This window comes from Guyanagaster necrorhizus, assembly GCF_019112545.1.
Source record: "Guyanagaster necrorhizus MCA 3950 unplaced genomic scaffold BT62scaffold_45, whole genome shotgun sequence".
NCBI classification, from domain to species: domain Eukaryota; kingdom Fungi; phylum Basidiomycota; class Agaricomycetes; order Agaricales; family Physalacriaceae; genus Guyanagaster; species Guyanagaster necrorhizus.
In genome coordinates, this window is record NW_025064924.1 from 218,681 (window position 1) to 323,576 (window position 104,896).

A 104,896-nucleotide genomic window follows, 5' to 3' on the forward strand; every position below is an offset into this window, starting at 1 on the left:
CTACTCAGTTCGAATATCAACTTGGATAAGCCATCTACACTTCGCACTCGCCTCAACTCCTCCTTATCTCGTCCATCGGATTCTGCTCCGAAGGATATTCCTGTTCTTCCCTGACGGAACTCCATTCTGCCCATCCAGATCCTTGGGCTTCGACTCAAGGGTGACGTTGCCAATAGCTTCGTCGACGCCCACGCACTCCGCCGGACTCCGCGCGTGCACTCAAGCCTACTCGATTGGCACGTTCCTAACAAGCTCGAAGCTTCTAGCTTCCCTTTCTCAAGCCCAATTGTGCTGAGAAACTGAATGCCTCCAGTAACAACCGCAGACCTGAATCACGACTTCTTCGAGTTGATAGCTTCCATCATCGGAACACTGCTCGGTCTTCTAGCCATCATCACCCTTTGCCGCGGACGACAGTCAGTAGCAGCTTGGATAGTCAGGCACTACCAAGCGTTTCAACACATCCAGCAAATCCTACGTAACGTAACCCCCGATCTCCCCTTCCATGACATCCCCCCCTCCGCCAGAACATCCTTCTTCCCGCAAGGGGGACCCGTACCAGAAGCCGGGAATAGCAACCCGGATCAGAGGAGCCTTCACGAGGAGGAAGGACCAGAACACCCCCGACGACACATCGGAAACCGTCACCCTGCTCTCACAGGGTTCCGGAACCCGTGGACGACGAACGTCGCTCAGGAGCCCACCGAGGTCTCCAACTACGTCACTCCAGCAGGGTCCCCCGAGCATCCCGCCTCCCCGATCCCCTCAGGGATTGGAAACTGTGCTCGGGACTCCCTTGATGCCGCTCGGATGGCTGCGGGACCCCATGAAAGTCCCGACCCCCCCCAGAACCCCCCCGAAACCCCCACCGAGCCCAACTCCGGCTCCAGCCCGTCCGTCAGCAGGCTGGGGGTCGACAACCCGCGAGGAAGAGATATTCACCCCGATTATGACAACGCAGATATCGCCATCTCCGTGGCAGGCGACCCATTCCGACACCTCCACGTTGGAAGCGAGCCCGAGGCTGAAACCGCCAGCGAAAGGGGGAGGGCAGCCACGAGAAGGATTATACAAAGAATATTCCCGGAGTGGGACCTTAATGTCCCCTTCGACTACGATACAGCGGTCAGACAGCAGCAGCAGAACCAAGAGCGAGACAAGGCAATCAGGCGAACTCAGGAGGAGCTCGCCGACTACGTCCAAGAAGAAGCCCGAGAGCGGTATGAAGCCGCAGAGTACGATCGACAAGGACGAGCACAGAGAAGGAGGGAAGAGATCGAGAGAATGGGGTCAGCCTCCCCTAGGGAGTATGAGCTCCGAACCGATTCTGGATCCCCTTTCAGGGAGCCCGACTCAGAAGATGATCCATGGACGGGACCTGCCAGCATCGTCAGCTGGAACGAGGCTATCCGACGTGGAGGAGCAAGAGAACCCCAGACCGTCGACCTCGAATACCCCGCCCGCACCGACACCATCTCGTCAGACGCCGACTCCGTCCTCGGAGCCTACGGACTCCGGGTACCCGACAATGCCCACGTCTCCGACAGGGCTCTCCAGCGATTCCTGGGCAGCAGGGTCGCTCGACAGTTCCTCAATCCTGAGTTCCAGCAACTCTTCGGCCGCTATAGCCGAGAATTGGAGGAGACGAGAGCGCGAGGAGGGACGCGCTATAGTCGACTTAGAAGCCCTCCCATCGCCCGGACCAGCGACCGAGGAGACGACGGGCCCAGCACCCAAGTCAATGGAAGGGTCCCCAATGACCCTTCGTCCTCCCGTACCGTCCATCTACGACCAGCCCGTCAGTTCCCTCCTTGAGGAAGAGGACAGCGGGGACGAGGGCGACGAGGAGGACGACGTGGATAGTGACGAACCATATCAACGACGACTAGAACGAGCAGGGGAAGATACGGATGAAGAAGCACTGCGGGAGGAAATTGAAAGGGCCAGGAGCAAGGAATACCAAGAATTGTACGAGCAGGGCAGGAATTACCTATGGCAGGACGTGCGCTGGCAAGCGACGTCCTTAGGACTTGAGTACAGGTATGCGGCGGGAACTGAAAAAGAAAAAATTCTACAGTATGCAGCAACGGAATACGCATGGAGGGAATACGGACGACGACACCCGGAAGACCCCCTCATGCCGATACCCCTGTATCGGCCCAACAATAAACCCAGAGTACCGGCACCGATGCCGCGTACCCCCCCAGTCCCACCAAAACGAGCCGTCTATGTCGCCCCCTCAATTCGAAGTCGGGCCGATGACAGCCTGTCCATCCGAAGCATGGCTTCACGGCTCGTACAAACCAGAAATCGGCTGGCATGGCAAGCCGCTCAAATCCGAAATCCTTGGACCGGCAAAGGAAGCCGGCTCCTCGGCGGACAACCTCCCCCGGACCAAGCAGAGTCAAGTGGCAAGGACCCTATTCGAGACAACCCCGAGGCGGTCCGCCTCGGATTCACGGTACGGGACGGGGTGATCGTCCAGATAACCGACCCGAAGGGAAGCCCCATCGCTGACGACAACTCCCTGCATTCCTTCCCCGGACCACCCACGGAATGGAAGCAACCACCATTCGACGGATGGCCCAATCCGATGGGGGCACTCCCGCACAATGCCAACGTATTACAGTGTCACCCCGACCTGCTTCGAAAGCCCCGCCCCTTTAAAGGGGTCTCTGATGACATCGACCGGTTCCTGGTAGACTGTGAACAATACTTCGAGGTCTACATAGGGTATATCGGCACCGACATGAACAAAGTCGCATTCGCCACCTCATACCTAGAAGACAAGGCCAAGACGTGGTGGATCCTCATCTCCCCAAACTTCCGATCCACCACCAGGGAACACTACCGATATCCCTCGTGGCCGGTATTCAAACGGATGCTAAACGACAAGTTCATTGATCCCGCGGTGCAGGAAGTACACAAACAGAAGATCAAAGAATACAAGATGGGGGATAAGGCGGCGACAGACTACTTCGACGAGTTAGAATGACTTGCGAAACTCGCCGGAATTAGGGAAGACACTGCCAACGACGGAAGAATGGTAGAAGCACTCAAACGAGGGGTTCCCTCCTCGTACCTCACGATGATTTCAGCCATGGGTGTCAAAATGCTGATGCCCGTGGGATACGATGAATGGAAGGAGCGAATCGTCGAGATGTACAAGGAGCGACAAAGGCAGAAAGCGGAAGCCACGACGCTACAGGAATATTCCAAAAAGCCAGCCCCGCCAACCCCGAGCAAGTCGGGGCAAACTGCCGGAAAAACCTCGGGCCCCTCAACCGCGACTACCCCATCATACGGCGCACAGAAAACCGGAACCGGCACTACTTATACCGGGACCGGGAAGCCAATGGACATCGATCGCATGAAGAAAGAAGGGAAGTGCTTTAACTGCGGACAGAAGGGCCACATGGCCAAAGATTGCCCAAAGAAGAAGCGGACGCACGAAGACATACGGGCACAGATCGCCGAGTTACAGAAAGAAGAAGAAGAGCTCGGCAAGGAAACCAAGATAGAGGAGGTAAAAGAAGGGGCCGACTAGTGTGCAATTCCACTAGGTCGGCCGCACAAGTTCACGGTGTGCCTATCCCAGCCGCTAGTCGGACTGATAGTATCTCTGTAGTTACCCCTATGTACGAAACGCATTCGAATATACCCACAGTTGACAAGCACACCAAAGAATTGCAAAAACAAACTCAAACGCCCGCGGGCCGAACAGGGGCAGCGAGCCCCAAATCGTGGCTCAAACCATTCGACACTGAATGGACCTGGAGGGCCATCAAAGAAGCCAAAGACGAAGCAGCGGCGAAAGCCGCGCTTAGGAATTGGATACATCGAACCAGGACCGAAGAAGTAGTAGATAAAGTGATCGAAGGGATAAAGAAGGCAGAAAGGTGCCGAGCCTTGGAATGGCTCGACGAACTCCGGGGACCCCGACGATTCGTCCGACGAACAAAAACCTCGGGACGAGATCTCGTCGTTAAAGCCAGGATCGAAACGTTAACCAATCGAGCCTCGCACGAAGTAACCATGCTCGTGGACAGCGGGTGTACCGGAAGCTCGATCAATCGAGCCTTCGTGGAGAAAAACCATATCCCAACCCGCGCCACAGCCGCCCCAATCCCGGTCTTCAACGCGGATGGGACAAAAAATCAAGCTGGGTCCATTACCGAATTCGTCGAACTCCGACTAACCATCGGAGACCATGCCGAACGAATCGACCTCGCAGTCACAGATCTCGGATCCAAGGAAGTCTTCCTCGGACACGATTGGTTGATAAGGCACAACCCGCTTATCAACTGGAAAACCGGACGGATCACGTTTGCCAGGTGTAGATGTCGGAAGGTCCCATACGAACTGCCCGACGAAGACCCGGAGGATAGGTGGGACGAGGAGATGGAGGACGGAGAAACCATTCTAGCCGTTGACTTGCAGAAGGAGATCCACATTCGGGCCGTACATCACGCCAACAACCTAGCAGCAAAGGCGAACGAAGGGAAAGAGGAAAAGACATTCAAAGAAATGGTACCGGAGTGGGCATGGGACTTCCGAGACCTCTTCGAGAAAGAAAGTTTCGATGAGCTCCCAGGCCCGAAGCCTTGGGATCATGCCATTGAACTAATCCCTAATGCCAATGCGAACCTGGACTGCAAAACCTATCCCCTCGGTAACCAGGAACAACAGGAGCTCGACAAGTTCCTTGACGAGAATCTCTCCTCCGGACGAATTCGACCATTGAAATCTCCCATGGCCTCGCCCTTCTTCTTCGTAAAAAAGAAGGACGGCAAACTCCGACCCGTCCAAGACTATCGAAAGCTCAACGAGATGACGATCAAGAACCGATACCCCTTACCCTTGATCTCGGAACTGATGGATAAACTCCGAGGGGCCAAATATTACACCAAACTAGATGTACGTTGGGGGTACAACAATGTCCGAATCAAGGAGGGAGACGAATGGAAGGCAGCGTTCAGGACTAACCGGGGGCTCTTTGAACCAACGGTGATGTTCTTCGGCTTGACCAACTCCCTGGCCACCTTCCAGTGGATGATGAACGACATCTTCAAAGACCTTATCGCCACCGGGAAGGTCACCATTTACTTAGATGATATTCTCATCATGTCCAAAACGAAAGAAGAACACCGGAGCCTGGTCCGACGGGTACTCAGCCTCATGAGGAAACACAAGCTATTCCTCAAGGCGGAGAAATGCGAATTCGAGGTACTGGAAACCGAGTACCTCGGAGTGATCATCAGTGAAGGGAGCATTCGCATGGACCCAATAAAGGTCGCAGGAGTAGTGGACTGGCCGACCCCAACCAAGAAAAAGGAGTTACAGTCTTTTCTTGGTTTCACCAACTTTTATCGGCGATTCATACGGGACTACAGCAGGATCGTTCGTCCTATGACACAACTGACCGGCAACGCCCCATGGGGATGGGGAACTCCCCAACAGTACGCGTTCGAAGACTTAAAACGACGACTGGCAGAGGATGTAATCCTCGCTATTCCGTCTCAAGAAGGCAGATTTCATGTTGAAGCCGACTCAAGCGAGGGAGCCATCGGCGCCGTCTTATCACAGGAACAGGACAAGAGATGGCGACCGGTCGCTTTCCTCTCAAAAGCATTGACGGTAACAGAGAGGAATTACGAGATTTACGACAAGGAGTTACTCGCCATAATGCTTGCTCTCGAAGAATGGCGACATTACCTAATTGGGGCGGCAGAGACCTTCGAGATCTGGACCGATCATCAGAATCTCAGATACTTCAGACAACCTCAAAAGTTAAACCGCCGTCAAGCCCGATGGGTCACGGAGTTGGCTCAATACGAATACACACTCCATCACAAGACAGGGGTCGCCAATAAAAAGGCGGACCTCCTTTCCCGCCGAGCAGACCACGACCAAGGGGGGGACGACAACCAAGGAGTCGTTATCCTTCACCCCGAACATTTCCGGGCAATGATAATGCCCACAGAGGAAGAGATACACGAGCGAATCAAAAGTGCGACTCGAGACCCACACCAATGGGACCAACGAATTGCCGCCTCGCTCAACCATGAACAGGGACTAACAAAGAAGGAGGGGATGATCCACTATGATGGGCGGATCTACATCCCACGTGTCCAAAACCTCCGTGGCGATATTATCGCCATGCACCACGACCATGCCACAGCAGGGCACCCAGGCATAGCTAAGACGAAGGAACTCGTCCTACGCAATTACTGGTGGCCCAAACTCGCCAACGACGTCACGACATACGTCAAGGCCTGCGAAACCTGCCAAAGGGGGAAGGCGTCGACACAACCAAAAGCGGCTCCGCTACATCCCAATGAAGTGCCAGTACAACCATGGACCCATATATCCATGGATATGATCACCGGCTTGCCGGATTGCAATGGCTATGACGCGATCATCGTCATAGTCGACCGCTTCTCCAAGACAATCATTCCGATCGCGTGCTCGACGGAATTAAACTCGGAGGGATGGGCAAAGCTCCTACGGGACGAAGTATACGCAAAATACGGGATGCCACAAGTCATCATCTCGGACCGCGGACCACAATTCGTGTCCAAATTCCTCACCGACCTATACAAATTACTAAACATAAAACCCAACGCATCCACGGCATACCATCCACAGATGGATGGGCAAACTGAACGCGCGAATCAGGAAGTTGAAAAATACCTCCGGCTATTTATCAACCACAGACAGGACGACTGGGTCGAATGGCTGGCACTCGCAGCCTTCCAGCACAATAACAGAGTCCACTCCGCCACAGGCTTGACCCCTTTCTTTGTAAACCACGGCAGGCATCCTCACTTGACTCAAACGAGTCACTATAAAACTACGACCCCAGCCTCCTCAGACTTCGCGGCGACAATGGAAAAAATACACACAGAGACAAAAAGGGCGCTGGATAAAGCGGCGTTAACTATGAAACAACAATACGATAAACACAGACGCCCCGCACGGGAGTATCATGCCCACGACAAAGTCTGGCTGGATACGACAAACCTTCACCTGCCACGGCCTAAACGTAAACTGGCCGACAAACGTACAGGACCCTTCCCAATTCTTGCGAAAATTGGCGAATCAGCCTACAAACTGCGCTTACCAACCACATGGAAAATTCACGACGTATTCAACGAATCCCTATTAACACCATACGTCGCACCAGCATTCCCCAACCAAGAACGACCACCTCCACCGCCCCCCGAACTAATCGATGACGAAGAACACTACGAAATCGATCAAGTATTAAACCATAAACTACGAAAGGTTAAAGCCCGCGGAGGCGGCACAACAACAACGGTGGATTACCTTGTCAGTTGGAAAGGCTATGGACCAGAATCCAACCAATGGATCAACGAAAAATACATGAACGCCGATACAGCGATACATGACTATGAACTATCCCTTAATTGAACCATCGGGACGATGGTCTTAAAGCGGGGGGTAATGTTACGATTTATTTCCTTTTCTTCTCTTTTTACCCCTATATACGCTGAGTCAGAAGGCACAAGACTGTGGGAAGGTTGGTCAGCACAACTAGAACCTCCCATTGTTACACTATGATGGCCGCGCTTGACGACACACAATCATCCTTTTATGTACGATAGCGACGCTCAAGGACAACGAGCACAATGGACGCAGACACACACAATAGGCAGTAGTAAAATTAGCAGACAACTGTACGGTATTTAAGGACCATAGCTCTCGCTGGTATACCCCAGCTTCGAGCTAAAGTTTATTCACACTATTCTACCTCGAGTCTACTTTGGACCTTGAGTCACACCGTTCGGATATACACATCAGTGAACTCAGGTGATTCCTCGAAGTGCAAAGGAACATCTGTTTATCACGTGTATTAGTTCACGTGACGCTTAGGCTTAACAAATTGGAAAGGGCAATACAGGAGGCAAAGATGCAAGAGTACCAGGAGTTCTACTTGTGAGGGATAAACTTTTTATAGCATGATGCTATATGGATAGCATCATAAATAGGACAATTATATCTTCATTCTACATCTAACAAAAAGATAGAAATACTGAGATATGCAGCCACCAACTATGCTGCAACTCAGTATAACAAGCAACACTCTGAGACCAAGTTTAGAGACTACTAGCATATCAGATGCTGACACCAATACAACTAATGCCAAGGTCACCACTCATCACTCCAAAGCAAGTTATATACATGGCTCTATCTATTCAAAGCACATTTTTGTACTCTGCTCCCTCATCCCAATCTATAGCAATCCAGCTATTATGATTCTGACCACCACTCAACAACCCACCAACCTCATACTGAAATCCATAGACCAGCAAAAGAAGCAGGATCTTGAGAGCATAGCTCTCATCTGATGAAGCAAGTGGAAGCAGTGGCAGGAAGGAACCAATCTGGGATGACCCTGAAGCAGTGTGACTCAGATTCACAATCTAAGACAAGATTATAGTCTGAAAAGAAGAGCTCCCATGCAGGAGCCTGATTGCAGATGACAACTCGCTCTATTTGTTCTCTGGACCACCAGCAGAATGGCAGTGCCCTTTATTCTCTGACTGGCTCAATCCAATGGGTGCACTATTCTATGATGCTGCCATCCTACAATGCTGCTCAGACCTTCTGCAAAAACTCTACCCCTTTAAGAGAGCATCTGATGACTTCAACTAGTTTCTTGGAGACTGCAAACAGTATTTCAAGGTCTATATAGAGTACCTGGAAACAGACATAAACAAAGTGGTCTTCACTGCCTCCTATCTTGAGAAGAAAGCAAAGATATAGTAGATTCTCATCTCTTCAAACTTCTGATTATCGATTCAGAAATATTACTGGTATCCCTCATGGCCTGTTTTCAAATAAATGCTTTATGACAAGTTTATTAACTCCATAGTACAAAAAGTACACAAGTAGAAGATCAAAGAGTATAAGATGGCTGACAAAGTGGCCACAGACTATTTCGATGAGCTAGAGTGATTGGCTAAGCTTGCTGGAATATAGGATGATACTGCAAACAATGGCAGAATGGTTGAGGCCCTCAAGCAAGAGGTCCCCTCCTCTTACATCATGATGATCTTGGCAATCAGCATCTGAGCTCTCATGCTGAATAGTTATGATGAATAGAAAGAGCAGATTATTAAAATGTATAAGAAATGACAAAGGCAGAAAGTGAAATCAACGATACTGCAAGATTATGTGAAGAAGTCAATGCCACCAATCTTGAACAAGTCATCAGAGACAACTGCCAAAAAATCATTGAGACCTTCTATGACCATTGCTTACAGCATGCAGAAGACCAGAACAGAAACCATCTACATAGGAACAAGAAAGCTGATGAATATAAATCAGATGAAGAAGAAAGATAAATGCTTCAACTGTGGCCAAAAGAGCCACATGGCAAAGGACTGCCTGAAGAAGAAGAGGACTCAAGAAGATATTAGAGCACAGATCGCTGACTTACAGAAGGAAGAAGAAGAGCTTGGCACAGAGACCAAGATAGAGAAAGTAAAAGACATGACCAGCCAGTGAGCAATTCTACTGAGCTAGCCAAGGAACTCTATGGTATGCAATTCTCAGCCACTAGCTGGGCTAATGGTATTTCTGTAGTTACTCCTATGCTTACCTCTATTATGCATTCAAATATACCTCAGACTTCTACTACACACACTAATGAATTGCAAAAAAGGGCTCAAGCACCTACAGGCTAAACAGAGGCAGTGAGCTCCACTACCTGGCTCAAACTATTTGACACTAAATAGATCTGGAGGGCCATCAAGAATGCCAAGGATGAAGCAATGGCTAAAGCTGTGCTTAAAAATTGGGTTCACTGAACATGAGTTGAAGAAGTCATAGATGAGACAATCAAAGAAATGAAGAAAGTCGATCAGTGCCAAGCTCTGAAATGGCTTGATGAACTCTATGGGCTGTGAAAGTTCATCTGACAGTCCAAAACACCTGGATAGGACCTAGTCACCAAGGCCCAAATTGAAACCCTCACATCTCAAACGACTCATGCTGTGACCACTCTGATTGACAGCAGCTGCACTGGAAGTTCAATCAACTGAGCCTTCATTGACAGATATAAACTGCTGACCTGGACTACCATGGCACCAATCCTGGTTTATAATGCAGACAGAATCAAGAATCAGGCCGGTTTGATTACCAAGTTCATCAAACTCAGGCTCACAATTGAGGATCATTCCAAATAGATTGACTTAGCTATAACTGACCTCAGGACCAAGAAAATCTTCTTTGGTCACAACTGGCTAATACATCATAATCCACTAATTAATTGGAAGACCAGGAGGATCATGTTTGCAAGATGCTGATGTCAAAAGATTCTGTTCAAATTACCAGATGAAGACTCAAGAGATCAGTGAGATGAGGAAATGAAGGATGGAGAAACCATCCTTGCCATTGACCTTCAACAAGAAATACACATTTGGGTGGTCCACCATGCCAACAACCTGGCTATCAAGGCCAACAAACACAAGGAGGAGAAAACCTTCAAAGAAATGATTTTCAAATGGGCCTGGAATTTCTGAGACCTATTTGAGAAAGAAAGTTTTAATGAGTTGCCAGAACTGAAACTGTGAGATCATGCAATCAAGCTGATCCTGAATGCCAATGCCAATCTGGATTGCAAGACTTATCCTCTTAGTAATAACAAACAACAAGAGCTTGACAAGTTCCTGGATGAAAACCTGTCCAGCAGGTGAATTTGACCATCTAAATCTCCAATGGCCTCACCATTCTTCTTTGTTAAAAAAAAGAATGGCAAACTCTGATCAGTCTAAGACTATTGGAAGCTTAATGAAATGACCATCAAGAATTGTTATCCTCTTCTTTTGATCTCAGAGTTAATAGACAAACTCTATGGTGCCAAATACTACACCAAACTTAATGTTCAATGAGACTACAATAATGTCTGCATCAAGGAGAGGGACAAATAAAAGGCAGCATTCAGAACAAATCAGAGATGGTTCAAACTAACTGTTATATTCTTTGGACTCACAAACTCTCCCACAACCTTCCAGTGGATGATGAATGACATTTTCAAAGAACTCAGAAAAGTGACCATTTACCTTGATGACATCTTAATCATGTTGAGGACAAAGGAGAAACATCGAAAGTTGATACAATGAGTACTGGCTCTTATGAGAAAACACAAACTGTTCCTTAAGGCAGAGAAATGTGAATTCAAGGTGCTTGAGACTAAGTACCTCAGAGTCATTATTAGCAAAGGAAGTATTTGAATGGATCCCATCAAAGTAGCAGAGATAACAGAGTGGCCAGAGCTGGTCAAGAAGAAAGAATTACAATCATTTCTTGGATTCACAAACTTCTACTGATGTTTCATTAGAGACTACAGTAAGATAGTTTGGCCAATGACACAGTTGACCAGCAATGCTCCCTGGACCTGGAGACCTTCCCAACAAACCACCTTTGACAATCTCAAATGACAACTAGCTGAGGATGTGGTTCTTGCTATTCCCACTCAGGAAGAAAAATTCTGAGTGGAGGCTGACTCTAGTGAGAGAGCTATTGGCACTGTGCTCTCCTAGAAATAAGACAAGAAGTGGCACCCAGTTGCATTCCTTTCAAAGATGCTCACTATCACCAAGTGAAACTATGATAAGAAATTACTGGCTATCATGCTTGCCCTTGAAGAATGGTAATATTATCTGATTGGAGCCACAGAAGTTTTTGAGATCTGGACAGATCATCAGAATCTTTGATACTTCTTCCAACCCCAGAAAACTCCAGAAACTAAACCACTGGTAGGCCAGATAGATCATGAAGCTTAGTCAATATCAATATATGCTCTATCACAAAGCAGGAGTGGCCAACAAGAAGGCTGACCTCCTTAGCCAATGGGCAGATCACAATCAAGGTGGAGCTGATAATGAGGAGGTGACATTATTATAGCCCAAACATTTCAGGGCTATGATAATGCCAATAGAAGAAGAAATCCATGAGCACATCAAGAGTGCAACCTGGGACAACCACAAATAGGATCAGTGAGTAGCCTCATCTCTTAATCATGAGCAAGGAATGATGAAGAACAGGAGATTGATCTGCTATGATGGGTGAATCTATATTCCCCAGGATCAAGGATTATATGGTGAAATCATTATCACTTGTCATGACCATGCTACTGCTGGCCACCTTGGCATTGGCAAAACCAAAGAGTTAATAGTATGAGAATACTGGTAGCCTAAAATAGGCAATGATATCATCATATACATCAAGGCATGCAAAGTCTATCAGCAGAGCAAATTATCAACACAAGCATGAGCAGCTCCACTTCACCCAAATGAGGTTCCATCAACATGATCACTGGACTTCCAGACTGTAATGGCTATAATGCAATCCTTGTCATAGTTGATCGATTCTCAAAGATGATCATCTCAATCACCTGTTTAATAGAATTAACTTCCAAGGGATGGACAAAAATCCTATATGATGAGGTTTATACTAAGTATGGTATGCCTCAAATAGTAATCTCAGATAGAGGATCCCAATTCATCTCAAAATTCCTGGATGACCTCTATTGCCTCCTGAATATCAAGTGAAATGCATCCACTGCATACTATCTCCAAAGTGATGAACAAACAGAACAGGCAAATCAAGAAGTAGAAAAGTACCTCCACCTCTTTATTAACTATCAATAAGATGACTAGATCAGATAACTGGCTCTTGCCATCTTCTAGCATAACAACTGAGTCCACTCAGCTACAAAGAAGACACTATTTTTTATTAACTATGACAGACACCCAAATATTATGCAAACCAAATAATACTGCATCACAACCCCCACATCCACAGACTTTACCACTATCATGGCCAACATCCATGCTAAGACAAAAACAGCACTTGAAAAGGCAGTCTCGATGATAAAAGCCCAATACAATAAACACCACTGGCCTGCATACACATATACTGTTAGTGACAAAGTGTGGCTTAACACCTCCAACCTTCATCTCCCACACCTGAAATGCAAGTTGGCTGATAAGTGCACTGGCCTATTTCCAATCATATTCAAAACTGGAGTCAGCACTTATAAACTCAAATTGCCATCAATCTGGAAGATCCACAATATTTTTAATAAGATATTACTAACCCCATACATCACATCAGCCTTTTCCAATCAAGAGCAACCTCTACCACCACTCTTAGATCTGATCGACAATGAGAAACACTATAAAGTTGATTAGATATTAAACTACAAAGTATGAAAAGTCAAAGCAAAGGGAGGTGGAATGACAACAACTGTCAACTATCTTGTCAGCTGGAAGGAGTACAGGCCAGAATCAAATCAGTGGATAAATGAAAAACAGATGAATGCTGACACTATCATACATGACTATTGTTACAATTTATCTATTTCTCTTTCTATTTAACCCCCATGATTAGTTAGGACATCCTCTTTTGAATCATGAGAAGGGCTTAGTCATCACAATCCAGTCGTTGTCATAGTTCAACAACAGATGGCCCCAACCACACAATCAACCTATTATGTACAGTAATGATGCTCAAGGATGATGAGCACCATGGACACAGACAGACACAATAAGTAGAAATATTATTAGTACATACAAAACAGTATTTAAGACCCATAGCTCTCACTGGGATACCCCAGCTTCAAGCTAAAGTTTATATTCATACCATTCTACTCTCAAGCCACATTGTGGCCTTGTGACACACTGAACCAGAGACATAATATAAGTGAATTCAGATGATCCCTCAAAGTGTGAAGGGACATCTGTCTATCACATGTCTAGGATCATGTGCTGCTTGGGCTTAACAACTATGAACTATCCCTTAATTAAGTCATTGGAATGATGGTCTTAAGGAGAGGGTAATGTTATGATTTTTCTATTCTTCTTCTTGATTAACCTCTATTTATGCTTAGTCAGAGCACTAGAACAGGTGCTTAAGACCATGAGACAAAGCTTAGTTATCACAACTAGCCAAGTCTGTCATTGTCTTTCAATGCAATAGTGTTGTCTGACAATGCACAATTGCTCTTTTATGTATAGCATTGATGCTCAAGGACAATGGGCATAAAAGACTTGACAATGCACAAATAGTAGTAGTATATTTAGAAGAACCTTGTATGGTATTTAAGAGGCTCACTCTTGCTGGTAAACCCCAGCTTTGAGCTAAAGTTTATTCACACTGTTCTACTCTTGAGCCAATTCTCTTTGGCCTTGTGACACACTGGTCCAGAAGTGCACCAGTAGATTCAGATGACTGCCTGAAGTGCAAGGCAGCTTCTGTCTATCATGAGTTTCTGTCCACATAATGCTTGGGTCTAACAAAAACCTCATTCTTTGTCAACTATGGGCAATATCTGCATATCACTGCTTTGACCTGATATTGTCCCACAACTTTCATCTCTACAACTTTCATGGAACAAATAGTGAAGATTCATGATAAAATGAAGACTGAACTCAAAAAAGCCACCATAGCAATAAAATATCAGTATGACAAATCTCACCATCCCACTATTAAATATAATATCAGAGACTGAGTCTGGCATGATACCTCTAATCTCCACCTCTCACAACTGAAGAAAAAACTAGCCAACAAATATACTGGCCTATTTTTAATCATAAAGAAAGTTAATGCATCTGCATATCAACTCACACTTCCATCTATATAGAAGGTCCATTAGTCTTCAATAAGATATTGCTTTTTCCATACACTCCATCTGCTTTTTTTAACCAGGAAGTTTCACTCTCACCCTCCTCCCTCCTCTTCTCAGAATCTAAATTGATTGAAGACAAGGAACATTATAAGATTGAACAAATTCTTGACTATCAACTTTATTGAACTCATGGCCATCATAGTGCTGGCTCCAATTTCCATATTGAATATCTTGTCAAATAGAAGGGCTATAGGCTGGAGTCAAACTAGTAGGTGCATGAGCATGACATGAATGCTGATATGATTATTTACAACCATGAATTATCTCTTAATTAAGCTATCAGAATGATGATCTTAAGGAGAGGATAATATTATGATTTTCCTATCTTTTCTATATCTTATCTTATCAGATGTCTATCTTATCACCAGATGCTGAGGATTGTGAAATTGTTGCTATATAAGACAATAAACATGATAGGTGAGTTATGATAATGACAGTCAAGACCATCTTAATAACAAACAATACCCATTTGCTTTATATCTGATGACCAAACACTATAGCATTGCAATACAGAGAGATATAATAGCACTAGAACTATATTTATCAATACCAGATATATATATAAGTAGGACAGCTCTCACTGATATACCCTAGCTTTGAGCTAAAGTTTTATTTACACTACTTCTCTCTCTTGAGCTTACTATTGGAATGCCTTGATACACAGACTCAAAAACACATAAGTGGACTTTAGCATGATTGTATGAATGTGATACAATGCTAGTTTATCATGTGTTACAGTCATGTGTCAAGCAGATCTAACAATTAGCTCAAAGCTTTCTATATCTTTTTTTTTATGCATATTAGAGGTGAAGAAAACTGAATGCTATCAACTGCTGATCTCACCATCAACTTCTTCAAGCTCTTGAGCACTATTATCAGCATCCTGCTTGAGCTTTATGCTTTTGCTCTTCTCTGCTGAGAAAACCAGTCTGTTATCAGTCAGATTCTCTGATATTATGTCTTTTTAGTAAATCTCTTCTGCACCATCTATTGCCTGGACATCTCCAAACTCTCTCTTTACAACATTCTCTGAGATATTCTAGAACTCAGAAACCTTTCATCTCTCTTACCTCTTAGACCAGCAGGCACTAAAATCCCCTATGAGTCTCTGAACTCAGAAATCTCTCTCAGATCTATACTTGAGACAGCCTCTGAAGATGAGACTGTAGGAACTGGTACAGAGATATCAGAAGTATTGTCCATAATATGGCAAAACTGCTGATTCACAGTCTCTTGAAACCCATTTCCAGAACAGTATGATATCCAGCTTGAAGGTTTCATTAGTGATCTCTCAGAAGACTTCTGAGTCACTCCTGCTAGCAGCTTCATCACTGCCCTCTCTGAGTCTGACTCATTCAGCAATAATTCAACATTGACAATGAAGCCTCTGATGACAGCTCTTCCTCTGACTTTCTTTGAAGAAGAGATAGGCAAGGAGTGGAATGAAGAAACTATATAGAAGGAGATCTAACAGATGTTTAAAGAAGAATTTTTGGAAATATATTAGGACAGGATATAAGCACTCTCCATGGACATTGCATGGAGAGTGACTTCCATGGGAAGAAGATATTTAATTGCTGATATCATTGAATATATAACTACTTTGCAATACTATGCAACTGAACAAGTAATATACATCTTCAATAAATGATACCCTGACAACACTAAGACTAAGTTGCTGCCCTATTTACTTGCATCAGAATCCTAACTGATACTGGAGATATCATCTGTTCTGCTAAAACAGGCTATATACACAGCCTTCTCAGTCTGATCAGCAATCAGGACTATTTTCTCACACTGATTGACTCTAACTATCCAACACTCATATCTGTTATGATTTTTCCATTTTCTTTTCTTTTTTCTTCAGGAATGACCCCTATCTTTGCTTAGTCAGGGTATTTAGGCCAGCGCTTAGGACTGTGGGAATGCTTAGCTCAGCACCCAGCTGGTCACTCTCCTGTTATGCTGCTGTGTGCTGTGAAGGGAGAGACAATGTTCCTTTTGTCCTTCAATTGCAGTGCAGCAGTAACAGCACAACAGCAAGACAACAGCTTTTGTGGAGAGCCTAGCAACAGCAGGGGTAACAGCTCTACAACAGATGATATCTTTTGTGAACAGTTATTAATAGCCAGATAACAGAACAGTATTTAAGCAGTTTAGTTCTCGCTGTAATACCCCAGTCTCGAACTAAAGTTTATTCTTCACCATCTACTCTTGAGCTCAAGCTTCTTGCCATGCCTTGAACCATGATAGTCACATGGGATTTGGGCTTAACAATATCAGTATCTGTGGCCAAACACCTATGGGAGCTGACTGTTTGCTGGCCAAAATGAACTAATGTCTTCAGATGCTAGTGAGTCAAAACTGCTAGCACCAGCTGATGATAATGATAAGGACAACCTCTGAGTCAGTAACTTTAAAATTATCAATAGAATCAAGATGAAGAAAGGAATGTTAGCAGCAATTGGAGGAATAGAGAACCTGTTATTAGTGGTATGACTATGGAACTTATATACCTCTACAGGTATTCTGGTAAGTTCTACTGTTTTATAATTGTAGCTAAGCAGATAATATAGAATCTTCAAGCATCAGTATGACTTTTGCATGTATGAGTAAGGCCTGTTCACTGGTTCAATATTAGTGCATTGGCTTATTTGGCTAACACTCTCCCTTGAGCCAAAATCATTCCAAGCTTCTGAACAAGAGGTTGAAATTTAAATGAGGCCAGTGCCTTGATGAGAATGTCAGCTGTCATCTCATTCACAGGGTAATAGATGATATTGAGTATTTCTGCCTGTATTTTGTTATAGATAAAATGATACTATATATCAATATGTTTGGTTTGTGCATAGAATTGACCAAGGTCTGTATGTGCTAGGGAGATTGCTGATTGATTGTCACTGTAAATTGTGAGAGAAAATGTAACTATGCTGAATATTTCTGAGATAAAGGCATAGAACCAAAGTGTCTCCTTGGCTGTGGAGGTCATTGCAATATACTTGACTTTAGTAGTTGATAAAGCAACAATTTCTTGCTGCTTTGATGATCATGATACAGCAGCACTATTCAAGATGAATGCATAGTCTGATATAGCTTTTTTTGTTTCAAGTGACATTCTATCAGCATCACCAAAGATGTCAAGGCCTAAAGTCTCATCTGATGCACCATAAGTCAGGTTCAGAGTCTGAGTGCCTTTCAGATATTGAAGTACTTGTTTTGCTGCATTCCAGTGTAGATGACTAAGATTATTGACAAAATGTGAGAGTATACAGACTGTGAATGCTAAGTCTGAGCATGTGGCTGTAGCAAGCTAGACAAGTCCTCCAACCAGTTTCTGGTATGGAACATCTTGCATGTCATCAATAGCTTTATGATTGGATAGAGTAGAGTATTATTTGCATGAGAGCTGGGTGGATGGATCAAAGAGAATAGAAACAGCTTTATATTCTGTCATATGGAATTTTTGTAGAAGAGAATCAATGTAAGTGGTCTGTGAGAGTGCTAAAGTGTGTTTCTTTCTGTCTCATGTGATCTCCATACTCAGTAGCCAGCTGATCAGTCTAAGCATTGTGATTTTAAAGATGCAACCAATTTCTTCTTGTATTTTATTGATTAGTGTAGGTGAGTTACTGGTAATAGTGCTATGATCAATGTGGATAGTAATAAATATGAAATCATGCTCTTGATTAAAATAATAGACTGCATGATCTGATTTGAGAGAGTAGACACCTAGCATGGCAAGTGTTGATGTTAGCTTCTTATACCATTTACAGCTAGATTGTTTAAGTTCATATATTGTGCATCATAGATATATGACATCATTTGAGTTTTCATTAGTGTAATAAGATGGCTGTTTCATGAAAATCTTTTTATCAGCTGAGAACTCAAACACTTTGATGTCTCAATCAAAACATGCAGCAAGTGAGAGAATAATATAGAGTGAGGATAGTTTTGCTGTGAGTGAAAATATCTCAAAGTAATCTACTTCTTGGACTTGAGTGAATTCTCATGCAACAAAATGAGCCTTGTATTTGTTAATTTCTCTATTAGCTCTTTGCTTAATTTGTAATGCTCATTTTGATCTGATGATATTGTGTCCAATTGGCCTTGGCATCAGTCTATTATCAAATGTGCCTGTTCTCTTTATTACTTTCATCTCAATGTCCATAGCCTGCTTGAACAGTGGCCAGTCTTTTCTCATCATTTCTTCTTTTATACTTGGTTCATCAGACAGGTCTCCTCTGGCTGAATATGCATACTCCATAATATTTGAGTTAGTGACTGACTCAGTCTCAGAAAAATGAGCAGCTCAATGTGTCCAAGTACCTTCAATAATGTTTTTCACAGTAATTTTACTTGAAATTTCTTATGCTGCAATCAGTTTAGTTGGATTTAGTGTTGGGCTTAATAGTGAGATGTCTGGTGGTATAGTGAGTGGAGAACCTGATAGAGAAAGTGATATTTGTTTAGACAATGCAGGTGTGTGCTGAATGTTTTTGGTTTTTTTTTAATCACTAACTTCTTCATTCTCCCCCTCATTTAGCACTCTATGTATCCCTCCTTCACTTCTGCATGTTTCTGGGAATTTGATGCTATATTTGACATGTATGGTACAACTATTTAGATAATAGATCTGATGTCTATTACTTTCTTAGTCAAAATCAAGCCACTGACTCTTACAAGCATATCCTTCAAGCTTTGAACTATCTCCAACATGTACTCAGATCTTGCAGCCCCATTCTTAGATGTTCTGTAAGTCTGGTTTCAATTTATGGAACACTTTGTATAGTGTATAGTCACTAATAGCCTTTGATGATATCTGATTCTTTAATCAAATAGCATGCTTCAGTGCTTCACTCCACAAGTTATTTGGTAGTCCTGCAGCATAAAGCATAGCTCAGACCTTTTCAAGAAGCATTCAATTGAGTCTCTCAGTGACTCCATTGTGCTCAGATGTATCATAGACTATGAAGCAACACTGGATTTCTTTCTCAGCTATGCAGTCATTGAATTCATGACTTTTGTACTCTCCTCCTTCATCTGAATGTAATGTTTTTATCTTGATACCATGTGTCTTATCCTATCTCACCTCAAGATCCTTAAATGACTGTAATGTTTCCTTTTTTGAGTGGAATAGCATGACTACAGAATAATGTAATGTATTATCTGTAAATGTGACATAGTATTTTTTATGCTGGAGTGTCTCAATTATCACTGGTCCCCATATATCACTGTGGACTTGATCATCTACTCTCTCTGATGCATTATTTTCTCTGGTCTTAGACATCACTTTTCTCATTATTCTACCATGAAGATATAATGGGTATTGCTCCTTTGAGGTAGAAATTCCTTTATCAAGTTTTAGACCATCAACTAATTGATCCTTGATAAGCTTTTTTGCTGTATTGATAGAGAGATGACCTATCAAACAATGTAGTTCATTCAGTGTGATAATATATGGTCCATCATCAATATGATAGGTTTCTAGGTGGGATGTCTGTACATAAAGTCTATATAGCCCATTGATATAAGGTATTAATCTGATTTGATGATGCTTCTTATTAAAAATATGGCACTTTTTATCTTTAAAGTCAAGAGAATATTCTGCCTGAGTGATATGGCTAACAGAAAGTAGTGTAACTCCAAGGTTAGATGCATAGAGTATATCATTAACAAGAGCCTTTGTTGTCTGATTCTTTCCATTAGGAATTGTGATACACATGTCACCCTTTCTGAGTGCTTTGAACTTCTTCTTATCTGCTGCTATTATTTCTTGAGGCTTGATAGCCATATAGTTCATCAGCCAATAGTGTGATAGTGTCATATGCTGTGTAGCACTGAAGTCAAAGATATTGATTTCATACTGATGTTCTGAGTCAGCAGCAGCTGTCACAAAATTCCCAGAAGTCAGTGAGGTTATTTCTTCTATAAGTTCTGATGTACTGATATCTAATTTATCAGTTTCATTGTCATCCTCTTCTTCACTGTTGCTGACATTCTGGAGTGCTAGTAGATCTGAGAAGTTATCTTCTTCTTTTTCTTCCTCTGCAAACCATGCAGCATCAAATTTCTTATCTGTCTTTGCTGAATTTGTCTGTCTATGCCCCTTTCTCAGTCCTTGTCCTTCTTTTCCTTCTTCCTTTGCCCAACAATCTCTCACCATATGTTTCTTCTGATGGCAGTTATAACACTCCACTGATTTCTTTGACTTTTTTCCACTGTTCCCACTATAGAATGTGGCTTCTTTCTCACTCTTTTCTGACCTGACCTTTCATTGGTCTGCTTTGTCACTGATTCCCTGTAGCATTATGTCAAGATCAAGAGTCTTACTAAGAAGTGTGGATATGCCTATAAACACAGAGAGATATGTTTCAAATAAGGCAGAAAGTGATCTTAAGACTATTGTAACAAAGTTATCATTATCTGAGTCAGCTTTCATTGTGATGAGATTCTTGCATATAGATTGTAGCTTTGTTAGATGAGTTTTCATATCACCTTCTTCTGTGCACTGCTCATCCTGGAGCTTTTGGTGCAGATTAACTGTGACCATCTTTGATTTCTTCTCATACTCTGACTTCATCTTCTCCCACATCACTTTTGTCATTGCTTCACCCTTCACCTTTAAGAATAATGAATCCAAGATGACTGAGATGATTCCCTGTTTGATTACAGCCTGCTCAGACTTTCAAATCTGACACTTTTTTGCATATTTGTTTATCACCTTTGTCCTATCTGCTGTGGGGTTCTTGGAGTCTACCATGGCAGATGAGGTCAGTTCAGCCACAATTGCAATGTCCTTGAAATGGTCACTCAGACCAGCAGCATCAATAGCAAAACAAAAACAGTCATAAAAGAAGATCCAGTTTATGCTATTGGCCTTGCATGTAGGGAGTTTTGCAAAGTACTTACCAAGTTTTACAGTGGATGAGAAAGTGTTGGTGGACATATTAGAGTGATTGTGAGTATATGCAAGATGAGTTTGTTATCATTAAGATTTAATTATGATTGAGACCTATAACCTGTTAGCAGCAATAAGGAAATGGAGAGATAAAGAATCTGTTATTAGTGGTACAACTACAAAACTTATATATCTCTACAGGTATTCTAGTAAGTTCTACTACTATTCTATAATTGTAGCTAAGTGAATAATATAGAATCTTCAAGCATCAACATGACTTTTGCATGTATGGGTAAGGCCTGTTCACTAGTTTAATATTAGTGCATTGGCTTGTTCAGCTAATAAGAGATAGAGGATAGAAGCCTGATTGCTGATGACTATTCTTTACACTCTCTTTCTGAACCTTCAGCCTCCTGATGCTATCTGCTATTCAGTGAGTATCCTAACCTAATGCTCACTCTTACTGCAGATGCTCCTTTGATCTAGTGCAAACTAGAGTTGATGAGAAAATCCCACTCTTTCAAAGGAATTTCTGATGATATAGATCAATTCCTCACTGACTGTGAGGTATATTTTCAGGTACATGCTATATATCTTACTGTTGATACCTATCATATGATCTTTGCTGCTTTATATTTTGAAGACAAGGCAAAGGACTGGTGGATCATGCAGCTGGCTGACTTGTATTTTACAACTAAGAGACACTATCAACTGCTGTTCTAGTCAGACTTTAAAGTAGCCATTTGACATAAATTCATAGATCTCACTATATAAAACATTCACAAGACCAAGATGAAGGAGTTGTGTCTGAGTGACAAGATAGCCAGCAAATACTTTAGAGAGCTTGAATGACTTGCTAAACTTGCTGGTCTGCATGATAATATTTCTGAGACTAGATATCTGGTCAAAGCCCTCAAGATTGGGGTACTCTCTTTCTATATGAAAATCATCTCTAACATCACCATTAATATGCCCAAGAGATATAAGAAATAGAAGAAGCAGATCATAATCATGAACCAGAAATGATAGTGACAGAAGGTAGTAACCAACCTATATCTATCACATGATAAGAAGCTCAGAGGAGCCAACAAGAGAGGAGGTCAGCCACAGCTGACCAAGAGAGGAACACTCAGCTCTTATAGTGAGAAGAAGATCAATACCAGAACAGTCTACATGAGACAAAGAAAGTCTATAAATATTAACAGAATAAAGAAGAAAGAAAAGTGCTTTAACTGCAGAGAGAAAGAACACCTATTCAGGAACTGCCTAAAGAAGAAGAGAACATATGAAGACATATAGGCACAGATCACAGAACTGCAGAAGAAAGCAGATGCCATTGAGAAGAATGGCAAGAAAACAAAGATAAAAAAGGTAAAAGATAGGACTGACAAGTGAGTGATTTCACTTAGTCTGCTAAAGAACTTAATGGTGTGTTTCCAGTTACCACTGGATGGACTTATGGTAGCTCTATAGATATGAAGTATTTATATATGCATTCAAATATACCTGCTTCCACTATCCTGAACACACTGAAAGAATCACTTAAGGAGAGAACTCAATTGTCCATAGGCTGAACAAGAAGAGGGGTCTCCACTAGATGACTCAAACTATTTAACACTAAGTGGACTTGGCATGTCATTTATGACACTAATACAGAAAAAGAAGTAAAAGCAGTGCTCAAAAACTGGATACACAAGATATAAGCTAAAGAAGTGATTAATAAGATGATAGAAGGAATGAGAAAGATCAAAAGGAACCGAGTATTGGAATGGCTGAGTGAACTTAAAAAGCCTTAAAGATATATTCAGTGGCAGAAGATGACTAGAAGCCTCCATACCAGTATACAATGCTGACAGAACCCAAAACCAAGCCAGATCAATTACCAAGTTCATCAAGCTCTAATTAATAATAGAAGACCATACAGAACATATTGATCTGGCAGTCACAGATTTGAGAACTAAAGAAATCTTCCTCAGGCATGACTGAGTGATATAATACAATCTGCTCATCAACTGGAAGACTGGCTAGATTATCTTTATCTGATACTACTGCTGGAAAACCCCTTTCATCTTATTAGACAAAGATAAAGATGACCAGTGAGATGAGGAGATGAAAGAAGGAGATACTATTCTTGCAGTTAACATAGAACAAGCCATTCACATGTAGGCTATACACTATACAAATAATCTGGCTGCAAATGCTAATAAAAGAAAGAAAACCAAGATATTCAAAGAAATGATACTAGAATGGGCTCAAGATTTTCATGACCTCTTCAATAAGAAGAACTTTGATGAACTCCCTAACCCTAAACTATGAGACCATGCAATTGAACTCATTCTCAATGCCAATACCAACCTTAATTGCAAGATCTATTCTCTTGATCACTATAAGCAATAGAAATTTGATAAGTTTCTGGATGAGAATCTATTCAGTAGACATATCTGATTCTCTAAATCACTGATGGCACCTTCCTTCTTTTTTATAAAAAAAAGAAATAGAAAGCTGCAACTGATTCAGGATTACTAAAAACTCAATAAAATAATAATCAAGAACTAGTATGCTCTGCTCCTTATTTCTGAACTAATAGATAAATTGCATAGTGCATGGTATTATACCAAACTGAATGTATGATGAGAGTATAATAATGTTCAGATCAAAGAGGAAGATAAATGGAAAGCAGCTTTTCAAACTAATCAAAGACTGTTTAAACTGATAGTGATATTTTTTGGACTCACCAACTCATCAGCAACCTTCCAGTGGATGATGAATGACATCTTCAAGAATCTTATCATTATGAAGAAAGTCACTATATACTTTGATGATATCCTAATTATGTCTGGAGATTGAGAGAAGCACTACCATCTTATCTGACAAGTCCTTGTGCTGATGAGAAAGCACAAGCTGTTCTTTAAGGCAGAGAAATAAAAGTTTGAGATGCTGGAAATAGAGTATCTCAGCATCATCATCAGTAAAGGAAGCATCTATATGGATTCAGTCAAGGTTCAGAAGGTGATAGAATGGCTGACTCTAACAAAAAAGAAGTTACAATCATTTCTGAGGTTCACCAATTTTTACCAATAATTCATCAAGGACTACAGTCAGATTATATGACTCATGATCCAACTGACTGGAAATATCTCTTGGATGTGAGGGAGAGATGCAAACAGATGCCTTTCAATAGCTGAAGAAGCAATTAGCAAAGGACATGATATTAGCCATTCCAGCAAGAGAAGAGAAGTTCCATGTGGAGATGGACTTAAGTGATGACATCACTAGAGCAGTACTCTCATAGGAACAGGAAGAGAAATAGTGATCTGTCACTTTTATCTCCAAGATGCTCATGACTACAGAAAGAAATTACAAGATCTATAATAAGAAGCTCTTTGCCATCATGCTTGCTCTGACCAAGTGATGATACTATCTGATAAGTGCAGCACAATGGTTCAAGATTTAGATAGATCATCAGAACCTTCAATATTTCTGACTCTCACAGAAACTAAATCAGTAACAGGCATGCTGGATCATCAAACTGATAGAATATGACTTCTCACTTCAATATAAAATAAAAGCCATAAATAGAAAGATGGATTTATTTAGCTGACAAGTGGATCATAATCAGAGAAAGGATGATAATAGCAAAATAGTTGTGCTTAAGGCTAAGCACTTTAGAGCAATAATCATGCCAACAAAGGAGGAAGCTCATGAGTACATTAAAAGTGCTATTCAATAGATCAAGCTATGAGATCAGAAGGTGGCTCTATTGATCAATCATGACCAAGAGATGATCAAAGAGAGAGATCTGATTTACTATGACAATCAGATTTATATACTCTGGAATCATACTCTCTGAGGAGATATCATTGCTTGGTCACATGACTATATCACTGCAGAGCATTCTGGAATTGTGAAGATCATAAAATTAGTATTGTGAGAATATTAGTGGCCAAAGCTGAGGAGAGATATTGAAAACTATGTGAAGATCTATGAAACCTACTAACACATCAAGTCAAGCACTTAGGTGAAAGCAGCCCTACTCCACCTGAATAAGATACCAAGTGCACTATAGATGTATATATCTATAGATATAGTCACCAGCCTTCCTAAATGCTAAGGCTATAATGCTATCATTATCAGTTGACCACTTCTCAAAGGCTATCATACTGGTTATGTGCTTGATAGAGTTATCATCAGAGAGATAGATGAAGATTCTATGAGATGAGATGTATACCAAGTATGGCATACCCCAAGTGATAATTTCAGATCAAAGATCACAGTTCATCTCTAAGTTCATGATAGACCTTTACTATTTTCTCCAGATTCAAAGCAACACCTTAACTGCTTATCATTCACAGACAGATAGGCAAATAGAGTGAGTCTATCAAGAGATCAAGAAATACCTCTAGATGTTTATCAATTATTGATAGAATAACTGGACTGGCTGGCTTCCACTCACAGTCTTCTAACACAATAACTGAGTACACTCTGCAATGAGCAAAACACCATTCTTTATCAACTATAAATGATATTTTCATATTGTCAGCTTGTTTCAATACTTTGCTATGACCCCTGTTTTTGTGTCATTTGTAGATCAGATGACCAAAGTCTATAATGAGACAAAGTCTGCTCTCAGAAAGGCTGTCACTGCAATGAAACATCAGTATGACAAGTTCTGTTGCTCTGTCATCCAATATGCAGTTGAGGATCAAGTATGATTGGACACAACTCACCTACATCTCCTACATCCAAAGAAGAAACTCACTGACAAACACATCAGACTCTTCACTACTATAAAGAAGATTGGAGCCTCTGTCTATCATCTCACACTCCTTACAATTGTTAGACCTAACCAGCACATGACCTGAACATGTAATAAAATAGCACTGTATTATGTTCATATAGTCACATTAGAGTTCACTTAATATATTCTTGTTGGGCAAGCACTTTAAGGCCAGAGACAAGCTAGACTCAAAAGAAGATAGTGTGAGATAAACTTATAGCTTGAAGCTGGACTACTACAGTGAGAGCTATTTTACTTATATACTGTCCAGTCTGTGATAAATATAGCTGTCATCTATTGCACTGTTCTGCACTATGCTGCTTGTTCTGCCTGATTATTGGAAGGTAGACAATAGAGTGTTGTTCATAGACAAAGCAACTGAGTATAATAATGCTGTTTATCTTATGATTATATAATTTTCTCTATACTCACAGATAGATGCTCAAGATAGGCACTCTGATAAGAAAAAGTAATAAAATAAGAAAAAATCATAATATCACCCCTTCATTAAGATCATTATCCTGATGGATTATTCAATGGAAATTTCAGTCTCATATGGCATTATCTATGTTCATATGTCATTTATGGACCCACTGATTGGATTCCAGTTTGTAGCCCTTCCATTTGACTAAGTAGTAGGTGATGATGCAGCTTTTCCCATCATAAGCTTGCACTTTCCATAACTTATAATTAAGAATTTGATTGACTTTGTAATGTTCTTCATCTTTGATTAGATCAGATTCTAAGAGAGGAGGGTTTTTCTGGTTAGAAAAAGCAGATGCAATATAAGGTGTAAGAAATGTTTCATTGAAAACTGGATGAGCATGCCAGGAATCAGATAGCTTGAGATAGTATGCTGAGGCACTGACTTTAGCTTAGATTGAAAATAAACCAGTGCATTTGTTGGTGAGTTTTTGTTTTAGACAGGAGAGATAAATATTGATAGTGTCCAGCCAAACCTTGTCATTAATGAAATATTCATGTGCAGATCAATGATGTTTGTTGTATTGCATTTTTATAGTGATGATAGCTTTTTTGAGGATAATACATATCTTAGTATAAATAGAGATCATCAGGTCTGCAAAGTCTGATGATACAGAGGTTGTGGTCTTATGTTAGCTGATAATCATGATATGAAGATGACATCTATGATTAATGAAGAAGGAGGTCTTTCCAGTGACAAAATAGATGCAGTTATTGTGTTGAAATGCTGCTAGAGCAAGCCATTCAGTCCAATCATCTTGCCTGTAATTAATAAACATTCAAAGATACTTTTCAATTTCTTTATTGACATGCTCTGTCTGCCTATTGGTCTAAGAGTGATAAGCAATCAAAGCATTACTTTGGATGTTGAAAAGATAATAGAGATTATTCAGGAATTTCAATACAAATTGTTAGTCTCAGTCTGAAATAATAACTTGAGGCATTCTATATAAACTTTATCATACAGTATCTTTGCCCACCCTTCTGATGTTAATTCTGTTGAACATGTGACTAGAATGATTGCCTTAGAGAACTGATTGATGATGATGATGATAGTATCATAGCCATTGCAATCTAGAAGTCCAGTGACCATGTCAACTGAGATATAGATCCAGAGTTCTCTAGAGATCTTGTTTGGATGAAGTGGAGCAGCTTGTGACTGCATGCTTGACTTAGTCCATTGATAATTTTCACATCCTCTGATATACTTCTTGATGTCTTACCCTATTTTCAGCCATCAGTATTTCCATAGTATCAACTCCTTTGTTTTCATGACTCTTGAGTGTCCTGCAGTGATATGGTCATAGGACATAGTGATGATTTCTCTCTAGAGTGCATGATCTTGGAGAATGTAGATCTGACTGTCTGATTTAGTTATGCTCTGCTTGTGATTGATGAAGAGAGTGATGCACTAGTTCTATGTCCTCAGTTGTCATGTCACACTCTTGATCTGCTTGTATATCTCCTCTTCTATTGATATTATAATAGCTCTAAAGTGCTTCAGCTTCAAGAGCATTATACTGCCATTGTCTTCTCTCCTTTAGTCATAGTTAGATCAGTAACTTAATAAATCTGCCTTTTTGTTTGCTGTTTCTGCTTTATAGTGCAGAGTGTATTGGTATTGCAAGAGCTCAATGATCCATCAGGCTTGTCATCAGTTGAGCTTCTGCAGTGATCAGAAGTATTGAAGGTTTTGATGATCAGTTCAGACCTTAAAAGTATGAATGATGCTGATCAGGTAGTGTCTCTATTCAGTGAGAGTGAGCATGATTGCAAGTAACTCTTTATTATATATTTTATAGTTGCATTCAGTAGTAGTGAGTGCCTTTGAGAGAAAGGCAATGGGTCACTATTTCTCATCCTGCTCCTGTGAGAATACTGCTTCTATCACACTTTCACTTGAGTCTGCCTCAATCCTGAATCATCTCTCCTCTGTTGGTATTGCTAATACCACATCTTTGGCTAGTTATCTCTTCAGGTCTTTGAATGCTGACTGTTGAGCTATCCCTCAGAACCAAAAGGCATTTTCTGTGAGTTGAGTCATAAGACAGATGATCTTGTTATAATCTTAGATAAATCAGTGATAGAAATTCATAAATCTGAGGAATGATTGTAACTCTTTTTTCCTAGTTGATGTCAGTGATTCCATTACTCCAGCAACTTTGATGGGATCTATCTGAATGTTTTCTTCACTGATAATGACTCTGAGCTACTCAGTCTCTAGTATCTCAAACTTGCACTTTTCAGCTTTGAGAAAAAGCTTGTGCTTTCTCATCAACTCCAATACCTGCCATATGAGTTGTTGGTGTTTGTCCTCCTCTCTAGATATGATCAGAATGTCATCCAGATAAATAGTGATCTTCTCAGTTGCTATGATATCCTTGAAGATGTTGTTCATCATCTATTGAAAAGTGGTTGGAGAGTTCATCAGTCCAAGAAACATAACTATAGGCTCAAAAGCTCTTGGTTGGTTCAGAATGCCACTTTTTATTTGTCTCCTTCTTTGATCTGGATATTGTTATATCTCCACCATATATTTAGCTTGGTGTAGTATTTTGCTCCTTGGAGTTTGTCCATCAACTCCAAGATCAAGGGGAGTAGATAGCAGTTCTTAATTGTCATCTCTTTTAGCTTTTGATAGTCTTGAACTGAGTGTAGTTTTCTGTTCTTCTTTTTGACAAAGAAGAAGGAGGAAGCCATGAGAGACTTCAATGGTTGGATCCTTCCACTGAAAAGATTCTCATCCAGAAATTTGTTGAGTTTCTGCTGTTTCAGTCACTCAAGGAGATATGTTTTGCAATCTAAATTAGCATTGGCATTCAGGATGAGTTCAATTGCATGATCTCATAGTTTCAGCTCTAGTAACTCATCAAAGTTCTTCTTATTGAAGAGGTCTCAAAAGTCCCATGTCCATTCTAATACTATCTCCTTAAATATTTTAGCCTTCTTTTCTGCATTTACTTTTGCAGCTAGATTATTGGCATGATGTACTGCTCAGATGCATATTGCTTAGTCTATATTGACTGTGAGAATAGTATCCTTATCTTCCATCTCTATATCCCATTGACCCTCAGAATCCTCATCTGATAGCTCAAAGATAATCTTTCAGCAGCAGCTTCATGCAAAAGTGATCTGCTCTGTCTTCCAATTGATCAATGGATTATGCCACATGAGCCAGTCATGACCAAAGAAGATCTCCTTGGATCCCAAGTCAGTCACAGCCAGGTCAATCCATTCTGCATAATCTCTGATTGTTAATCAGAGTTTAACAAACTCTGATTGAGCTGGCTTGGTTCTTGGTTCTGTCAGCATTGTAAACCAGGATTGGGCTAGCAGTGGCTCAGGTTGAGAGATTATGCTTAGTGATAAAAGCATGACTGATCAAACTTCCAATGCAACTACTGTCAATCAGGGCAGTGACAGCATGCATGGACTGATTGATGAGGGTCTCAATCTGTATCTTTGTGGTTAGATCCCTCTCTATGGCCTTCTGTCATCAAATATATTTTCTAAGCCTCTTCAGCTTATCTAGCCACTCCAATGCTTGATTTCTCTCTGTCCACTGAATTTGATTTTCAGTTTACTCATGCTCTAGCTATAGCTCTTGACATAGAGCTTCACTTCACTTTCAGTTACCATCTGAAATCTGACAGACAAACCAAATATGCAAACCAAACCTTAGATCAATACCTCTGCATCTATTGCTTCTATCAGCAGGACAATTGGAATACTCTCTTTACTCATTGCTGAGTTCACCTACAATAATGCTTCTAATGCATTCACTGAGATTTCTCCATTCTTTGCTAACAAGGGTTACCACTCCAACATCACTATCCATTCTGAACAGGATATCACCTCTGTCTGGGCCTAAGACTTTGCAGTCAATCTTGATAAACTGTATCAAGTTTTAAAAGATAAAATCTCCCAAGCTCAATCTCACTATAAGACTCAAGCAGACAAGTATCAGATTCTGGTGTCTTCATTCAAAGTGGGTGACAGAGTTTACTTCAGCTCTAAACACATCAAGACCACTCATCTGACTAAAAAGTTCTCTGAGAAATACCTTAGTTCTTTCAAAATCTTAGCTCAACTCAGTTCTCACTCTTTCACTCTTAAGCTTCTGCTAGACCTCTGCTCCATTCACTCAGTCTTTTATATATCACAGTTGGAATCTGTAGAAGAAAATATCATCTCCAACTGAGTCCAAACTCTGCTGCCTCTAGCTAAAGTTGATAGAGAAGAACAGTATAAAATTGCTCAAATCCTCAACTCTAAGCTGGACTGCTGGTTCTGCTGTCTGCTACTGTACAAGATTCAGTGGTTAGACTATGAAGGTACCAACAAAGAATTTTCTTAGTTACTAGCCTCTGAGTTCTCTACTGATAAATTTATTGAGGATTTTTATCATTGATACTCAGACACATTGAGACTTTTATCTAAGATCACTTCTTGAATAGCTCTAGTCTACTGCTATTCTACTTCTACCATATCACATCAGACTCCACTGGCTCTCATCTTATCTCATTTTAATTTCACCTCTCACCACAAAATTATTATATCAATCATCAGCTGCTTTCACTCTCTATAAATCTTGAATCAAAAAAAAGAAAAAAAATTTTTTTTTAACCTCATCAGAGCTGACCACTTTTCCTATTTCTTACTTCAAATATACAATAATTAGATGACTTAGAGAGAAAAAGCAGCACCTGATAGATCTGCTATATCATTAGTAGCCACTCTGCTGAAATCTGAGTCTTTTCCTCTCTTTCTCAACTTTTCCATATTTTCATTCAATCTCTTTGTTATCACTGCATATAGGTCTTCCATCTTCTGATCCTTCTCACTCTTGTAGATCAGTCAAGCCACTTTCCATGCTTTCAGCTCAGACTCTGAAAACAACTCTGCAGAAGATAACTCTTTATCTAATCTATGGTATCATGGAGGTCTGTCATCTTCTCTATCAACTTGTCCACTCAATGCATCAACTTGTGTACTAATTTTGAAATCTTATAAAGGTTAATGGAGACTTTCATATTACTGACCACCTTGCTTATGATGACTCTCTTGTTGAATGAACAGGCAGTCTTCTTAGTCTTGCAATGAGCATAAGTCTATCCACAACTGATGCTCTCAGTTACCAGGCATATATAATATCTTGTGCTGTCTTATCAACAGTGCATGCAGCTCTCTGGGATAAGATTCAGTCAAAACTAAGCAAAAAAGGCTGAACACTCACTTTCACCACTCAACTCCTCCTTGCTCTCTGCTGGTGCTATAATCTCCAGCCTCACTCTTTTCCATGAGGTCACCATTGCCTGTATCTCACTGTCATTCATTATGCTCATGGACTTGACCTTATGCTTTCTTTTCTTTTCTGCTAAATCTGCTACTCTCTTTTTGCCTTCACACATCTTCTTTCTTCTCTCTAAAGTCTTTTCAGACACACTCTCTTATCATCTCCTTCAGTCCCCTTGTCAAAGTTGACCTTGGACTCTGATAGCATAAGCTCTGTAATCTTCTAGAACTTTGCTGTGTATTTTTTTCTGTTCTACTCTATTCTTTTTTTTACTAACTGAGTATTGTACTGATAAATCTCAAATTCACTCTAAAGACCTTCAGGCCTATAACCATAGCTGAAGTATCTTTACTAGCTGAACTGCAGATCATAGTGTGTTTTCTGCATTTTCTGGCTGACTATATTCTGCTAGTCACAATATTCTTGCACTCAGTGTGCAAGCAGCATACAGATGCAAGCTTGTCTCTTTCAAGGCTGAGACCATCATTGCTGAGTGTGTGAAATCAGTTGCAAGTATATGCTCTTATTATACATCTCTTTAACAACAGTATATAATATACAAGAAGCTAGCTTTATTTGCAGACAAGTCCTCTGACAGTCTGTAGCTCTTTGTTATTCTTATGCTCCTCTTTTATTTCTTCTCAGATCTTCATACTATACTTTATTGGGCTAGCAATGACTTCCAACTTTATGAGACTAGTGCTCATGCTATCAAATTAGCTGCCAACAATTTTCAACACAAGATGAAGATTGCCATTTATATCTAGAGTGGTTTTATTATCTCAGAGGCTCTGACCAGCTAGAGTCTCTGCTCTGTGATGCACTCACTAAATTTCATGATCCTACAGCATTTCACTCTTCTTCTGGAATGACCTCTAGTCAGATTCACACTCTAACTGACAGTACTCTCATTAACTAAGCCATTCTCAATTCTCCAGCTGATGATGCAAGAGCTTTTGAAGATGATAGTAAAAAGAAGAGTGACAGTGATTTAAAAAGTCTTCACACTTGCTAGCAGGCTTATACAGTTATAGTTTTTCTAAATCCTTCTTTATACAATATTATTTTCAAACAAACACTCTTGTGTTTCAGAGTTTTTTTAAGTCTCTCTTGAACTTAGCAGTCATGTGCCAAGTTTTTTCTTCATCCTCTTAGTAACCTCTAAGTCCAGCTAGCTGTGCTACTGGTTTAATCTTCTTTATAGTGATTGCAATCAGAATTTGATTCTGATCTGATAAACTGTATGGTCTCAGATGGATTTGTTTCAAATTTTGTTGTCAAAGTGAATATCTTTACTATTTTTATCATGATTTTGACTCCTAATTGCAATCTGCCAACTGTTAGACTCACTTAGCACATGACTATAAACATGTAATAAACTAATACTGTGTCATATTTATACAACCATATTAGAGTCCACTATTGTGTATTCAAGCTGTGTGTTATCAAGACTAGAGCAAGTTAGACTCAAGAAGAAAGTGGTATAAAATAAACTTTAGCTCAAAGCTGAAGTACTATAGTGAGAGCTACATTACTTATATATGTTTTTGTATCTGATAAATATAGTTTTTACTTATTATGTGTTGTCATGCTGCAGTATCACTGTGTCTAGTCATTAAGAGTAAAACAATGAGATATTGTTTGTTGATAAGATATCTGTTATGCTCTATAGAATAATAGCATGGGTTATCTGATATAGCTATAGTGATTGTCCCATGATAAATGCCTCAGATAAGATAGATGCTTTGATAAAATAAGAAGATCAGATAAAGAGGAAAGATAAGATAAAATAAATAAGAAAATTATAATATTACTTTTTCTATTAAAACTATTATCTTGATGGCTTTAATTAAAGAAAAGTTCATAGTTGTAAATGGCAATCAGAGACATTCATGTTGCATTCACTGACCCACTGATTGGACTCAGAGCTATAGCTCTTTCATTTGATAAGGTATTTGATAACAGTATTGAGGCTGAGACTCTAGCAGCCATGAATGAGTCTTACAAAGATAGTGGTCAAGGATCTTCTTAATTTTATAGTGCTCTTTGTTATCAACTAGGACTGGTTCAGGAGGTGAAAGAACTTTCTGGTTGGAAAATGCAAGAGGTGTATATGAAGAAAGGAGAGATTTATTGAATATGGGGTGAATTTTTCATATTGTTGTTATGATTTTTCCTTATCTTATCACTTTTTCTTATCAGGACATCTATCTTAAGTGTCTACCTGTGGGTGTGGAGAAGGTTATATAATCACAAGATAGATAGTGTACTCAGTTGCTTCATCTATGAACAACATCCTATTGTCTACCTCTCAATGACCAGATAGAACAACAGCATAGCATAGGACAGTACAATAGGTGGCAGCTATATTTATCACAGACTGAACAGTATATAAGTAGAATAGCTCTCACTGTAGTAGTCCAGCTTCAAGCTATAAGTTTATCTCACACTATCTTCTTTTGAGTCTAGCTTGTCTCTGGCCTTAAAGTGCTTGTCTAACAAGAACATATTAAGTGAACTCTAATGTGACTGTACAAATATAATACAGTGCTAGTTTATTATATGTTCAGATCACATGCCAGTTAGATCTAACAGTTAGCTCAAAGCTGTCTGCTTTTCTTTTCTTATCCACATTAGGGGCAAAGAAAACTGAATGCTATTAACTTGCAATATCACATCTGACTTTTTCAAGCTTTTGAGTGCCATCATTGGCACTCTGCTCAGGCTTTTCATTATTGTATATCTCTGTCAAAGAAACCAGTCTGTTACTGCCTAGATAGTCAGATACTACAATGGCCTCTGAACAATCTATTGCCAAATTCAAAATGTCACACCTGTCCTCCCCCTCCACAATCTCCCTCTCAAATCCACTTGAGCCACCAATGAGCCCACATAAGGAACCATATCAGAAGCCACTGCTAGGATCACAAATTTGAAAGTTCTTCCAGCAGAACAAGAAGAACATCAACACCACTGATGATACTACTGACATATTCTCTGTCATAATCTGCTGAACCTCCCTCTAGTCTCAGACCACAAGGATAAGAATCTTTCTGATGACTTCTTTGATGCAGAACCATTTCTCACCTCTTCTACTGGCCCTCTGGAGCATGAAATTGGAAACTGTGCTCAAGACTCCCTTAATGCTCTTGGGATAGCTACAGGCTCTGGCCACAACTCTCTCTATATGACTCCTGACAGAGACTTCACAAACACCAACCATGACATTTGGAGGAATAGGCACAGTAACTGGCAGAATGATAAAGAATAAAATATTGCAATGGCCTACAAAACACAACCAGCTAGGACCTGGTCAGAGTCCAAGATCTGGCATAGCACTGAAGAAGCCTACTAAAGAGAGCAATATAAAGAAGAAGGCAGACAATAATAAAGATAAGACTGCTATGAGTGAGATAAATACCATAGCATATTTCAGAGTCTGTTCTGAGAGTCAGACTGAGCAGGCTTATTGGCAAACTGGCTCAGATCTGAGATTCCCTCTCTCTCCACAGCAGATTCTCTTTTCTGAACTTCTGACATACCTCTATCCACCTATAGAATCCACCCTCCACCTCTAACCCATATCTCTGAATCAACCATCTGATGACTCATCCAAAGCAGAGTTACTGGAGTATTTCTCAATGAGTGAAATACTGACCAACTCTGAGGATATCACACAGTGGTGGAGACAGCAGAGGGAAGGGGCAAGTCTGGTGAAAGACTCATCCTCTAACTTGTCTCTCCTGTTGACTTCAAACTCAGCATCCAAGAATAGCTCACCTGTGACAGTAAAGCCCCAAATACCATCTATCTTTGACCTGTCTGGTGACTCTCCCAAGGGAGACAGCAGAGACAGTTAGGATAGTGAGGAGAATAATCAGGATGTAATGTCTTTTGACTGGTCTAAGAGATTTATGAACTAGAAGATAAATAACTACTTGAAGAAGAGATACAATGTGAAAAGAAGAGAGAATTCATGAGATTATACCAGGAGAGGGTTATGAAGCTCTCTCAAGATGTGAGCTGAAGGATGATGCTGCTGGGAGAAGAGTATTTAACAGCAGATAATACTGAAAGAATGGATATTTTATAGTATGCTATGACTGAGCAGGCTATTTTTCTCTATAATAGAGCCTGCTCTGAAGACTCTTTAGCCAAACTTCTGAGCTACCAATCCAAATATAGGATCCAACCCATGCTGAACATACTTCTGACCCAGCTTCAGCAAGCTATTTATATGGCACTATCAATTCAAACTACTTCTGTCTGAACTCTATAATGAGATCTCCACCAGCTAAAAAGTCAGTTACAGCCTGGTATCCTTGGAGGAGTAGGAAAAGCCAGCTCCTTGGTGGACAACCACCTGCCAATGAAGCCACTACAAGTAGACAAGCTGGAGGAGATGATCTGGAGGCTACCAAACTAGACTTCACCATCAAGGATGGCTAGATAGTCAGAAAACCAGCAGAAGGTCCAACAGGAAGCCCAATAGCTGATAGTGGATCACTACACTCATTTCTGGCTCTATCCAGAGAATAGAAACATTTACCCTTTAACAGATATCCAAATCCAATGAGGCTTCTTGTGGTCAATGCTTCTTTAATCTAATGCAAGCCTGATTTGATATGAAAACCATGATTATTCAAGAGAGCATTAGACAACATTGATAGATTCCTCACTGATTGTAAACAGTACTTCAAGGTATACTCTACCTACTTCATAGCCAACATCTACAAGGTTGCCTTCATGGCCTCCTACTTTGAAGACAAAGCCAAGATCTGATAGATCCTGCAATCAATGAATTTCTATTCTAGTACCAGATAGCATTATTGACTGCTATTCTGAGAAATCTTTAAACAGATGGTCCAGAATAAATTTATTGATTCTGCTGTATAAGAGATACACAAAAACAAGATGAAGGAATTACAGATGGATGATAAAACTACCACTGAATACTTTGACAAGCTAAAGCAGCTTGCCAAGTTAGTAGAGGTCCTCAATGACATTGATGATGATGAATGCATGATTGAGATATTAAAGATTAGTGTTTTCCAATTATTTACAACAATCATCTCAGATATTGGGGTCAATATCCTAAAGAGGTATAACAAATGTAAGGAGTAAGTAACCATGATAAACAAGAAATAATAGTGACAGAAAATAGAAAACATCTACTATCAAAATGAGTATAAACTCAACTAAGCAAACTCCAGCAAGCCCAGTGAATCAACCACCTCTCTGAAATCCAGTACTTCAACCAACACTCCTGGTCTGTTCTATACCAGCCAGAAAACCAGAATCAGAACCACCTACACTGGCACTGAGAAACTAATGGATATTGACTGAATAAAGAAAAAAGGCAAATGCTTTAACTGTGGGGAGAAGAGTCACCTGTCTTAGAACTGCCTGAAAAAGAAGTGCACCTAAGAAGATATATGAGCTCAGATCACTGAGTTGCAGAAGGAAGCCAATAGACTCAAAGAAAATAAGAGAGATATGAAGATTGAGAAGATAAAAGATGAAGCCAACAAGTGAGCAATTCCACTCAGTCAGCCAACAAACCTTATGGTGTGTCTCAAAATACCACTGGACAGGCTTATGCTAGCTCTATAGTTACTACTATTTATGCATATTCAAATATACCTCATTCAACAAGGACTATAAAACTATCCAAAGAATCACTCAAATCTGAAACTCAACTGTCTATGAGCCAAATAGAGAGAGAGACTTCCAATGGCTGGCTAAAATCATTCAAAACTGAATAAACCTGGCAAGCCATCCAAAATGCCAAGAACAAGGCTGAGACAAAAGCTGTGCTCAAGAACTGAATATACAAAACTTGGACCAAAGAAGTGATTGATGAAATGATCAAAGGAATAGATGAGCCTCCAGACTCTGTATGCTCATAAAATTTGTGGATCCATAATAATTCAAGCAACATTCTACTCTCTTCACAAAGTCTATCCAACACTCATAAAGTCTCCTCTCAAATCCTATTCAAACAATCCAAAATTCATTCAGAATCAACATTCTAGACTTTTCAAATCACTTGAAATAGCTTTGAGTGACTTGAATATTATTATGCAATCCAAATAACAAGTTAGCAAACTTATAATTCACTAATAAGTCTCTAAACTCTTAAACTAATCATTGCAAGTCTAATGCAAGTACTTTCATTGCAAACTTTTTATATGTGAAGTATTTGCATTATTCACAAAATATATGCATCATTTATGAAGTCTTTGCATTATTTGCAAACCTTTTGCTTTGCATATGAGCTTTTCATGGCATGTGAACTTTCTCCTCAATAGCTATGCATTATAAGCACAGCCAGATACCACAATACCTGATCATATATGATATACATTATTTTCAATAAACACATGGCACCCTAATACAGTCTATAAGGCTCATCACAATGTGTATGCAAGGCTTGCTGCAGGTGTCTAAGCTTTTCACAGCTTGCATATGGAAGACTAGTAGACTACAGAAAACTAACCATGTGTTTGGTTAGATATTTGTAAGAAATATTAGAAGGCTAGCATACTATTGGCTCTATGAACTTTTAAATATGCTATACTTAGTACAATCCTCACAGCTTTGAAGGCTTTACATAATAAAAATTTTGTTATGCTCACTAAGCTTAGTACTGTGGTTACAAATGCTGTTTAATGTAGTATACTTAAAATTAGTAAAAGAGTAGTATAAATAGTGTACTATATAATAGATAGAGGAAAAGCAGCATATAGGATAGACCCCAAGGGAGTTGCTTGCCTACAAGTACCTTACCTTGGATACCTCCTAGACTCAATACATACACTGGAAGTTATAGTTTTTACAGTTCTTAGAGAAATAACAGCTGGTGAACTTTTAAATCACTATACAGTTGTTAAAACTTTGAGTGTTTATCTCTGCACCAAAAACCATACTAAGAAACCTTTACAGGTTACTCTTATATGGCATTCTTGACATTTTAAGTTTGCTTGCATATTTGTGTGCTTTAGAAAGCAGTCCAAGCCTAAAATTGAGCCCTTTAGCCACTAACAATCCAGTATAACTATTTTCAAACCTAGGGAACAACACTTGACTCTTTGAGTCAGACACCCTGGAGCTAGGGCTTCCTTGACTCTCATAGTCCTTCTACTAGAACCACATATAGGATTCCAACATTAAAAATTCACACTGCCTATAAGTTGCATCATTCAGTACCCAGATCCATATGCAATATTTCTATTAAAGGAAAGTTCACATACATACTGTGAGTCTCTGTATACACTTCAGAGTCTCATACTTCTGTAGCTATCTCCTGCTACATCCCTTCAGAGATTAGTCACCATACAGAGATACATGACTGGACTCACTCAAATCAGCCTTTAGATCCTGTGCTTTGATTTTACTTGCCCATAGAGGTTTTGTGTTTTCTGCCCACAGAGAGTCTAACAAACAACTTTTTGGTTTATCACCACAGTCAGAGATGATATGATTAGGTACTCCATGCTTAGAGAAGACATGGATAATAAAAAGTTAAGTGAGTTCCATGGAGTTGATAGTATTGTAAATGGAGATGAATATAGCTTGTTTGCTAGCATGGTCAATGATGAGAATAGCTGTAAATCCATTGGAGTCCAGTAACTGTTTAATTAAATTGATGGAAATAGAATCTCATGGTCATTCAAGGACTAGTAGGGGTTTAAGCAAGCTATAGGAGTGATGTCTAGATGTTTTGTTGCATCTATAGATGGTACATGACTTGATATAATAGCAAATATATTCATGCATCTGAGGCCAGGTATAGTTATGCCAGACTAGCTCTAGTGACTGGTTTTGACTAAAGTGACCTGCTAAGATGTGATTATAGTTGTTCTGCAGGATATGGAGATAGAGATCATCAGAGTCTGAGATGTAGATGCAATCTTCAAAGCAAATGATCTTGGCTTCATCAATAGTCCAATGAGATGGAGAGGAGGGTGAAAAAGCTTTGGCCTAATGGATGCTGTCAGAGGTCATAGAGTCAGAGGATTGTACTTGCTTGATATGAGCATGAAGTTTGTTGATGTCTATAATAGCATTAGTATGGAGAATGGGAGCTTCAAGGTAGATTGTGCAGAGGAACACAGAGAGCTGTTCTTGAGTGAACATGAATCAGAAATTGTGAGAGTTGATGAGAGCATATTGACTATCCTCCCCTTTAGGGTAGATATCCTATCATCTAGTGAGTGTCTGATTTCCCACCTAGTTTTCTCAGCCAGAACTGAATAACCAGATTGAAATAAGAGAGGAATTTGGACCAGCAGACTTGTCAGCAGGTAAGAATCTTGGTAGTGGAAAAATATTCAAGAATCTTGTGGTCCATGATGACATAAATGGCATTTGTGGAGCCCTCAAGATAATGCTGCCAATGTATAAAGGCTTCAAAGATGGCTAGCAGCTCTTTATTATGAGTATCATAGTTGAGTTTGGCATTGTGGAGGCTTCAAGAGAGAAAGACAATGGGGTGGATTTCATCATCTTCAAGATAAATAGAATAGGGGCATGCATAAAAGCCTGTTTCAATTCATTGAAAGCAGCCATGCACTTGTCATTGAAATTCCATGGAGTTCCTTTGCATGTGAGTTGTGTAAGAGGGATAATGATGTCACTATTTGTATATGAACCAATGGTAGAAATTGGCAAAACCAAGGAAGGACTGAATGTCCTTGACTTTTTCTTCAGACATGCAGAGTCCTTCAGGTGACAGGATATAGCCTAGGTATTCCACAGAGTCCCAGTTGAATTCACATTTGAAGCCCTTGCAGCAGAGTCCATTGGCTTTAAGCCTGCATAGGACCTCATAAACATTTTTCTGGTGCTCCTCCAGATTGTTGGAGTAGATGAGGATATCATTGAGGTAGACCACTACTGATACATCAAGCATATCAGAGAATATGTCATTCACAAAATGTTGGAATGCCACAGGAGCATTTGTGAGACCAGAAGGCATGACATGGAGTACAGTGGCAGGAGATAGCTTCTGATAATATCCAGGTCTCATTTATTCATGCAGTTTTTCTATTTATCAAGTAACCTGATTATTGGCCAGTGCATTCCTATATAAACCAGAACCAATGTGACCAATGTTAATCATGAGTATGAGAACATGCTGATGAATCTAAGGCATATTTAAATGGTTCTTTTCTATATCTCTGACATCTTGTCTCCAGGTGTCCACCAGGCTCATGAAATTTAAACCTGGAAACCACCCTGTATGTACCAGTTGGGTTTAATGTGAATCAGACAATCAAAAATAAGGATAAACTCATGCAGAAGGTATTTCACCAGGGATGTAGTCAACGAGAAAGGTTCCTATGTTCACAGTGATGCAAAGACCTTCCATAGCCCGATTTACCAATTCCACAAATTGATCGCCATCTGGATCCACACCATATCTGTAGATGGTTTTCATAGTGATGGAGCCGGCATGACTAGAAGGTGGTCAGTTTCCAAGAACATCATGTCGCAGGTACGTACCGGCGAATATGGTGACAAAACGCATCGGGATATTTATGCAACTGCTGCAGCGAGGTCAACATCGCTTCCATCTGCACAGGATAGTACGCCGGAACGGCACAGAGTTGGAAGTCTTCGTGAAACATTTGGCGATGATTCCTGTGAAGACATATCAGACAATATCAACAAAGAATATCCCAAGAGTCCTGACCTCCACCAGGTAGAATATCTCATGAAGGTTAAGAAATCCCCCCATCCCTACAACTGTACCGTGGTGAAATCTGCACATCGACGCTGAAAGTTATGGGTAGTATCCATCAACCAAACCTGGTCTATCGGAATAGTCGCCGGAACGCCTTTCAAACAGATCTGCCGCTGCTTGAGTGGAGGTTCAGTACAACCGTCAGATTTCCAGCAGTATCCAGATACAAGACGTCGCCGTAGATGGCAGCCCATCGAGCATAAGTGGTCCATGAGTACTCTGTGGGTATATCCCAGAGGTTTCCCATGAGTGGGAGCCCTTTGTACGTCGACGTTTATGCGAGAGGTGAAACAAGCAGTATAACAATAGGACACCGGATGAAAAGAAATGCTAGCAGGAGAGACGAGGACATGGGGAAAGTATCACAGTCGGTCCCTCTACTCTCATTCTTAAGTCACACCTCCCCGTCTCCGCTCCCTATGATCCTCACAAATAGATTTGAATCAGACCAGGTGATAGTATAAAATCGAACGTATGAATCGGTTCATGTCCCTGCACTCATTATCGTAACATCTGACAGTGATCGCGCTATCGAAACCTGATGACGGAAATAACTGGTGCGATAATGGTAGCGAACATTGGTGTGCTGGTCGCCTTAGACAAAGGAACGACGAAGAAAGGATAGAGTACCATCCGAGGGTTGTGAACCTATAAACATTCGAGTTGAAGCCAGGAGTATCATTTCCCTGGTATGATATCGAGCGTGACATCGAAGAAGAATGCTTAAATCAGCTGGGATGTTCCCCCTTCTCATGTTTTATTGAATGCTATCAAAGACCAGATTGTGACGAGTTTGTCTTTGGCACCTCCAATAAGCCACCGAGACCGCTCTTCCCTTTCCTGTTTACTCATACCGTCCTCGTCGTCATCTGCGTCAATCTGGCACTCGGATAGTGACCGTGCAAACGCAATAGCCCGGCATCCGTTCTTGTGGTATTTCAAAGTTCCTAGCGGTTTAAATGATTTTGTGGAATAGAGACGAATTCTGCTGATATCGTAAGCAAGAAAGGGCGGAGGAGGGGAAGATGACATACTGTCCATCCCATCCACCTACAGCGCAAACCCTGCCGTCGTCACGGATCGTGACAGCCCCGTTTCCCGGATGATTCGTTCGATGTGTCTTAGCTACAAACGACTTTTTGTGTCGTTAAACAGCGGACGGGCTTTCATTTACTAAGCAACATACCAACAAGTCGTATCGACCAATCAAATGATCAGCAGACACCGTTAATGCCATGGAATTGTCGTTTGTTACGCTCATCGCCATTACTATTATCATTTATCATCAGATGTCAACGAAGGTGATGAAAGCGCACGTACTAGCCTCAGCGTGTAGTTTCGCCTTCCATAGCACTTTCCATCCCAACCCTTCAACGGACGTCGTCCGATCTGACTTGACAAATTCCCGCAATGTTACATTTCCACTCTCATACGCTATGAGTATTCGGAGAGTGCCGTCATGTTCGAATAGATGGAGGGACATGATAATACCTTGATATAAATGAGTGGAGTGGAAGTAAATATCGAACATTCCATTTACCAGTCGCCTGATTCCCGCGCCCGTCTGTTGAAAGGATGGACCCGCAGCTTTCTTGCTTCCCTATGGCAGCGTGAACTCGAGTGCAAGACGGAAGACACCAAATATCGGCCTAGGCAACTGTAAGAATCTGTTCCCGGAAAATGGTGCTACCGCAATACCTCTGAAGATTCGACTAAATTCGGGAGGGCAATAAAAGCGTCCCCGAGTTGGTCCTTGGACGATGAGCCCGTTTGGCTATCATCCAGCAGCAAGAGCATCAACGAAAACCTGCAATAGTTCAAAGCATTCACATCCATCGAGTATTGAAAGACAGGAACGGGTGATTCAGATAGAGCTGCTGATCCTCCAATTCCTGGTAGCTCCTCGACGCGACGCCATACGTGAAGCTTATTGTCTCGACCTTGTCTGATATTTCCCAGTTGTGAATTGTGCACCTCCAACATGACCGACAGCGACGTACGTGATGATGTTTGCTCCCCACTCCTGTACACCGAGTATCCCGTCGTCATGGGCCTTCCAAGAGGATATAGCACGCAATGTACGCGTCGACGTGGATACAACGAATCCAGAACCGTCCCCAGAGTAAACTCGCTCGTTGTCCAGGGAGATGAAGAGAGCAGTCACACCAGAAGAATGGGACCGAAGGATATGGCGTGGTGGTGGTGGTGGTAGTGGTGGTGATGAAGGTTCGGACATTTTGCCGATCAAGTCAAATTTCGATTTCGCGCTAGTCATCTTGTCCACCACTCCTTGCCTCCTTGCTGCCTCTCGCCATCCCGCCATCGCTAAGCTTTTGTCGTCTCTCTGTTCTAGAAAGCTGCTTCAGACGACCGTCTCGTCCACCGCCAATTTCGATCCATGTCGGTCCTTTTCACCGAGACGTGATGCAGACCATACTGGTACTACACCCTTCATCGAGGCGGTAAAAGCTGCCACGTCGATGGTGTCGCTTCTTGACAAAGATAGGCCTTTCTCCACGTTCCCGCTCCGTGCTGTCACCTCGTTGCTTCCCTATTTTTCAAGGCGGCGACCCGTACGCATCGAGCCACGGACCACTCTAGCTGAATACCTCGGATCCAGCCATTATCATCAAATCTTCAGCTCCCTGCAGTCTTGAACGCTGCGTTTTGGCTGATCATGTGCTTTCAGGGCTACAGCTGTTAACTGCTTACTTGCTGATGAACGTTCCCCCACCACAACATTTTTTTGATTCCTTCGACCTCGTTAGCATAAGCTTGAATTGACAAATTTCGTTACCTTATCTAAACACTCCTCGATTCAATGACAGATCTTCTCATACAAAATCCGGATTCGTGTCTTCACTTTTTGTATACGGTGGTCCATTGGTAGGCAAGAATATAATATCTGACCTTGTATCAAAATAGCGTGTCCGCTAGGTAACAATGACGAATTTAAGTGAAGAGCAACTTCGTGTGTGGGCAGCCAAGGCGTTTCATTGGACCACAAGTTCTGAAAGCACTTCAAGACGAACATGCCTCGTTTCCATCATCGAACCAGATCTTGCCCCAACATTAACCAAGTAAGCCAAGCTTTCCCTTCTGCTGCAACTTCATCTCTTACCATATCTACCAGTGTTTCCACAGCATTGCTCGGTTCATTCCTCGGAACAGAACCGAAGCGTGCGCGACTCTCGTTCCTTGTTTTTGCGCCCTTGTATTAGGGAGGCCTGCGCCGGGGACATCGACCACAGTTCGTTTAAAACTGTTCCTTCTTCATCTTCGTTCTTCTTCAACCGTAAGCACTGTTGTGTTATCACTCACCCGCTCTACGAGTCCAAGGTATCTCGTGCCAATATTGCTCACGAGCACATGGATCTTTCCCCAAACCGAAACGGTATTCTGAGTGAGTTGAGATTGGTTCAGCATGTACCTGTAATTAACCAAACGGCATGGACGCCGATCTCGAAAAGAAGGACTAGTCACCGAATCAAATCAGCGATACTCTAATAAAAATTTCAGCGATCAATCGTTTCAAGAAATGCCGCCTTCAGTGACCGGCACGCTGGATGTTAGCTAGTCTCTACTGTTTTGGAACATGGAAACTTAGAGCATTCGCACAGGCCTGTTTACTTTCTGAAGAATTTTGTATCTCACTGGTAATTTGATTCCGAAGTAGATTTACAATGGAAGTACACAGTAAACGTTGTGAAGGCGATTCATCTCAATATCCCAACATGCGCAGGATTCCCCATGCAACAGCGGATGCAAGACACGTTACAGCTACACGGCGTGTGATCTTCAAGTGTCTAGGCATAGCTGCACCTGCTAAATCAATAGCAGTCACTTCCTCCGGGGAGAGTTCTACAAGTCGGCATGACCATGAATGACAATTGGATCACTGAAGACTGAGAGATCCATACCAAGGTCCCCGGCACTCAGATACCCTTCCAACCTGGACTTTTTCGAGCTCGTTCTTCAAGGAGAACATGTGAGAAAAACATCCGAGTTAAAGTGAATAAGCAACGTACGTTACGACAACCGCACCTTTCGATTTGGTCCATGCCAGAAGGATCTGGTCAGGAGTCACACCGTACTTTGCGGCGAGATCGTTAACTGGATCATCGACTGGGCCTCCAGGAAGCGTCGTAAGTGGACTAGAGCTTAACGGTTAGATCGTGCAGCATGCTGGCAGGAGAACAAAACATGCATAAGAGGACTGTAGGCTTCAATGACAATACCCGCCTTTTGGCAGTATTCAACAATAGGGCTCTGCCGGGCGTATACATATGGATGGAGCAATATCTGAGAGGGAGTAGATAAAAGCTTATACAGGACACCACAAAACGATACCTGGTTAGCTGCAGGTTTGATATTGGAAGAGGCCAGTAACAACGCGATCTCATGGACTCCAAAGTTGCTGACACCGATGCTCCTACGTAGTATGATAAAATTAGTAGAAGACGAATGAACAAAAAGCGCTATTAATAGCTCGCTTTGCCAGTCCCTTTGCCTGGAGAGCTTCCATTTCTTTCCATACGGTGGGTATGTCAGGGACTGCGAGCCTCGGATGATGGATGAGATACAGGTCCACGTAGGTGACTCCCAGCTGCAGAGAAATCCAAGTTCAGCCTGCTTTTACCTATGAACAAGACTGATCAAGGCTCACATTCTTCAAGCTATTCTGGATAGACGTCTTGATATCCAGTCCGTCCGTTCCGGAATATTTGGTAGTAATAAATATCTCATTTCGCGCTAGACTGCTCTCACGAATCGCTACTCCAGCTTCTGTTTCATTTCTGTAGCTTTGAGCAGTATCTAGAGCGAGATATATGACGAATTCAGCTGGAAGTAATGTGAAATACTGACCAAAGTGGTTGAATCCGACAGAGATTGCTTGGTCAACCTGGCATATAGAGTCATCCCCGTTGCCGAGTTGCCCCGTTCCAAAAGCTATGCTTGGCATAGAATAACCTGCCAGAAGGAGTTTTCAACAATGAGACTTGTAGGACAAAGCAGTGTTAGCCGTACCACTATTGAGTTTTATAGGTTCCCAAGGCATCTTGTAGAAGTCCTGGAGTTGGTGCAAGATGATATCGCGACGAGTCTCACGCTTGATTCTTTGAAGTTGCCAGGTTGACTCATCAAGTAACGTGATCGTGGTACATTCACCCTTCGCCAAACAGGGGCGGAATGCATGGCATTCAGGGTTCAGGGAAGTGGCGTGCATGCGCCCATTGAAGTGATCGCACACTCAAATCATGACAGATGTTATCCCCATTGGCAGACATTGAGGGTGCTGAGACCAGCTGTCAGATATGCTTTTACTGCCTTTGTCAATCTTTACCAGACAGCTGAGCTTGATGCTCACAACATCTTTTCATCTGTGTCATTGACATTATGATCTCATATTTTTATATGAAATATCTTGTCATTGTGATGCATACTCCTGAGCTGAAACACTTCAGACAATGCTACTTAAGGCTTGAATAGCATTTTTTTTGTCTTTCATAATTTAGAGTTTCTCTTCAAAGACTCAAAGACCAGAAAAGTATATCCTATCACCAATGATGGATTCCACTAGTGTGCCATTCAATTTATATTCACTTTTTCCTTTTCTTATTCCTTTATTTCCCCCCATTTAAGCCTTTAGTCTTACAGTTGGAAGGGATGGATTCTGCTGACTCTCCATACAACTATGTTCTCTCAATGACAATTTCAATAATATTCATAGTATTCTGTCACAACATATGAGTGCCCATTGAGCCATCATCATATCAAACTATCTGATGGAATCTGATAGTCTGCTATGTAGATCAAGACATTTATTATCAGATATAGTGGGTCTTCTCTATCATATGCATTGCTGGAATCATGGAGATACTTGGCTGGAGTGGATATTTGTGATCAATTTTCTCTCTGAGTCTTAATAACCTGTTTCAAAGAATTGAGGAGATCAGAAATGAGAGAAAGAGGGTAGCAATCCTTCTTGGAGATTTTGTTTAGGCTATAATAGTCAACACAAAGTCAGAGTTCACTAGTCTTTTTCTTGACAAAGAGAACTGGAACTCCATATAAAGAGCAGGATGAGATGATGAATCTGTTGCAGAAATTATTGTCAATAAACTCATATAGAGTTTTGAGTTTGGACTCTGAGAGAGCAGGTGAGCCCAAGCAGAGGAGATATGCCTTTCTTAAGGTTAATCTTGAGATCATATAGTCTATGCTCAGATAGAGCCTTGGAGAGGATATCACTGAAAATGTCTGCAAAATCATAATACTCTACTGACACTAATGAAAGATCTGCTGATTCTGCAGATGTGGCTTTGACTCTAATATTAGGCAAAGATGGCTGCAGTGTGAACTGCTGAGCACCTTCCCCTGCACAGGCTTGAACAAATACAGCAGTGGATATGATAGAGATCTTTGCATAGTAAATGACTCTGAGAGAGGATAGGAATGGATGGATTCATATGAGAATGAAGCCTGCCAGTGATCTGGAGGAGAATTGGAACAGAGTGAAGCTCCAGAGAGTGGACTGATAGAGTCCAGTGAGTGTGGAAGTCCTGGATTCAAGCTGGAAGGCCTTGAGATAGGTAAATTATTGTTCTGTGAGCACAGAAGTCTCAGAGATGAGCTTGAAGGCTTAAAAAGAATTAGACTGATGGGATCCAGTGGGCAGAGAAGTCTTGAGGTTAAGCTTGAAGGCTTAGGTGAGAATGGGCTGATAGAGTCCTGTGAGCATGGAAGTCTCAGAGATGCAGTGGAGGCCACAGAACTGGTTGGAATAGAACTCTGATAGCTCAAGCAGAAAGTGATACTGTTCTCAGCCCAGTCAATCAGCAGATTGTAGCAGAAGAGCCAGTTGTATTTCAGAATAAGATTACAAGATGAATTTAGATGAGTGATATAGAAGTTGATGGAGAGAGTGTCTCTGGAAGGAAAACAAATAGAGATGATTGTGATTTGAGATATATGGCTTCCAATAGGGCTGTTGAATAGCCAGAGTTGCACACTATGAATGGTTTTAATAGGAATATTATTGGCAGCTACATATTTAGTGTCAACAAAGCAGTGGCTAGAACCAGAATTAATGAGAGCAAAAATATGCTGAACAGTAGAAATCAGAGACCTATCAGACTCTATACTGGATGGCAGTTATGCTGAGAGTGAAAGATAAAAGAATTGATTGAAAAGAGATGTTATATTGAGGATGACCTCCAGTGTGTGAATAAAATCAATGTGTTATGATTTTCCTCTTTCCTTTCTTAATTAATCCCTATTTATGCTTAGTCAGAGCACTAGACCAGCACTTAGGGCCATGGGACAGGCTTAGTCACTATAATAGGCTGAGTCTGCCATTGTCCTCCAATGTAATGACAACTCTCAATGACAGATAATACTTTTTTGTAGATAGTAATAATGCTCAAGAACAAAGAGCACTATAACATAGAAACTCACAATTAGTAGGAATATATTTAACTTGGACTTGAACAGTATATAAGTAGTGTAGCTCTCACTGTATATCCCCAGCTTTAAGCTAAAGTTTATTTTTCTACCACTTCATCTTGAGCCAACTGTTTTCTGGCCTTGAAGCATTTGGTCAACAAACATATATAGTAAACTCTGACATGACTGTACAAACTTGATACAGCATCAGTTTATCATGTGTTTTGATCATATGCAACTTGGACTTAACAATTAGCTCAAAGCTTATGCTTTTCTTTTTTTATGCACACTAGCATGAAGGAAACTGAATGCCACCATCAAACACATCAACCTCTGACTTAACCAACAACTTCTTTAAGCTACTAGCTTCTATTATTTGAACACTTAGGCTTACTGGCTATTATACAACTTTGCTGCAGATGACAATCAGTAATAGCTTGGATAGTCAGACACTATCAAGCATTCTAGCAGGTATAACAAATTCTTTAAAATGTCATGCCTGACCTCCTCTTCCACAACATCCCTGCCTCTATCTGAGCCTCCTTCTAGCCCATGCTTGAATCCATACTCAAAGCCAAGTCTAGCAGCTTGGATTTACAGGGTGCTAAAGAAGAGAAAAAACACTGGTACCCTCTCTGACCTCAATAAACCACTAACAGAAATAGCAACACTCAGCTCACTGGATTCAGGAACCCATAAGTCCTAGCACACTTTCCTCCAGTCCTGGATCATAAGGACAAAGACCTCTCTGATGACTTTTTTGATGACAAACCATCCTCTGACCCTTTCACCACTCCACCAGAGTATAGAATTAGAGACTGTGCCCAAAACTCTCTTGATGCCACTAGGATGACTCTAGGCTCCCAACATATATTCTCAAACTCCAGTCATGACTCTCTCTATGCCACCCTGGAAGAAAGTCCAGCCTCTTCAGTCCACACTGAGTACAGTAGTCATAGGGCCACCAATTTCTGGTCAAATAATGAGGACCTACCAGAAAGGTGGAGAGTTAGGCTCCACATCTGAGTTGACTCTGGCAGAAGGCTCTGTATACAAGTTAGCTTTGACAGAGGCACACAAGATAGTCACACAGATGATAACACCTGAAGGAATATTGAACATATATGATCTGAAGACTACTCAGCCACCACTCATACAGAGTGGACCAGACAAGAAGCAGAAGAATGAGCCTGAGATGCTGCTGAGTATGCAGTGGCCCAGACTCAGAACAAGTATGAGAAGGCCCAGTATAACTGGCAGTACCATTGCTGCCAGTGTGAACTTAAGGCTGCCACTTGGAGATCCAGATCCCCCATCTGGTATGGCCTCCAAACTGAAACTTTGGGCTCTCTCTTTCAGAAGTCTAGCATACCAGCAGACACTGACCCATGGATGGAATTCACAGAAGTTGTCACTCCTAGCATCACAGACACAGATACTATTCTCTCTCACTCTGAATTCATACTTAATGCCTACAGACTTCAAGTCTCTCTCAATGCCTATGTCTCTGATCATAGCCTCCAATGATTTTTTAGAGGAAGGGTTGTAGGATTATTCCTCAACCTTCTGTTCTATTGAAACTTTTACTAGTATCACCAAGAACTGGAGAAACAGAGAACATGTGGTGGCTCCTGAGGAGACACTGAGATTGGCACTGGCCAACCCCAGTCATGGTCTCCTCCTAGGGTCAGTTCTGACATCACCAGACTCAGCACCTGAAATAAAGATCAGCTTCTCTGCAATGATCAAACCCAGCATTCCATCTATCTACAATCAGTCCAGCAGCTTTCCTGTTGAGGACAGTGAGAAAGAGGTAGATGATAAGGACAAAGAAGGAGATGAGGAGAGAGAGCAGGATATTCCTTTTAAATAGGAAAAATTTATAGAATATGCTAGAGAGGAAACTGATGAAAAAGCATTGGAGAAGAAGATACAATATAAATGAGAGAAAGAATACTTAAGACTGTATCAAGAAGAAGCAGCAGTTTTGTGGAGAGACATCAGCTGATTGATGTCACCTCTAGAAAAGGAGTATATTGTCACAGATGATATTGAAAAAAGAGACATTTTACAATATGCTATGACTGAATAAGCTATTTTTATTTATAATAGAATACATTCCAAAGACCAGCTAAAAGCACTCCTAGTATACAAGTTCAAATACAAGATTGAGCCTATGTCATGAACTCTCTCCATCATGCTGAAGCAAGCCATGTACATGATCCCATCCATCTGAAGTATCAGAATGAGATATGTATACTTGATCCTCTTGATTTAAAGTGCTGCCAGCTGGCTCACCCACTCATAACTTCAGCTGAGTAGCCAAACTACCAGCTTCTAAAACTCTTAGGTTAGCTGAGGAAACCAACTCCTTGGCAGACAACCACCACTGGATGAAGCTGAGCCTAGCAGAAAGGCTTCTAAAAGAGATAATCTCAAAGTGATGAAACTTGGATTCACTATGTGAAACAGAATTATTATGTAAAAAAGCACTGCCTCTGAATGGTTCAGTCACTGATGACAACTTGCTCCATTCATTCTCTGGATTGCTAGCTGAATGGCAATGACCACTATTTGATAAATACCTGAACCCAATAGGGACACTACTATAAGATGCTGCTATCATTAACTGTTGACCCAATCTATTTTGCAAGCTATACCTTTTCAAGAGCACATCAGATGATATTGACTGCTTTCTTATCAACTGTGAACAATATTTTAAAGTATACTCAGTATACTTCTCCTTTGGTATCTACTGTATTTTCTTTGTCTCTACCTATCTTGAGGATAAAGCTAAGGTCTGGTGGATCTTGTTATCCTTCAGTCTCTGGTCAACAACTAGGCAGCACTATTACCTACCATCTTGATCAATATTCAAACAACTCCTTCATGACAAGTTCACTGACCCCACTATGCAGAAGGTGCACAAGAGCAAGATGAAGAAATATATTAAGCTTAAGTGATATGTAATCAAAACATATAGTAAGTAGATACTATATCATATTTGTACAATCACATATAAGTCTACTGTATGTGTTTATATAGCATTGTATTCTAAGGCTGATGCAAGAGGCTTGAGGTAGAATAGTGAAGATATAAACTTTAGCTTAAAGCTGAGGATATACAGTGAGAGCTAGCCTACTTATATACTGTTTATTCATGAAGATAAATATACTACTATCAATTGTGTCTGTCTAAGTCATTGTACTCTTTGTCTTTGAATGTTGTTACTATCTACAAAAGTGTTATTGTCTATTGTTGAGAAGCATCATTGTATCAGAAGATAATGATGGACTCAGCTTTGTGATGACTAAGTCTGTCCCACAATCCTCAGCACTAAGGCTAGGTACTCTGACTAAGCAAAGATAGAGATTAAATAAAGATGAAAGTGGAAGAAATCATAATATTACTTCCTCCTTAAGACTATCATCCTGATGGTTACTCTAAAGAGAGTTCATAATCATATATGGCCATATCTGCATTCATGTGTCATTCATTGATCCACTGGTTAGATTCAAGGTTATATCCCTTCTAACTGATGAGATAATCCACTATTGTTTGACTCCCTTCTTTGCATGTATATACTTTGTGAAGTCAATAGTTAAGAACTTGATCAATTTTATAGTGTTTTTTATCATCAACAAGATCAGATACCAGTGGAGGAGGTTATTCTTGATTTGAATATGCAGAGGCAATAAACAGAGTTAGAAGAGTTTTGTTGAAAACATTATGGATTCTCCAGCTGATGAGAAGGTGGAGTTTATAGGCAGAGGTGTCAACCTTTGTTAGGATAGCAAAAGAGCCAGTTCATTTATCTGTAAGTTTTTGTTTTGGGTGAGGTAGGTAAAGATTGATCATGTCTAGTCAGATCTTGTCATTTATAGAGTAATTATAAGTAGGAGCATGATGTTTGTTGTACTGTTTCTTTATTGAGAATGCTGCCTTCTTAAGAGTGGCATATATTTTGTTGTAGATTTTGGATATAGTGATAGTGAAGTCAGAAGATGCAGATGTGATAGTATAAAGATATCTCATATGTGAGATGTTTGAGTGTCAGCCATAATTGATAAAGAATAGTGTTTTTCCAGTCACAGAGTGCATTTGATTATTATATTAGAAGGTGGTTAGGGTGAGCCATTCTATCCAGTCATCCTGGTGATAATTAATAAATAACTAGAGGTATTTTTCAATTTCTTGGTTAACTCACTCTGTTTGTCTATTGGTCTGAGAATGATATGCTATAGAGGTGTTTTATCTGATGTTTAAGAGTTGATATAAGTCATTAAGAAACTTCAAGATGAATTGTGATTTACAGTCAAAAATCATGACTTGTGATATACTATATTTGGCATAGACTTTATTATGAAGGATCTTAGCTCACTTTTCTAATATCAGTTCCATTGAATATATGATCAGAATAATCACTTTTGAAAATTGATTGACAATAACCAGAATGACATCATAGCTATTACATTCAGATAGTCCAGTGATTATATCAACTGAAATGTGGATCCATGGTGATTGAGGGACCTCATTTGAGTGAAGTGATGCTGGATGTGGCTGAGTTGATGCCTTTCTCTGCTGGCATGTCTTGTATCTTTTCATATAATATTTTATATCTTGACTTATTTTAGGCTACTAGTATTTCTGTAAGACTAATTTCTTGGTTTTTGCAATTTCTGAGTGTCTTGCCATCATATGATCATAGCAAATAGTGATAATCTCATCTCAAAGTGCCTGATCACATGGAATATAGATCCATTCATCATAGCAGATCAATTCTCCTTCTTTCATCATTCACTATTCATGATTTAGTGATGGGGCCACTTGTTGGTCCTATTTAGCATTATCTCATATCATGCTCATGAATCTCCTCCTCTGTTAGCATTATTATTGCCCAAAAATACTCCAGTTTCAATAATATCACTCTGTCATTGCCTTTGCTTCCTTGGTCATGGTCAGCCCACCAACTAAGCAGATCTGCTTTCTTGTTGACAGCACTGACTTTGTGATGAAGGGTATAATCATATTTGGAGAGTTTTGTGACCCATCATGCTTGTTGTTGATTGAGCTTTTGAAAAAGTCAGAAGTATCAAAGGTTTTGATAATTGGTTTAGATCTTGAAGGTTTGGACTACTCCAATCAGATAGTAGCACCATTTGGAGAGAGTGAGCATGATTGCTAAAAGTTCTTTGTTATAGATTTCATAGTTCTGTTCAGTGATAGTTAATGTCTTGGAAAGGAATGCTACTAGTTGCCACTTCTTATTTTGTTTCTGGAATAGTACAGTGCTGATCACTCCTTCATTTGAGTCAGCTTTGACTTTGAATTGTCCTTCCTGTGTTGGGATAGCAAGGACTACATCCTTGGTGAGATGTCATTTGAGGTTATCAAAAGCAGCTTGTTGTGAGAGGCTCCAACCCCATCAGGTGTTCTCTGTCAATTGCATCATAGGGTGTATAATCTTGCTGTAATCTTGAATGAATCAGCAATAGAAGTTAGTGAATCTCAAAAAGGATTGCAACTTCTTCTTAGTTGGCACTGGCTATTTGGTTACTCCAGCTACTTTTATCAGGTTCATTTGTATGCTTTCTTTGCTGATGATTACCCCCAGATACTCTATCTCCAATACTTCAAACTCACACTTTTCTGCCTTGAGAAAGAGTCTGTGCTTTCTCATTAGCACAAGTACTTGCCATACTAGCCAGTGGTGTTCTTTACAATCTTGTGACATAAGTAGTATGTTGTTGAGGTAGATTGTGACCTTTCTAGTAGCAATGAGATCCTTGAATATATCATTCATCATCCACTGGAATATCACTGGTGAATTCATTAAGCTGAAGAACATGACTGTCAGTTTAAACAGCTCTTGGTTAGTTTGAAAGGTGGCCTTCCATTTGTCACCCTCCTTAATGCAGATGTTGTTATATTCCCATCTGACATCCAGTTTGGTATAGTATCAGGTGCCCTATAGTTTATCTATGAGTTTAGAGATCAGCAGAAGAGGATAACAATTCTTGATCATCATCTCATTTAGCCTTTCAATAGTCTTATACTGGTTGGAGTTTCTCATCCTTTTTTCTGATGAAAAAGAAGAGAGAGGTCATGGGAGACTTTGAGAGTCAGATGCATCCACTAAAGAGGTTTTCTCTAGGAACTTATCAAGTTTCTGCTGTTCTGGCTGGCTGAGAGAATATACTTTACAGTTGAGGTTTGCATTTGCATTTGGGATTAACTTGATGGTATGATCCCAGGGCTTTGACTCTGGTAATTCATTGAAGCTTTCCTTGCTGAACAGATTCTGATAATTCCAGGCCTATTTACTATTTTCTTAAATGTTTTTTCCTTCTTCTCTGTGTTGGCTCTAGCAGCTAGATTATTATTGTGGTGTATTGCTCAGATGTGTATTACTTGCTGCATGTCAATGGTGAGAATAGTCTTGCCATCTTTCATCTCCTTGTTTCATCTGTCTTCTGAGTCTTCATCTGGTAGCTCAAAGAGAATTTTCTGACATCAGCACTATGTGAATGTGATCCATCTGGTCTTCCAGTTGACAAGTGGATTATAACATATAAGCCAATTATAGCTAAGAAATACTTCCTTGATTCTGAGATCAGTTATAGCTAAATCAATTCATTTCAAGTGATCACTAATGGTTAACTATAATTCAACAAACTTGATGATTGATCTGATCTGATTCTTAGTGCCATCTGCATTGTATACTGAGATTGAGGCCACAGTGGCTCAGGTTGATAGTCTATGCTTGTTGACAAAAGCACAATTAATAGAGCTTTCAGTGCAGTCACTGTCAATAAGAGCTGTTACTGCATGAATGGAATGAGATGTAAGTGTCTTGATCTGAGCTTTAGTAGTCAAATCTCATTCTGATGTTTTCTGCTACCAGATATACTTTCAAGGCCTCTTGAGCTCATTAAGCCATTTCAGAGCTCAGTATCATTCAGCCTGCCTCATCCTCTTGACCATTTCATCAATTACTTCTTCTTCTTGAGTCTTATGTATCCAATTCTTGAGCATTGCCTTTGCTTCTCCTTTATTTCTCATATCTTTAATGGTCCACCAGATCTATTCAGTATCAAAACACTTGAGCCATCCAGTGGGAGTCTCTCCCTCTGTTTGGTCCACAGGTGGTTGAGCTTTCAGTTTGGGCAATTCTTTTGGTGCATGTGTAGCAGGTGAAGGTTGTGGTATATTTGAATGCATTTATAGTTTAGATATAGGAGTAACTACAAAAGTCCTATTAGTCTGTCCAGCAGCTACTTGTGATACACTGCTGCATCCTTTGGCTGACCCAGTGGAATCACTCACTGATCAGCTCTATCTTTTACTTCTTTGATCTTTGTGTCCTTTCTGAGTTCTTTCTCTTCTCTTTGTAGCTTGGCAATCTGTGCTCTTATGTCTTCACATATTCTCTTTTTCTTTGGGCAGTCCTGTGACAAGTGTTCTTTCTGGCCACAATTGAAGCACTTACCCTTCTTTTTGAGCCAGTCTATATCTATCAGCTTCCCACTCCTAGTATATGTTATGCCTGTTCCAGTCTTCTGGGTCTCATAGGAGAGAGTATTTGAGAGTGGCATGCTTGCTTTAGTACTGGTCTGGCTGCTAGGTTTCATATTCTGCAGCTAATAGAGTTTACAATCATTCTGGAAATTTGATTGTTCCATCTTCTGTTATTGTCATTCCTTATATATCTCAATGACCTATTTCTTCCATGCATCATACCCTTTTGGTATGTTCATTCTGATGTCTAAGATTATCTTGATATATAATAGTGGTGCCTCTTGTTTGAGTGCTTTGACTATTCATCCATCATTGGTGAGGTCATTATGTATCCCAGCAAGCTTTGTGAGCTGTTCTAGCTTATCAAAGTATTCAGTGGCTAGCTTGTCATCCATCTTGTATTCCTTGATCTTGCTTTTGTATACCTCCTACACTGCAGAGTCAATAAACTTGTTATTGAGCATCTGCTTGAAAACAGACTGGGATGACAGTCAATGATGCTGTCTGATCATAAAATAAAAGTTGAGCAAGATGAGGACCCACTAAGTCTTTGTCTTATCTTTGAGTTATAATGCAGTGAAGGCAACCTTGTTCATATCTGTGCCAAGAAAAGTGGTGTAGACTTTGAAATACTGTTCACAGTCTATGAGAAACTAATCAATGTTATCTGATGCACTCTTGAAAGAGCAGGGCTTTTGGAGTAGATCAGGTCTGTACTAGAGAATGGTGGCATTTTCTGATAGTGCTCCTATTTGGTTCAGGTACTAGTGAAATAGTGATCATTACCATTTGGCTGGCAGTCCAGAGAACAAATATAGAGAATTATTGTCAGTGATGAGGCTCCCTATTGGTCCTGCTTTCTTTCACACAATTGCCCTATTCTGTACAGTGAATTCTAACCTAATGGCTTTGGGATCATCCTTCATAGGATTCTTCCTGCTCTCTTTAGCCTCATTGGGTGATGGCTGTCTCTCAAGAAGTTGGCTCCTCTGGCTGGTCTAAGAGTTTTGAAATCCTGTATTCTAAGAGATTGACTATGGTCAGCTGTGAGTAAGCTGAGTAGCTGTAGTTCAGACTGATGATGTCGAGTATGTGTATCAGATGCTACTGATTTGGATAGAAGATACTATATAAATAGCATGCTTCAGTGTGACTAAGAGGGTTCACAGCATTGGTTTGATCTTGTACTTGGATTTATATGCTGAAAGTAGCCCCAATTGATTCATAGAGTTATGTTTGTTATAAATAAAAATTACTTGTTCAGTTGCAGCATACTGTAAAATGCCTCTTTTTTTCAGTATTATCTATGACTGTATATTCCTTTTCTAGAGGTGATATTAACCAGCTAATGTCCCTCTATAAAACCACTGTTCCTTCTTGATACAGCCTTAAATATTCTTTCTCTCATTTTCATTGCATTTTTTCAAATAATGCTTTTTTGTCAGTTTCTTTTTTGGTATGTTTTCAATCTCTCCACTTAAGAGGAATGTCCTGTTCCCTCTCTCCATTGTCCTTATCCTTTTCCTCATTATTCTTCTCTTTTTCACTGCTCTTAGCAAGAAAGCTGTTAGGCTGATTGTAAATAGATGAAGACTGGAGCTTGATAGTTGTGGAGGAGCTGGTCATCATTCCAGTTACTGGATCTGATGCTGTTAGAGTCAGTTCTAGGAGGAGACTGCTTGTTGGGTCAGCTAGCACTGATATCAATGTCTCTCTGGTGGCTGCCATGTGCTCTTTGTTTCTTTAGTTCTCAGCAATATTAGCAGAAGTTTTTATAAAATTGTGGATTGAGGAAGAGTGCTGTGACTCTCTCTTCAAGGAATCTTCAGAGGCCGTGGTCAGGAATGTGAGCATTGAGAGAGACTCAAAGCCTATAGGCATCAAGTATAGACTCAGAATAAGAGGAGATGGTATCAGTGTCTGTGATACTGTCTATTCAGAAAGTAGGAGGATAAGTGTTCCTTCTAGTGGCTTTGCTGAGAGTGACAGCTTCTGCAGATCCTGTCTATGGATCTGTTCCTGCTGGAGTGCTGAGCTCTCAAAAGAGAGAGTCCATTGTTTCTATTTGGAGTCTGTACCAGCTTGGAGAGCCAGACCCCCAAGTGACTGCTTCAAGCTCATGCTAGCAACATCAGAACTGATGGTCATACTGGGCTTTCTTATACTCATTCTGAGCCTGGGCTACTGTATACGTGACAACACCCTGAGTTTGTTTTTTTTCATCTTTCCACTCCAACTCTGCTCAAATAGCTGTAGAATAATCTTTTTGCTTGATATGTTTGACATCCCTTTGAGTGATAATATTGAAACTTAAGAGGTAGAAGTCACTGGAGGTTGATGGGAGGAGACTGAGGGTCAGAGAGATCAGACTGCTATATGGAGTTGCATATAATGAGTCATGTCTGGAATCAGAGGATGTGTGCTGAAGGCCTGGAGCCATCTGAGTGGCATTAAGAGAATCTTTAGCATGATTTTCAATTTCATGCTCAGATAGACAGTGGAAGGATTAGAGGACAGCTTATTATTAAAGAAGTTGTCAGAGAGGTCCTCATTCTTATGGTCTAGGATTGGAGGGAAGTGCACTGGAACCTATAGGTTTCAGAATCCAGTGAGCTGATTGTTACTATTTCTGCTGCTTGTTTATTAGAGTTGGAGAGAGTATTAGTATTCTTCTTCTTTTTTAGTATCTTGTAAATTTGAGCTGCTAGGCCTGACTTCAGATATGAGTCTGAGTGAGAGCTGAAAGGAGGCTTGGGTGGAGGCAGAGATGTCATGGAAGGAGAGATCAGGTGTGACATTGCAAAGAATTTGCTGTACTTGTTGAAATGCTTGATAGTGTCTGACTATTCAAGCTGCTACTGATTGTCATTCATAGCAAAGTTATATGATGGCAAGTAAGCCTAAAAGCATTTTGATGATGGAAGCTAAAAGCTTAAAAGAGTTGTCAGTGAGATTAGAGATTGTAGATGCTGATAATAGCATTCAGTTTTCTTTATGCTTATTGTGTATAAAGAAAAAGAAGTGTAAGCTTCAAGCTAATTGTTAAGCCTAAGTGACATATGACCAAAACATATAGTAAGTAGAAGCTGTATCATATTTGTACAGTCACATCTAAGTCTACTATATATATTTATATAGTGTTGTATTCCAAAGCCAATGTAAGAGGCTCAAGATAGAATAGTGAATATATAAACCTTAGCTTAAAGCTGAGAATATACAGTGAGAGCTAGCCTACTTATATACTGTTTGTTTATGAAGATAAATATACTCCTATCAATTGTATCTGTCTGAGTCATTATACTCTTTGTCCTTAAATATTATTACTACCTACAAAAGCATTGTTGTCCATTATCAAAGAGCATTATTGTGTCAGAAGATAATGATGGACTCAGCCTTGTGATGACTAAGCCTGTCCCACAATCCTGAGCACTAAGATTAGACACTCTGACTAAGCAAAAATAGGAGTTAAATAAAGATAAAAGTGAAAAAAATCATAACAAAATACAAGATGGGAGACAAACTAGCCACTGAATATTTCAATGAGTTGGAATGCCTCAGTAAACTCACCAGGATATAGGATGACATCACTAATGACAGTAGGATGGTCAAGATGCTCAAGCATGAGATATCTCTCTTTTATATTAAGATGATCTCAGATATTGAGATGAACATCCTAAAGGAATATGATGCATGAAAGAAATAAATCACTGAAATATATAAGAAATAACAATGGCAGAAGGCTGAGCAGGCAAATCTCTGGAGCAATTGCAAACCTTATTGACCACAGAACACAAAGCCCAGCAGTCAGACCAACACTGCCAAGACAAGTACCCCATTAAATAGTATCCTCTTCTGTGGGACTCAGAAGATAGATACAGGCACTATATACACTGAAAGTGGAAAGCCAATGGATATTGATTGACTCAAAAAGGAGAGTAAATATTTCAACTGCAGACAGAAGAGGCACCTATCATGGAATTGCCTGAAGAAGTGAACACATAAAGACATCTGGGCTCAGATTACTGAGTTACAAAAGGAAGAAAAAGAACTCAGCAAGGATATGAAGGTGGAGGAGATAAAAGACAGAGTCAACCAGTGAGTGATTCTACTGGATTGGCCAAAGAACTTAGTGGTGTATCTCAAACAGCTGCTAGATAAACTAATAGTACTTCTGTACTTACATCTATCATTAAATTATCCACACATTCAAATATACTCTGCTTTGCTGTCATAAGATCATTGAAAGAATCACCAAATCCAAACACAATTGCTTACAGGCTGAACAAGGGGAGTGGCCCCTACTGAATGGCTCAAGCCCTTCAACACTGAATGGACTTGGCATGCTATCAAAGATGCAAAAAGTGAAGAGAAAGCAAAGGCAGTACTCAAAAACTGAGTACATAAGACTTAAACTGAGCAAATGATCAATAAGATGATTGAGAGGATGAGAAAGATCAAATGATACTAAGCCCTGGAGTGGCTCAATGAACTCAAAGGACTCTGAAAGTATATTTGATGATAGAAGACCCCAGAATGAGACTTGACCACTAAGGTCCAGATTGAGACACTTATATCTCAATCCACATATGCAGTAACAGCTCTGATTGACAGTGACTGTACTAGAAGTTCTATTAATCATGCTTTCATCAACAAGCATGGTTTACCCACCTGAGCTATGGCCACTCCTATCCTGATATATAATGCTGACAGAATCAAGAATCAAGCCAGTTTGATTATGGAATTCATCAAACTGCAGCTGACTATTGGAGATCACTCTGAGTGCATTGATCTGGCTGTCATAGATCTGAGAACCAAAAAAGTGTTTCTCAGTTATGACTGGCTCATCTAGCATAATCTATTGGTCCACTGGAAAACTAGAAGAATTATGTTTGCTTGATATCAATGCTGCAAAATCCTATTTGAACTATCAGATGAGGACTCTGAAGACCAATGGGATAAAGAGATAGAGAATAGAGAAACCATTCTTGCCATTGATCTAGAAAAAGCCATACACATATGGGCCATGCACCATGCCAATGATTTAGCTGCCAAAGCCAATGCAGGAAGAGAGAAGAGGATATTTGAGGAAATAGTATCTGAATGAGCCCAAGATTATTAGAACCTATTCAGTAAAGAGAGTTTTGACAAGCTACCAGAACTCAAACTATGGGATCATGCAATTGAACTGATCCCTAATGCAAATGCTAACTTGGATTGCAAAACATCTCTGCTCAGAAACCTGAAGCAATATAAACTTGATAAGTTCCTGGACAAGAATTTCTCTAGTGGATGAATCTGACCTTCCAAGTCTCTCATGGCCTCCCCTTTCTTCTTCATCAAGAAGAAGAATAGAAAGCTTCAGCCTATCTAAGATTACTGAAAGCTGAATGAGATGATTAAGAATCATTATCCCTTTCTACTTATCTCAGAACTCATGGACAAATTACATGGCATCCAATACTACACCAAATTGGATATCAGATGGAGATATATAATAATGTATGGATCAAGAAGAGTGATGAGTGGAAAGCAGCCTTTCAGACCAACCAAGAACTATTTGAACTAATGGTCATATTCTTTAAACTCATAAACTCACCAGCAACATTCCAATAAATGATGAATAATATATTTAAAAATCTCATCACTATCAGAAAAGTCACAATCTACCTCAATAACATTCTCATTATATCACAAGATCACAAAGAACATTAATGACCAGTGTGACAGATACTTGTGCTGATGAGAAAGCATAGGCTCTTTCTCAAGGTGGAGAAGTATGAGTTCAAAGTCCTGAAAATAGAGTACCTTGAGGTAATCATCAGCAAAGAAAGCATTCAGATAGATCTGATAAAGGTGGCTAGAGTAATAGAGTGGCTAGTGTCAACAAAAAGAAAGGAGTTACAATCCTTTTTAGGATTCACTAACTTCTACCACTGGTTCATTTGAGACTACAGCAAAATCATCTGTCTAATGACACAATAACAGAGAATATCCTATGGAGTTGGGGGGCACTCTCAACAGGCCATATTTGATGACCTCAAATAATGATTGGCCAAAGACATGATTCTTGCAATCCTGACACAAGAAGAATGATTCAGGGTTGAGGCCAACTTAAGTGAGGGGGTGATCAGTGTGGTGCTCTCTTAAGAACAGAATGGAAAATAGTGACCAGTAGCCTTCCTTTCTAAAGTATTGACTGTCACTGAATCCAACTATGAAATCTACAATAAGAAGCTTCTAGCAATTATATTAGCACTCACAGAATAGTGACACTACTTGATTGATGCAGTTCAAATTTTCAAAATTTGAACTGATTATCAGAACCTTTGATACTTCCATCTTCCCCAAAAGCTCAATCACCAACAGGCACATTAGGTGATGGAATTCTCTGAATATGATCATATACTGCATTATAAGGCTGAGGCCACCAACAAGAAGACAGATCTCCTTAGCAAATGAGCAGATCATGATCAAGGAGGTGATAACAATGAAAAGATTGTATTGCTAAGGCCTAAACATTTCTGGGCTATGATAATGCCAATAGAAGAGGAGATCCATGAATAGATCAAAAGTGCAACAAGGAATACCAGTAAATGGGATCAATGAGTGGCCTCATCACTAAATCATAAATGAAAAATGACAAAGGAGGATAGATTGATCTATTATAATAGACAGATCTATATCCTATAAGATCAACAACTTCAAGACAAAATCATCATTATCTGTTATAACCATGCAATAGCAAAACACTCAGAAGTCACCAAGACTAAAGAACTGATTCTCCATGAATATTGATGGCTGAAGATAGGACAGGACATAGAATACTATATGAAAGAATGTAAAATGTGCTAATAAGAAAAGTCATCAACTCAACCACATGCAGTGCTCCTGCACCTGAATGAGATTCCACAAGCACTTTAGACTCACATCTTGGTTGACATGGTTACTGGACTATCTATTTGCAATAGATATGATGTGATTATTATCATTATAAATTGATTCTTGAAAGCTATTATTCTGATCACTTGTTCAACTGAGCTATTATGAGAAAGATGAGCCAAAATTCTTTATGATGAAGTTTATGCCAAATATAGTATATCTCAAGTCATTATTTCTGATCAGAGACCTCAATTCATCTCAAAGTTTCTGGATAACTTATATTAGCTATTAAACATTCATTATAATGCTTCCATCACATATCATCCTCAGATTGATGATCAGACAGAATAGACCAATCAGAAAATTAAAAAATACCTTCAGCTATTTATCAATTACTGATAAGATGATTGGGTTGAATGGCTTGCTCTTGCTGCCTTCCAACATAATAACCACATTCACTCTGCCACTGGTAAAACTCTCTTCTTTGTAAATCACAGCTGTCACCCTCATATTGCACACACAGAATGCCTCCATACAATAACACCTGCTTCATCAAACTTTGCTGCAACAATATCTAAGATTCATAACAAAACACATATTGCACTTGAAAAAGCAGTGACCTCTATAAAAAGGCAGTACAATAAACACTATACTCCTGCTTATGATTACTCCATTAATGACAAGGTTTGGCTTAACACAACCAACCTTTATCTTTCTTATTCTAAATGAAAACTTGCTGATAAATGTATCAGTCTACTTTTTATCCTTGCTAAAGTCAGCAACTCTGTATATAAACTCTACTTGTCTGTTGCCTGAAAAATCCATGATGTATTCAATAAAACTCTGGTCACTCCTTATATCACCTCTGCATTCCCAAATCAAGAATGTCTGCCTCCACTGGCATCAGAACTCATCAACAATAAAGAACACTATAAAGTCAATCAAGTTTTTAATCACAAACTCTGTAAAGTTCATGCATATAGTAGAACTCAAACCATAGTTGATTACTTGATCAGTTAGAAGAGTTATAGCTCTAAATCTAATCAATGGATCAATGAATAACACATGAATGCTAACAACATAATTCATGATTATGAACTTTTCTTTAAATAACTATCAGGATAATAGTCTTAAGAGGAGAGTAATGTTATGATTTTCCTCTTTTCTTTCTTAATTAACCTTTATTTATGCTTAGTCAGAGCACTAGACCAGCACTTAGGGCCATGGAATAGACTTGTATAACTCCAGCTTTGAGCTAAAGTTTATTCTTCATCACTCTATCTCAAGCTACTTGTAAATGGCCTTGAAGTATAACACCAAATAAACACATACAGTGAATCTGAGCATGACTGTATGAATATGATACAGCACTCATTTATCATATGTTTAGATCATGTGCAGCTTGGGCTTAACAATTAGCTCAAAGCTTCTGCTTCCCTTTCCTTATGCATAATAAGCATAAAGAAAATCAAATGCCACTCACATCCACTACTACTTCCAACCTTACTGATGACTTTTTTAAGCTTTTAGCTTTTATCATTGGAATGCTACTTGAGCTTCTCACCATTATCCAACTTTGTTGAGAATGCCAATCAGTAACTGCTTAGATAGTCAGGCACTACTAAGTCTTTCAATAAGTACAGCAGATTTTATGAAATGTCACTCTCAACCTCCTCTTTCATGATATCTCAGCATCTGCCAGAGTCTCCTTTCAGCCTCCACATGGACCCCTACCTGAAGCTGGGTCTAGCAGCTTATATTTGAGGAATATTCAGAAGAAAGAAGAATACAGATACTCCTCTAGACTCTGATAACCTGATAGCAGAAACCATAATCCTCATCTCATGGGATTTCAGAATCTGTAGATTCCATTCTCCATCTCTAACTATGAGGACTTCTTTGACAACTCACTATTTTCTGACCCTTCTACTGCTCTGAGAGAGCCTGAGATTGGAGACCACACTCAGGACTCTCTTGATGCCTCTTGGGTGGCTTCAAGATTCCAAAGTGTTTCAGCAAACTCAGATTATGACTCACTCTATGTCATCTCCACCAGAAGCTCCATCTCATTGGTCCACACTGACTATGATAGTCATAGGGCCACCAACCTCTGGTCAAATGATGAAGAGCCATATAAGCTATAGGCTCCAACTCTTACAGCTGGGCTTGACAAGAGTGAAAGGATTCACATTCAGCTCTACACAATGGTGACCTCTTGATATAACAGCCCAGAAAGATTTGATCACAATAGCACAGCCAGATGAAAGGCTGCTAAATGCTAAGTCTGACATGAAAAAGAAACCTACAACCAACAGTAGCAATGGGAGTAGCACCTCCAAGAAGCTGCCACTTGAGGATCTGCTTTTCCCACTTGATATAGTCTTAGAATGCTGGACTCTCCATTCAGAGAGCCCAGTACTCCTGCATGAAGTGAAACTGACCCCTGAGCAGAGTCAGTCAAGGCAGTCACCACTAGTAAAGTCACCTGAGGCACTACATATCTCTCTCATCCCCAAACTGACAGTATCACTGATACTGATACCATCCCCTCCCATGTCAAACCCATATTTGACATCTATGGGCTTTGAGTCCCTAAAAATGCTCATGTCTCTGACTACAGCCTCTGGCAATTCCTAGGTGAAAGAGTTGCAGCACTCTTTCTCAACCTCTGATACTATCAAAACTTCTATATCTATCACTGAGAACTAGAGGAATGCTGAGTGCATAGTAACCATCATAGAGATATTGAGGTTGGCTCTGACTGATCTGTCAACCAGTCTCCTCCTTACTCTGCCAGCAATGAGGCCAAACTCAGTATCTAAGTTGACAACCAGTTTACTGGTCACTATCAAAGCCTCTGCCCAATCTATCTATGATCAGCCAGAGAGCTCCCTCATCAGAGACAATAAAGTTGAGAAGAGTGATAAGGATGAGAATGAGACAGATGATGAGGAAGACTCCTATAGACTGAAGGATTTCATGAAATACACAAAGAATGATACAGATAAAGAAGCACTGGAGGAGAAGATACAAAGGGCTAGAGAGAGGGAATATCAGAATTTATATGAAGAAGAGGTAATGTTCTTATGGTGAGATACTAAGTGGTTAGTGTTGAGCATGAGACAAAAATATATTAATGCAGAACCATTAGAACAGTGGGATATTTTATAATATTCTACCACTAAACATGCTATTTCTATTTATAACAGGAGGCACCCCAAGGATCAACTTACTGACTTGCCAAAGTACAAGTCAAAGTTTGATATACAACTGATGCCATAGACTCTATTCACCACTCTGAAATAAGCTGTCTATATAGTACCATCTATCCAAATGAATACTAGCCAGTATTCATACTCCTCTCCTTCAGTTTGAACTGCAGCAACTCAGCTCTCATGATTCTGACTGCAGCCAATCCTCTGGCCTGCCAGTTTCTAAAACCTATAGATCAGCAAAGGGAGTTGCCTTCTCAGTGGCCAGCCTCTGCCAGATAAAGCTGAAGAAAGTGGCAAGGAGCTGGTTATTATACTCAAGCCATACATGATCATAAACATATGATAAACTAGTGTGACTTTGTGCTTGAGCCTTCTACTAGAGTTCACTTATTGTACTTTATTGACTAGATGCTTTAAGGTCTTTAGAGATAGCTTGAGAATAGAATAAGGATGAATAAACTTTAGCTTGAAGCTAGAGATTTACCAGTGAGAGTAAGCCTACTTATATACTGTACATCATGAGGTTAAATATAGGGCTACCTATTATATGTTTCTAAGTCCTTGTGCTCTTTGTCCTTAGACATTGCTACTATATACAAAAGGTTGATTGTGCATTGTCAAGGGCTGATTGCTGCATTGGAGAACAATGATGGATTAGCTTATTGTAATGACTAAGCCTCTTCCACAGTCCTAAGCACTTGGTTTAGGCACTCTGACTAAGCATAAATAGAGGTTAATTTGTTGAAAGAGAAGTGAAAAGTGAAAAAATTATAATATTACCTCTCTCTTAAGACTATCATCTTGATGGCTTAATTGAGAGATAATTCATAGGTATGGATGGCTTCTATAGCATCCATTCATTTTTTATTGACCTATTAGTTAGATTCAGAACTATAGTCCTTTCAACTAATCAAGTAGTCTACTATCATTGTCATCTCTCCTCCTTTCGCTTTGACTTTATAGAGCTTGTGGTTTAGTATTTGATCAATTTTATAGTGTTCTTCATCATTGATCAGATCTAGAGGGAAGGAGGGGGTTGTTCTTGATTTGGGAATGCTGATGCAATATAAAGTGTCAATAATACTTCATTAAAGACATTATGTATTTTCCAATATGCCAGCAGATGAAGTTGATAGGTGAACATGCTGACTTTGGCCAATATGGAGAATGGTCCAGTACACTTGTTGGAGAGTTTTTGTTTTGGCTATGGGAGATAGAGGTTGGTCATATTCAACCAGACTTTATCTCCAGTGTTATAGATATGGATGATGCCATAATGAGTATCATACTGCTTCTTTATTATGGATACTGCTTTCTCAAATGTAGCATGGGTTTTATTATGTATTTTTGCCATAGTAATAGCAAAGTTAGAAGAGGCTGGCATAGTGGTATGAGAGTGCATTATTTGGATTATGTTGAAATGACACCTGTAGTTTATGAAAAATAATATTTTGCCTGTTGCTGAGTAAATTCAGTTATTGTGTTAGAAAGCTATGAGGGCTAGCTATTCAATCCAGTCATCATGTTGATGATTGATAAAAAGATAGAGGTATTTTTTGACTTCTTGGTTGACTCTTTTCATCTGGCTGTCAGTTTGAGGATAATATGCAGTAGATGCATTTTGATGAATATTAAGGAGTTTATATAAGTCATCCAGAAACTTGGATACAAATTGTGATTCTTGATTAGAGATGACCATCTGAGGCATTTCATATTTAGTATAGATCTCATCCTATAAGATCTTTGCCCAGCCTTCAGATGTCAACTCTATCAAATATGCAATTAAAATGATTGCTTTTGAGAATCTATCAATGATAATAATAATGGCATCATAGTCATTGCAGTCTGGGAGCCCAATGATCATATCTACTGAGATATGAGTCCAAGGTGATTGAGATACTTTGTTGGAGTAGAGTGGTACTGCTTATACTTGGATTACAGATTTTCTCTGCTAGCAGGTTTTATATTCTTTTATATATTATTCAATGTTCTGCTTTATTTTTGGCTACCAATACTTATGCAAGACCAATTTCTTAGTTTTTGCAATTTCTGGATATCCTCTGGTGGTGTGATCATAGTATGTGGCAATGATCTTGCCTCATAATCCTTGATCTCATGAGATATAGATTTGTTTATTATAGCAGATCAATCTCTCTTCTTTTATCATCCCTTGCTCATGATTCAGGGATGAGACCATGTGTTGGTCCTATTTGCTGGTGTCTCTGGTCATGCTTTTGATCTGTTCATAGATCTCTTCTTCTGTCAGTATTATCATAGCTCAAAAGTGTTTGAGTTTTAATAATGTGACTCTCTCATTGTCATGTTCTCCTTGATTATGATTGGCTTGCCTGCTAAGAAGGTCAGCCTTCTTGTTCACCATCTCCATCTTGTAGTGTAAGATGTAAAGATACTAGCTTAGTTTCATCATCTATCAAGCCTGTTATCAGTTTAATTTCTGAGGCTGTTGAAAATATCTGAGATTCTGGTGATCTGTCCAGATCTCAAAGGTCTTGGTAGCACCAATGAGATAATGCCACCACTTCTCTAAAGCAAGCACTATGATGAGCAATTCTTTGTTGTAGATTTCATAGTTCCACTCAGTTACTGTTAAGGCTTTGGAGAGGAAGGCCACCAGCCACCACTTTTTATCTTGTTTCTGAGACAGGATGGCTCCAGTTGCACCCTCACTCAAGTCTGCCTCTACTTGGAACTTGCCATCCTAACTTGAAATGGCTAGTACTATATTCTCTGCTGGTCATCACTTTAAGTCATTGAAGGCTGATTGCTGTGATAGTTCTCATGCCCAGAGAGTATTGCTGGTCAGTTGTGTCATTGGTCACAGAACTTTACTATAGTCCCATATGAATCAGCAATAAAAGTTCATAAACTCTAAGAAGAATTGCAGTTCTTTTTTCTTCATTGGTTCTGACCATTCAACCACTCTGGCCACTTTGATGGAGTCCATGTGAATGCTTCCTTCACTAATGATGACCTCTAGATACTCTATCTCCAGTACTTTGAATTTGCACTTCTCAGCTTTGAGAAAGAGTTTGTGCTTCCTCATTAGAGCCAGGATCTGCTGTACCAGTTTTCTATGTTTCTCCTTGGTCTTTGACATAATGAGGATGTTATTGAGATAGATGGTCATCTTCTTCATGGTGATGAGATCTTTGAAAATGTCATTCATCATCTATTGAAAGATGGTGGGTGAGTTTGTAAGTCTAAAGAACATGACTGTCAGGTCAAATAGTCTCTGACTGATTCTAAAGGTGGCTTTCCACTTGTTGTCTTTCTTAATATGGACATTATTATATCCCCAATAGATATCCAGCTTGATATAATATTTGGCCCTCCAGAGCTTGTCTATCAATTCCAAAATCAGAGAAAGAGGGTAATAATTTTTAATCATCATTTCATTCAACTTCTGGTAATCTTAGACTGGTTGGAGTTTACCATCTTTCTTTTTAATGAAGAAAAACAGAGAGGCCATGGGCAATTTGGATGATCAAATTCTTCCACTAGATAGATTCTCATCTAGGAACTTATCAAGTTTCTGTTGTTCATTAGTTCTGAGTGAGTATATTTTACAGTTTAGATTAGCATTGATATTGAGGATTAATTCAATAGCATGATCCCATGGTTTGGGTTCTGGAAGTTCATCAAAGCTTCCTTTTTCAAAGAGGTCCTTGTAGTTCCAGGCCTACTCAGACACTATTTCTTCAAACTTCTTTTCTTCTTTCTTGCAGCCACTTTTGCAGCTAATTTGTTAGTATAGTGTATAGCCTATATGTTCAGAGCCTGCTGCATATCAATAGTGAGAATAGTCTTGCCCTTCTTTATTTCTTTATCCCATCTGTCATCAGAATTCTTGTCTGATAATTCAAATGAGATTTTTCAACACTTGCACCATGTGAAGGTGATTCTTTCAGTCTTCCAGTTGATCAAGAGATTGTGGCAAATTAACCAGTCATGACCAAGGAATACTTTCTTTATTCTGAGGTCAGTGACCATCAGGTCAATCTGCTTTAAATAATCTCTGATAGTGAGTCATAATTTGATAAACTCTATTATAAAACTGGCTTGGTTCTTTGTTCTGTCAGTGTTATAGACTGAAATCAGTGCAACAGTGGCTCTGATTGAAAGTTGGTGCTTATTGACAAAAGCATAATTTATTGAGCTGCTGGTGCAGCTGCTATCAATTAATATGATTATCACATGCATGAAACAGTTTATGAGTGTTTTGATCTGAGCTTTTGCTGTTAGGTCTCACCTCTGAGTTTTGGTTCATCAGATATATCTTTAGGGTTCTCATGATTCATTGAGCCACTCTAGGGCATAACATTGCTCTGTCTTTCTTATCTCTTCAATCATTTTGTTGATGACCTCCTCAGCTTGAATTCTATGTACTTAATTTTTGAGTACCACCTTTGCTGCTTCTTCTGTGTTGGCTTTCTTGATGGCCTTTTAAGTCTATTTAGTATCAAATAACTTAAGCCATTTAGTGGGAGCCTCTCCTCCTGTTCAGTCCATAGGCAGTTGAGTTTCTTTCTTTTGTAATTCTTTGGTGTGTGAAATAGAGATTGATTTGGGTATACTCAAATGCATGCATAATTTAGGCATAGTTGTAGCTACAGAGATACTATCAGTCCATCCAGCAGCTGTTGGTTGCACATCATAAAGTTCTTTAGCTAATCCAGTGGAATCACTCACTGATCAGCCTCATCTTTCATCTCATTAATTTTTATTTCAGCATCAAGTTTCTCCACCTCCTTCTGTAATTCAGCAATTTGTGCCTTAATATCTTCACAGATTCATTTCTTCTTCAGGCAGTCTTTTGACATGTGGCCTTTCTGGCCGCAGTTGAAACACTTGTCTTTCTTCTTTAGTTGGTCAATATCTATGGGCTTCTCTGCCCCCATATATGTTGTTCTGGTCTCTGTCTTTTGCATGCTGTAAGAGGCACTGGCTATTGATGATCCTGTTTCAGCAGTATTAGGTGTGCCACTATTCTTAAAACCTGAAGCCAAGAGTTGGTTCAGCTTTCAATAGTCCTATAAGTTAGACTGTTCTGCCTTTTGCTGCTGTCACTCTTTGTACATTTCAACAATCTATTTCTTTCACTCATCATAGCTCTTCAGAATGAACTTCCTGATGGCCAAGATCATCATAATGTATGAGGGTGAAGATCCTCTCTTAAGGGCCTTGACCATTCATCTATCATCAGCTGTATCATTCTGAATTCTGGCAAGCTTGGAAAGCCATTCCAGCTCATTGAAGTAGTCTATAGCTATATTGTCTCTCATCTTCCATTTCTTGATCTTTTGTTCATGCATCTTCTGTACCACTAGATCAATGAATTTGTCATTCAGCATCTGTTTGAAGACTGGCTATGAAGGATACCAGTAATGCTGTCATATGATTGAGCAGAAGTTTGAGGAGATCAAGATCCACTATGTTTTTGTCTTATCCTCTAGATATAAGGAGGCAAAGACAATGCAGTTCATGTCTGTACCTAGGTAGACTGTATATATCTTGAAATACTATTCACAGTCAACAAGAAAGCAATCAATATTGTTGAAAGCCTCTTTAAATAGTCAGAGCTTGTGAAGCAGGTCAGATCAGCATTGCATGACAGCAGTGTTCTCAGACAATGGTCCTATAGAGTTGGGCCATTCATTGAAGGGTGGGTGTCACCATTCAGTGAGCAGTCTGGAGAGTGAATACAGGGACCTGTTGTCAGTGACAAAACTTCCTTAGAGTGCAGCTTTCTTTTGCATGATCATCCTATTTTGTACAGTAAACTCTAGTTGGACCACTTCTGGGTCGTCTCATACTAGTTTCTTTCTGCTCTCTGTGGCCTTGTCTGATGGCAGTTGTGCACTGAAAAGCTGACTTCTTTTTCCAGTCTATGGGTTTTGTGAGCTGACAGACTAGGGTGTTGGCTAGAGTCTTGACTGAGAGAGCTGGATTGCTGATGACTGGACTGACAATGTTGAGTATGAATACTGGCTTCCTTGGCTTTTTACTGAGGGTGTCATATACATAGACTGTTTTGAGGTGATAAGTGGTGACCACAGTATTGGTTGGATGCTAAACCTTGATTTGTATGCTGGTAGCTCATAGAGCTAGTCTTCTGAGTGTCTGGTATTATAAGTTTGAATATTTGATAGCAGAATATTGTAAAATATCCTGCTATCCTTTGGGTTCTACATTAATATATAAAAGTCTCATCTGTGATGCCAACCATTTGGCATCATGCTATAGAAAAGTTATTTTCATTTTATACAAGTCCTAGTACTCTTTTGCCTGATTTTTCTGTATTTCCTCTTATAATGTTTCTTTGTCAATGTTCTTCTTTGTATATTTTATGAAGTCTTTAAGCCTATAGGAGGCCTTACTGCTCTCCATATTCTCATTGTCCTTGACCTTGCTGTCCTTATTGTTCTCTCCTTCAAGAAGAAAACTGATAGGCTAGCTGAAGATGCTCCCTCTGGAAGGTCTGATTCTTACTGGAGAGCTGGTATGGCTGGATGCTGGATCCAGCTTCAGAGCTGAGAGAGACAGAGATAGTGGATAGGCCTGCTTGGGGACTGGCTCTAATCTTGGTATCATATTGAGTGCTGCCATGTGCTTATGCTGCCACTAGGTCCTCATGATAGACTCAAAAGTTTCCATAGTACTTTGAGTTGAGAAACTGCTCAGCAACTTGGTCTCCAAGAAATTATCAGAGAGTATAGTTGAAGATGTGAGCATTGAGAGGTACTCATAGCTCATAGAGGCTGAGGATGGACTTGGTATCCAAGATGGTGTTAGTACTGGAGGTATGTTGGGAAGGAGGATATTGGAGAGTTTTGAGGCTGTTAGTGCATCAGAGGGGATAGAGAAGGCCATTGTTATCTCTCCTCTCAGCTTCACTGACATGCCCTCTCTATGTTCAAGCATATAAAATTGCAAAAATTGAGAATATATGGATGACATTTCAGTCCAGTAAGTATGTAACTGAGAATAGGATAAGAGCACACAGAAACCTAGCCATCATAAGGCTAAACTGAAGTAACAAGAAGCAGAGCATGGGTATAGTAGCAGACTAATACCAGAGGGGTTAGACTGCATGTGAGGTCCTAGCACTTAGCCCTAAATGTGCCAATACTATTACAAGAAAGCATACTAAAAAAAATAAAAAGAATATGATCAAAATATGATCAGCAATTCTGATCACATTGATTAATGATGCACTGATGGAACATGCTTTAGAACAGAGAACTGAGACCCAAAGAAAGATATCTGAATAACTGGGTGCTGAACAGAGAAATGATATGATGGCAACAAAGGAATAGATAGAGGAATACTACCCTCAGAGATGAATAGCATGTGTACTGCTCAGAGACTTGCATGCATACTTACAGTGTCTTAGCATGCTTGACACAGTGAGGGACTCTGCCTCATACTACAGTATGACATATACCATATTGAATAAGTTAATTAATGCATGTCAGGCCAGAAGCAGTGTAATTTATGAGCTGGAGGGAATGTTGAAATACTGAAAAAGGAGAATATAACTATTGTGGCTGACTCCAGATATGGGAGATAACTCCAGGGATCCAGAACAGTTTACTACTATCAGAGATGTGTCACTGAGACAAGAAAAAAGTGAGCAGACCTGGCTAGGCTGGCTAGCTGAGGTCAGCTAGTGAGGAAATATTACACAGTCCTGGCCTGGAAGAGAATAAGCATAGCAACTGCAATATGCATGTGAATAATACCTGCAGGATCTGGCACAGAGTCCCATGCTTTGAAGATACCATAGTAGGATTGTATTAGTAAGTACCATAGTAGAGTATTTAAATATAGTATTATATGAGTAGAATAGAAGTTTCTGACCCCTACAGTTGTAGTGTATTGGACACAGAAAGCCTTGCAATCTGGCTCTGAGTTTGTGTTTGTAACTTCAGGTGAGAGAATAAATGTATTATTGAACATCTTAGAGAGAGCTGTGAGAACTAAGCAAGGCATCAAAGCTTGCAAAGGACTTGAGCTCAGGTTGATAAGAGGTTTTAGATTGCACTCTAACCTGAGAATAAGAGAGCAGTATCTGAAAGGCATCATCTTGAGTTTTTGAGGTATTTGTGATGCACAGTGCTACAGGTGGCAGAGGTTCAAACCCTTAGCTTGATTAGTGTGTGCTTTTGTGTTATTTCCACAGATTAGCAGAGGTTCAAACCCTTTAGTCTGTTGAATGGTGTTTTATTGTGTTTTGTGTCTCTGAATTGCACAGGTTTGAATTCTGTGGGTCTATAATTGGTTTGGAAACTTGTGAATAGAGATATGTGCTTTTTGGCACTTGTGGATGTGTTTGTGATTGTTTTCTGCTTAGAGCATAAAGCTTTGAGTCATGTATTGGTTTTGTGAGAGTGTTTTGACATATTGTATTGAGCTGCAGTACTCTTTACCTTGAGGCTCAGCAACACCTGTTGCCACCTCTTGTTCTGATAAAATAAAAAGCTTTGAGACTTAGAGAGACCTCAGGCTGTTATAAGTGCACTATTACTGTTCATGTGCTGTGATCTCATTGAAGAGGACAATTATATTTGTTGGTTACTACTTTTATTGTATTATAATCCTCTCATGAACTAAGAGTTTTATGTATGTGTTGATGTGAGTGTGGTCAGTTGATAATGCTCTGCTATATCTATTTTTATATTGCACATGCTCAGATTCTCTTCATTGCTTTAGATGATGAGACTGAGGAGTCCTGCCCAGAGATCTGTTTTAGTGGTACTGGGCTCTCAAAAGATGGAGATAAAGAGCTTAGAGTGGAGGCTATACCAGTCTGGGAAACCACTTTTCAGACAGGCTGTCTCTGCCTCTCACTGTCACTGTCACTATCATCTGTCCTTCTTATCTTCTTCATGCTCTTGCTGAGCCTCTGCTCTGGCATGCTCTGTAAGGTCTTCTTGAGCTTGCTCAGAGTCATTCTAGACTCACTCTTCTCATAGCTGCTCTTGTTGTCAAAGTGTTGCATCATAGTTAAATGGAACCTGAAGGTTCCAGTTTGAGAATAGTCTATAGATAATTCTATTCTAGACTGTCAGTCCTTGTCTTTCTCTGTCATCCTGCTTGCTTGGCATTTCCATCCTATGCTCACTGTGATCAGTATGGACTGAGAGGGCAGGGCTTTCACTCAGAGTGGCATAGAGGGAGTTGTATCCCAAGTTTCCTGCATTCAGTGAAAGATTTCAGAATCTTGAAGCTATTCTAATAGCATCAAGAGAGTCTTGGGCACAGTCAGCAACTCCAGAGGCTCATGACAATAGAATGATGAGAAGACAGTGAGTCATTAGAGATAAGGAGTGAGATCTATAGGTTCTGAAATCTTGTGAGATGAGAGTCTCAGTTTCTGCTGTCTGGTTATCAAAGAGGGTATCTGTGTCTTTCTTCTTCTTGAATATCCCTCATATATGAGCTGCTAGACCTGATTTCTGATAGAGGATGCTCTGTGGATTGGTGGAACATTCTTCTGGATTCAGAGATGTTATAGAGCAGAAGATCAGAGATTATGTTGCAGAGAATTTAGCAGATGTTCTGAAATTCCTGATAGTATCTAACTGCTTAGGCAGTGATTGATTAGCATCCATGACACAGCTGTATGATCACCAACAATCTCAACAATATTCTCATGATAAATATGAGGAGTTTAAAAAACTCATAATTAATATTTGGAGATTTGGGGTTGATAGATGATATTCAGTTTTTTTCACACTATAGTGCATGAGGAAAGGGAAGATGAAGCTTCAAGCTAATTGTTAGACTCAAGCTGCATATGATCATAAACACATAATAAACTAGTGTGACTTTGCATTTAAGCCTTTCACTAGAGTTCACTTATTATACTTTATTGACTAGATGCTTCAAGGCCTTTAGAGATAGCTTGAGAGTAAAATGAGAATGAATAAACTTTAGCTTGAAGCTAGAGATTTACCAGTGAGAGCAAGTCTACTTATATATGTACATCATAGAGTTAAATATAGGGCTACCTATTGTATGTTTCTAAGTCCTTGTGCCCTTTGTTCTTGAGTATTGCTACTGTACACAAATAGTTGATTGTGTATTGTCAAGGGCTAGTTGCTGCATCAGAGAACAATGATAGATTAGCTTGTTGTGATGACTAAGCCTCTCCCACAGTCCTAAATGCTTGGTTTAGATGCTCTGACTAAGTATAAATAGGAGTTAATTCATTGAAAAGGAAATAAAAAGTGAAAAAATTATAACACTAGTGAAAGACAACCTCAAGGCTATCAAGTTAGGATTTACCATGTGAAATAGAGTCATCATACAAAAGGAAGTGGCCTCTATAAAAAGTCCTATTGCTGATAATGAGTTTCTCTATTTATTCTCTGTATAATCAGTGGCCTAATCTGATGGAGGCCTTATCAGAGAATGCTGCTGAAAAGGTTTTCATCCAGGAACTTATCAAGTTTCTGTTGTTTCTGATTGCTGAGAGGATATATCTTGCAATTAAAATTAGCATTAGCATTCAGAATAAGTTCAATTGCATGATTCCAGAGCTTTGATTCAGGAAGTTCATTGAAGTTCTCCTTGTCAAAGAGGTCTCAATAGTCTCATGCCCATTCAGATACTATTTTCTCAAATGTTTTCTCCTCTTTTTTCATGTTGGCTTTAGCAGTCAGATTGTTGGAAACCTGATCTACTCCATAAGCTGCACTCCTTCAAGAGTATCTCCAATGACATTGATTAGTTCTTAATTGATTGTGAATAATACTTCAGGGTATATATCACCTATCTAAGAACCAACATGAATAAGATCACATTCACCTCTTTATATCTAGAAGATAAGATGAAAATGTAGTGGATACTCATCTCTCTGAATTTCTACTTGACAATGCAACAGCATCATTGACTGTTATTATGGCTTGTATTCAAACAAATATTGAATGACAAATTTATTGATCTAGCAGTGCAATGTTACAATTTTCCTTTCTTTTCCTGGAATTAACCCCTATCTATGCTTAGTCAGAGCACTAGGATGAGTGCTTAAGACCATGGAATAAGGCTTGATCATCACAAAGCCAAGTCCATCATTGTCTTTTGTTGCAATGACATTACCTGATGATGCACAATCAACTTTTTATATACAATAATGATGCTCAAGGACAATGAGCACTAGGACAGAGAAATACACAATAAGTATGTAGTATTATTAGCAGGCCTTGTATAGTATTTAAGAAAGCTCACTCTTGCTGATAATCCCCAGCTTTGAGCTAAAGTTTATTCCATCTCATTCTACTCTTGAGCTAGTCACACAAAGCCTTGAAGCACAGGGAGTCAACACTGGTACAATAAGTGGACTCAAACAGAAGACTTAAACATGAAGCCATGATAGTTTATCACATACTAGTTGATCATGTGTGGCTTGAGCCTAACAATTAGCTTGAAGCTTCACCTTCCCTTTCTCAAGTTCAATTGTGCTGAGAAACTGAATGCCACCAGTAACCACTGCTGACCTTAACTATGATTTTTTTGAATTGATAGCTTCCATCATCAGAATGCTACTAGGGCTTCTAGCCATCATCACTCTCTGCCACAGATGACAATCAGTTACTGCTTAGATAGTCAGGCACTATCAGATATTTCAGCAGATTTATACCATTCTTCAAAACATAACTCCAGACTTACCTTTCCATGGCATCTCTGCTTCTGTCAGAATGTCCTTCCAGCTGCAAGAATGACTTATATCTGAAGCCAGATATAGCAACTCACATTCAGAGAGCCTTCTGGAAGAAGAAGGACCCTAAGACTCTCTCTGATGATCTAGCAGAAACTATGACCCTGCTCTCACAGGATTCTAAAACCCCTGGACTATAAATGTCATCCAGGAGCCTGAGGAGGTCTCCAGTGATGTTCCTTCAAACACCCTTGCTCCCAGCCATTCCACCTCCTCTAATGTCTCAGAGATTGGAAACTGTGCTTGGGACTCTCTTAATGACACCTGGATGGCTCTGAGACCCCAGACAACCCCCAACTTCTTCCACCATTTCTGCTATGCTACCTCTAAGTCAAGCCTACCCATCAGCAGGTTGGGGCTCAATGATCTCTATGAGCAAAGCATCCACTAAGATTTTATGAACATGAAGCTTGCCATCACTGCAGCAGAGGACCCCCAGAACAATCTTCATGTTGGAAGCCAGCCAAAAGCAGAGACAGCCAGTGTAAGAGAAAGGATCATCCAGAACAGAATCATATGATGAGTCTTTCTAGATTGGAACCTTACAGTCTCCTTTGATTACAACAACATAATACAGCAGCAGCAGCAGAATCAAGCTCAACAAGCAGAGGTCGAGCAAGCTCAGGAAGAGCTCACAGAGTATACATGGGCAAAAGCCCAGCAAGAATATGAAGAAGCCAGATATGATCATCAGAGATGATGACAAGAACATCAAGAAGAGGCTGCTAGACTAGAGTCAGCATCCCCCAGCTATTATGGCCTCCAAACTAATATCTTGGACTCCCCTTTCAGAGAGTCCAACTCAGAAACAGATCTCTGAGCAGGATCAATGGAAAGTATCATTGACAGAGAAGAAGCCATCTGGTGAGATCAGACAACTACAAGAAATGGCCATTCTTCCTCCCTTCAATATTCTGCCAGGATTGACACCATTTCCTCAGATGCCAACTCTGTTTTTGGAGCCTATGGACTTTGGGTACCTGTTATGTGCATGCTGCTGGCCTCCATGTCACCTCAATCAACCATGAATCCAATCATGCTACCCATCAGACTTTAGCCACTTCTTATTACCTATTAATTTCATTTCATCATTATCATTTCACATTCATATTTCACATTGTAATATCTAAACTCCAAACTCAGTAGTGAATACTGACACTGGAACCCAATGGAACCCAACTTGGAATTAGCTACCATTAGTATATAAAACCATATACATCATCATAACTACTCAGTTCAAATATCAACTTGAATAAGCCATTTACACTTTACACTCACTTCAACTCCTTCCTATCTTGTCCATCAGATTCTGCTCTAAAGGATATTCCTATTCGCTCCTCTAATGGAACTCCATTCCATCCATCTAGAACCTTGGGCTCTGACTCAAGAGTGATGTTGCCAATAGCTTCATTGATGCCCATGCACTCCACTGGACTCTGCACATGCACTCAAGCCCACTTAATTGGTATGTTCCTAACAGTATATTCGAACTCAAACTCTTGAGTCAAAAATTTTATCATGTCCATCACATTTACTGAACTCATAGAAACTGATCCCAAACAAACCCAGCTCATCCATCCAAACATGTTTTCTATAGAAGACATTCTGGCCTCTGTCTCAAAGGAACAACCAGGCCTTTTTGGATCAGCCTCCAGTGGAGGACAACCTTCCCATAGGGAAACCTACAATCACTCTAGCTTCACTGCCCACCAACCTAATTATAATGATTCCCCTAACCCTTTTGATGCCACCAGCATCTCAACCAACAGGGCTCAACAGGCCAGTCTGATGTATAGTGCCTGAACCAACCCTCCAATAGACCTCTTATCTCTGAGCAACATGCATGAGGATCCAGACAGCCCAGACTCAGAGGACAGAGATGAAGACACCCCTACTCATACTCTCATCTGATGGCAACCAGATGGCAATCCACCAAACTCTTTTCCAGGTGGATCAGGAGAACCAGAAGGACCAGATGATTCTAATGGCCCAGGCAGCTCTGATGGCCCTGCAGGAAGTAACAATTCAAACCAGCAGGACATGTTCTTAGAATTTATGAATCTGTTATGAGGAGTCTTCACTTCCCTCAACAACCCTAAACCAGCCACTATCCACATCAAAGTCAAGGAACCAGAACCATTTGATGGCTTTGACCCTTGCAAACTGAAGGCTTTCATCATCTCTCTTCAGTTGAACTTCAATGACAGACCTACTGTGTTTGCAACAGATGCTAACAAGGTTAACTATACCATTTCATTCCTGGCTGGCACCATGCTTAACTGATTCAAACCAGACATTCTTAACTCCAATCTATGGAATCTACCAGCCTGACAATTCTCTTATGCAGCTTTTCTAGATGAGCTTCATAGCAACTTCAGCCTCTTTGATGCTATTGGAGATGCTGAAGATGCATTAGAACACCTTTGGATATGCAATAGAGATTGGATCATAAAGTATATAGTCTAATTCAACCAGTATGCTTTACAAATTAGATATAGAGATAACTCTCTCCATCATGTCTTTTACTGTGGCCTCTGCACCCATATCAAGGATGATATGGCACACCATGAGAAGCCAAACAACCTTTGTGATATGCACTTCCTTGCCCAAGAACTTGATGCTTACTACTAGATCTGAAAGACTGAAATTGCCCATAAAAACTAGGACAATAAAACCTCCAACCCTAAATCCAAGGGGTCTAACACTTCTTCCTCAGACTCCAGCTCCACACCAAAATCTATCACCCCTAAGCTCTATGCTGACAAGCTAGGCAAAGATGGCCATCTTACTCAGAAAGAAAAAGACCACCAGTGCCAGAACAACCTTTGCATGTTCTGTGGAGCCAAACACAAGACCAAGAACTGCAACAAGCAGAAGGCAGCAGCCTCCACCAAGAGTCATGTAGCAGAAGTCAACACTGCTCTCTTAGAACTGGCCTCAACGGAGTCAGAAAACTAGGAAGCAACCCTGTTCCCTTTGTGCAAGTTTAGAGTTGCATTGACTCTATTTGCATATTGAAGGTCATCACTCTCAATGCAGCATCTCTTTTCAATCACTCCTTCTACATCTCCCTCTCAGTAGAATTACCAACTACTATGGAACTCAATGGTTCCCCAACTTGTATCGTTCTACATTTTCTTGCCCTTATTGATTCTGGCTCTAGCTACTGCTTTGTTGACACTAAGTATGTAGCTGCCAATGAAATCCCCATTAAAACCATCTCTAGTGTGCAACTTTAATTATTTGATGGCTTCATTGAGAGCCATATATCTCAAATCACAACCATCCTCATCTGTTTTCCACCCAGAGACACCTTCTTTATTGACTTCTATGTCACTCCTCTGGATTCATCTTGCAATCTTGTCCTAAGATACAACTGGCTCTCCTGCTACAATCCACTGATTGACTGGGCTGAGAACAGTATCATTTTCTGCTCAAGCTACCAAGATTTCACTCCAACCAACTCCATGGCCTCCACTACATCTCAGGGACTTCTGTGCCCATAAGACAACAGTCCACCCCTCTTTGAGCCTTCCAGCTCAAATCTGAGACTTCTGTGCTCACCAGACTCTATTAGTCTAACTCCTAGGGCTTCATTTCATTCCAAATCAACTCTGGGTAACCAGTGGACTCTGTTCCTATATGAACTCATCTACTCCTATCCTCTCTCAGAGTCTTTTACTATAAAAGCACATTCAAAGATCTCCATCATATCCACTGCTGCATTTGTCTAAGCCAGTGCAGAAGAAGATGCTCAGCAGTTCACACTGCAGCCTTCCTTGCCTAATATTGGAGCCAAGGCCACATCTGTAAAACCAGCAGATCTTTCATTAGTACTAGTAGAGTACCATGATTTTGCAGACATCTTCAGTGATACCCTCTCTAAAAAACTACTTGAACATAGGCTGTATGACCTCAAAATCAATCTTGAGGAAGGAACATCTCCACTGCTTAGACCTATTTATTCTCTCTCAGAATCTAAACTCAAGACCCTACAAGAGTTTATTGATGATAATCTGTGCAATAGGTTTATTACTCTATCCTGCTCTCCACATAGGGCTCTGGTCCTATTTGTCAAAAAGAAGACCAGTGAACTCTGACTTTGCATTGGCTACTATGGCCTAAACAAAATCTCTAAGAAGAATCACTATCCTCTCCCCCTCATTTCTGACCTCCTTGACTCCATCTGCTCTGCATGCATCTACACCAAGCTCGACCTGCAACATGCCTATCATCTCGTTTGCATTGCTAAAGAGGATGAATGGAAGACAGCCTTTCAAACCTATTATGGTTCCTTCCAATGACATATCATGCCTTTTAGCCTCACAAATGCTCCAGTGGCATTCCAATGATTTGTGAACAATATATTCTTTGACATACTCAATATATCAGTAGTAGTCTATCTTGATGACATCCTCATATATTCTGACAACCCAGAAGATCACCAGAAACATGTTTGTGAGGTCTTACACAGGCTTAGAGCTAATAGACTCTACTGCAAAGGTTCCAAATGCAAATTCAACTGGGATTCCATGGAATATCTAGGCTATTTCTTATCACCTAAAGGACTTCGCATGTCTGAAGAAAAAGTCAAGGCCATTGTTGACTGGCCAGTGCCACAAAAAGTCAAGGACATCCAATCTTTTCTTGGCTTTGCCAACTTCTACCATTGCTTCATACATGAATATAGTGATATTGTTCTTTCTCTTACATGACTCACTCACAAGGGAACTCTATGAAAATTTGATGACAAATGCTTAGCTGCCTTCAATGAGTTGAAACAGGCCTTTACACATGCCTCCATCCTTATCCACTGGGTCTTCGATGGAAAGATGGTGGTGAAAACCAATGCCTTCAACTATGCAATTGCAGCTATCCTCTCCATCTATCTTGAAGATGGCAAAATTCATCTCATTGCTTTCTGCTCCCAGAGCCTCCACAATGCTGAACTCAATTATGATACTCATGACAAAGAGCTTCTAGCTATTTTTGAAGCCTTTAAACATTGGCAGCACTATCTTGAAGGCTCTGCAGACTCTATTAATATTGTAACAGACCACAAGAATCTTGAATACTTTGCCACCACCAAGATTCTAATCTGCCAACAGGTCCACTGGTCTGAATACCTATCTCAGTTCAACTTAGTAATCTGGTTCTGCTCTGAAAAACTTGGTGAGAAACCAGATGTGCTCACTAGATGATGAGATGTCTATCCTAAAGAGGGGGATAGCCAATATGCCCAAATCAACTCTCATAATTTCCGATTTATGTTCATCCAAGAATAACTCTCTGCATCACTCCAAGCAACCTATCTTGAAGGCCTCACCTTATAGGCTAGTGCTATCATGGATATTGACAAACTCCACACCAATATCAGATAAGCACAATCCTCTGATGCTATGTCCTCCAACAGCCTCTACCAGGCTAAGGCCACTTCTGAATCCTCTCCCTCTCAATGGTCCATTGATGAATCCAACATCCTTTGCTTTGAAGGCTGCATCTATATCCCAGATTCTGATGATCTTCATCTCTGTATACTACAGAACAATCATGATCACATCTTAGCAGGTCACTTTGGTCAAAACCAGATATTAGAACTAGTTTGGTGGAACTACACCTAGTCAAAGATGCATGAATATGTCTGACACTATGTTAAGTTCTGCACAGTTTGTGGGCACAATAAGGCACCCAGACACTGCCCCTATAGATTACTCAAATCTCTGCTAGCTCTCAAATAGCCATGGGATTCCATTTCCATGGACTTTATTGAACAACTATCGGACTCCAATGGATTCACCACCATCTTAGTAGTCATAGACTGAGCTAGCAAGCAAGCCATCTTCATCCTCACTTATGACATCATCAACTCTGTAGAGCTTGTCCAACTTTTCCTTATCCATGTATTCTTTAAACATGAGGTACCCAGTCACATCATATCTGATCACAGCTCTGAATTCATCTCCCAATTTACTCATGCCTTAGCTGTGGCCCTTAACATGAAACTCCACCTTATCTCTGATTATCATTCAGAGGCTAACAGCCAAACTGAATGAGCAAACCAAACTCTAGAACAATACATCTACATCTACTGCTCCTACCAGCAGGACAACTGAGATACCCTCCTACCCATTGCTGAATTTGCCTACAACAATGTCCCTAACATGTTCACTAGAATTTCTCTATTTTTTACTAACAAGAGTTACCACCCTAATATCACCATTCACTCTGAAAGAGACATTGCCTCCATCTGGGCCCAAGACTTCACAGTCGACCTGGATGAACTCTATCAATTACTGAAGAATGAAATTTCCAAAGCTCAGTCTTGCTACAAGATCCAAGCAGACAAGCATTGGATCCCAGCACTCCTGTTCACAGTGGAGAATGAGGTCTATCTCAGGTCCAAACATATCAAAACCATCCACTCGACCAGAAAATTCTCAGAGAAATATCTTAGCCCTTTTAAAATTATAGCCCAATCTAATACTCACTCCTTTACCCTGAGGCTTCCACCAGATCTCTGATCTATTCACTCCATCTTTTATATATCATAATTGGAACCCATAGAAGAAAACACCATTCTTAACTGAATCCAACCACCACTGCCTCTAGTTGAAGTTGATGGAGAAGAACATTTCAAAATAGCCCAAATCCTTGACTCTAAACTGGACTGCTGATTCTGCTGCCCACTGCTGTATAAAATCCAGTGGCTAGACTATGAAGATACCAATGAAGAGTTTGCTTAGTTATCGGCCTCTGAGTTTTCTGCTGATGAATTCATTGAAGAATTCCACCACTGATACCCAGGCAAACCAGGACCCTTGTCCAAAGTCATTCAAACATCCCATTCCTAATACAATACTACTCTGGACACCACCAGTGCCCCATCTTACCATTTCAATCATCTCTTTTACACTTTCAAAATCAAAATCTTGTATTTACATTTTTTTTCTCTACTACCAACATCTGATACTCTTTTCTATATACATTTCATACAAATATTTTACAAAGAAGTGGAACCTGATGGGCTTACACCAGAACCCAAACTCTCCCCTCACTCTTTTAACTCCTTTATATCCTTGTCCAGCTCCTTCAATATTGCCACCTGAAGATTCTCCACCTTCTGATCCCTCTCATTCTTGAAAATCAGTCAGGTCTTCTTCCAGGTCTCCACCTCAGACTCTGAAAACAGCTCTGAAAGAGATGACATATCATCAGAACTATAGTCATCTTAAAGACCTGCCACAGTACCATGAACATCTATCACCTTGTCTGCCAACTCATTCATGTGATGCATCAACTTGCATATCAATTTTGAAAGTTGGTGGAGACCAGTGGAGACCTCCACACTGCTGATCACCTCACTCATAATGATGCCCTTGTTGAACAAACAGGCAGTTTTCTTGACCTTGCAGTGAGAGCAAGTTCACCCTTAACTGGCACCTTCAGTTACCAGTCATGCATAACACTGTGTGCTATCTTGACGATAATGCACACAACTCTCTGAAAACAAAAAGCTAAGTTAAGCTATGAAAGAAAACCAAGACACTTACTTTCATTATCCAACAATTCTTTGCCCTCTGCCAGTCCCACCACTTCCAACTTCATCTGCTTTTTGGGGCTAACAATCACCTCTGTCTCACTGCCATCCACTATGCTCCTCGACCTGAACTTGCATTTATGGCTCTTCTCTACTAGACCCACTGCCCTTCTCTTCCTCTCTCCCACCCTCTTTCTCCTCTTTAGAGTCTTCTTGGATTCCTTGGACTCATCATCTCTCTCAGTCCCCTTGTCCTGCTCATCATCAGACTCTGGAGGCACATGGCAAGTCACCTTCTTGAAGCAAAGACTGAGATCAGGATTAAACCATTCTGCCAACACTTGATGCAGCCAGAAATTAATGGCCTTCATAGGGGTCATTTGCAACCCATCCTCTGTAACCATCCTCTCTGGCTCTACCTTCTCAGCCTCAACTCTCACTGCTGCCTCTGCAGCCTCTCTCTCCTCAGCCTCTCTTTGAGCTATCTCTCTCAATGCCTCCTCTGCCTCCTTCCCCTGCCTCTCTGTGGCCTGCCAAACCTCCTCTCTCTTCCTCTCCAATTCCTCCCTCTGCTCCTTTTTCTATGACTCCTGGACCACATGGTCCATCCAGACCCTTTCCTTCTGCTACTATTCCCCTTGCCATTCCAAATGGCTCTTCATGGCCTCTGCATATTCTTCTTCCACAGTTCACCATTCCAGACAAAACAATTCCTTGGCCTCTTCAGGGCCATCAGGAGTGAATCCCCTCACCAGAGGCTTGAGAGTGTATAAGCAATGATATATAGTGAGTGACAACATAGGCAAAGATGGTGGTTTCAGTTCAAGCTGTAAAACTCTCATGGCCATCAACAATCTTCCATATGGCCTCACTGGCCATCAAGATCTGCACTCTTGAGGGCAAGAATACTAAGGGGGGAATACTATTACATGCATGCTGCTAGTCTCTGTGTCACCTCAACCAACCACAAATCTAATCATGCTACCCACCAGACTCTGGCTGCTTTTCATTACCTACTAATTTCATTTCACCATTATCATTTCACATCCATATTTCACATTGTAATATCTAGACCCTGAACTCAGTAGTGAATACTAACACTGGAACCCAATGGAACCTGACTTGGAATTAGCTACTATTAGTATATAAAGCCATGTACATCATCATAACTACTCAGTTTAAATATCAATTTGGATAAGCCATCTACACTTCACACTCACTTCAACTCCTCCCTATCTTGTCTGTCAAATTCTGCTCTAAAGAATATTCCTGTTTGCTCCTCTGATGGAACTCCATTCCATCCATCTAGAACCTTGGGCTCTGACTCAAGAGTGATGTTACCAATAGCTTCATCGATGCCCATGCACTCTGCCAGACTTTGCACATGCACTCAAGCCCACTTGATTGGCATGTTCCTAACAGTATCTGACAACACCCATGTCTCCAACTGAGCCCTCCATCAGTTTTTGGAAAGCAGAGTTGCTCATCAGTTTCTCAATCCTGGATTCCAATGAAACTTCAGCCTCTATAGCTGAGAGCTGGAAGAAGAAAGAATATGTGGCAGAACATGATACAGCTGGCTCCAAAATCCTCTCATCCAGCAAATGGCTCCTGGACCCAACCTAGATACTGCTGGGTCCAGCATCAGGAATGATGACAGGCTCTCCAGCAACCCTCAGACCAGCAGTCCCATCCATCTATGACCCACCTGTCAGTTCCCTTCTCATAGAAGAGGACAGTGGGGATGAGGGCAACAAGAAGGACAGTGAGGGCCCTTTCAGATCTGAACAATTCATGGAATATGCCAATGAAGATACTGACAAAGAAGTATTAAGAGAAGAAATAAAGTGAAAAAGAGAAAAGGAGTATCAAAGACTCTATGAGCAGAGGATACTCTTCTTATGGAGAGATGCTCATTGGCAAGCTATACCCTTAGGACTAAAGTATAGATATGCAGGAGATACTGAGAAATGAGACATTTTACAGTATGTCATGACAAAGTATGCATGGGAAGAATACAGCTGATGGCATCCTGAGGATCCCCTCAAGCTGATACCTCTTTATCAAACTATAATCCAACCACAGCCAATGCTGTGCTCTCCACCTGTTCTGCTGAAATGAGCCATATACACAGCACCATCTGTCCACAGCCAAGCTGAAATACCAAGCCCCTCAGTCCAAAGTACAGCAACTCAGCTCACCAGAACCCAGCTCCAGCCAGAACCTTTGCCACAATAGCACAGAGAATTCCCAAACCCATGGACCAGCAGAGGAAGCCAACTCTTAGGGGCTCAGCCCTCACAGGACATGGCAATAGAGAGCAGGAAGGGGAAGGAGCCCATACAGGACAACTCTGAAGCCATCTGACTATGATTCATCATCTAAGATAGTGTTATTGTTTGAAAAGAAGCAGCACCCCAAGAAAGCCCAGTTGCTGATGACAACTCTCTTCATTCCTTCTCTGCTCCCCCATATGAATGGAGTCGACCTCTATTCTCAGAATGGCCCAATCCAATAGGTGCCTTATCAGAAAACACAGCTGTCCTTCAGTATCAGCCTGACCTGCTCTGAAAGCCCCATCTCTTTAAAGGGGCATCAGATAATATCGACTGATTCCTGGTTGATTGTGAACAATATTTTGAGGTCTACATCAGATACCTTAGAACTGATATGAACAAAGTAGTCTTCATCATCTCTTATCTTAAAGAAAAGGCAAAGACTTGGTGGATTTTGATCTCCCTGAACTTCTAATCAATGATCTGGGGGTACTACCAATACCTCTTATGGCCAATGTTTAAACAAATACTACATAACAAATTCATTGATCTGACAGTGCAAAAGGTGCACAAACAGAAGATCAAAGAATATAAGATAGGAGATAAAGCAGCTACAGACTACTTCAATGAGCTAGAGCAGCTCATCAAGCTCACCAGGATTTGAGATGATATAGCAAATGATGGATGAATAGTTGAGGCCCTTAAGCAAGGCATTCCCTCCTCCTACATTATAATGATCTCTGTAATCAGCATTAATGCATTAATGCTGATTGGATATGATGAATGGAAGGAAAGGATCATCAAGATGTATAAGGAATGACAAAGGCAGAAAGCAGAATCATCGATATTGCAAGACTATAGCAAAAAGCCGACCTCACCAACTCTGAACAAGTCAGAGCAAACTGCTGAAAAATCATCAGAACTCTCAATGGCATCTGCTTACAGGAGTCAGAAGACTAGGACAGGCACTACATACACCAGAACAGGCAAGCCAATAGACATTGACCAAATGAAGAAGGAAGAAAAATACTTTAACTGTGGCCAAAAAGAGCATATAACAAAAGATTGTCCAAAAAAGAAGCAGACACACAAGGACATATAAGCATAGATTGCTGAGTTGCAAAAAGAAGATGAAGAACTTAGCAAGGAGACCAGAGTAGAGGAGATAAAAGATGGGGCCAACCAGTGAGTGATTCCACTGGATCGGCTAAGAACTTTCTCAGTATGCAACTAATAGCTGCTAGTCAGACTAATAAAGTTTCTGTAGATACTCTTATGTCTGTCTTATCTATGCATTCAAATATACTCCAGTTACCCTCCTCACACACTAAAGAATTGCAAAAAAAAAATGCAAACACCAATAAATGGCTAAGAGAGAACAGGGAATTCCAATGGTATGTCACTCTCAGCAGTTCACCAAGCTAATACTCCACAGGAAACTCAATCACCTTCAGGCCAAACAAGGGCAGAGGGCCCTACCACATGGCTCAAACTATTCAATACCAAATGGACTTGGAGAGCCATCAAGAATGCCAAGGATAAAGCAGCAGCAAAAGCCATGCTCAAGAACTGGATTCACCAAATCTGAGTTAAAGAAGTCATCGATGAAATGGTAGAAGGAATGAGAAAAGCTGAATGATGCTGAGCCCTGGAATGGCTCAATAAACTTCATGGACCACAAAAGTTCATCCGATGGTTTAAAATGCCTGGGCAAGACTTACTTGCCAAAGCCCAAATTGAGACTCTTACATCCTGAACCATTCATGCAGTAACAGCCCTGATTGACAGTGGCTGCACAGGGAGTTCTATCAACCATGCTTTTGTTGACAAACACAAACTCCCAACCTAGGCTACTATGGCCTCAATCCCAGTTTACAATGCTGATAGAACCAAAAATCAGGCTGGTTCAATCACTGAATTCATAGAGCTCAGACTCACCATCAGCAATCACTCTGAATGAATTGACCTAGCTATCACAGATCTTGGAACCAAAAAAGTCTTTCTTGGCCATGATTGGCTGATATGCCATAATCCACTGATTAATTGGAAAACTGGAAGAATTATATTTGCAAGGTGTCAGTGTTAAAAAATCCCATTCAAGTTACCTGATGAAGATTCTGAGGATTGGTGAGATAAAGAGATAGAGGATGGAGAGACAATCCTAGCCATCGACCTGTAGTATAAAATACACATTCATGCCATTCACCACACAAACAACCTGGCTGCTAAAGCCAATGAGCACAAGGAGGAAAAGACCTTTGAAGAAATAGTGTCTGAATAGGTGTGCAACTTCAAGGACTTGTTTGAAAAAGAAAACTTCGATGAACTCCCAGAGCCAAAGCCCTGGAATCATGCAATTGAACTAATCTCAAATGCTAATGCCAACCTGGATTGCAAAACTTATCTCCTTGGCAATAACAAACAACAGGAACTTGACAAGTTTCTGGATGAGAATTTATCCAGTGGATGCATTCAACTATTGAAATCTCTAATGGCATTGCCATTCTTCTTTGTAAAGAAGAAAGATGGCAAACTCTGACCAGTCCAAGACTACTGACAGCTTAATGAAATGACTATTAAGAACTGATACCCCCTTCCACTGATCTCTGAACTGATGGACAAGCTCTGAGGCACTAAGTATTACACTAAACTTGATGTTCAGTGGGACTATAACAATGTCTGCATCAAGGAGGGGAATGAATAGAAGGCTGCTTTCAGGACAAACCAGGGGTTATTTGAGCCAACCATTATGTTTTTCAGACTCACCAATTCTCCAGCAACATTCCAGTGGATGATGAATGATATATTCAAAGATCTCATCACCACTAGAAAGGTCATCATCTATCTCAATGATATTCTAATCATGTCAAAAATGAAGGAGGAGCACAGAAAGCTAGTGCAGCAAATACTAGCACTAATGAAGAAACATAAACTGTTCCTCAAGATGGAGAAATGTGAGTTCAAGGTGCTCAAGACAGAGTATCTTAGAGTCATCATTAGTGAGAGGAGTATCCACATGGATCCTGTCAAAGTGGCAGGAATGACAGAGTGGCCAGAACTTGCCAAAAGAAGAAGTTACAATCATTCCTCAGATTTATGAATTTCTATCGATGCTTCATTTGTGATTATAGCAGGATTGTCCAACCAATGACAAAACTGACTGGCAATACTCCTTGGACTTGGAGGCTCTCTCAGCAGACAGCCTTTAATGACTTAAAGTGACAACTCACTGAGAATGTCGTACTTATGATCCTCACTCAAGAAGAGAAATTCCAAGTTAAAGCAGACTCTAATGAGAGAGCTATCAGCACCATACTCTCACAAGAGCAGGACAAGAAATGGCATTCTGTTGCATTCCTATCCAAAGCACTCACAGTCACTAAACACAACTATAAGATCTACAACAAGGAACTTCTTGCTATCATAATCATCCTCGAAGAATAGTGACATTATCTGGTCAGAGCCACAGAGGTCTTTGAGATCTGGACAGATTATCAAAATCTCTGCTACTTCTGCCAACCTCAGAAATTGAATTGCCAACAAGCCAGATGGGTTATAGAACTCAGCCAGTACTAATATACCCTCTATCACAAAGCAGGAATGGCTAACAAGAAGGCTGATCTGCTCAGCCAAAGGGCAGATCATGATCAAGGAGGGACTGACAACAAGAAAGTGACATTATTATGTTCTGAACATTTCAGGGCCATGATAATGCCAACAGAGAAAGAGATTCATGAATGTATCAAGAGCATGACTCATGACAACTACAAATAGAACTAACAAGTGGCCCCATCCCTTAATCACAAACAGGAAATGATGAAGGAAGGAGGATTGATCTGCTATGATGGGCAAATCTATATCTCTCAAGATCAAAGACTATGCAGTGAGATCATTGCCACTTGCCATGATCATGCCACTGCTGGTTATCCTGGCATCACTAAGACCAAGGAACTGGTATTATGAGAGTACTGGTGACCTAAGATAGAAAATAATATTATTATATATATCAAGGCATGCAAAGTCTGCCAATAAGGCAAGTCATCAATGTAGACCTGAGCTGCACCATTCTATCTGAATGAGGTTCCATCATCACCATAGACTCATATTTCTGTCGATATAATTACTAGATTACTAGACTGCAATAAGTATGATGCTATCATTGTTATAGTTGATTGATTCTCAAAAGCAATCATTCTGATTGCCTATTCAACTAAGCTGAATTTTGAAGGGTGGGCAAAAATCCTCTAAGATGAGGTCTATATCAAATATGGCATACCACAGATAGTTATCTCAGACAGGAGACCACAATTCATCTCCAAGTTTTTAGATAACCTTTATCACCTCCTAAATATCAAATGCAATGCATTAACCACCTATCACCCCCAAACTGATGGACAAACAGAGTACATAAACTAAAAAGTCAAAAAGTATCTCCATCTATTCATTAACTATCGACAAGACAATTGGGTGGAATGGCTGGCTCTCACTGCCTTCCAACATAACAATCAGATTCACTCTGCAATGGGAAAAATGCCATTCTTTGTTAATTATGGATGGCATCCAAATGTCATGCAAACAGAATGATACCAAACTTTCACCCTCACTTCTATGGACTCTGCCATCATAATGATGAAGATCCATGCAGAAACCAAAGCATCTCTTGAAAAGGCTGCTACAATCATGAAAACTCAGTATGACAAACATCAGTGACTGACCCATAATTACTCCATTAATGATAAGGTATGGCTGAACACCATCAACCTTCATTTGCCACATCCCAAATGCAAATTAGCAGACAAATGCACAGGCCCCTTCCCAATAACCTCAAAGGTCAGAGTAAGTGCATACAAACTCCAATTACCTCTCACTTGGAAAATTCATGATGTCTTCAATGAGACACTGTTATTCCACTATATTGCACCAGTATTTCCTAACCAAGAATGACCCTCACCTCCACCCTCAGACCTTATCAATAATGAGGAACACTATGAAATCAATCAAGTCCTAAACTATAAATTGTGAAAAATCAGAGCAAAGAGAGGTGGGATGATGACCACAGTTGATTATCTGATTAGTTGGAAGGGTTATAGACCAGAATCCAATCAATGGGTAAACAAGAAACTCATGGATGCTGATAACACTATATGAGATTATGAATTATCCCTAAATTAAGCCATCAGGATGATGGTCTTAAAGAGGGGGTAATGTTATGATTTTCTTTTCTTTTTCTGAAATTAATCTCTATCTATGCTTAGTCAGGACACTAGGATGAGTGCTTAAGACCATGGGATAAGGCTTGGTCATCACAAAGCCAAGTCCATCATTGTCTTTTGTTGCAATGATATTACCTGATAATGCACAATCAACTTTTTATGTATGATAATAATGCTCAAGGACAATAAGCACTAGGACAGAGAAACACATAATAAGTATGTAGTATTATTAGCAGGCCTTGTACAGTATTTAAGAAAGCTTACTCTTGCTGGTAATCCTCAGCTTTGAGCTAAAGTTTATTCCATCTCATTCTACTCTTGAGCTAGTCACACAAAGCCTTGAAGCACAGAGAGTCAACACTGGTACAATAAGTGGACCCTAACAGAAGGCTCAAATGCAAAGCCATGTTAGTTTGTCATGTACTAGTTGATCACATGCAGCTTGAGTCTAACATGCAAGAAGTGCACAAAGCAAAGATTAAGAAATTCAAGATGGGAGATAAGACAGCCACCAAGTACTTTGATAAACTAGAGTGCCTTGCTAAACTCATCAGGATTCAGAATGATAGAGGCACTCAAGTGAGAAGCCCCATCTTCTTACATCAAAATGATTTCTAATATTGGCAAGTTCATTCTGAAGGAGTATGATGAGTAAAAAAAGTATATCATCAAGATGTATAAAGAGCAGCAGCAACAGAGAGTGAAACAGACTAATTTACAGGAATACTGCAAGTTAGCTTCAACCACAAACTTAAAGCCTGAGAGTCAGACCAGCAAAACCAACACATCATCAGCAACTAGTACCTTGACCTATACAGCATAGAAGACAGGTACTAGATACATAAAACCTGAGTTGAAGAAGTCATCAATAAAATAATTGAAGAGATGAAGAAGGCCAAGAGATACTAAGCATTAGAATAGCTTGATGAACTCTGGGGATCATGAAGATACATTTGCTGAGCAAAGACCCCAGAGCAAGATCTAACCACTAAAGCTCAAATTGAAACACTTACAAACTGGTCAGTATATGCAGTCACCACCTTAATTGACAGTAGCTGCACTGGCAGCTCTATCAACTGTGCTTTTATTAATAAGCACAATATTTCCACTAGGGCAACAGCCACTCTCATTCTAGTCTATAATGCAGATGAAACCAAAAACCAAGCTAGCTCAATTACCAAATTCATTGAACTGCATCTGACAATAGACAATCACTCAGAACAGATCAATCTGGCTGTCACAGATCTAGAAACCAAAGAAGTGTTTTTGGGGTATAACTGGCTAATATAACTCAACCTGCTAGTCAATTAGAAGACTAAGCAGATTACTTTTACATGCCACAAGTGCTAGAAGCTCTTATTCAAGTTACCAGATAAGAACTCTGGAGATTGCTGAAATAAAGAGATAGAAGATAGAGAGACCATTCTCACTGTCAACCTCCAACAGACACTATATATCTGGGTGATGCATCACACAAATGATCTAGCAGCAAAGGCCAATACTAGAAAGAAGAAAAAAACATTTGAAAAAATAATCCTAGAATAGATCTACAACTATTGAGACTTATTTGGCAAAGAAAGTTTCAATGAACTACCAGACCTCAAACTCTGAAATCATGCAATTGAGCTGATTCCCAATGCCAACACTAATTTTAACTGTAAAATCTACCTTCTCAGTGTCAATAAACAACAGGAACTAGACAAATTTCTGGAGGAAAACCTCTTCAGTGGGAGGATCTGACCATCAAAGTCTCCTATGGCATCACCATTCTTCTTTGTCAAAAAGAAGGATGAAAAACTCTGACCAGTCTAGAACTATCAGAAATTAAACAAAATAATGATTAAAAATCATTATCCACTCTCTCTAATTTCAGAACTAATAGATAAACTCTGAGAGGCCTAGTACTATATTAAACTGGACATGTGATGGAGGCACAATAATATGTGCATCAAGGAGGGGAGTGAATAGAAGGCAGCTTTTCAGATGAACTAAAGGCTATTTAAGCCTATGATAATATTCTTCAGGTTGATAAATTTACCTATGATATTCCAGTGGATGATGAATAATATCTTCAAGGATCTCATCACTATTGAGAAGGTCACTATTTATCTGGATGACATTCTTATCATGTCCAAAGACCAAAAAGAACATCAATAACTAGTCTAAAAGGTGTTGGATCTAATAAAGAAGCACAAACTGTTTTTCAAAGTGGAGAAATATGAATTTGAAGTCTTGGAAACCAAGTACTTGAGAGTTATTATCAGTGAAGAAAGTATATGAATGGACCCCATCAAGATAGCCAGAGTGAAGAAATGGCCAGAGCCAATGAAGAAAAAGAAACATTAATTCTTCTTAGGATTTACCAACTTCTACCACTAATTCATCAGAGACTACAGCAAAATCATATACCTCATGACTCAGTCAACAGAGAATGCACCATGGACCTGAGGAGTTTTTCAACAAGACAATATAGCCACAAGCTATGCTGCTCCATCCAAATAAGATTCTAACATTCTCATGGACCTATATTTCAGTGGATATAATTACTGATTTACTGAAATGTAATAGCTACAACACTATCATCATCATTATCAATTAATTCTCAAAGGCAATCATTCTGATCACATGCTTGATAAAACTAACATCAGAAGAATGGGCAAAAATTCTGCATGATGAAGTCTATGTCAAATATAGTATACCTCAAGTTGTTATTTTGGACTGAGGACTACAATTCATCTCTAAGTTTCTTGATGATCTCTATTGCCTTTTCTATATTTAATGAAACACCTCCACAATATACCATCCACAGACTGACAGACAAATAGAGCAAACTAATCAAGAGATTAAAAAATATCTCCATCTATTCATCAACTACCACTAATACAATTAGATAGAATGGCTTACTCTTACAGTCTTTTAGCATAATAATTGAGTTCATTCTGCAACTGGCAAAACCCTCTTCTTCATCAATCATGGCTGACACCCTAATATTTCTCAGACTAAACATATCTATACTATGATGCTTGCCTCATCTGACTTTACTTCAACTATGTTCAAGATTCATGATAAAACTCAGATCACTCTTGAAAAGATGGCTATTACTATAAAAAGACAATATGACAAATACTGCACTTCTGTTCAAATATATAACATTAATGACAAAGTATAGTTGGACACTATAAACCTCCACCTTTCTCATCTGAAACAGAAACTGGCCAACAAATGCACTGATTCTTTTCTTATTCTTGCTAAAATTGATGCCTCCACCTATCACTTATGCCTCTCATTCACATGAAAAATTTATGATATCTTTAATGAATTGCTCTTAACACTCTTTATTGCTCTGGTATTTGTGAATCAGAAATAGTCTCTACCTTCTCTATCTGACTTAATCAATGATGAGAAACATTATAAGATTAATCAAGTATTAAATTATCAACTCTATAAAGTACAGGCCTATGGCAGAGGCATGACAACAACTGTGGATTATTTGATTAGTTAAAAGGGCTATAGTCCTGAATCTAACCAGTGGATAAATGAAAAATAAATAAATGCAGTAGATGCTATATATAACTACAAATTATCTCTAAATTAAGCTATTAGAACAATGATCTTAAGAAGAGGGTAATATTATGATTTTTCTATCTTTTTTCTATTTTAACCCCTATTTATGCTTAGTCAGAGCATCTAAACTAGCACTTAAAACTGTGAGAGCAGCTTAATCAGTACGATAAGCTGAATCCATTATTATCTTTTAATGCAACTATGACACTCAATAACATATAATAGTTCTTTTATAGGTAGTAATAATGCTTAAAAACAATGAGTACAATGACTTGGACAGACACAATAAGTAGTAGTAGTATATTTATCTTAATGAACATGTATATAAGTAGGACAGCTCTTGCTGGTATAACCCCAGCTTTGAGCTAAAGTTTGTTTTTCACCACTTTATCTCAAACCACTTATAAACAGCCTTGAAGTATAACACCAAACAAATACATACAGTAAATCTGAGCATGACTGTATAAACACAATACAGTGCTCATTTATCATATGTTTAGGTCACATGCAGCTTGGGCTTAACAAAATGTGGCTAAATGCTGATACACTTTTAGAGCTAAATAAAATGAAATAAACAGAATTGTATACTATAAAGTATACCTCATACTCAAAGGCTTCTCTCAGATATATAGTATTGACTTCTATAAAACTTTTGCTCTAACTGTCTAACTCACAACCCTTCACATCCTATTATATGTCACAGCAAGTAAGAGCTTAGCAATCCAACAGGCTGATGTTAAAAATGCCTATCTGCAAGCAGAGCTTAAGAAAACCATCTATATGGAACTCCCTCTCATGTATGACATGTTTCAAACTATTCTCAAGCACTTAAAGAGCAAGCAGCTAATATGCAAGCTTCTCAAATCACTCTATGGCAGCTGTCAGAGCATAAACAAGTGATACAACAAGTTAAAAGGTGTCTTTACATAGTTAGAGTATCAAGTATGCAAGTCAGATAAATCTGTGTTCTACAGATTTATTGGCAACAAATACACTATTATTGCTGCTGCTACCAATGACCTCACTATCATAGCAGACTCAGATGACTCTGCAACTCTCATCAAGAAGCAGCTAAGCAAGCACTTCAAAATGACTAATCTTAACACTCTTTACTGGCTACTTGGTATTGACATAAAACATGATCTGACTGCATGAACCATCATACTAGACCAGTGGAGACACATTGACATGATAGTCAAAGACATGAGTCTAGAAGATGCCAGAACAGTCACAACACTATTTGAGTCTGAAGTCAATCTCAGCTATAATTCATCTTTCATCTCAAAAATTGTCCTATTCCCGTATGAGCAGAGCTAATACTGAATAGCCATAAGCAAGCTAATGTATGCAATGCTCAGAACATATCCCAACATTACATTTGCAGTTACCACTCTCTTCTGCTATATGGATAAGCTAAGAATGACCCACTGGCGTGCTGCTATTCATGTCTTCAAGTATCTAAAGGAGACAATTCATCTTGCACTCATACTTGGTGGCAAAAATGCATCTCTAACTGGATACACAGGTGCTGATTGAAACTCACAGACACACAGATATTTGATTTTTGGCTATGCCTTCTTTGTCAGAATCAGGACTATCTCATGGAGTTCTAAGAAGCAATCAATTATCACAGTATCTACAACAGAATCAGAGTATGTTGTGATAACTCACTTATTAAAAGAGCTGCTCTAAATATAAAAGATATTCATAGAGCTTATCTGCCAGCTTATCAGCCTCACAACCCTCTTCTTAGACAATCAGAGCACTATATGGCTCACCAAAGACTCTACATTCCATGCCAGAACCAAGCATATTGATATACAGTTCTATTTTGTGCATTAGACAGTTAGCCTTAGATAAGCTGACCTCAAATACTGCTCCACCAATGATATGATTGCTGACATCTTCACCAAATCACTGGCTCAAGTCAAGCTAGAGAGATTTTGCATACTATTAGGCCTTGCATAGATCAAATGGTTGAGCTTAAGAAGGAGTGTTGAGAGTATGAGCCATGACCACAGATACAATCATACAGACTTCAAATTAGTTACTGATTTTAGAAATTTTTACTATTAGTATAGCCATACATCTTAGTGACTTACTGCTTGCTAAGATGTGAGTATATTACATCTATTTATACTGTACCTTACTGATCTATAGTAGATATATCTATTTTCTTGCTTCAGGCTAATCCTCATTGCCCTTGTGTCACTACAGTCTCACTACTGTGTCCTTCCAGGTTCTCAGATCCACTGCTCAACAGATGTTTCATGATTTCTAGAAGTAGAAAAGATTATAGAGAAAGAAAAGTTTAATATTAAGCAGATGAGCTTCTATTTTGATAGAATCTAAGATGATACTGAGATATTCAATGACAGTAGCTGGAACATCATTTTTAGAGGGCTTGAATTATAGGCCAAGTTGTTTTCCAAGAACTGGCATCTGATTTAGAGCCTTTTGAACTGTATTATAAGAATGCTCAAATGAGAAAATTCTCAAGAAGTTGTCAAGGTAATATCAGATATATGCAAGGATATAGTGCTATATGATCTAATACAGAGCCTCTGCAAACAAGTTGAATATATAAGATGCTGAATGAAGACTAAAGTATAGGACAAGATCATAATAGAACTTGCTAGCCTATGTGAAACTCAGAAGATGCCAATCTTCTAGTCAGACAGGAATCTGACAGAATGCTTGCTCTAAATCAAGTTTGACTATCAGTGAACTAGATTCAGATGTGATAAGATCATTGACAGCTTTGCTGAACATATCATAGATAATAGAAGCCTCAGAGTCAGGAATGCCATCATTCACAGATAACTCACATGGCTATAAAAGATGAAATATGCAGCAGATTTTGCTATGATGCTTACAAGTGACTGCATCTTGTGACAAAAAGCAAAAATATAGTAGTGGTGGTATGTTAAAAGGCCTACAAGTGCAGCCAGTGACAACTTGAGCTATAATATCAGCTGTGATAGTTGTAAGATATTTTAATACAGTGCAAAGATTGAAGCATATCTGAATGTGATTGTGATTCTCACTGTATCCAATATTTATACTATGATACATGATATTTATTATAGTTTATATAAAGTCTCAGTCAGAATAATTGTATAAGCAGTAATTTCATGTGAATGCATTGAGAGAAGAAGTGACTGATGATTACAAGATTGAGTTTAAAATTAGAGGAGACTGATTAGTGTAAGAACAGATGTTAGAGCAATTTAGAGAAATAAGAAATGTAAATGTAAAAAGATGAAAATGTGAAAGTGAGAAAATGTCTGAAAATAATGTAACCAATTGATAAATGATATTCTCACCAGGACTCAGATTCAGATGAGAGTTTGATGAAGAGTGACTTACTTCTCCAGAGATCTAGATGGTTTTATAAGCATGCACACTATGATCTGTCTTTTCACAAGTGAAACAGATATGCTGACAGCCCCAAGAACATTGTGCTCTGATACATCTGCCAGGATTAAAGTTGTAGTATAGTACAGTCACATAATTTGTAGGCATAGATTTTTTCATCATAGCAGAAGAGGTTTTGGTCTTTTTATAAAAAAAAGTGTTCATTTCAAAGTTCAAGATTAATCCTCTCTCAGCCTCTATAGTCACTATCAATTATTTCACATCACCACTTAATAAAGAATACCATATGATAAGAGACAACTGCATACTATTTATATTCAGAAGCAATTTTTTCAGATGAGCAATATAGTAAAAGAGCTGAACTGTAAATAAAGAGAATATCACAATCAGTTAGCAATGTGCAATAAGAATAGAGAAATAGATGATTAGAGACATAGTGATAGAATTGAGTGTCTTATACTCCTTGAAAGATGCATTATTATTTGACAATTCAAGAGTGATACTGTTGAGCTTGAGAATTTTCTATTCAGCCTTATCATGATATCATAAATCAAGCTTGTACAGACTAGAGCATCAAAGCTCATGTTGGATAATAGAAGTAATTGTGGCTGCCTTGACTTTGAAAAAAAGAGTGAAAAATAAATTAGACATACCAGCTACAGAATTTCTCATGAAAGGATTTAACCACTGAGCAGGATTAGGCTACTGCTGTAATAGCTGATGAAGCTGTTGGAGTTGAAGTGAAGACTGTGCCTGAGACTTAGATTGTTCTTGAGGCTGTGATTGTACAGTGCCAAGAGAGCTATGACTAATGTTTTCAGCTTATTGAAAGCCTTGAGAGTAACTGATGTAGTTGTAGTTGATTCTGATATAGTGAGAGATGGTAAAGGAGGAAGTAGTAGCAGTTTTAAAGGGTCAAGAAATCCAGAAATACTGTTTTCTGAATAGCAAGGAGTATGATATAAACTCTGAATAGAATGTTTGTCTCTAGGTTAAGAGTTCTGATTTGAGATCAGAGTAAAATTTTTTTATCTATATGATAAATTATACTATGAGCAGTGAGCATGAGGGTGAAGAATCCTGCTGCTTGCTGGTCTGTATATAAAGAAAACTGGTGTAAGACAAATATCAAGATATTAAGCTAATAAAACAAAGAAAAGACAATAAAAGACAATAATATGAGACATGAATGTAATTCAGAAAAGACAATAAAATATAGTGATAAGATAAGATGTATCAATCATGCATTGACTCTGAACAAACTATTGCCTGTTCATCAAACTTTTCCAAATATTAAAAATATATTAAAAAAGTAAATAATTATAGAATTCAATATTTTAAACTATAATATTAAATTCTTCTATGCAGTATTATAGATTCTTGTTACATGCTGCCAGCCTCACTTCACATCAACTTCAACTTAGAATTCAATTAGACATCTAACAAATTCTGCTAGCCTTTAGCTATTCTCTATTTTCTATTTATTTCACATCTATATTTCACATTCTAGTATCTAGACTCCAAACATGATAGCAAATGGTTGATACCAGAGTCTAGTGGATCTGACTGAGAATTAGCTACTATTAGTATATAAAGCATATATAAGTACTCAGTAGCTATTGGCAGTAGAATAAAGAGTTGTATTCAGAAAGAGAGAGATAGGAAGATAAATTGTAGTTTATATATAATAGATACTTATATACTAGTATTCTAATGAATAACATGTGTGAGTAAGACAAATAATAAAGGTAATAATGATAAAAACAATCTAAAGAAAGTAATTAATGGAAATGATGTGATAGACTTGACTAAGGCATCTTATGAAAGATAATGAATGCATGCAGTGATACAAAATCCTCTACATCCTATACTAACTTCAATTTTCAGCCTTTAGGCCAAATCATATGTCATTGTCAGTGATTCTCATGAGATCCAATATGACAACAAACTCTGTAATATTATACTCTCTTCTTGATCTTGTATAGTATAAGATCAGATGAAATGCAGCAAACTTCAAGCAAGATACTGTGCTATCCAGCTCCATAAGATAGTATACTCTTTCCTAGATATGTCAGACTACAACCATAGAACCAAAATGGTGAGGATAAAATTTTCTGTTGGTGCTGACTTTGATTTTCTTGTTGAGGACAAGAACTAGAGTGCCAGACTTAAAGTCATAGTCATGAATGGTGTTTATAAACCACTGCTAAAAGTTCTCAATTGATTGTAATCTGACTCTGATAACACAGTGCTCAAGGTTAGCCAAGTCTTCATCTCATTTTTTAAGCTGACATGCATGCATGTACAACAGCTTGAACTCAGATACTTTCCTGGTGACCTCAGGGAACAAGAACATCATGAGCAGGATATCAAACAGAAGAAGTGGTTCAATGCTATGGGCTGCAAAGAAGAGAAAAGTGTGTGTGCAGCAAGACATTGTGATTCTATCTGCCCAGAAGATGAGATAAGCTTTATTTGGGTAAACTTATTCATTCTCTTCATATAGCTTCTTCAGTGCATCACAGATAGGCTGATATACAATCTTGACAAGACTATTAGCTTAAGAGTTGTAGGCTGAAATGCAAATATAGTGAATGCTGTATGTCTTGGCCAGGTATTTTACTATGGTGACTATTGGAGATTCATTATCTGTAATGAGGATCTCTACAATACCACTCTAATGACACAAGATTTCTTCAAATATAAATCATCTGACTGTTTCATCTGTCTCTGCTCAAAGCATTCAGAACTTGAGCCAGTGAGTGAGACTACATCTCTCTTAAATGATGTATTTATATCTGGAGGCCTTTGATAGATGCATAGTGTCAATATGGCACTTCTAAAACAGGTCTGTAGACATGAAGATCTTTGGAGGTAAGCATCTATATTCCATAGACTCTAGTTGACACTTATAGCATGTCTTTAGATGCTATCAGATGTTGTCATCCATTTCTGGCCACCAAAAATGGTCTTGAAACTGCTGTCAGATCAGATAGAACTCTTTTTGATAATCTGGTTTATTATGCCCAGCATAGAGGATTGCCAGTCATCTAGAATGTGGAATGACAAGCTGATGTCAGCCTCTTAGATTGTGGTGGAATAGTTTCTCCCCAAGGATGAAGAACTGGTGGGCCTGCTGCTGAAGTGCTGAGAGTCTTGTTTATGACACTGACAGTGAGCATTTAAGCTTCATGAGATAGTGCTGAATATGAGCTATAGTAGATTTCTGTGGAGCATATTTCTCATTCTATAAAGATAGATCTTCATTGTTGATTTCAAATACTGTTGCTGTAAATACCTGTAAAGATAGAGTCTCCTGTGATAGACCATCAGATATGCTAACTTTCTTATACAGAAATATCACTATCTAAATGCTGCAACCTAATATGTCATCATCAATCCAGTCTTCTATCTTATTGTCTGGTATATTTCCTATATCCTCTGTGTGCTCACATCTTGACAAACTATTAGGTCTTTTGAAGTGTTTTGCTGAGATATGGATCAAAATGAAGTTGAACATAAGAATGGCTGCAATCTATCTGTTGACTGATGCATTTGAGTGTAGGTTGAAATTATTAAGCATATCCTTAATATATTTGGCATCTATTTTCATAATAAAGTGCTTAAGGCCAACTAGATAAATTCATACAGCATGCAAGGCATGCTATAGCCCACAGAATTTGATCTTTGCCTGTGAATAGCATAATTTGATGTTGGATCAGACTAATGATCCAAAATGAGCAATACATTGATAGTTGTCAATCTCTTCTTGTTGTAGCAGACATCTGCAAGCAATTTCTAATGAGTCCATAGAGAGTATGACATTTCAGCCAGAAGTGTAGTTGATAGAGCATATCACTGAGCAGATGGCAATAGCAGATTTCAAGGTATTCATGGTATCTTGCTGCTCCTGGACTCAAGTGAAAGGGATGTCACAGATAGTGAGCCTGATGAGTGGCCATGCAATAGCAGTGAAGTCCTGAATCTATATTTGAATGATGCCTGAAAGTCCCAAGAAGCCACAGACCTATTTGACATTATAACAAGAAGGTCAGAACTTGATCTTTTATACTGCAATATTCTTGAGTAGATGCTCATCATAGTTGCAAAGTGTTAGGAACGTGCCAATCGAGTAGGCTTGAGTGCACGCGCGGAGTCCGGCGGAGTGCGTGGGCGTCGACGAAGCTATTGGCAACGTCACCCTTG

General features: G+C 39.8%; 7 protein-coding genes across 7 annotated transcripts; 1 reads left to right on the plus strand and 6 right to left on the minus strand.

Moving 5' to 3' along the window:
- Positions 1–19,880: 19,880 nt before the first annotated feature.
- BT62DRAFT_877093 (uncharacterized protein) lies at positions 19,881–20,354 on the minus strand (the record flags this gene model as incomplete). The annotated part of the gene is made up of 1 exon (XM_043182552.1): positions 19,881–20,354. A coding segment is annotated over one exon (474 nt), but the record flags the coding sequence as incomplete, so codon positions are not given.
- Positions 20,355–20,390: 36 nt separating this feature from the next.
- Positions 20,391–20,570, minus strand: BT62DRAFT_876959 (uncharacterized protein; the record flags this gene model as incomplete). The annotated part of the gene is made up of 1 exon (XM_043182551.1): positions 20,391–20,570. A coding segment is annotated over one exon (180 nt), but the record flags the coding sequence as incomplete, so codon positions are not given.
- Positions 20,571–20,990: 420 nt separating this feature from the next.
- On the minus strand, positions 20,991–21,404 carry BT62DRAFT_909758 (uncharacterized protein; the record flags this gene model as incomplete). The annotated part of the gene is made up of 1 exon (XM_043183760.1): positions 20,991–21,404. A coding segment is annotated over one exon (414 nt), but the record flags the coding sequence as incomplete, so codon positions are not given.
- A 20,257-nt stretch (positions 21,405–41,661) lies between these two features.
- BT62DRAFT_909894 (uncharacterized protein) lies at positions 41,662–42,047 on the minus strand (the record flags this gene model as incomplete). The annotated part of the gene is made up of 3 exons (XM_043183769.1): positions 41,662–41,818; positions 41,871–41,917; positions 41,982–42,047. Coding segments are annotated over 3 exons (270 nt in total), but the record flags the coding sequence as incomplete, so codon positions are not given.
- Positions 42,048–42,671: 624 nt separating this feature from the next.
- On the minus strand, positions 42,672–44,157 carry BT62DRAFT_983040 (WD40 repeat-like protein; the record flags this gene model as incomplete). The annotated part of the gene is made up of 7 exons (XM_043189740.1): positions 42,672–42,906; positions 42,956–43,056; positions 43,108–43,190; positions 43,242–43,412; positions 43,462–43,570; positions 43,620–43,866; positions 43,922–44,157. 7 exons carry the CDS (start codon positions 44,155–44,157, stop codon positions 42,672–42,674), a joined length of 1,182 nt encoding a protein of 393 aa, XP_043034306.1.
- Positions 44,158–44,864: 707 nt separating this feature from the next.
- Positions 44,865–45,498, plus strand: BT62DRAFT_1012404 (uncharacterized protein; the record flags this gene model as incomplete). Its single annotated transcript, XM_043177922.1, has 5 exons — positions 44,865–45,001; positions 45,055–45,101; positions 45,143–45,216; positions 45,255–45,324; positions 45,392–45,498. 5 exons carry the CDS (start codon positions 44,865–44,867, stop codon positions 45,496–45,498), a joined length of 435 nt encoding a protein of 144 aa, XP_043034307.1.
- A 51-nt stretch (positions 45,499–45,549) lies between these two features.
- On the minus strand, positions 45,550–47,052 carry BT62DRAFT_989184 (Aldo/keto reductase). The gene is made up of 9 exons (XM_043190144.1): positions 46,950–47,052; positions 46,788–46,892; positions 46,588–46,736; positions 46,415–46,527; positions 46,272–46,353; positions 46,120–46,223; positions 45,950–46,075; positions 45,842–45,894; positions 45,550–45,782 (listed from the first exon to the last, which is right to left on the minus strand). The coding sequence occupies exons 1-9, from the start codon at positions 46,978–46,980 to the stop codon at positions 45,643–45,645; spliced, it is 903 nt and encodes a 300-aa protein (XP_043034308.1). The 5' UTR covers positions 46,981–47,052; the 3' UTR covers positions 45,550–45,642.
- Positions 47,053–104,896: the final 57,844 nt, after the last annotated feature.

Coding starts and splice junctions, on each gene's coding strand:
- BT62DRAFT_989184 (XM_043190144.1), bottom strand. CDS start 46,980: ATGCCTTGGGAACCTATAAAACTCAATAGTG. Junction 46,893..46,949: donor ACCTATAAAACTCAATAGTG/GTACGGCTAACA, acceptor TCCTTCTGGCAG/GTTATTCTATGCCAAGCATA. Junction 45,895..45,949: donor AAAGGTGCGGTTGTCGTAAC/GTACGTTGCTTA, acceptor TTCTCCTTGAAG/AACGAGCTCGAAAAAGTCCA.